General features: G+C 38.9%; 3 protein-coding genes and 3 pseudogenes across 16 annotated transcripts; 1 reads left to right on the top strand and 5 right to left on the bottom strand.

Moving 5' to 3' along the window:
• The first annotated feature begins 8,388 nt into the window (after positions 1–8,388).
• LOC113361920 lies at positions 8,389–13,706 on the top strand (annotated as a pseudogene).
• Positions 13,707–55,719: 42,013 nt separating this feature from the next.
• LOC113360366 lies at positions 55,720–86,514 on the bottom strand (annotated as a pseudogene).
• Positions 86,515–97,252: 10,738 nt separating this feature from the next.
• LOC113360365 lies at positions 97,253–119,812 on the bottom strand (annotated as a pseudogene).
• A 1,492-nt stretch (positions 119,813–121,304) lies between these two features.
• LOC113358102 (probable serine/threonine-protein kinase roco5) lies at positions 121,305–128,856 on the bottom strand. 14 transcript variants are annotated; one of them, XM_026601626.1, is made up of 20 exons: positions 128,176–128,855; positions 127,653–128,061; positions 126,937–127,540; positions 126,807–126,847; positions 126,583–126,651; positions 125,841–125,941; positions 125,594–125,672; positions 125,307–125,405; positions 125,124–125,192; positions 124,907–124,956; positions 124,720–124,801; positions 124,414–124,508; positions 124,009–124,279; positions 123,671–123,776; positions 123,260–123,482; positions 123,089–123,152; positions 122,887–122,930; positions 122,375–122,501; positions 122,041–122,290; positions 121,309–121,426 (listed from the first exon to the last, which is right to left on the bottom strand). In XM_026601626.1, the coding sequence occupies exons 1-13, from the start codon at positions 128,502–128,504 to the stop codon at positions 124,165–124,167; spliced, it is 2,142 nt and encodes a 713-aa protein (XP_026457411.1). In that variant the 5' UTR covers positions 128,505–128,855; the 3' UTR covers positions 121,309–121,426; positions 122,041–122,290; positions 122,375–122,501; positions 122,887–122,930; positions 123,089–123,152; positions 123,260–123,482; positions 123,671–123,776; positions 124,009–124,164. The 14 variants fall into 14 exon arrangements, with proteins under 14 accessions (XP_026457404.1, XP_026457411.1, XP_026457410.1 ...); XM_026601625.1 differs by having other exon boundaries at positions 122,375–122,468; XM_026601628.1 differs by having other exon boundaries at positions 122,375–122,453.
• A 1,044-nt stretch (positions 128,857–129,900) lies between these two features.
• On the bottom strand, positions 129,901–132,290 carry LOC113358104 (probable serine/threonine-protein kinase drkA). Its single transcript, XM_026601631.1, has 6 exons — positions 132,057–132,290; positions 130,713–130,791; positions 130,415–130,513; positions 130,265–130,310; positions 130,068–130,117; positions 129,901–129,953 (listed from the first exon to the last, which is right to left on the bottom strand). The coding sequence occupies exons 1-5, from the start codon at positions 132,275–132,277 to the stop codon at positions 130,086–130,088; spliced, it is 477 nt and encodes a 158-aa protein (XP_026457416.1). The 5' UTR covers positions 132,278–132,290; the 3' UTR covers positions 129,901–129,953; positions 130,068–130,085.
• A 735-nt stretch (positions 132,291–133,025) lies between these two features.
• Positions 133,026–138,366, bottom strand: LOC113358100 (serine/threonine-protein kinase max-2-like). The gene is made up of 13 exons (XM_026601613.1): positions 137,939–138,366; positions 137,057–137,447; positions 136,358–136,934; positions 136,215–136,255; positions 135,970–136,038; positions 135,159–135,259; positions 134,872–134,950; positions 134,446–134,544; positions 134,274–134,342; positions 134,036–134,085; positions 133,846–133,927; positions 133,465–133,559; positions 133,026–133,293 (listed from the first exon to the last, which is right to left on the bottom strand). The coding sequence occupies exons 1-13, from the start codon at positions 138,295–138,297 to the stop codon at positions 133,143–133,145; spliced, it is 2,163 nt and encodes a 720-aa protein (XP_026457398.1). The 5' UTR covers positions 138,298–138,366; the 3' UTR covers positions 133,026–133,142.
• Between the last annotated feature and the right edge of the window lie 5,813 nt (positions 138,367–144,179).

Genomic DNA, 144,179 nt, shown 5'->3' with positions numbered 1-144,179 from the left:
AATCATTGTTAGAGAATGAGAAAAAACGAACTTTTGGTAGAAACCGTAGAATGAATGAAATGGGTTATTCTCTCCCGACATGCGACACATATACCTAGGGGTAGGAAATTACAAGTACACCCCTAGACTATCGGATATCGGATATTAACCTAACGGAAACAACCTATTCCGATATCGATATCGTTAAGAGGAAATATCCGATAGCATAACGGATTCCGATATCCGATATCCGATATGTCGGATTAAATCCTATAGGATGTCGGATTTCCGAAATGGATATCGGATATCGGTTATCCATTGCCAGCCCTACATGTGGAAAAGTAAGTTGAACCGTGCCTTGGGCCTGATGGGAGTTACCAACTGAAATTCCACAAACCTTCGCCTTGTACCGGTGACCAGTCTCTGACTGTAGGTATATATTTCCAAGGTAGCCCAAGCTTATCTAATTCAGTAAACCCTGCATTTGCATGTGCATAATAAATATCAAACTTGTATTATACTGACGAATATAATGATTATCCGACCGGTCCGCGAGTTATAACTCCAAAGGAGTCACTATCCATCCACAAAAAACCCGCCAAAACAAAAGTAACACAAAAAACCCCAAAAATCAAAATTTTGATTCTCGTAGAATTTGACGAAACCAATTTTTGGTTTCATCATAAAATTTGATGAAACCAATTTTGAAATTTGGGGTTTTTGTATCAATTTTTTAAAATTTTGGGGGTTTTTGTATAATTTAGTTTAAGATGGAGTTTTAATGAATCCCAACATTTGAGTGGGGTTTTTGTACCACAAGTTTGGTCACCTTGGGTTTTTATGACTAGTTTTGTTATCCGACTGAGTATCTAAATGGACAATATCCGTACCATGATCGCAGTGTGGATAGTACTTGGGGCCACTACCGACCTTCTGAAGGTCACGGTTCATACCATGGCGATTCCAATTACTATTTTCATGATCACAAGTCGTAAAAACAGAAAAATGAACAATATAGGAGTTCTCCATCCTTAGAAGATTCGCTCTGACGTTTCACGGAAACCACACAAATTGATTATACCTTAATTAAATCTTCTTGTGATTCAAGTCTTTCTTTAGAAGAGTCCCTTAAGAAGTTCAATGAAACTATGCGTGAATTTCAAATAATCATGGATAAACTGTGTGGGACTCTTAATAAGTATGAGGACCAAAATGCACCTAAGACTATTGCTCATAATGAACTTAAATTCCAAAATAGTGTTTTCAATCTTACCCTTGATAATACTGATAATTATTCACCTAATTTAGATGATGGGGTTAGATCTAAGAACACTGCATGTTTAGGTAAGGTTCAACCATCTTCGTATTTTTATGATGATGAGGAGGATAATGTCGATGAAGAATTTGAAATATGTAGTCATAATGATGAGGAAATTATTACCCTAACTGAGCTACCTGAGAATAATGTTGTTTCCAGTTTAAATCCTAATAATATTGATGATTATTCACCTATTCAAAAGGAAGTGGATTTGACTAGAGTTAGCATAATTTTGGACGGTGTACTATATTCTTGTTGTTATGAAGCTGATGATGGTTTAGAGGAACAAGTTTATCCTGAGACTAGTGTTGTAGAGTCCAGCAATTGGGAAACCATAGTCTCTACTGAGGATTATAGAACTGTAGAACCACCTGATTACAATCTAGAATAAATAAAAGATCATTTTCCTAAATCTGATAATTCAGAAATTAAGGAAATTGTGACTAGTTTATCCAAGGATATTGACAACTCTAGGTTTGGGGGTGAATATCATTCTCCCTGTGGTTTACCTTTGACTTTTATAAAGGTCCCTAACTTGGGACTTGACGTATGTGCCTCTACCATCTTAAGAGACTATATTCATGCACGTTTTTCTGAACCTAGTTATGTCCAGAAAGAAAATCAGTTGATAGAAATCCATCCTCTGGTTGATGTGGTTAACTAGGCTATAATACAAAGATTGACTTTGTTTTCCTATCAAATATTTTTCTTCTAAATGTGGGAACTTATAAATTTCAAATGTGTCACATATTAATTTTTGAGACTAAACCTAATTATTTTAAGAGATTAGAATCAACAAATTTTCTTAAAGAATGACCACCATTTTCTTATAATTTATTGTGGTCAATTTTGTGAGTCAAACCTGGTTGACTTTAAGGATCCACAACTTTTTCGATTATTATTATAGGATGCGTAAATTGTGACTAACCCTTTCATGGTTTGGCTGAAGACTTTAAACTTGGCGCTCTATGGGAGGCCCTCCATATACTCATGGTACATTTCTTCATATGGTAACATCTTTCCTTATCTACTTTAAATTTTTACATTTACTCTTTGTTTGTACTTTCATTCATTCATCTTTAATTAGAACATCGAGGACTATGTTCAATTTAACTTTGGGGGTAAGGTAGAAAATTTATTTGTACCACAATCTCCAACATTTAGAGTTGTTGTATTCATTTAGCTAAGTTTACATATTGTTTCTCACCGAAAATATATAAATTAAGATTGCTAGGGAATTTAAGAGACATGAGAGAATTTGACATTCTTGAGAGAGTATAGAGGAATTGATATTCTGGAGAGACAATTCCTTTGAGAGGTCGTGATGGACCTAACTATCCATGCTGGGAAGACAATTAGGCTAGAAGGAAAGCCAGAAAAACAAAGCAACCTCGTCATGTAGTCTTAGTTACTGGATTACGTCTCGGTCTTAATAGAAACTCATCATCATCAACAAACGGAGCGACATCAAAATCTATGAAGAAAGTTGAAAATGTACAAGATTTATAAGCAACAATACAAGAAAGAGAAAACTTCATAATCAAGTTGAAGACTTAGTTACAAGAGCAAAGAAAATCAAACGATGTAAGTTGTTGAAGTTCATGATACCAAGACATTACAAGTGTGAAGATCCAAGTAAGTCCTTTTCTCATGGCCATATCAGTTTTGCAATTATTGTAGTTGCAATCTTTTTGTTCAAAAAAAATATAAAATAATAATAATATAAAAAAAATGAAATAAAAATAATATATTTGAATTTTGTAGTTAGTATTTTTTTCAATAAATCCATGGGGAAGAGAAATCTATAAAGAAGTTATAAACAAGAAGAAATTGAGGAGAAAAGTTAATACATTGTCAAGGTTATACGAAGCTCAAGAGTTTATCATCAACAGTTGAAGCCAAAGACGACATTTTTTCCATGAGAGAGTCGAAAAGAAACGCATATTGGTTTCTCCGTTAGTCCGCTTTCCATCTGGAGCAAGTCCTTTCTGGAACTGGTTCAACTCATCACACATACTCTCTATCCATCTGTTGAGCGGATAAGACCAGCTATTGAGCGGGTCTCTCTCCAGATGTTATCCACTATGGAGTGGATATCTCTCTTTTCCAGCTGTGGAGCGGAAATCTCTCTCGATATTGATCCAGTTTTTGAACGAATCTATCTCTTCCAGTTGTTGAACGGATCTCTCCCGCTGTGGAGCAGATATTTTGGTAGAGTTTTCTCTTGCATTCTAACTATTTGGCGATATGATGAGAAAATTTACGTCTTCGTAGCTCTTTAGATTCTTGTGACTAATTAGAAGTTGGAGTACAGGTTCGGGACTATAACTCGGCCACTAGGGCCACCTAGGGGTTTTAAAACTTGTTACATGCGCTAAATGTAATCGCGATGCCTGCGACGGTGAGTTAAGATTTTTAGATAAGCTTTTCTTTTTAGTTTTGCTCGGGACTAGCAAAATGCAGGTTAGGGGGTGTGATGAGCGCTTAATTCTTACATATTTACCGCTCAAATTACATTTTTTTTAGTTCTTTTTATTTTACATATATTTAATGATTTTGTTCTTTTTGCAGTTTTTAGGAAATATAGCCCGATGGACTAAAATGCGAAATTCTGCTGGAGAAAATGAAGTGATTTAATGAGCTAGGCTCAAAAGGAAACATAAAGAATTATTGGGTCAAGTATTTGAATACAGAGAGTATGGGAGAAAAATAATGCTTAGAATTAAGAGAAATTAAAGTTCCAGAAAGTTTTCATGCTTCTGTGAAGTTCAAGAACATGAAGAACATTAACATGTTGAAAACTGTCGCAGAAGAAACACAAGAGTTGTGTATCGTTTACTCTTCTAATGGCGATAGACTTTTTGCAACGACACCGCGTTAGTAGCTGAATTGTTTAGCAGCAAGCTATTTCAGTTGCTAAAGACCTTAACCGACTGCAGAATCATTGTAAGCAATTTATACATCTTATGAATACAATGAATAATCAAAATTTCTCCAATTCTCGATTCACGAGTAGCTAATTTTTTTTTCTAGGGTTTTGGAAGAAGCTATTTTCTATGAGTAATTCTTAGTAATTATTTTCTTTGACATATTTACTCCATTTTTGTGCTTTTTAAAATTTTAAAAAAATTCTACTTCTTTACATGCTTCATAATAATTGTTCTGGGTAGTTTTTAAGCTACTGATCTTTTATAAGTGAAGGAAAATTAGGCCTTAGAATAGCGACGAAAGTCATAAAAAGAGCTTGTAACGTTATATCTTCCAAAACATGAGATTGGGTTCGAAATTGGTTTGAGTAAATTAGAAGTATTGTGTCAAAGTCATTATTATTGAGTTTACAAACTTTAGAAGTAGTGGAATCCAAAACCCTAGATTCATCTCTCCTTGGTAAACAAAAATAAATTTTAATTAGTTTTTTTTAGTATTTTCTTTATTAATCTTAAACCAAATCTTTATAAAAGTCCGAGAATCGAATTCTTACTTACCATTGTAAAAATTACATCACTCGCCAAATGGTAGATGAAAGGTATCCGTCTATGGATAAAACCTCTCAACAAATGCAGAAACAACGACAGTATCAAATGTTTTATGAACATGTTGTATTATGTTCCATAGTACAAAATCATATAACGTAAGTTGAACCTCATCACACTCATCTTCTATATCCCATATCTTTCTCTTTTGACGTCTCAAACAACAAACTGCATTATTATGATCCTACAAAAACAACATCATATCTTATATACACTGATACATAGAAAATATATGTCAAAAGAAATCACTGAAAAATCTTGATGGTTAAGATTCAATACCTTTGTCGCAAAGATCTTGGCGGCCCATGAGTTTTTGTAGCCAACCAATACCGACTCTTTGTCCTTTGGAGTACCATAAGTTGGGTTCTTTGGCGGGAAACACAAATCCTTATGAGGAATGTATACATATCTAGCACAGGGCTTTTTAAGCGTCTTTTAGGTTTATCTTGAACTTCTTCCTCTCCTTCTTCCTCCTCGTATTCATCTTCATTTTCTCCATCCTTATAAGAGCTTCTCGCACATCTGGAGTTTTTCGAGTATCTTTCTTCCTCATCTTCTTCATCTTCATTTTCTCCATCATTATTTCCTTCTTCCTCTTCTTCCGCTGCTTCCTCTTCTCTACCTTGATTATTTTCTTCATTGACACGACTACCCATATCATCCACAATCTTTTCATGACTTGTTGGATAACGTTATCAACATTATCTCTATTGACATCACCGTGGATGACAACTCCTGGAAACAACCCACCTCCATACTTAGCATGTTTGGTTCCACGATGACCAACATCACAATGTACTTTGCCACGAGGCGTGGGAGTTCTCAAATCTTCGGGTAAAGGTTGCTTAGCTTTTTTACCTCCTTTGCCCCTAATCAAAAAAACAAAAAAAATATTAGCTTAACAGTTAAATGTTCGACTAAATCAGACGCAACATAGGAGTTCTCAGAGTAAGTTTCGGTTAGTATTAAAAATTCTTGAATAAACCAAACTCTAATATTTGGTTTATAGAGAGGAGCTCGGTTAGAAATTATTTTTTGCGAAATAACCGAATTCCACATATTTATTCTCAGATAAGAGTTTGGTTCACAATTTTTTTTGTGAACAAACCGAACTACACAATTGCAATAAGGGTAAAGTTCGGTTACAAAATTGTAGCAAAATTTTTGAGAACCAACCGAACTCCACATAATTGCAATAATGGTAAAGTTCGGTTACCAAAGTTTATTAAGAAGTTTGCGAACCAACTGAACTCCATATTGTTGCAAAACAAGTAAAGTTCGTTCTCAAAATTGTAACAAAATTTTTGAGAACCAACCGAACTCCACATAATTGCAATAATGGTAAAGTTCGGTTACCAAAGTTTATCAAGAAGTTTTCGAACCAACTGAACTCCATATTTTTGCAAAAAAAGTAAAGTTCGGTTACAAAAAAAAATTGGGGAACCAGCCGAACTCAAAGTTCGGTTACAAGAAAAAAATTCATTCCAACCGAACTGTTCTTTGTGTTCTTCATATCTGAAAGTTCGCTTACAAACTAGGGTTTTTTTTTCTAAACTACTCCTAACCGAACAACTCACTATAACTTCCATTTCAACCCTATTTTGATGATTTCTACTCAATTTAACAAATCAAAATCAAATTAAAAGTAATGGGTTTGTGGAAAAATACCTGCGGATTTGCATATTGCTAGAATCAGGGTTCTTCTTGCTTCTTTGATAGAACTCGATTCGGGCTTCACCTTGAGGTTCCACTTCTTTTCCAATTTTATTTGAGAGATATTGCTAGATGTGCTAGATTCATACCTACACCCTTGATTCTTGGGGTTTCGAAGCGGCATTTTTTATACCCGATTGATTAATCAACGATGAAAATTTTATGAATCGACGATTAATTGACGACGAACAATGGTTGAAATAAGGAAGAAGATGGGCAGTTTTTTCCTCTCTGGTTTCGGTTAGGTTAGAGATAGTATGGGTTTTCATATTTTTGGGTAATGAATAAGATTTATATTTGGGTGTTTATTTGGTTAGTTATAATTTAAATTAGGAGAAAGGGTAAATTAACCTAGCTTGGGCGAGGATTCCATAGTGTGTTGTGACTCCACATCCAAATAAGGGTGATTAAAAGACGTATGGGAAGTACATTAAATTAGTAGGAAATACCAATAGGTCATAGGAATAATGTACTAGGATGAGTTTGGTCCAGTTGACTCAGTCAACTATCTGTTTGGTCCTTTTTGAAAATATAAATTATAGTTTGGTCCTAGAAATTATAGTTTGGTCTTAGGGTGGCGTCATGGGTGTTGTCATTGTCATCATGTAGTGGCAGAAATGCCCTTTTGGGACCACATATATACAAAAAATCAATAGAAAATATCTCATTCTCAGATTTACTTTCTCTCTCCTCTCTGTTTTCAGATCTAGTTTCTTTCCTCTCCATTTCTTTTTCTTTTTCTGCAGCTGCAAGAAACGATGGAGATTTGGGTTTTTTCTAGGGTTTTTGATTTGCAGAGATGATGAAGTCGATTTGCAGACATCATAGAGACGATGAATCATATAAAGATTATGAAAACGACGATGATGAAGATGCTTCTTTTGATTTTTTTTGCTATTGTTTTTGATGTTTTCTATGGTGTTGAAGACGAAGATAATGATCTTTTTGTTTGGTGCTTGTGTTGAAGATCTCGATTCTTGATGTTTTTCATGTTGATGATGATTTATGTTTGTTGCTCGTGTTGAAGATCTTGATTTGATGTTTGCTGCTCGTGTTAAAGATGAAGATCTGTTGCCGTTGAAGATGATGATGGTTGCGGCTGCTGTTGAAGACGACGAAGATGATGCTGCTGCTGTTCATTTCTGGAATGAACTCTGATTCTTATGGGTTTTTATCAGTTTTTTATGGATTTTTATCAGGAGTTCCTGGTTTATATAGGTTTTTATCAGGAGTTCATTTCTGGAATGAACTCTGGTTTATATAGGTTTTTATCAGGAGTTCTGGAATGAACTCTGGTTTATATGTTTTTATCAGGAGTTCATTTCTGGAATGAACTCTGGTTTATATATGTTTTTATCAAGAGCTCATTTCTGAAATGAACTCTGGTATATGTTTTCTGAAAAATTAAGTAGAAATCAACAGGAGTTCATTTTGACGAATGAACTGCTACAAAAAATAAGTAGAAATTATTATGGAAGGGTACTTTGGTCCATTTAATATTTTTAAATTATTATGAACCAAATGAAAAATGTGATTTCTGAAATGACTAAACAGACATGGAACCACCTAAAAAAGGACCAAACGATATTTTTCCTATTAAATTATGTATATAAGCCCTAATGACTTCCCAACCTCCTAAAAGAAGATAAATTTGTGCACTGACACGGAAACCAAATGAATTCTCTTTATGTCAAGTCGAGCATTAATCTCTACTGTTTAGGACACCTCTATGATGGGAGGGCAGGTGGCCTTATAAAACAATAGTCCAAAAGAAAAAAAAAAAAAAAAAAGCTGGTCTCAAAAAATCGTTCCACTTTGTTGGTTACGTCAGAAAATCTTGGAATTGCCATTTTTCAGCAGGATTTAATAAGAAAGAGAGAGAAAAACCGCCAAAATTTAGAAGAACTTGATCTTCTTAGATTCATCAAATTCTTGTCTCTTTCTCTTTAGTCTCCGTCTTGGGGGGATTGATATATGGAAACATCAGAAGACCATTTGTTGTTGTTGTTAAAGAAGATGCAAGAACTTGAAGCTGAACATGCAAACCTTCAGCATGAATTCTCCAGTTTGATTCTCAATGATGATGTTTCTTCAAGACCCAAAATGTCTGATTTGAGAAAGAGTTAGGGTTCAGCTAGACATTCATCCTCTCAGTATTGCAATGATCAACCACACTCTTGCAACGGAATTGGTTTGACTTCTAGTGATAAACTGTATTTGAATATATTGCAGTCAATGGGTCAATCTATTCATATATTTGATTCCAGTGGGTTGCTCATTTACTGGTAAATCTTTATTTTCCTGGTTTTGGAATTCAATTTTATTGTTTCTATGTATATATGATGAACTTTAGAGTGTTTAATGAATTGAGTAGCTATGTTTTGGTGAATTTTTCCAAATTGACGCAAGTACCCATGATTTTACCACTTCTCTAGTTTTGAAAAAATAAAATTATCGGAGCTTTGAAATGCGTTAGTGACTTCGGGATTTCGCCGAGTTTCCTAATCGAGGTTGAGGGTTCTTCTATTTCATGCAATTTTCGTTTTATCTGAATGTCACTACTCCACTACAATTTCCGTGAATTGGGCTTGTGGGTAGGGTAGCAGCACGGATTTTGTTACTGATTTTCTTCCATTTTTGTGTTCATATGGTTTTAACATTGTGCACTTGGATAATGGATCTTCAGATATTGAAATGTACAGGAATCGATCGGCTGAGAAACTTTACGGATATTCTGCGTCAGAAGCTCTTGGCCAGAGTATCCTTGACCTCCTTACTGATGCTAAAGAAGCCAGAGAAGACGCAATTGATATAATGCAATGTAATGCTGCTGGGGAAACATGGACTGGGAATTTCCCAGTTAAAAATAAACAAGGGAAGCGATTTATGGTCTTTGTTACTAATACCCTTTGTATGATGATTATTGTAGTATTATTGGTATTATTTGTGTATCTTTTGATGTCCAGAGTTTTCTCCAATTACCACTTCCATATTTGGAAGCCTATTCTAGCTTTAGTCCGCCTACAAGTGGTCCGACGTCGAAACCTGGTTATGATTCTCAACAACCTATGGAGGTTGTAGTTACTGCAAGTGGAGCTTGTACACTTAGAGGGGAGGCACCCCCATCTCCCTTTGATTTATCTTATACAGCTATCCACATGGATAATTACCCAGGATTTTTTCCCGAAGATTCTAGTGGTGAAAGTAAGATTCAGATTCACAACATCATAACTTCCAATGTAGAGGCTTGGAATATACAGAAACAGATTTCACGGAAATGTAAAGGAAGTGAGCATGATGGATTGGTAGCAAGGAATGCACATGGCATCTTTCCCTGGATGAAAAATGAACAAGAAGATGATTTTGATCAGAAGAAGAGTCCTGATTCCTATGAAAAGCCAGAAATGCAGCTTTTGGGAAGAAACCGATTTGGAAATGAAGCCAGTGCTTCGTGGTCCTCTTCTAACGCGACTAATAAAAGTAGTGTAAACAACCGTATTAATACCGGTAGCAGTCCTCTTTGTAAGTTTGATAGAGAAACAGATTCTTTGCATTATGACATCTTGTGGGAAGATTTGATGATTTATGAGCAGATAGGGAGAGGTACTATGAACTTTGAGTATTGCTAATTGTCTTTGATTTGTTGTTTGAGGTATATGTTTTCCTTTAGCCCGATATATCTAACCTACAGTTTCCTATTTCCGGTCTCAGGTTCATGCGGAACTGTGTATCGAGGGGTGTGGTGTGGTTTGGTATGTTCCCTGTTTCTTATGAAACTTCACCTGCCAGGTGTCTTCAATTTTAACTATATTTGTGTTACATGGTCCGAATCATGGGCATTTCACATATTACTTTTATTGTATTTCATCTGCTTTGATATTCATTTTTTTTTCATTGTTGGCAGAAAATTGAAGAGAAAAGAACCTTGTATTATTTTCTTCCCGGTGTTAACAAGCATCTTCTCCCCTTCCTGCAGGAGGTTGCGCTGAAGGTATTCTCTAAGTTTGAGTACTCGGATGACCTGCTGCACTCTTTCAGACAAGAGGTAGTTTGCAAAAGCAAGTTGAACTCAGTTTTCAAAACAAGAAATTTTATTGAAAGTTATCTGTGACAATAAGAACTAACACAGACATCACCTAGGAGTTCTAAAAATGGCCGACTTACATGAGTTTGGTCTACATGGTGAAGTGTATGAATACTCTTTATAGTATTATTATAATTGGGGTTTTACTAGATATAACTCTGTATTCCTCATTTCCCCAAAGTTTTCATGGAGAAAGTATTTTAGCTCGATGCGCTACAGGTCTAAACAACATTTTATGCAGGTGTTACTTATGAAGGCGCTCCGACACCCGAATGTATTACTCTTTATGGGAGCAGTAACTTTATCAGAACACCTGTGCATTGTCACGGAGTTCCTTACACGGTTTATTTTTCCCTTCATCTTCTGAAATATTAATGGGTAGTAATTTGGTTCTTGGTCTATGGGTTTAGTTTGCATGCATGCCATTATTAAATGTACTGCCGATGTTTGTTGTTGATTCTTATTCTATTATAAGTATTGGCTGGTTTACCTTCTCATATTTCTCTACTAACTGGGTGGAGATCCTCGTCATGTAGTGGAAGTTTGTTTCAATTGCTTCAACGTAGCACTTGTAAATTGGATCGAAGGCGGCGTGTTCTCATGGCTTTGGATATTGTACGTTTACTCCTGCATAACCCGCAGACAAAAATACTAGTTTATCTTTAAATGGATTCTATTGAATATCTGTTCCCAACAAATCTTTTGATCATTTCTTTGAACCACTCTTACAATTTTCTTACTCTCTCTCTCTCTCTCTCTCTCTCTCTCTCTCTCTCTCTCTCTCTCTCTCTCTCTCTCTCTACTTAACTCTAGTATTATGCCTGACTTGTTTGGCCAATCCCGTTTATAGGCGCGAGGTATGAATTATCTTCATAATTGTGACCCACCAGTTGTCCATCGTGATTTGAAGTCATCAAATTTGTTAGTCGATAAGAATTGGACTATGAAGGTACTTGTTTGCTACTTTCTGAAGTTATGGTTCTCTTGTTTCTTTTATCTTTTTAAGTTGCATGTACTTTAGGATGGAATCATCCTGTAATCTCGTTTTTCTGTTTTCATTAGGTTGGCGATTTTGGTCTTTCAAGAATTAAACATGCAACATATCTCACAACAAAGACAGGGAACGGAACTGTATGCATCAACGCAGGGCTTTTAGTGTTGCTCTTTCCCTCTCATTTATGATATTCTTTGCTGGTTTGATAATCTAAATGTTGTGATGTTTGGTTGCTTTTCACCAAGTTTATCATTCTTATTTCCTTCTCCAGCCGCAGTGGATGGCTCCAGAGGTTATCCGGAATGATCCTTCAGATGAGAGGTAAGTTGATTTTTCATTCCAGGTGCTTTGTTAGTGGGTTTGAATTCTTTGTACTCCTGGTATCCAATGTCTTGTGCTTAACAAAAATCTCCCGGTTTTGGGTTATGTTGGTCACGGTAAATAGGTCTGACGTGTATAGCTTCGGAGTAATACTATGGGAGCTTGCCACACGAAAGATCCCTTGGGATACCCTTAACTCAATGCAGGTACTTTTTATATTATCATCATCGTGAATCCTGTTTGCCAAATTTTCTGACTTTACTATCGAACTGGTCATCTTGTTATTCTGTGACCACATCATTTTCAACCTGTATCTTTCGAAATTGAATTAAAAAAAAAATCTTTTCTGATACGTGAATTTAATAAGTCAAATCATGAACGGAACTGGTGGTACTATAAATAAGAGAAGCCTTACATTGCTGAGAAGCTGATAGTTATCTAATGCCATGTTTCTGACCCTGTGCAGGCCTGACAAGTTTAATACGTTTTCATTGTGAACTTTGATGACTTTTTATTTTCTTGTGAATTGTGTGTTAAGAACTGCAGAACCTTGGTATTAACAATAAAACACACATATGCAAATAATTCTACTTTCAGACAAGTCACATTCCAAAAGCTAGTTCCTTGGTTCACAGTTTTAATTGATCCCAGAACTTTTCTTTGGTTGTACACCATTACAACCAGTCAGGTAAAATTATTTGCAAATTATCTGAAGGATTCATCGAGGGCACATTATCTGCTGTAAAGCAAAGAAAACATATGTTTACATGTTTGGTGCTGAATTCTGCAGGTCATTGGAGCTGTAGGATTCATGGACCAGCGAATAGAGATTCCAAAAGACACAGATCCTCATTGGGCATCTCTAATTGAGAGCTGCTGGCACAGGTTCTTTGTTTACTACATGTTCTCTTAGTTCTGATTTATCTCCTTGTAAGATCCATAATTTAGCAGTGGTTGTTATTTTATACCAATATACTAGGATTTAAGCTTCCTCCTATTCCTATTTGCTAACACCTGGTTCTTTCTGATTGTTTATTTTTGTTGTAACTCTACAAACCAGTGAGCCGAAATGTCGACCATCATTCCAGGATCTGCTAAAGAAGTTGAAAGATATGCAGAAGCGTTATTCTATCGAAACCCAAGCAACTCAGTTAGAACCGCGTGGTAGTATTACAACAGTTGCAACATAGATTTGAATCTCTCCACACAAACACAGATGAAATGTAAAAGCTGAAAGTGGAGCTTGACATGTGTTGCCTTATGTACCCAGCAGTAGCACTGCGGTTTCACAGGATTTATTCCTGTTAATTCAATATCAAAGACAGGGCCGTTCCTGAGAAAAATTCTCCCCGAAGCGGACCAAATATTTTTTGCCCTTATACAAGGACAGACAAGATATTTTTCTGGGTAGAGCTAGAACGACACTAATATGCAAGGCGACCGAAGGCTGCGGCGAATTATTCTGAACAAATCGAGTAATTAGTTTGTAATCTAGTTCACTAATAATACTAGATATATAGACTACTAAAATTTAAAATGAAAAACATCAATAACCAAAAGTGATCATGAAAAAATTTATACTAAGGGAAGAAAAATTGAAGATAATTGAAGTGGAGGAGGCATGGTAGTAATAGCTTTTGTCTTGTCTGGATCGATCTTAATTCCTTCCGCAGTAACCAGAAATCCAAGGAACTTTCCAGAAGAGACACCAAAAGCGCACTTCAGAGGATTCATCTTTAGTTTGTATTCTCTGCATCTTTCAAAGACCTGTCTCAGGATATCCAGGTGGGATGCTCGAGTCTTCGATTTCACCACCACATCATCGACGTAGTCTTCTACTTGCTCGTGCATCATGTCGTGGAATATTGCAGTCATGGCTCGCTGATAAGTGGCTCCCGCGTTCTTCAGGCCGAAAGGCATCACTGTGTAATGAAAGTTTCCAATGGGAGTTTGAAATGCGGTCTTGTTAGCATCGTGCTCATACATTTTGATCTGGTTGTATCCACTGTAACCATCCATGAATGAGAACATATCGTGACCACTGGTTGCATCAACAAGCATATTGATATTTGGAAATGGAAAATCATCCTTCGGGCAACATTTGTTCAGGTTCCTGAAATCCACACACATCGGATCTGGCCATTTTTCTTCTTGACCGGTACAATATTCGCCAACCACGTCGGATGTTGAATAGGTTTGATGAATCCTGTTGTTAGTAGTTTCTGGATCTCCACTTTGATTTGTTCCTCAACCTCGTGTCTGAACTGCCTGGGCGGCTGCTTGACAGGTTTGGATCCGGGAGTGATGTGGAGATGATGGGTGACCAGTTTGTCGTCTAGGCCGGGCATCTCTTCGTATGTCCAGGCGAAGATATCTTGATACTCTTTCAACAGACTTATCAACCCTTCCCGTTCTTCAGATGAGAGAGTAGAACTGATTAAAATCGGCCTTGGGTTTTCGTCTGTTCCGATGTTGATAGTCTCAAGATTATCAATTGTGGAATCCGTGTCATCTTGTAGCTGTCGTGGTGCATCTCAAATTTCTTCATCGGGAGATTGCTCACTTTGGCATGATTCTTCGGGAGGGGAGACTTTTCATCGACCTCCCCTGTTAATTGCTCATCTTTTCGATGAAGATAAATGACTCTCCCTTTCGCATCAAAGTCAACAATGAAATTGGATTTCTTATGAGCAGTACCTTGATCCTGTCGACGCTTGAGCGTTGTAGTGGATGATTTGATGGATTTAGCATCTGTTGATGGTGGTTTATCAGTTTTCTCAATAGATTTCCAGCTTGGGAGTGGAGTACCGTGGATCTTGTTTGGAGGCTCGCGAATCCTCTTTGGAGACTCCAGGAACTCAGCATCATAAACCGGAGCATAAGGAGACACTGAAGCTGCAATGCGGACAATTTTGTTGTTGAGCAAAGCTTTCATACATTGATGGTATGTCGAGGGAACAACTTTATTGTCATGAATTCATGGTCTTCCGAGTATCATGTGATAATCAGGGTCCTTCTCAATCACATGAAACTTGACAGTGGATTGAATCGGCCCCACTTTCAGATCCACATAGACGTGCCCATATGTGTGACTTTGGCTTCCCTCAAAACCCGTCATTAATATGGGATGATGGACAATCTTTCTTTGTGGAACTTTGGCTTCCTTGAGAGTCTTCATAGTGATGAGATTTGTAGAAGCGCCTGTATCAATGAGAACCCTCCTGAATTCAGAATTCTTGGTAGAAGCAGTCACAAACAGAGCTCTGTTATGTCCTTCTTCCGCCATTTGGTCTTCCTCAGTGAAAGTAATGTTGTTGATCGAATGTTCAGATGCCATGGACACTTGTTCAACTACTAGAGATGATGGAACTATTCGCGCATCAGACGATATTTAGTTGAGTGCAGCGAATGTGTTCATACGTTGATTGATGAGTGCCAAATATTGTATATATTTATCCCTTTTTGTTGGCATTTAACTCATCTTTTGCGCATTAATTCTACATTTTATCCCATATTCTGTATTTTCATTGTTTTCAAGAATAAATATTTTTATTAATTAATTTTGCATTTTTAGGTAATAAATAAAGTTCGGATGAGTCGCGGAGCGAAAAAGAGCAGAAAAGTAGTGAAAAGCCGGGAGAAATCACGCAAGGAAGCCGCGAAGAATGGTGCGCACAACCTCATTTTCTACACACAAAAACGCCTCCGTTCTCAGCCATCAGATCAGTTCTCAGAAGCATCCGATGGTCGCTCCTTCATCGCGCATCAAAATCTGAAGCTCCTATCACATACCATAGTGCCTAAATTCCAAGCCTTCAGATTAGATCACATTTAGATCCTACGGTCGCTTCTTTGTCTGCGCATCAAACCTCGATATTTCCGCTTAACACTACAACACCTAACTCCATCTGGTGTCGTCAATTTTGTTGTATCTCATAATCCAACGGTCTTTACATACCTCTCCATCGTAGCCGTTCGATTCAATCTATATGGGATCATCCAACGCTCTTTACTTGTTGTTCATCAAAACTCGCTACACCCGCTCAACACCCTAGCAACCGAACCCTTATACCCCAAAACAAACAGACCCTTCTCCCATTCTATCGATTCCTCCTCCTTCTTCCCCTTCTTCCCAAAAGTTGCAGAGCTCTGCAACTCCATCACCTCCACCAGCTGCACCTCCTTCTCGAGCCACACCACCACCACAACCACCCGACAACAGCAGCATCCTATCTCCCTAAATCTAGCTGTTGTATCTAACCCACAGCTACCATCGCATCTCACTGACCTAGATGTGGGTTTGATGCAACACCTCGATTTAGGGCATCAGAAGAATGGAGAGGAGCATAGGGAACAATTGCAGAGCATGGGTCAGCGTCGAATTGGGTAATTTTTAATTGGGTGAAAACCCTAATTTGTAATTTGGGGGAAACCCTAATTTTGATGCTTTTGTATAAATAGAAGGGATGGGTATGGTGTAGAACTTGTTCTTGGGCTAGCCAAGTTTCCCCCTAATTGGGTTAAGTTTGATGTTAATTTTTGCTGCACTGTTAATCATCTGCATATGTTTCTTCTTGTTATTGTACTGTGTATGATGTTGTAATATGCATTTGTTGCCATGTTGTGTAATTGTTTTGATGTATTGTTAGTTCAGTGCTCCTGTTCATGTGTAATTATGCCTGTTAATGTGCAAATGTCTTGTTAGTGCCACCCCTAGCTTACTGTTATGCTGCTTATCATGTTCTAAATCACCCTGCTAGGGACTTGATGAAGCTTTATTGTTGTATTGTGCAGTATATTGACCACATTGCTCTAGAAAGCTAAACAAGTTTAGGTAAAACCTGAACTTAGCTCATCATCACCTCACTTTCACAATGTATGCCATGTATACTTTGTAGTTAGGATCATGAGCTGCTGATAAGCTGCAACTCAAGCTGAATTCATAATCTCTTGACTAGTTGTGCTGTAGAAAGACAATTAGTGCTTTGGAAATTATACCATAGTTGTGTTTAACTTCCTATAGGAGAATACACAGTAAACATTAGAGTGAATTCAACCCCTAGCTCCCTGTCATCCACAATTTCATCATCAACTGTTGGCTTTGTTCATGCTTTGTTTTGTTTTTGCCTTGATTGTTTCTTCCAGGCCTTGCAACTCTGTTGCTTTTCTACATTTTCTTCTACTGCATTTCTGCTCCCCCTACTGTTGCACTTCTGCTGCTGCACTACAGGGTTGCTGCTTCACTTCCCTGCAACTCTGTTGCTTTTCTTGTTGCTTCCCTTACTGCTGTCTTCTTTCTTTGCCCTGCATTGCTTCTTTCCCCTGTAGCTGCTGTGCAGCACTTGCTCCTGCTGCTGCCAATCCATTTCTGTTGCTGCTGCAGCTTCTTCTGCTGCTGCTGCCTTTCTGCAGCTGCTGCTGCCTTCTAAGGCCAACTGAGTCCAAGGTCCTAAGCCCAATTCACAGTTGAACTGTTGAGCCCAAAGCTCAAATCAGTTCACTGAAACAAAGCCCAACTTTCAAAGCTCAAGCCCAGTTTCTAAAACCAAAAGCCCAGAGCACAAATTGGGCTCATCAGAAGACCATAACCAAAGCCCAATTACTGTAAAAGGCCATTTCACTGTTCAGGTGAGATTGAGCCCAAAGCTTAAACAAAGAACCAAAGCCCATTTGCACTTTAAATATAACTGAGCCCAAGCTCAGTTCATTTTATGTTTAACAAACCAACTAAGCCCAATCCATTCAAAGGGTATTCAAACCCAGTAGTACATTAAGCCCAACACTTCCAAAGGGCTTCTAAGCCCAAAGCAAATCTAGGAACCCAATTTAGCTAAAACACTTCCGAAACACACCCGATCTCTGTGGATCGACCCGTACTTGCACGAGCTACAACTGACGACCGTGCACTTGCGGTATTACTGTAGGCCCGCGTTTCATTACGCTCAATTTTATACACATCTCCGGGCCCACCAAGTTTTTGGCGCCGCTGCCGGGGATTGGTGTTGTGTTTTATCTGTGTTTTTCTTAGCTATTTTTGCATTTCATTGCATAGCATTTGCATCTGCATCTGCTTCACTTCATTTGCTGTTGGACCTGCTGATTCTGAACCTGTTTTTCCTCTGCTGGGACGCCACCAAGGAAAAGAACCAAAACCCAACTGGGTTTTTGCAACAATATCAGAGCAGCTGGGCTGTGCTTAAAAGGTAACCCATTTAAGAGAACCCGAATTGTGGGCTTCCAATTTTTTAATTGTGGGCTTGTAATATTAAAGCCAATTTTTGGGCTTCTCTTATTTTTTGTTGGGTTTGTAATAATTTATTTGTGGGCTTGTTTGTTTAATTTGTGGGCTTGTTTAAATTCTTTCATTGGACTTGTATTTTGGACTCTGGGTTTAAACCCAGCTGAGCTTGTAACCGATTGTGGGCTTGCTTCCACTCAAGAGTGGACCTCGAAACCAAAGTTTTAAAACAAACGTCGGGCCTTAACCAACTGGGCCAAATTAAACTTTCAAAATTAAAACTTAGTGTTTCGTGGGCTGCAGCCTTCCTTCCATTCCATTAGAGGACAACAGTGGGCGTGCTCCCAATTCAAAAACCAAATTTTATTTTCTTTTTCTAAAAAAAAAAAAAAAAAAAAAAAAAAAAAAAAATTCTTTTGCTCCCAATTTTAAACCAAATTTCTTTTATATCCCACCAAAACCAAATTTTTTCCCAAAAATCCAAACCCATCAAAACCAAATTTTTGAAAACCCTTTAAAAACCAAATAGTGGGCTTTGTGTCATTTCAAAATGGACCAACCTCGTGCTCTCCATGAATACATGTATCCATCAATACAAATTCCATTATCATGTATTGTCTTACCTCAAACCAATAACCCTTTTAAAATAAATGCAAACATGATACAAATACTTCCTATATTTCGAGGGTTCGATTCTGAGAACCCCTATACTCATGTAAGAGAGTTTGAACAAATTTGTCGGACTATGCAACCTGATCATTTGTCCGAAGACTCTCTGAAATTGCGTTTGTTTACATTTTCTTTAAAAGAAAGGGCCAAAACATGGTTTTACGGTTTGAGACCACAATCAATCACCACTTGGGACCAACTCACAGATCTATTTTTCAAAAAATTCTTTCCACACCATAGGACCATCGCTATTCGTCAAAGTATCAATTGTTTTGTCCAATTGGATGAGGAAACTGTTTTTCACTATTTTGAACGTTTTAATGATTTGTTGAGTGAATGTCCGCACCATGGAATTGAGAAGTGGAGACTTGTCGTCATCCTCTATGAGGGACTAGACTTTAACTCTCGAACCATGGTTGAGTCTATGTGTAATGGTGAATTTATTGATAAATCTGTGGATGATGCATGGAATTTTTTAGCCGAGATTGCAGAAAAAACCCATCAATGGGAATCCGTTAGGGAAACAGGAACAACACCACATGATATGAATCATCCCCATGAATTAGAGTTTTATTCTTGTAATAGCTCCGACCTTAGGATTGAAAATTATCCTAGATTGCAAAATGCCTATCATGATGATGATGATGATTATGATGTTATGTTAGAAGAACATGTCTATACTGAAAATGTTATGGAACCTTTGGGTTCAAATACATTAGGCTTTCTGCCCCGACCTTAATGCATGATATTTCTTCTAGTATTCCATGTGATGTTTCCCCTGATGTGCCGATACACGAGAATAAATCTGTTGATGATGTTGATAATTCTGATTGTGATCTTGCCAATTTGATTGATGATTGTGAGCATGATGTGACATGTGTAGATGAGTTAGAAGATTTTGATTTATTGATAATGATATGCCTATTCTTCTACCTAAGTCACAATCTATGGCCTTCCACCCAACCTAGATTTGGTTTGTACCCATATTGTCAAACCGATTTTTCTGAAAATTCCTAATCTAGGATTGGAACTGTGTGCTTCCCAAGTCCTCTTGGACTATTTTGCTTCAAAATATAACACTTTTAAAGAGCCACAGTTGGAAATTGCATGTTTGCCCATCCCGAAAACAGTCCATTATGAGTTAGACCTTTTGAATCCTGAACCCTAAAATTGTTAGATTTTGTGCTTAAAAGTAAACCTGTTGAACAATTTAGGTTTAGGATATTCATTCGGTTTTTCACTCTCATTCCCATTTAAGTCCAATTTTAGTGTTTTGAAACTTCCTTTGTCTACACTTTGTCTTTTGGGTTGATCCTCAACTCTTTAGATTGTTAGTGTATGGTGAATTTTTTGTATATAATCCAGTAGATAAAATTTTAAAAACCCTTTTGTTCCTTTTGTATATATTTTGCTAATCCAATATGATCTCGGCTGAAATATGTTGGATTTTTGCCTTGAATAACGGAGTTTTAATTCTGCTTTCGCCGAAATCGGGTATTCTTCTCCTTTTACTCTACTCAGCATGTCCCTTTCCATATGATGCATTTTAATTCTTTCCATATTTTGAAACATTGAGGACAATGTTTAGTTTAGGTTTGGGGGTATAGAGTAGATACGATAATTTGCTATAATTGAAAACGAACTCTTCTTCTTTTTGAAAAAATTGAAAAATTCCAAAAAAAATTGAAAAATCAAAAAAAAAAAAATTAAAAATTGAAAAAAATCATAAAAATGGAGCTCATTTACCTTGAAATGTTGACTCTTGTGCAAATATGTATTTTTATTAGGAGTCTTAGTCTAGATATTTAGGCACCCTGATTCTAGCACAATTCACATAGTGATAAGAAATTTGCACGCGCACGATCTACCAATACATGTATGGCCTCGATCTTCAAGGTGTTTGGGAAGTTACGATTGCCAATCACTTTAGAATACTGAACGAAACTTGACTAGCTTGTTCTTTGGTTGGTTGGGATAGAAGGTGGAGGTTACATTAAGAAAGACAACCATCGAATTTAACTGGGTGCATCAAAAAGGGCTACCTCTTGCAAAGTGTCATGTAATCTTTTGTTTCTTTTGTTATGTATCAAAAGTGTTTCCTTGTTCAAAAAAAAAAAAAAAAAAAAAAAAAAAAAAAAAAAAAAAAAAAAGAAAATACAAAAAAAAAAAAATTCAAGTATTTATCAATTCCATCCTCTTGTTCCAAAAATAAAAGAGAATAGTAATGTAAATAAGAGTCATGTAAATAGTCATTTTGTTGTTTCATTGTAATAAGCAAGGAGGGTGTATGCCATTGATGTACAACGCGAGATTGTGAAATACCTCCAACTCATTCACAATTCTCGTAAAGTCCGGACAGCTAGCTAGATTTCGACCTCAGTTCTTAGCCTGAGAAACTATCTCTTGGTGATTAGTAGTCATAACTTCAGATCTTTCTTTACACATGTGTAGATACACTTTACACTCTTATCACATGTCCTTATTTGTTATCAGTGCTAGGATTGTGCCTTGATAGCTAGATTGACATCTCCATTTTGCTGTGAGCTTAAACTGTTTTGCACATGTCACATTTGATGGAATATGAGCTTATATTTTGACCTAGAACTTTGTAGGTACGTTCTAAGTAAACCTTCACGAGACTTCAACTCGTCCACTAGGGACACTTAGTGGTTTAAAAGGCTTAGTGCATACGCTAAATGCATTCGAGAGACCAGCGACAGTGGTATAGTTAGGATTTCCTTAGTTTTGTTTTACTTGAGGACAAGTAAAATTCAGGTTTGGTGGTATTTGATGAGTGCCAAATATTGTATATATTTATCCCTTTTTGTTGGCATTTAACTCATCTTTTGCGCATTAATTCTACATTTTATCCCATATTCTGTATTTTCATTGTTTTCAAGAATAAATATTTTTATTAATTAATTTTGCATTTTTAGGTAATAAATAAAGTTCGGATGAGTCGCGGAGCGAAAAAGAGCAGAAAAGTAGTGAAAAGCCGGGAGAAATCACGCAAGGAAGCCGCGAAGAATGGTGCGCACAACCTCATTTTCTACACACAAAAACGCCTCCGTTCTCAGCCATCAGATCAGTTCTCAGAAGCATCCGATGGTCGCTCCTTCATCGCGCATCAAAATCTGAAGCTCCTATCACATACCATAGTGCCTAAATTCCAAGCCTTCAGATTAGATCACATTTAGATCCTACGGTCGCTTCTTTGTCTGCGCATCAAACCTCGATATTTCCGCTTAACACTACAACACCTAACTCCATCTGGTGTCGTCAATTTTGTTGTATCTCATAATCCAACGGTCTTTACATACCTCTCCATCGTAGCCGTTCGATTCAATCTATATGGGATCATCCAACGCTCTTTACTTGTTGTTCATCAAAACTCGCTACACCCGCTCAACACCCTAGCAACCGAACCCTTATACCCCAAAACAAACAGACCCTTCTCCCATTCTATCGATTCCTCCTCCTTCTTCCCCTTCTTCCCAAAAGTTGCAGAGCTCTGCAACTCCATCACCTCCACCAGCTGCACCTCCTTCTCGAGCCACACCACCACCACAACCACCCGACAACAGCAGCATCCTATCTCCCTAAATCTAGCTGTTGTATCTAACCCACAGCTACCATCGCATCTCACTGACCTAGATGTGGGTTTGATGCAACACCTCGATTTAGGGCATCAGAAGAATGGAGAGGAGCATAGGGAACAATTGCAGAGCATGGGTCAGCGTCGAATTGGGTAATTTTTAATTGGGTGAAAACCCTAATTTGTAATTTGGGGGAAACCCTAATTTTGATGCTTTTGTATAAATAGAAGGGATGGGTATGGTGTAGAACTTGTTCTTGGGCTAGCCAAGTTTCCCCCTAATTGGGTTAAGTTTGATGTTAATTTTTGCTGCACTGTTAATCATCTGCATATGTTTCTTCTTGTTATTGTACTGTGTATGATGTTGTAATATGCATTTGTTGCCATGTTGTGTAATTGTTTTGATGTATTGTTAGTTCAGTGCTCCTGTTCATGTGTAATTATGCCTGTTAATGTGCAAATGTCTTGTTAGTGCCACCCCTAGCTTACTGTTATGCTGCTTATCATGTTCTAAATCACCCTGCTAGGGACTTGATGAAGCTTTATTGTTGTATTGTGCAGTATATTGACCACATTGCTCTAGAAAGCTAAACAAGTTTAGGTAAAACCTGAACTTAGCTCATCATCACCTCACTTTCACAATGTATGCCATGTATACTTTGTAGTTAGGATCATGAGCTGCTGATAAGCTGCAACTCAAGCTGAATTCATAATCTCTTGACTAGTTGTGCTGTAGAAAGACAATTAGTGCTTTGGAAATTATACCATAGTTGTGTTTAACTTCCTATAGGAGAATACACAGTAAACATTAGAGTGAATTCAACCCCTAGCTCCCTGTCATCCACAATTTCATCATCAACTGTTGGCTTTGTTCATGCTTTGTTTTGTTTTTGCCTTGATTGTTTCTTCCAGGCCTTGCAACTCTGTTGCTTTTCTACATTTTCTTCTACTGCATTTCTGCTCCCCCTACTGTTGCACTTCTGCTGCTGCACTACAGGGTTGCTGCTTCACTTCCCTGCAACTCTGTTGCTTTTCTTGTTGCTTCCCTTACTGCTGTCTTCTTTCTTTGCCCTGCATTGCTTCTTTCCCCTGTAGCTGCTGTGCAGCACTTGCTCCTGCTGCTGCCAATCCATTTCTGTTGCTGCTGCAGCTTCTTCTGCTGCTGCTGCCTTTCTGCAGCTGCTGCTGCCTTCTAAGGCCAACTGAGTCCAAGGTCCTAAGCCCAATTCACAGTTGAACTGTTGAGCCCAAAGCTCAAATCAGTTCACTGAAACAAAGCCCAACTTTCAAAGCTCAAGCCCAGTTTCTAAAACCAAAAGCCCAGAGCACAAATTGGGCTCATCAGAAGACCATAACCAAAGCCCAATTACTGTAAAAGGCCATTTCACTGTTCAGGTGAGATTGAGCCCAAAGCTTAAACAAAGAACCAAAGCCCATTTGCACTTTAAATATAACTGAGCCCAAGCTCAGTTCATTTTATGTTTAACAAACCAACTAAGCCCAATCCATTCAAAGGGTATTCAAACCCAGTAGTACATTAAGCCCAACACTTCCAAAGGGCTTCTAAGCCCAAAGCAAATCTAGGAACCCAATTTAGCTAAAACACTTCCGAAACACACCCGATCTCTGTGGATCGACCCGTACTTGCACGAGCTACAACTGACGACCGTGCACTTGCGGTATTACTGTAGGCCCGTTTTTATCGCATCATTTTTATACACTCTTCCGGGCCCACCATTGATCTCTAGAGAAATGCAGGATTCACATAGGCTCTCAACTAAATGTGTGACTTCCTGATCCACCGGCTTCTCATGAGTCGTGAAACTGTTGATTTGAGGAGCATCAGGTGGACGTTCCATCATTTATGCTCCCAAATGCCTTGTCTATTCCACCATGCAGGTGAACAGGTTGTCGATGGCTTCTTTCAATCGATCGACGTTCCTGGCTAAAGCTCTTTGCCTTCGTGCCAATTCCGCCAATGACGGGATCTCTCCATCGAATGCATCAATAGAGAGAAAAGGAGTAGTGAAGTAAGAATGGCGAACGTTACCATAGTCGTTCAAACGAACATGAGGAGTGTTGCCATTTAAAAGACTCTGGTGAGAATCTGGAGTTTCTGAAGTAGACCTAAGACCGACCATTTTGTGAAAATGTGAGATTGCAACCGAGAGATTAATCTCCCACTGTGGTTGCCAATCTGTAGATGGAGAAAAACGATTCGCTGATTTTTCAGGGAATTGAAGAGACGAGCGTGTTTTCGAGACTCCTTAACCGACACAGATGCACTGCAAAGGGAGTGCTTAGATTCGAGATATCAATCTGTAGGACTCCGGCCTAAACCAAGTCAATGGATGTTCTAGAGTCGATTCGGTCGCAAAGAGGGAAATGGGTTGATTTGTAGGAGGGAAGCTGAGAATTGTGTGGGTTCAATGATGATCAAGGATTGTGGATGTGTTGAAGGTTTCTGCAATATGATGAACTGATGAGTTCGAATAAGTTCTGAGAGATTGACGAATTCTTGAGAACAATTTCTCGAGAAATTCTGTGTAGACGAATGTTCGTTGTCCCTCAATCATGGATTCAGAGACTTATTTATACTGTCAGAATAGTAAACATCCTGATCCTCTGTAAGTGTGGCGGTTTCTTGAGTGAAAGAGTGGGAAAGTGGGAACCGTGGTGAAAACCAGTTCCAGGTCGTGCGCATACTTGGTTAATCGTTCACCCACTACTTTGCTAACTCCTTCAACCGTTTGCACGACTTACTCACACTTCTCGTCATGGATGTATCCACGTGCCGTAGGCCGCCAGACCAAAAACCTAAGTGATATCCCCCCATGTGACGTGATTAGTGTCTCACGAATCATGGAGTCTGCATGATAGACGTGTATTTTATTAGTCAGTTGTTGACTGTTTAGACAATGAGTCTAGGTTTTGTTGAATTGAGCATGAGTGAAGAATGCTCACAGATTCATTGATTCGACGAATTATTGAATATTGATAGTTGGATCAATATTTGAGCAACTGAGCAAGTATTGTTCAATTCGACAAGTTACTGATAAATTATTGAATATTGATAGTTTGATCAATATTCGAGCAACTGAGCAAGTATTGCTCAATTCGACGAATTACTGATAAATTATCGAAATTGATAGTTGGATCAATATTCGAGCAACTGAGCAAGTATTGCTCAATTCGACGAATTACTGATAAATTACTGAATATTGATAGTTGGATCAATATTCGAGCAACTGAGCAAGTATTGCTCAATTCGACGAATTATTTATTGGTGTCGTGACTCAATAAAATATTAATTAAAATATTGGTAGACTACCAAATATTATATATTTAATCCAGATGTTGATTGCTGGATCAACATAAATTTATTAGTGTTTGAACTTGCTCAGAATGATGAATTCGTGGAGCGTTTGTTCGAAACTTTAATTTTTGACCAATCGTTCGTCAGTTGATGAATTGCTGAAAACAGTTCATGAGTGATAGAGGGACCGACCACATGGGATGATGGACGTCCATGTGGTATCCAAGTGCTCAAGTGAGCATGCACCAAGGTCCTGAGTTGATCAGTTGGTGAAAGAATGATGATTAAATGTCAGTTTCATCATTTATTGAAATAGTGCTCGATTGAGCGTTAGGTGATAAAACCTAATTATGGAAGAGTGAGGGACCGACCAAGAGGGTATGAGACCGGCTCTTGGTGATCGTGGGACCAGCTGATGGTCGTTTGAGCAAGCTCCAAGTTGGTTAAAAAGAGTTTGGACCCAATATGAGCAATTGAGCAAATTAGGTCAAAATTATGAAAACGTGTGGGATCGGCTCTTTGCAAGCCCTAGGGCCGGCCTTGGTCGGTCAAGGAGGCATGCCCGTGTCACCATAATTTGCATGTCTCAGTCCTGAGAGTTTCAGTATTTTCTGATGTGTGTTTGAGCAACATTGTAGATTTTCAGAAGAGTTTCATCTTGACTGAAATTCTTGATTTTTGCTCGAATGAGCATGTGTGCTCATTTGATCAATATTTTATAACTATTAAAATAATGGTATTTTAATAGATTTCATGAGTAGCCTACTCGGTCGTGTGACCATGTCGACTTTTGGCCTTTTCATGGTTTGAGCAATATTTGAGAAAATATGAAGAAATCATGATTTTTTCTCAAACTGAGGAGTTTCATGAGATGAGAGAAATAATATTTATGAAAGAATAGGGATTGCAAGGTATGGGACCGGCCATGACTAGGGCATGGTCGGCCATCCAAGTTGCCCGGTCCCATGACACCATTCCTATTTTATAATATTATCTTTCATGAAACCGTGAAACTATGGAAAAACCATGAGTTTTGTTGAAACTGGGGAATTTCATGAAATTAGAGAAATAATAATAATAAAATAAGGGTTTGGAATGTGTGGGACCGGCCACGGCCAAGGCATGGTCGGCCGGATAGGAGTCCGGTCCCGCGACACTTTCTCTAATTTTATATTATTTTTCATGATTCCGTGAAAATATGGAGAAACCATGAGTCTTGGTCAAACAAGGAAAATTGCTAGAATAAAGGAGTTTTCATGAGTTCATGAAAATAACAAAAATAAGGAAAAATAATGGAAGAGGCGTGGGACCGGCCACGGCTAAGGCACGGTCGGTCGGCCGGTGGGCCCGGCCCATGGGCGCCTCTCATTATTTTAATGTTATTATTTTTCTCTCCTGTTTTGTGTAGGATTCCTCATTTGTCCATATTTTCGAATGCTCGTTCGTGCATCATTGTCGAGTACACTTGCACCATTTTATGGGGCTTAGTCAGTGATGGTCTTGATGCCCAGTTGTTGAGTATTTATTACCAATTTATGAAATTCAGTGGAGAATGATTCATGAAACTGAGTAATGATGAATAGTTATTTATTATCAATCCATAGGATCAGTGACGGATTCGACCATGGATTCAGATTAATAAATTGAGTATTACTATCCCGTGGGATCGTGGATTCGACCATAGAATCGGGGTAACAGTTGTTTATTACCATTCCATGAGATCAGCCGTGGATTCGATCATGAAATCAGAGTAATCTATTACCATTTCATGAGATCAATCGTGGATTCGATCATGAAATCGGAGTAATAATTTATCTATCACCATTTCATGAGATCAGACGTGGATTCGATCAGAAATTGGAGTGATGAGATAAAATAGATTATCTTCTAGGAATTCAGTGGTGAATGTCACGGTAGAATTAATCTATTGCAGAAGGGATATTAGCGTCATACCCATTCTGTAAGGTGCATAGTCAGGAAACAACGAGTGTTGCCGAAGTCCTGAAGGCGTTTTTTCCCTCTCAACAATTATGTACGGAGGACCGCCTGGATCTATACACGGTCTCTCTACATAGTCAGGGAACAGTGAGTGTCACCGACGTCTTGAAGGCGTTAATGCTCTCAATCTGAGGAGAACCGCCCGATCATTCTTCTATGTAGAGGTGGGTCTCTCTATGCAGTCAGGGAACAATGAGTGTCACCGACGTCCTGAAGGCGTTAAGTTATCAATCTGAGGAGAACCGCTCAATTATGTTATTCTACATAGAGGTCATGATGAAATGCGAGGCATCGAACGCTCAGCTAATGGAGGCCTTTAGAAAAACATGTTCATCATGGCTCGTAAAATATAAATCGTCACATGCCTGAAAGCCGTGTCAGAGACATGCAGTATCATGATTTTACGATTTTGACCTTTGTTGAAAATCCACCATCAACACCAGTAGAGTACCATTCAAAATTGTTCTTCGGTGCTATTAAGAACTATGAACCTTATGACAAAGAGTTTTATGCTTTATATCAATGTATCAATCATTGGCGAGTGTATCTCTTAGGTAAAGAAGTAGTGGTACATTCAGATCACAAACCATTGGAGTATCTACATGCACATACGAAGCTACAACAAGCCCGAAAAATGAAGTGGATGTCTTACTTGATGACTTTTAATATCCTCGTTAGGTACAAGAAGGGAGTAGCAAACAAGTTGGAAGATATGTTATCTCGACCTCCAGTTCGAGCATTAATGGTGGCCATGAGAATTCAGCAAATTGTTCCTCAAGAGTATGCAGAGTCATACGCATCCAGCAAAGACTTCAAGAAGGTGTTGGAAGGTGTAAAGAGTGGTTTGAAAAGTGGGTATGAACTCCGAGATGGATTGTTATACAAAGGTCAGTTACTTTGCATACCAGAAGATGGAGATCGTTTACAGTGGTTGAGAGAGGCACACACTTCCCGAGTTGCTGGACACTTCGGGATGAATAAAACTTTACTTAAACCTACGGCGTTATGTATTTTGGCCGAAGATGCAAGATGATGTGGCTAAGTTAGTTCGAGGGTGTAAGTTGTGTAGCACTTCTAAGCCTTCTCACAGAAAACGTGGATTATATCTACCATTACCAGTACCATCAAGACCTTGGGAGAGTGTCTCTATGATTTTCGTGGAGGGTTACCAAAGACCAAGTCTGGTTATGATTACTTTTTCGTTGTGGTCGACCGATTCACCAAAATGATCGCATTAATTCCACGTACAAACACAGTAACGGGAGCCGGTGCAGCAAAGCTCTTCTTTGAGCATGTGTGGAAGCATTTCGGGTTACCTAGTTCGATTATTTCTGATAGGGATAGTTGATTCCTTAGTCACTTTTGGGATTCTTTATGGAAGATGATGGACACTAGGTTAAAAAAGAGTACGGCTTTCCATCCACAAACAGACGGACAAACAGAAGTGGTCAACAGGACTATGGTTCACATGTTAAGGGGATATAATTCCAAGCACTCTAAAACTTGGGATGAGAGTTTACCATATCTACAATTTTCATTCAATAGATTTCTTCGGGAAAATCTCCTTTAGAGATGTGCTATGGTTACTTACCACCTAGTCCTTTCGATCTAGTATTTTCTAGTGACACCTCAATGGGGGGAAGGAAGGAAATGAACGGAAAAAGGCACAAAAGTTCTTGGAGAAGATATCTCAAATTCATGCAACTGTTGAAGTACAATTAAAGAAGTCACAAACCAAATACAAAGCAAAGCATGACAATCATCTTGTGCCTTGTAATTTCGGTGTTGGTGACTTGGTATGGTTAAAATTAGGTAAGGAACGACTGAAGGGGGAAGGTAAGAAGTTGAAGCCATTGAGGTATGGACCATTTCGTATTTTCGATCAGATTGGTGACAATGCCTTTCGTCTGGATCTTCCACCTTATCTAGGAATGTACTCGGTTATAAATGCCGAATACTTGAAGTTGTTTGAACCACCATTACTTGATGATGACGGCGATGACACTATGATCTTACCACGAGTAGAAGACTTATGGTTTGATAGAGAGGAACCACTCAAGGAAGACTTCATATTGGAGCAAAGAGTGACCAAAACACGCCAAGGAAAGAAAGAAGCTTTTTTAATTGGATATAAAGGTCAAGTTCCTAGCAAGGCCAAGTGGTTTAACAAAGAAAAAGGGACTCTCGAGTTCCCTAACCTTCATTTTTAACTCACAGGAGTTCAAGTTCTTAAAAGGGGGATCCATGATACAGGTATATCCGTACTCCTTTAGGGAACTTAGTTAACCTCAAGCTAAGTTGAGGGAAGAATCCTATTCTAGGAAGAAATCCTTGTTTAGGAAGAAATCCTAGTTAGGGAAGAGTTTTGTTTAGGGAAATACTCTTAGTTTAGGAAATAGATTCCTAATAGAAGTCCTTGGTCGACTGAGTACGATGAAGGCTATAAATAGAGGGATTTGGCTAATAGCTGAGGACACACAGATACTAGGCTCAGGAAAACCTAGAGAAAGCTTGGAGAAATACTTGCACAAGCCTAGCAAACAGTTTAAGGTTAATTTATTGTTAGAGAAGATTGTGAGCGTAACAAAAAGAGAATTGTAATCGTTTTCTTGTTCATAATCTAGAGAAGATATTTTCTTCGAATTACTACGTGTGTTATGTTTTCTAAGTTTCTCGTCTATTATTATTTTGAATTCCGCCTTTATAGTAATAGCTACCAAGGTACAGAGATCAAAACGTATCAAGAATTGCCGGTCATGAAAACACTGGGGGTACCAAAATACACCACCAATGTTTTCGTAGGAAATCTGTATAGAAAACTCAACACAACTCCGAGAGTAAAAACTCAATCAAAAAAAGTGTAGAGTTATATCTCTATCTCTCTTGCGGTTAGAACGTTTACAGAATTGAATCTGAGAACCTAATCACAAAGAGAGTTCTTGGACGGTACCAAAGACCAATGTCCAAGGATCAATCAAGTCTTATCCAACAAACTAGGTCAGACCTATCTACTGTGATTGATCAATGCACAACCTGTGATACTTCAATTATAAAGATAAACAATATAATGCGGAAAAATAAATAACACAGATAATATAAATTTTGTTAACGAGGAAACCACAAATACAAAAAAAAAAAACTCGGGATCTAGTCCAGGTTGAATACCAAACTGTATTAAGCCACTACACACACTACCTACTACAAATTAACTTCGTCCTGGAATGTGGATGAGCCCAAATTCAGTCTCACACCGATTCAGGTACAGTCGCGCTCCTTACGCCTCTTGAATCCCAACAGGACTCCGTGCAATTGATTCCCTTAGATGACGTCACACCAACTGAGTGTTGCTTCAACTCAGTTGAAGACTTTAAACCAAATCTTCCTCCCACAGATTAATCATATAATTGATTTCCTGATTACGATCGAAAAGGATTATCAAATCAAACGTAGGATCAAGGTGATGGAAATCGATAACAACTTGACAAAGTTTGGTTATCCTCAAAATCCAGACTTATGGAACCCGAAGTGCAACCTAGATTATTATTCACCTCACAAGTATAAAACTTGTGGAATCTAAAAGTTGAGACGAAGAGAACTTTGTGATTTTTATCTATCTTGTTCAAGTGATAAATCAACAATCGAACAAGATCAGGATTCTCAAGTTATCGAGATAAAAGATAACTGGACCTGGCTTCACGAATCCCAATGAAGTCGTTGATAGTTTTTAAACCCTAAAAGGGTTTCTGGAGAGGACTACTGTAGATACAACTAGGACACACCAAAAAGTAGTATCGGGATTCAAAGATCAATTTCCAAGAGTTCCCCTTATAGAAATCAAAGCATAGGTTGCTTTAGGTTTAAGCTAAGATAGATTTGGAACCAAGCAAATAACATTCACCGTTAGATGAAAACTTTGAATCTTATTTACATAAACAAGATATACAATCTGGTTAGATAAACCCTAACCGAACCGTGTACAAAGACTATGTTCAACATGGTTAGCCGAAACTAGCCGGTATGACCTTAAAAGCTTAACACTCATTTCATGAACACAATGACATTAATCGTGAGTCACAATCATGTGATCAAATGAGTCTAGTGTTTTAGAGAATTGATCAAATGCAAATTATCTTATAGAAACAATTTAACAGCAATTGCATCATAGTCGACATAGTTGGTAAATGCACAAAGTACAAATATGTGAGTCGTTCGTGAATCGGCCGAGTCATGGTACGCGGACCGGTTTGCAAACTTATAAGCAAAACCGAGTTCCGGAGTTGACGGAACTTTTTCAGTTCACGTACAGGTTTGCAAACTTAGGTGCAAAACTGAAATCCGGAGTTGACAGAACTTTTTCAGTTTGCGAACCGGTTTAAAACCTTAAGACTTTACCGGTTCCGGAGTTCACAGAACATTTCAGTTCGCGTACCGGTTTGGGTACTAAACTGGTTCAAGAACATAGAATCGTATTGGTTCGCATACCGGGTTGGATACTTAAACCCGGTTCCCTTACCATAGTTCTAAAATGGTTTGTATACGAATATACATACCTATCCGGATCACGAAACAAACAGATTTTCCCATGATGTGCATACGAATATGCGTATCACAAAAATCTGTAAGTCGATATATAGCTACTCCACTACGTGTACGAATACATGTAATACGGCTTCAGACGTATAACAGTTTTCTCAGTTTGCAAGACTAATAAGACTGTCTTGTATTCCGAATATAGTAGTTCTATATTTCTCTAAATCAAATAGAAACATTCCCGAATAATATCAATGACACAGATCACTGTTTCAGGCTATTTTCGAATGATAAACTTGAATTATGATTTGGTTTCGAACAATAAATTGTTCTCCACCGAAATTGATCAAGTATGAAAAAATGTTCATTAAGCTTAGGCATTATATTTTGAGAAATTCGTAAACTAAATAATTAGTTCTCGACTCGAAATTCTTGTCTATGCAAGCTAGTCTAATCAGTTATGCGACCAACGTCCCAAGGATAGGATAGTGAATATAACTTGAGAAATAGGTGGTTCAGTATTCACTTACCTTTTGTTGATGAAGTTCTACAAAAGCTTCGGTTGATCTTCGCCTTCAAACAGTAGAACGCAAATAATGATCGGTTCGTTTCTCAACTACACTATCCTAGACCGAGACTTAACTAATTGTAGAATAGAAATCAAGATATAGTTTTGACAACTAAATTAGACAACAAGCTTGAGATAGCAACACTTGTGAGTTCGACCGAGCAATGCTCTAACAGGTCACAAGGATATCATCAACATAAATGAGGACATACATAGAGGTAGTAGATGTGATCTTTTAAAAGATAGAAGTATCATACTTGGAGGAGACAAAACCTTGAGCAACTAACGACTAAATGAGTCTTTCAAACCAGGCCCTAGAAGCCTGCTTAAGACCATAAAGAGACTTCTTAAGAGCACACACATGATTAGGAAACACCTGTCAACAAAGTCAGGTGGTTGCTTCATATAAAATTCTTTATTAAAAAAATCATGGAGAAAGGAATATTCTTCACATCAAGCTTCCTAATGGTACATCCTTTAAACCGAGCAATATAAAACACAAGTCTGATAGTGGTCGGTTTGACCACAGGACTAAAAGTATCCTGATAATTAAGACCTTCAACTTGATTAAACCCCTTAGCCACCAATCTGGACTTACACCTCTCAAAGAACCATCTGCATTTCCCTTTACTCTGAAAACCCACTTACAACCTAAAACATTCATATCAGGCATGTAAGGAACTGACTCCCATGTGACATATGCATTTTCTGCCAAAGCATCAATCTCCTCACACATAGACTTTCTCCACACTGGTTTCTTGTTGGCCTCATCAAAAGTAGTGGTAGTGGGGGTCTCTAAATCCTCAGAACAAATAGCACTAGCCACCATTTGTTTGATGATACCATTTTTGCTTTTGGTTTGTATTAGATGAGAAACAGCTTCAGAAACAGGTGGGACAAGGGCATTTTAGTTATAGTACTATGTGGCTCAGCAACATGAATTGTTAATGAAGGAGGAAATGAAGGTTTAGGAGGAGGTGGTGCTGGTACGTATGAGTTAGTAATAGTGTCGAGACATTGAGTGGTGATGAATCAAGAGACATAGAAGTAATGTAAGGATAGGAAACAGATGCATGACAAAACAAAGTCTTATATGGAAATTCAGATTAATCAAAGACCACATGTTTAGAACTAATAAGTTTATTGGTAGATGGATTTAGACACTTGTATCAGCGACGTAGCCACATTGATACAAGCAGGGTCTATAGATGGATTTACCCACTTGTTTCTAAGTTTTTGTGTAAATATATGTGGATTTCTTGTAATTTAGTCATTGGTGGGGGGCAAATTAGGTGAGAAGAAAGTATAAATAGTGGGTTTGTTGATTTTCATAAAAGCATAATCTTGAGAGTTAGAGTAAAGTATCTCAAGAAATGTAGAATTACCCAAAACTGGTATAGGAAATATGTTGATCAAGTAGTTGGTAGTTTCAAAGGAATAAGACCAGTACGAAGAAGGCATATAAGCATGATTCGGCAACACAAGGCCAGTCTCAACAATGTGCATGTGCTTTCTCTCTGCTTTTCTATTTTTCTGTTGTTCATGAGGAATACTTACTCTGTGTAGAACACCAAATCTAGTCAAGAAAGTATAAATATTTATGTATTCTCCACCCCAGTCAGTCTGCAATATCTTTATTTAGTGCCAAAGTAATTTTCAACATGTGTTTTGAAAGATTGAAAATTACAAAATACTTCCGATTTATAAGAAAGAGGATACAACCATGCGAACCAACTAAAACTGTTAGTGAAACTAACAGAGTACTTAAATCCATTGACATCAGAGTGGATGAAGTCCAAAGGACGATACACATCATTATTGGCAGAAGCATTAAAAGGCAATGCATGAGATTTTGCCACATGACAGTCACTGCAAACAGATGGACTTAATGAATAGAAATAGACTCATCAACTACTGACGAAATATGCTTTAAAGTCATGTAAGCTGGATGTCGAAGACGCCTATGCTAAGCAACATATAGAGAAGTAGTGCCAACAAAATCTTGCAAGGATGGTTAGTTGAAGTTGATATCATAAATTCCATTCTTAACACTTCCCTGAAGTAATTCTTTGTGAGTTTGAAGTCCTTCACATAGAAATTGGAAGGAATAAACTCAAAGTAACAATTATCGTCTCTTGTAAATTGAAGCACAGAAAGAAGTTTTCTAGAAATATCAGGCACATGTAATATATTTTCCATGAGTAAATAAGATAAACCATAATTAAGGCGAAGAGCCAATATGATTATCGGACAAACCTACATCATTTCCGACTTTAACTTTTTCAGCACTCTGATACTCAACGTCCAAATGAGATTACTTAAGTCATTGATGATATGGTGAATAGCACCATAATCAGGAGTCTGATTTTCACCACTAATAAAAAAAGACGCATAATGATTATCATCAGTATATACTGCATAAATTTCTGGATCAAGACTCTAAAAATCGTCAGAATAATCTTCATAATTGTAGATGGGGAAAAACGATTTGCTGGTTTTTAAGGAATTGAGGAGACGACCGTACGGAGGAGACTCCTCAAACCGAGCGAAATGTTAAACCTCACACAGATGCACCGCTGCAAAGGGGGTGCTTTAGATTCGAGAGATCAATCTGTAGTACTCCGTCCTAAATCAAGACAATGACCGTTCCAGAGTAAATTCGGTCACAAGAGAGGATGGGTTGATCTGTAGGAGGGAAGATGGGAAATGTGTGGAATCAATGGTAATCAAAGATTGTGGATGTATGAATTCTGAATATGATAAGCTCTGAATGATTGAAATTTCTCAATTGAGAGTAGTTGCTCAATTGATGAGTTGATGATCTCGTGTTGTCGATGAGACGTGATATTGATGATACTGTTGATGCCGATGACTCAACCATGATTCAGAGACTTATTTATATTGCTGGAATTTTAGACACCATGACTCCATGAAGTGTGACAGTTGATGGAATCAAGGATTGGGGAAGTGGAGATCATGTATGAAACCAGTTGCTCAACGTGTGGAGATTTGGTCGATTTTCCACCCACTACCTCGTGAATTCCTTCAACTGATTGCACGACTTTCTCACATTCCATCGTGTGTTTGAACACACGTGCCGTAGACCGCCAGACCAAAACCCTAAGTGATATCCCCCCAAAGTGACACGATTGACGTCTCGTGGTATGTTAGTCAATTGATGACTTTGTGGTTTGATGGGACGATGAGTCCATGTAGTTGCTGATTTGAACATGATGTTCTGAAACTCATGAGTTGAACATGTCATGAGACAGAGGTATAGTTCTTACGATGAAGTGAGCAAGTATTTCTCATTCGATGGATCGTTGAATATTGATTGTTGAACCAATATTCCTTGGTTTGAGCAAATATTTATCATATGAGCAAGTGTTATTCATGTGATGAATTGTTGAATATTTGATCGTCTGAGCATGTGTTGCTCATCTGATGGATTATTGGCAGCGTACCAAAAATATTAATTTAGAATACTGGTCGTTGAACCGAGCATAATTAATAAAATTAATGACCATGAGGTCGTCGTAAAATTATTAAGGTTGGAATCTGGAATGATGATCCTTGGATTCAGAAACCCTAATTTGATCAATTGATGATCAATTCATGGTTCCTCAGAATTTCAACCATGGGACGAAGGAGGGAGCGACTACATGGGACCGTGGATCAACCATGTAGTGTCCATATGCTCACGTGAGCAAATACAAAGAACTCCTGAAGAGTTGATGATTTGTTGGTGAAAGAATGATTAAATGCTGGTTTAATCATTTATTCGAAAATGCTCATCTGAGCCTTAGGTGAGAAAACCTAATTAATTATGACGTAGTGAGGGACCGACCATGGGGTCATGAAACTGGCCCTGGGTAGTCACGTGACCGTCTGATGATCACTTCATGAAAATCCAAAGTGTTTGGAAGAGTCTTGGACCTAATACGTGCAATTGTGCAAATTAGGTCAAAACTGTGAAACTTGATGGGACCGGCTTCTGTAAGCCAAAGACCCAATCTTGGTCGGCCAAGATAGAGTGCTCGTGTCCCCAAGGCGTCTGCGTCTCAGTCCTGAGAATTTTGATATTTTCTAGCATGCAATTGAGCATGCATTCGAGAAAATAAGCCAAAATTAGGGTTTCGACGAAACTGAGGAAAACACCATGAGATGATGGAAAATAATTATAAAATAAGGAATAAGGAGGCGTGGGACCTCCGAGGCCAAGGAATGGTCGGCCGGTCGTGGCCACGGACCAGTGGTGCCTTTTTCTTAATTTTATAATATTTTGATGATTTTATGAAAAATTCATGAATTTTGAGAAATTTGATGAATTTAGGGAGTTTCCATGAATTGAAGGAGTTTTCATGAGTTCAGGGAAGCAAAAAATATTAAAATAATAAAAACAAGGGCGTGTGGGACCGTGAATGCGCGGCCGGCCGGCTAGGGCTCGGTCCCACGAGTTTTCATAATTTTTAATATTTTTTAGGTATTTTTTCATGATTTGAGGGAATTTTTCCTAATTTGAGAGAAATACCATGAAATCAAGGAATTTGATGAATTCAAGAAAAATAAAAATAATAATAAAACAAAGAGGTGTGTGGGATCGGCTATGGCATGGCCGTCCGTCCAGGGCCCGGTCCCACAAGTTTTCATAATTTATTTTATTTTATTATTATTTGGTGATTTATGCAAAATACCATGAAACCAAGGAGTTTTTCATAAAATTAGAGAAATAATAATAATAATAAAATAATGAAGAACCGTGAGGTGTGGGGCCGGATGGGACCAAGGCACGACCGGTTGGCCCATGTCACGCCTCACACTCCTTTCCTAAATTTTATATTATTTTTTATGGATTTATGACAATACCATGAAACCGAGGAGTTTCCTCGCGACGAAGGAGATTTGATGAAATGAGAGAATTTTCATCAAATCATGGAAAATAATGTATTAAAAATATAAAACTGGCGTAGGACTGACCACGACACGGTCGGTTGGTCGTGTGTTCGTGTTCCCAGCACCTTGTTTTGCATAGGTTCATCGTTTCGTTATATTTTGAAATACTCGTTCGTGCGGTGACTGTTAGTGCATCGTCGTTGAACACACTTTCACCATTTGGATCGGGGCTTACTTAGAGGTAGCTCAGATGCCCGGTTGTTGATTATTTATCACTAATTGTGGAATTCGGTGGAGAATAATTCACAAAACTGAGTAATAAGATGTTTATTATTAATTCATAAGATCAGCTGAGGATTCGACGACGAATTCAGAATAATAAAGTGAGCATTACCATTCCACGGGATCGTAGATTCGACCATAGAATCAGAGTAATTAAGATTTATCAGTTACCATTTATGAGACCAGTTGTGGATTCGATCATGAAATCGGAGTAATGAGATAATATAGTTATTGCTATTCTATGAGATCAAGTCATGGATTCGATCATAGAATCAGGACAATTGTTTATTTCCATTCTATGGGACCAGTCGTGGATTCGACCATGGAATAGGAGCAATTGTTATTGCCATTCCATGGGACCAGTCTTGGATTCGACCATGGAATAGGATCAATAATAGATTATTCTTGGAATTCAGTAGTGAATGTCACGGCAGAATTAATCTTAATTAGGAATAATTAACTTTGTGGCTCTATACTAGCAGAGCAAGCTGTCTAGGAGAATTAATTATCCCGATATGAGCTTGTCGGTAAGTCATATCCTTTATATAGTCAGGGTAAACTCGTTGTTTGTTCTTGAAGACGTTATCGCTCTATACTAGCAGATCAAGCTGTCTAGGAGCCGTCCATCTCGTGATACTATATAGAAATAATCACTGAAAGTGTTCCGTATTCATGAGATATGTCGTTGTCCAGTCGTGAGACTACATATCTACATGTACTCTGAGATAAAGTACTCTCCGTTGAGAATTCGATGAGAGACCCGTGTCTCAATACTCACGTCTGATTGATGGATCAGAGCTTCTTATAATTATGAGTTTACGATTTTAGCCCTTGTCGAAAATCCACCATCTACATTAAGTCCCCTGCTTACTAAGGAAAGATGTGTTCCTCAGTCAGCATTAAATGGTGATTTTCCGGCTATAAATAATAATACCAGTAAATGAACTTAGTCGTAAGTTGAGGGGTTACCGGATTTAGAGAGCATGAGAAAACCACGACTTGGTGAAGGCTTCAATGTCATGATTGGAGCGTCGTTTGATGAGCATAAATTTATGTTGAACCGCTGGTTTGGACGACGAGTCCGTGGTCGGTTAGGATTCGCGGGCCGGTCCCAATAAGGAAATCCTTGTTTTATGAATAGACGCTCGTTCGTTCGTTAGTTTAAGGAACAAGCAAAATAGACATGAGTCTAATGATATAAAATTCGTCTATGAGCTTTCACGAAAACCGAAATTTTATATTTTAAATATGTGAGATTTCACAAAGTGGAATAAACTCTCGTTTCAAAGGTGTATGCTCGTACGAGAGAAAAGTTTTTTTTTTATAGACGTGCGTATGTTAGTAATAAAATTTTGTTTATGAGCCTTCATGAAAAAATTTATCTTCGAGCTTTCGGAAATCTTTGAAAATATACTCTCGCTTCAAAGACAGATGCTCGTGCGGGGGAGTAAAAATATATAGATATATTTTTCAAATTTACGTGAGTTTCACGTTGATATATATATTTTGTAAAATCAATGTTTTGATTTTGAAAAACTGTTGAAAGCAGACAATTATACATGGTAAAATAATGTCTACATGTGAGTTTTCACAATTGTAGAATGAACGTCTGTACAATTTTTGAAGATCAGTGAGTGTTCACATAGTAAAAATTTACGTGGGTTGTTCACGGCTTTATGAAAATCAAGTCATGATTTTTGAGAAATTGCTGAAAGTAACCAATTGTATACGTGATGAAATAATGTATGTATGAGTTTTGCGATTTTATAGTGTATGCACACATGTAGAAAATCAGCGAATGTTCACATGAAAGGTTATGTGAATTATTCATAGTTTCACGCAAAGTCAGGTGTTGACTTTAAATAATGAATTTTGCTCGTCTTGGTAAGTTTGAAGAAGCGATCAAGTTTTTTGAGGTTTTTACGTTATTATCACTAAGTTCTTGAAACCGTAAATAAGTAAGAGTTGAGGATTACCATTTTTGTTGCGTGTTTGTTATTGGTATATCCATGACTCCATGCCTTGCGCCTCAGATAGTGGTAACTTCTGGTTACAGCCACTCTTCGGGATATTCCGTGGAGCGCTCCAAAAATATCAAGTCAAAGATGAAGACTTCTGCGGATGCTCATACTGAGGAAAATCAACCTTTCAGAGACACTGGAAGCTGACATATTGTATGTCTATCGATCATCCGAGAGTCTTCCCTCATTAGAAGAAGCACCGTCGACTTCAGCAAGTGAGACTATTGGCTGAAGATGAAGTTCGGCTTTGTGTTGATGGTGTAGCTCTTGATTGGATGAATGAAGAATTTCGTCATCAGAAAATTCAGAAGTTAGGTCTTCGTTGAAATTGTTGTAGAATCTTCGTCCGATGTCGATTTACGCGGTCGACCCATGTATCCTCATGCCCAGGAAATTTCCGAACTTTCACAAAGAAGCCTTTTGAGTTCCGAGCATGTTTAGGATGTGAAATCGACGAAATAGTAAACTTCCAGGAGACCTTCATAAAATTTTCAGCTGGCATGTGTTCCAATGTTTTGGCCACAACTCTTTGCTCGTTTCTCCAATTTTTTTGAATTTTGGATATGTTTGTATAAGACCTTCATGCAAAGAGAATGGTATATGACCCATCCCTTTATTCTTCACCAATTGCTCCCAGCTCGTCGGTTTGTACAGGACAGTGTAAAATCATCTCAGCCGAGCTTGCTGTAAAACACTCATGTTGTGTTCTTAGACCATTCGCTTGTGTCTTGAACGGTTGGTAAAGGATCTTAATGTCGTTGATTCGTTTGAGATCAGGACCCATTAATTGATACATGATCATGGTGCTTGCAGCGCCATCTTGCTTATGTCAGTCGTAGAAACATCGCTTCTGAAACCCTGGTCATGGGACCATAACTGAGGTTGCTCTTGAGAGGGGATGATGTAATGACCACGGTTTCATGTCCCGATGGTATCATTACTTTTATGATGAATGATTAGCATATGAGAGTCTGGTTCCATGAGTCATGGACTGTGAAACTGGTCGTCATGATCAGTGGATCGTCAGTCCCCAGTATTTTTGGTTAGATCTCTCCTCTTCGTTTTCTCTTCTTCTGGCAAGACTTGGATAGAGGACCCAGGTAGAAAAATTGATGTAAAGACCTAGATGGTCGAAGTTGGAGGTACCTTGATGAAGTACTTAGTGGAAAGACCTGGTGGACACCGATCGACTGTGGAAGTCATGAATACCGTCTAAGAATTGCTGCTTGCATATTATACGCTCTGGAAGATGTAGGAACCTCATACGACGTCGTAATTTGATGCTTGACCCAAAATTTTTAAGCTAAGAGACTGAGTTATCCTATGAGATAAGAATCACTCAATTTGTAGTTGTAGAGGTCATCCAACAAAGCGTGCACATTTGTAATTTTTAATCCCGTACAAATTTTTCATATTTCGTAGACCTGACGGTAAAGGCCATATCTTTCAGATCGTACGTCCGATTGATGCGCCCTTTTGGTAGGTTGTATAAGAGACATAGACGAACATATTTTGTTGAGGAAGTATCGTCTAATTCCTCACTCATTGGTACGTTTTTGTAAACCCATTTGCTGAAGTATGTTGTATCTCATTTGTAGATGTGATGAGAACATCTTGTAGAAGACTTTGGGGTTGTGACGGCCAATCGTGCAATCTTCAGAAAGACTTTCATGTGATCATATTTCATGTCTACACGCCTTGATATGAATCATTAGTGCTTCGAGAAGTCCGTTTCCTCGAGCAATACTTCAGATAATGGTTATTTGATGGAGCCTTGTCATGAGGATGTTGCTCCTGAGACCGTCGTCGGTGCTGAGACCATGAATTATTATGCTCTAGATATCCTTGTCGATGCTAAGATCATGGATGGTGTTCCTCTAGAGATTATTGTTGATGTTGATACCATGGTTGAAGTTGCTCTAAAGACCGAAAAGGCTAGAACTATGATTATAGATATAATTTTTGTTCCTTCATCCAGTGAGCCTTTTACGTTCACGAACTAGTTAGTGAGCTGAGAATCCGGTATACTGGGAGTTAAACCTGAGTGCTCTTGAAAGCATGACTGTATCGTGAAGCGGCTTTGTAAGTGAATCCACGTTGTTGTGGAAGATAGCAGCAGTAATCTCCGTTCTAGATCGGTGAAGGGAACAAGTTCCTCAGTCATGTAGGGTTTTGTGATGTAGAGAAGTCTCGTCGATGAAGTTTCACGGAATCACCTCAGGTTCCCCATTGTATGTTGAAGGAGTTGGTAACATTCATGTGTGAATGATGTTGCATCTTCTTCAGAAGTCTTATAATGAGATAATTAATACTTATCGAATGTAGTGTCGTGCTGGTGTTGAATCAGTGTCGAGATATTTGTGTTGAAGCCAGAGGCGCCATTATCGAAGGTGTACTCTTTGATTGGGAGTACAATTTTGAAGGCTTCTTAGATGATTGAGCGTTGAAGCGTCATACCCCTTGAGCATGTCTTAGGTTTGATCGTCTGGCCCCGACTTTCTTCTGTTGACTCAACATTCCTTTCGTTGCATCAGTGGGATTCAAAACTTGTGCAGAGGTCAGAGCTTTCTAATTTTGTGGCACACATGGGCGCTCCTGCAAGGCTATGTAGAAACTCCCAAAGTGTTCTTTGCCATGTTTGGACATCATCTCAGCAATGAACGTCTCAGTGATCGATTCATACAAATGTCAGATTCAACCACTTGGTAAAATACTAATGCGGTGAAGTTACCATTCATAACGTCTTGCAGAGTTGCTAGCAGAATTAAGTCCCCATGCTACATAGCATGTGAGGAAATAAATGACTTAGACACGGGAGGAATGAGACTTGCCTGAGTGTGGAACCTCTTGATGAATGTCTATGCATCTTTTGCAGGTTCTTGCTTCAATCTCGTCAAAGTTCGAAATTCCTCCAAGTGCTCCATCTTTTCAGTGCGGATCCACGCTCTTCTGAAGGACGTGTCATATCCTGGATCTTCCTGATTATGTGAAACTTAGTTTCTGTCTAGGTTGAACTTATGTTCACTTTGAGAATGATGTAGCCATAAGTATTTCCGAGCGCTCCTTCAAGGTCTCTGATTGAGATGGAGCATGAGTATCTTCTTGTCGAGTGATGCATGTGGATCCGATGGTTTTCAGTGGAATGTTGTTGATGGCGGTGTCAGCATCGATCAACGTTCTTCTCCATTCGTTTCTTCTGAGATTGACTTTGGTAAGAAGTCCCCAGTCGTACACCTCTTGGTCTGTGGATGGAGGCTCAAGAAGTATTTTCGGAATGGACTTCTTGACATGATGTGTTCAGTGCTGTGAACATGTCTCTCCTCCGTGCCTTCGACAGATAGAGCAATTCACGTTCGACCAGGATTGAATTGCCTCTTTGATAGGTTGTTCAGAGAGAGTGTAAAGCTTCTGATTGGGAGAGGACTCTTGTGTACTTCTTCATTCCCTCGTTGAATCTATTGTGGATCAACCTTCTCTTTGAAAATTTGATTCGAAATATTGCAGTTACTTGTTAGATGATTTGATAAATCTATGAAGGTGACAGTACCTGGGTTTCTTCATTTTTCTTCAGTTGGCTCTCTTTGATGAGAAGGGATTTGATTGCACCATCTTAAACCCAGACTTCTAGTAACTCGATCACTGCTTCATGATAAGTTTGAGTATGTCCGATCATCTCCCCGTTCGTTAATGCCGGATTGAGGTTTGTGTAAGATTGGTTATCCTTTCTTGATGCTTTTGTAGGATGAGGTGTTGGATGTATCATGTTTGAGCAGGAGCTTTCCTTTTGCTTGAGCAATAACGTTCATGGAAGGTTGTACATTGTATTGTTTGTTGATCAGGCATCGGCTGCTCTGATGTTCCTCGACCTTGTAGACTTTTCTCAGCAAAGCAGGTGTAGTAGTCGATGATCGTTTGGATGCTTCATGAAGTTCTGAGAGAGTCTGGAGTCGCAGAGAAAGGCTCTGTAGATTGGGATCATTTTGTTTTGTTCATGCTCTCCTAGTGCCTCCAGTGATCGAGAGACGTGTTCTCGAGCGCTCCATGTTCCGTTATATAGTGCGAACGTTGGGTAAGTGTAGCCCTTCGAAAGAAATTATTTTCGTAGCAACAGGGTATGAAGGTTGATAACGATGAACATATGATGATTTGTCTTTTCCTCGATCCTCCATCAAGCGTTCCAGGTCCTCATGAGCGATGAAGCCTGAAAGTTCCTTTGTTGGAGAGTCATCTACAGCTTCGCGGAATTCTTCATCTTGTACAACATGGATTGGAGAGATTTCAGGATCAGCAGTTGAATATGTTTCTTTAGATTCTCCTTTTTTGCGCTGAGGATGAGTTCGTTCAGTCGCAAACTTGTCTGTAAGAGTTTTGAGATAAGCATACAACTCTTTCTGTGTTGCACCCACGTCAGTCTGAATCTTCATGAGATCAAGATGATTTCCTCTGGTTTCTTCAGGAAACCAACCGAAGAGAGGATTGTTGATGGCGCCAGTGTCGTCACTTGCAGGGGCGATCTCTGGAGCACCAGTGCTTGGAAGAGTGATAGTAACATGTGACTTGATATTGCTGGCCGAAGGAGTGGTGTTAGCGCTATCACTAGAGCCTGCGACGTTAATAGGAGTAGTACTTGCTGGGAGTACCACTAGGACTTGAAATGTAAGAGTTCGGTGTTGAACCCGGATTGGTAACTATACCTAAGACCGACAATCCTGCCGAATTGAGATTGCAACCGAGAGAATGATCTCCCACTGTGGTCGCCAATCTGTAGATGGAAAAAAACGATTTGCTGGTTTTTAAGGAATTGAGGAGACGACCGTACGGAGGATACTCCTCGAACCGAGAGAAATGTTAAACCTCACACAGATGCACCGCTGCTAAGGGGGTGCTTTAGATTCGAGAGATCAATCTGTAGTACTCCGGCCTAAATCAAGACAATGACCGTTTCAGAGTAAATTCGGTCACAAGAGAGGACGGGTTGATCTGTAGGAGGGAAGCTGGGAAATGTGTGGAATCAATGGTAATCAAAGATTGTCGGTGTATGAATTCTGAATATGATAACCTCTGAATGATTGAATTGCTCAATTGAGAGTAGTTGCTCAATTGATGAGTTGATGATCTCGTGTTGTCGATGAGACGTGAGATTGATGATACTGTTGATGCTGATGACTCAATCATGATTCAGAGACTTATTTATATTGCTGGAATTTTAGACACCATGACTCCATGAAGTGTGACAGTTGATGGAATCAAGGAGTGGGGAAGTGGAGATCGTGTTTGAAACCAGTTGCTCAACGTGTGGAGACTTGGTCGATTTTCCACCCACTACCTCGTGAATTCTTTCAACTGATTGCACGACTTGCTCACATTCCATCGTGTGTTTGAACACACGTGCCGTAGACCGCCAGACCAAAACCCTAAGTGATATCCCCCCAAAGTGACACGATTGACGTCTCATGGTATGTTAGTCAATTGATGACTTCGTGGTTTGACGGGACGATGAGTCCATGTAGTTGCTGAGTTGAACATGGTATTCTGAAACTCATGAGTTGAACATGTCATGAGACAGAGGTATAGTTCTTACAATGAAGTGAGTAAGTATTGCTCATTCGATGGATCGTTGAATATTGATTGTTGAACTTATATTCCTTGGTTTGAGCAAATATTTATCATCTGAGCAAGTGTGGCTCATGTGATGAATTGTTGAATATTTGATCGTCTGAGCATGTGTTTCTCATCTGATGGATTATTGGCAGCGTACCAAAAATATTAATTTAGAATACTGGTCTTTGAACCGAGCATAATTAATAAAATTAATGACCATGAGGTCGTCGTAATATTATTAAGGTTGGAATCTGGAATGATGATCCTTGGATTCAGAAACCCTAATTTGATCAATTGATGATCAATTCATGGTTCCTCAGAATTTCAACCATGGGACGAAGGAGGGAGCGACTACATAATTAAGGCGAGAAGAGCCAATATGATTATCGGACAAACCTACATCATTTCCGACTTTAACTTTTTCAGCACTCTGATACTCAACGTCCAAATGAGATTACTTAAGTCATTGATGATATGGTGAATAGCACCATAATCAGGAGTCTGATTTTCACCACTAATAAAAAAAGACGCATAATGATTATCATCAGTATATACTGCATAAATTTCTGGATCAAGACTCTAAAAATCGTCAGAATAATCTTCATAATTGTAGATGGGGAAAAACGATTTGCTGGTTTTTAAGGAATTGAGGAGACGACCGTACGGAGGAGACTCCTCAAACCGAGCGAAATGTTAAACCTCACACAGATGCACCGCTGCAAAGGGGGTGCTTTAGATTCGAGAGATCAATCTGTAGTACTCCGTCCTAAATCAAGACAATGACTGTTCCAGAGTAAATTCGGTCACAAGAGAGGATGGGTTGATCTGTAGGAGGGAAGATGGGAAATGTGTGGAATCAATGGTAATCAAAGATTGTGGATGTATGAATTCTGAATATGATAAGCTCTGAATGATTGAAATTGCTCAATTGAGAGTAGTTGCTCAATTGATGAGTTGATGATCTCGTGTTGTCGATGAGACGTGATATTGATGATACTGTTGATGCCGATGACTCAATCATGATTCAGAGACTTATTTATATTGCTGGAATTTTAGACACCATGACTCCATGAAGTGTGACAGTTGATGGAATCAAGGATTGGGGAAGTGGAGATCATGTATGAAACCAGTTTCTCAACGTGTGGAGACTTGGTCGATTTTCCACCCACTACCTCGTGAATTCCTTCAACTGATTGCACGACTTTCTCACATTCCATCGTGTGTTTGAACACACGTGCCGTAGACCGCCAGACCAAAACCCTAAGTGATATCCCCCCAAAGTGACACGATTGACGTCTCGTGGTATGTTAGTCAATTGATGACTTCGTGGTTTGATGGGACGATGAGTCCATGTAGTTGCTGATTTGAACATGATGTTCTGATACTCATGAGTTGAACATGTCATGAGACAGAGGTATAGTTCTTACGATGAAGTGAGCAAGTATTTCTCATTTGATGGATCGTTGAATATTGATTGTTGAACCAATATTCCTTGGTTTGAGCAAATATTTATCATATGAGCAAGTGTTATTCATGTGATGAATTGTTGAATATTTGATCGTCTGAGCATGTGTTGCTCATCTGATGGATTATTGGCAGCGTACCAAAAATATTAATTTAGAATACTGGTCGTTAAACCGAGCATAATTAATAAAATAAATGACCATGAGGTCGTCGTAAAATTATTAAGGTTGGAATCTGGAATGATGATCCTTGGATTCAGAAACCCTAATTTGATCAATTGATGATCAATTCATGGTTCCTCAGAATTTCAACCATGGGACGAAGGAGGGAGCGACTACATGGGACCGTGGATCAATCATGTAGTGTCCATATGCTCACGTGAGCAAATACAAAGAACTCCTGAAGAGTTGATGATTTGTTGGTGAAAGAATGATTAAATGCTGGTTTAATCATTTATTCGAAAATGCTCATCTGAGCCTTAGGTGAGAAAACCTAATTAATTATGACGGAGTGAGGGACCGACCATGGGGTCATGAAACCGGCCCTAGGTAGAGTGTTTGTATTTGCAAATCCAAAGTGTTTGGAAGAGTCTTGGACCTAATACGTGCAATTGTGCAAATTAGGTCAAAACTGTGAAACTTGATGGGACCGGATTCTGTAAGCCAAAGAGCCAATCTTGGTCGTCTAAGATAGCGTGCTCGTGTCCCCAAGGCGTCCGCGTCTCAGTCTTGAGAATTTTGATATTTTCTGGCATGCAATTGAGCATCCATTCGAGAAAATATGCCAAAATTAGAGTTTCGACGAAACTGAGGAAAACACCATGAGATGATGGAAAATAATTATAAAATAAGGAATAAGGAGGCGTGGGACCGCCGAGGCCAAGGCATGGTCGGCCGGTCGTGGCCACGGTTCTGTGGTGCCTTTTTCTTAATTTTATAATATTTTGATGATTTTATGAAAAATTCATGAATTTTGAGAAATTTGATGAATTTAGGGAGTTTCCATGAATTGAAGGAGTTTTCATAAGTTCAGGGAAGCAAAAAATATTAAAATAATAAAAACAAGGGCGTGTGAGACCATGGAGGCGCGGCCGGCCGGCTAGGTCCCGGTCCCACGAGTTTTCATAATTTTTAATATTTTTTAGGTATTTTTTCATGATTTGAGGGAATTTTTCCTAATTTGAGAGAAATGCCATGAAATCAAGGAATTTGATGAATTCAAGGAAAATAAAAATAATATTAAAACAAAGAGGCGTGTGGGACCGGCTAGGGCATGGCCGGCCGGCCAGGGCCCGGTCATACAAGTTTTCATAATTTATTTTATTTTATTATTATTTGGTGATTTATGCAAAATACCATGAAACCAAGGAGTTTTTTCATGAAATTAGAGAAATAATAATAATAATAAAATAATGAGGAACCGTAAGGTGTGGGGCCGGCTTGGACCAAGGCACGGCCGGTTGGCGCATGGTCACGCCCACACTACTTTCCTTAATTTTATATTATCTTTTATGGATTTATGACAATACCATGAAACCGAGGAGTTTCCTCGCGACGAAGGAGATTTGATCAAATGAGAAAATTTTCATCAAATCATGGAAAATAATGTATTAAAAATATAAAACTGGCGTAGGACTGACCACGACACGGTCTGTTGGTCGTGTGTCCGCGTTCCCAGCACCTTGGTCAATATTTTTAATTATTTATTATTTTCTTCCCTATTTTGCATAGGTTCATCGTTTCGTTGTATTTTGAAATACTCGTTTGAGCGGTGACTGTTAGTGCATCGTCGTTGCACACACTTTCACCATTTGGATCGGGGCTTACTTAGAGGTAGCTCAGATGCCCGGTTGTGGATTATTTATCACTAATTGTGGAATTCGGTGGAGAATAATTCACAAAACTGAGTAATAAGATGTTTATTATTAATTCATAAGATCAGCTGAGGCTTCGACTACGAATTCAGAATAATAAAGTGAGCATTACCATTCCATGGGATCGTAGATTCGACCATAGAATCGGAGTAATTAAGATTTATCTATTACCATTTATGAGACCAGTTGTGGATTCGATCATGAAATCGGAGTAATGAGATAATATAGTTATTGTTATTCTATGAGATCAAGTCGTGGATTCGATCATAGAATCAGAACAATTGTTTATTGCCATTCTATGGACCTGTCGTGGATTCGACCATGGAATAGGAGCAATTATTATTGCCATTTCATGGGACCAGTCGTGGATTCAACCATGGAATATGAGCAATAATAGATTATTCTTGGAATTCAGTAGTGAATGTCACGAAGAATTAATCTTAATTAGGAATAATTAACTTTGTGGCTCTATTCTAGCAGAGCAAACTGTCTAGGAGCATTAATTATCCCGATATGAGCTTGTCGGTAAGTCATATCTTTTATATAGTCAGGGTAAACTCGTTGTTTGTTCCTGAAGACGTTATCGCTCTATACTAGCAGAGCAAGCTGTCTAGGAGCCGTCCATCTCGTGATACTATATAGAAATAATCACTGAAAGTGTTCAGTATTCATGAGATATGTCGTTGTCCAGTCGTGAGACTACATATCTACATGTACTCTGAGAGAAAGTACTCTCTGTTGAGAATTCGATGAGAGACCCGTGTCTCAATACTCACGTCTGATTGATGGATCAGAGCTTCGTGTAATTATGAGTTTACGATTTTAGCCCTTGTCGAAAATCCACCATCTACATTAAGTCCCCTTCTTACTGAGGAAAGCTGTGTTCCTCAGTCATCATTAAATGGTGATTTTCCGGCCATAAATAATAATACCAGTAATTGAACTTAGTCGTAAGTTGAGGCGTTACCGGATTTGGAGAGCATGAGCAAACCACGACTTGATGAAGGCTTCAATGTCATGATTGGAGCGTCGTTTGATGAGCATAAATTTGTGTTGAACCGCTGGTTTGGACGACGAGGTCCGTGGTCGGTTAGGATTCGCGGGCCGAACCCAAAAAGGAAATCCTTGTTTTATGAATAGACGCTTGTTCGTTAGTTAGTTTAAGGAACAAACAAAATAGACATGAGTCTAATGATATAAAATTCGTCTATGAGCTTTCAAGAAAACCGGAATTTTATATTTTAAACATGTGAGATTTCACAAAGTGGAATAAACTCTCGTTTCAAAGGTGGATGCTCATACGAGAGAAAAAATTTTTTTTTGATAGACGTGCGTCTGTTAGTAATAAAATTTTGTTTGTGAGCCTTCATGAAAAAATTTATCTTCGAGCTTTCGGAAATCTTTGAAAGTATACTCTCGCTTCAAACACAGATGCTCATGCGAGGGAGTAAAAATATATAGATATATTTTTCAAATTTACGTGAGTTTCACGTTGAATATATATATTTTGTAAAATCAATGTTTTGATTTTGAAAAACTGTTGAAAGCAGACAATTATACATGGTAAAATAATGTGTATATGTGAGTTTTCACAATTGTAGAATGAACGTCTGTACAATTTTTGAAGATCAGTGAGTATTCACATAGTAAAAATTTACGTGGGTTGTTCACGGCTTTATGAAAATCAAGTCATGATTTTTGAGAAATTGCTGAAAGTAATGAAATAATGTATGTATGAGTTTTGCGATTTTATAGTGTATGCACACATGTAGAAAATCAGCGAATGTTCACATGAAAGGTTATGTGAATTATTCATAGTTTCACGCAAAGTCATGTGTTGAATTTAAATAATGAATTTTGCTCGTCTTGGCAAGTTTGAAGAAGCGAGCAAGTTTTTCGAGGTTTTTACGTTATTATCACTAGGTTCTTGAAACCGTAAATAAGTAAGAGTTGAGGATTACCATTTTTGTTGCGTGTTTGTTATTGGTATATCCATGACTCCATGCCTTGCGCCTCAGATAGTGGTAACTTCTGGTTACATCCACTCTTCGGGATCTTCCGTGGAGCGCTCCAAAAATATCAAGTCAAAGATGAAGACTTCTGCGGATGCTCATACTGAGGAAAATCAACCTTTCAGAGACACTGGAAGCTGACATATTGTATGTCTATCGATCATCCGAGAGTCTTCCCTCATTAGAAGAAGCACCGTCGACTTCAGCAAGTGAGACTATTGGCTGAAGATGAAGTTCGGCTTTGTGTTGATGGTGTAGCTCCTGATTGGATGAATGAAGAATTTCGTCATCAGAAAATTCAGAAGTTAGGTCTTCGTTGAAATTGTTGTAGAATCTTCGTCCGATGTCGATTTACGCGGTCGACCCATGTATCCTCATGCCCAGGAAATTTCCGAACTTTCACAAAGAAGCCTTTTGAGTTCCGAGCATGTTTAGAATGTGAAATCGACGAAATAGTAAACTTCCAGGAGACATTCATAAAATTTTCAGCTGGCATGTGGTCCAATGTTTTGGCCACAACTCTTTGCTCTTTTCTCCAATTGTTTTGAATTTTGGATATGTTGTATAAGACCTTCATGTGAAGAGAATGGTATATGACCCATCCCTCGATTCTTCACCAATTGCTCCCATATCGTCGGTTTGTACATGACAGTGTAAAATCATCTCAGCCGAGCTTGCTGTAAAACACTCATGTTGTGTTCTTAGACCTTTCACTTGGGTCTTGAACGGTTGGTGAAGGATATTAATATCGTTGATTCGCTTGAGATCAGGACCCCTTGATTGATACATCATCATGGTGCTTGCAACGCCATCTTGCTTTTGTCAGTCGTAGAAACATCGCTTCTGAAACCCTGGTCATGGGACCATAGCTGAGGTTGCTCTTGAGAGGGGATGATGTAATGACCACGGTTTCATGTCCCGATGGTAGCATTAATTTATTATGAATGATTAGCACATGAGAGTCTGGTGCCATGAGTCTTGGACTGTGAAACTGGTCGTCATGATCAGTGGATCGTCAGTCCCCAGTATTTTTGGTTAGATCTCACCTGGTGTGACAAGCAAAGACACACAAAAGCTTGCAAGTATACAAGGCCAAGTTATGATATAGAAGGTAAGCAGGGGGTCAGTCCACAGGGAGTGGGAGCATACAAGAGAAACCTAAGCTAACAATGGTGACAATGCACTATGGCAGTGAGCAAAGCAAGGTAAATAGCATGAACCAAGGGTGCAAGGTAAAGCAGCAAAGAAACAGCTAAGAAAACAGCAAGGTAAAGCAGCAAAGAACCAAGGCTTGGAAGCCAAGGGCAAGGTGAGGATTGTGCACTGACTTCAGTGCACAAAAGGCTTCAAAGTGCAAGAAAAAAAAGGCAAGAAAATAAACTGAATTGAAAGCACACAGAACTGAAAATGTAAGTGACTGAGAAGGAATTGGTGGGTAAGCCAAGGCTTAGGATCCACCTTGTGTCCTAACCAAATGACATGTTTCTAGGTTGAGTTTGATCCTATGCATACATCTAGAAATAGAAGAATACTAAATTGCTCAATAGTCTGCCCCTAGCATTGGCTGTCTTTTGACAGCACAGCCAATCACAGGCACTATGTGCATTGGTATCTCCCATTTTCTCAAGCAAAACAGAGCATGGAAGTAACTATCCTAGCTTCTAGTCACTTGACAGTGCACAAGGCTTCAGCTGAGCCTTGGCCTGATGCTATTTAGCTCATGCTAAACATGGATAAAGCAATAACATTCATCATATGCGATAATTCAGATACAACTAGCAACATTTGAGATAACTAAAAACATATGCAACTTTCAACTGTCAACAGTTATGCAAAAATCAGAAATTGGAATTGCAAAATTAAAATTGTTCTAATTCTCTACTGGCTAGTCCAGAGAGATACACAGTATCTTTCACACACTCCACATAACACCAATTTATACCCCCCCTATCAGAATTAGGGTTCACAGCCCATTTTCCCCAAAATCAGAAAATCAGGTGAAATTGATTTACCTAATGTTGATGAGATACTCGCTCCATCTCGTCGACCCACTCTCCAATTACTTCTTCTCGTTCATCTCCTGCTCCAATTGCTGCTCTAACATCAACTTATATCCCCAATTTCTCACCTAGGGTTTCAGTGATGAGAGATGAGAAATTGAGGAGATTAGTTGATGAAAAAGAGGTAAAACGTGATAGTGATGATGGGTTTAGGTGTGGTGGTGATAGAGTGATTTGGGGAGAAGATAGTGGAGTGATTTGGGGGAAGGTAGTGGTGATGGAGACGGACATGGTGGTACTGTTGCAGAGAGGGGGGGGAAAGATGGTTTCGATGGATTTGGGAGAAGGGTGTGTTTGGCTAATGGGTGTAGGGTTCGGGTACTAGGGTGTTGAGCAGGTGTAGAGGATTTTGATGTTTCGCGAAGCTGGACCGATGGATGGGAAGATGGTAGGTGGATCTGACGGCGATGCGGAGGCAGGCGATGAGCGACCGTCGGATGAAGAGATACACGAAACGAACGGTACTTGATGGAGTTAGGTACTGTAGTGTAAGGCGGAGATATCAAACTTCGATGCACAGCAAGGGAGCGACCGTCGGATGCTCTGAGAACTGATCTGACGGCTGAAGACGCAAGCGGGTATGGATTTGGGTTTTAGGCTTTTGGGTATAGAATATGGGTTTGGGAAATGAGTTTGGGCTTGGAAAACCTTGAGCCCACTTCTTCTTTAAGAACAACTTTCTTCTTCTTGAGCCCATTTCCAGCTTTTTGGACGTGCGCTCCATTCTTTGCGGCTTCCTTGCGTAATTTCTCCCGGCTTTTCACCACTTTTCTGCTCTTTTTGCTCCGCAACTCATCCAATCTTTATTTATTACCTAAAAATGCAAAATTAAGTAAGAAAAATATTTATTCTTGAAAACAATGAAAATACAGAATATGGGATAAAATGTAGAATTAATGCACAAAAGATGAGTTAAATGCCAACAAAAAGGGATAAATATATACATTATTTGGCACTCATCAAATACCCCCAAACCTGAATTTTACTTGTCCTCAAGTAAAACAAAACTAAGGAAATCCTAACTATACCACTGTCGCTGGTCTCTCGAATGCATTTAGCGTATGCACTAAGCCTTTTAAACCACTAAGTGTCCCTAGTGGACGAGTTGAAGTCTCGTGAAGGTTTGCTTAGAACGTACCTACAAAGTTCTAGGTCAAAATATAAGCTCAGATTCCATCAAATGTGACATGTGCAAAACAGTTTAAGCTCACAGCAAAATGGAGATGTCAATCTAGCTATCGAAGGCACAATCCTAGCACTGATAACAAAAAAGACATGTGATAAGAGTGTAAAGTGTATCTACACATGTGTAAAGAAAGATCTGAAGTTATGACTACTAATCACCAAGAGATAGTTTCTCAGGCTAAGAACTGAGGTCGAAATCTAGCTAGCTGTCCGGACTTTACGAGAATTGTGAATGAGTTGGAGGTATTTCACAATTACTCGCGTTGTACATCAATGGCATACACCCTCCTTGCTTATTACAATAAAACACAAAATGACTATTTACATGACTCTTATTTACATTGACTATTCTCTTTTATTTTTGGAACAAGAGATGATGGAATTGATAAATACTTGATTTTTTTGTATTTTTTGATATTTTTTTTTTTTTTTTTTTTTTTTTTCTGAATATATAATCGTTTTTTTTTTTTTTTTTTTTTTTTTTTTTTTTTTTTTTTTTTTAGAAAGGAAACACTTTTGATACATACAAAAGAAACAAAAGATTACATGACACTTTGCAAGAGGTAGCCCTTTTTGATGCACCCAGTTAAATTCGATGGTTGTCTTTCTTAATGTAACCTCCACCTTCTATCCCAACCAACCAAAGAACAAGCTAGTCAAGTTTCGTTCAGTATTCTAAAGTGATTGGCAATCGTAACTTCCTATCAAACACCTTGAAGATCGAGGCCATACATGTATTGGTAGATCGTGCGCGTGCAAATTTCTTATCACTATGTGAATTGTGCTAGAATCAGGGTGCCTAAATATCTAGACTAAGACTCCTAATAACATATTTGCACAAGAGTCAACATTTCAAGGTAAATGAGCTCCATTTTTATGATTTTTTTTTAATTTTTTTTTAATTTGATTTTTCAATTTTTTTTTGGAATTTTTCAATTTTTTCAAAAAAGAAGGAGTTCGTTTTCAATTATGGCAATTATCATGGTATCTACTCTATACCCCCAAACCTAAACTAAACATTGTCCTCAATGTTTCAAAATGGAAAGAATTATAAAACAATATATGAAGAGGAACATGCTGAGTAGAGTAAAAGGAGAGAGAATACCCGATTGTACGGCAGCTCGATTAAAACTCCGTTATTCAAGGCAAAAATCCATCATATTAGGAGTCACAATGGATGAGCACAAAATATATACAAAAGGAAATTTAACTAACACATTATCTACAAGAAAATTTGGTTTTTAATGGGATTGGACTTTTTGGAAAAAATTTGGTTTTGTTGGGAAACATTTGGTTTTGATGGGAAAACGAAAATTTTGGTTTTTAGGGAAAGATTTGGAAAACTTTTTGGTTATTTAGGGAAAGAGTGGACCAGTTTAGTCCACATAGACTGGGTCCTCCAGGTTGGTTGTTTCAATGTCGGGTGGAAATGGCTCAAGGAATGGCTTTAATCTCTGCCCGTTGACTTTGAAAACGTTCTTGTTGGAGACATCCTCCAGCTCTACAGCTCCATGAGGAAAAACTGTGCGTACTAGGTACGGACCCTTCCATCTGGAACGCAGTTTTCCTGGAAAAAGATGTAATCGGGAGTCATACAGCAAGACTTTCTGACCAGGAGTGAAGGATTTGCGTAGAATACGCTTGTCATGAAACATCTTCATCTCTGCTTGTACAGCTTGGCACTGTCATAAGCCTCATTTCTCAATTCTTCCAACTCGTTGAGTTGAAGTTTCCTTTGAATTCCAGCTTCGTCCAGAGAAAGTTCAGCTCTTTGATTGCCCAGTAGGCACGATGTTCTAATTCCACAGGTAGATGGCACGGCTTTCCATACACTAGACGATAGGGGGACATGCCAATTGGTGTCTTATAAGCTGTTCTATAGGCCCACAAAGCATCATTCAATCTCAATGACCAATCTTTCCTGGACGGGTTGACCGTCTTCTCCAGAATGTGCTTAATTTCCCTATTAGACACTTCCACTTGTCCACTAGTCTGAGGGTGGTACGGAGTAGCAACCTTGTGAGTTATGCCATACTTGCGTACTAAAGACTCAAAGTACTTGTTACGAAAATGTGAACCGCCGTCACTGATGATAGCTCTAGGGGTACCAAAACGTGCAAATATGTTCTCCTTTAGAAATGAAAGTACCACCTTGTGGTCATTTGTTCTGGTTGCTATGGCTTCTACCCACTTAGAAACGTAATCAACTGCGACTAGGATGTACAACTTGCTGTCAGACATGGGAAATGGACCCATGAAGTCTATCCCCCAAACATCAAAAATCTCCACAATCAAAATGGGGTTCAATGGCATCATGTTTCTCCTCGAAATGCTTCCTAGCTTTTGACAGCGTTCACAAGCAACACAATAATCATGGCAATCCTTGAACAATGATGGCCAATAGAATCCACACTGCAAGATCTTTGCAGCGGTTTTCTTGGCACTGAAATGGCCTCCACATGCTTGGTCATGACAGAAAGATATCACATCTTTCTGTTCAGTGTTGGGGACACATCTCCTAATGATTTGGTCTGGGCAGTACTTAAACAAATATGGGTCATCCCAAAGGAAATGTTTGACTTCAGCCAGGAATTTAGAGCGGTCTTGTCTCGACCAACGTGAGGGCATCCTACCTGTAGCGAGGTAGTTAACAATATCAGCAAACCAAGGAAGGTCTGAGATAGACATCAGCTGTTCATCTGGGAATGATTCTCTAATCAGCTCACATTCATCAATAGACTCTAAAGTTAATCTAGACAAATGATCAGCAACCACATTCTCACAACCTTTCTTATCACGGATTTCGAGATCGAATTCCTGTAATAAGAGTATCCATCGAATAAGGCGAGCTTTAGCATCCTTCTTGGAAAGAAGATACTTCAAAGCCGCATGGTCTGTGTATATGATGATCTTAGACCCTATCAGATAAGATCTAAACTTGTCTAATGCGAAAACGACGGCAAGCAATTCCTTCTCGGTAGTTGAATAATTGAGTTGGGCATCATTAAGGGTTTTGCTAGCATAGTATATCACATATGGTAGTCTATCAACTCGCTGTCCTAAAACAGCACCAACAGCATAATCAGAGGCATCACACATAAGTTCGAACGGAAGCTTCCAATCGGGTGGTCGGACTATAGGAGCGGTGGTGAGAAGGGTTTTTAATTCCTCCCATGCCTTCACACAAGCAGCATCGAAATTGAAGGCAACATCTTTGGAGAGAAGACTGCACAGAGGTCTGGAGATTTTGCTGAAATCTTTGATGAATCGCCGGTAAAAACCAGCATGACCTAGAAATGATCTGATCTCCTTCACAGAGCAAGGTTGTGGTAGATGTTGAATGAGGTCAACTTTAGCTTTATCCACTTCAATTCCTTTTTCTGAGATGATGTGTCCTAGAACTATTCCTGAATTCACCATAAAATGGCATTTTTCCCAATTTAGAACAAGGTTCTTTTCTTTACATCTGGATATCACGAGGGCAAGATGCTTCAAACATTCGTCAAACGAGGAACCAAAAAAGAGAAATCATCCATAAAGATCTCGAGAAAACTATCTATCATGTCAGAAAAAATGCTCATCATGCAACGCTGAAAAGTAGCAGGTGCATTACACAACCCGAAGGGCATACGTCTATAAGCAAACGTCCCAAATGGACACGTGAATGTAGTTTTTTCCTGATCTTCCGGAGCAATGTGAATTTGGTTATAACCGGAAAAGCCATCTAGAAAACAGTAGTGACTGTGTCCAGACACACGTTCTAGCATTTGGTCAATGAAAGGGAGCGGGAAGTGATCCTTCCTTGTTACTGTGTTCAACTTCCTGTAGTCGATGCATACTCGCCATCCTGTGGTTGTACGAGTAGGGACTAATTCATTCTTGTCGTTCTGAACTACAGTAATGCCTGACTTCTTAGGCACAACTTGAATGGGACTAACCCATTTGCTATCGGGAATTGGGTATATGATACCCGCATCAAGTAGTTTCAGGATCTCTCCTTTGACTACATCTCTCATGTTAGGATTAAGTCTCCTTTGCATTTCCCTCGATGGTTTGGCATTCTCTTCAAGGTTAATGTGGTGCATGCAAATGGTGGGACTAATTCCTTTGAGATCTGAGATGGTCCATCCTAAGGCCTCTTTGTGTTCCTTAAGTACTTCTAAAAGCTTACTTTCCTGTTCCGTGTCTAAACATGATGAAATAATGACAGGTAAAGTATCAGAAGAACCTAGGAATGCGTACTTCAACGTACTAGGCAATGTTTTCAATTCAAGCTTGGGTGGCTCAACAATGGATGGAATAAGCTTGGAATCAGAGAGTAGGGTGGTTCCACTTCATATTTCCTTTCAGTGACGTCCATTTGAGGTACAGATTCGAGCAGAGATAGGACGTCACTACAGTATGCATCATCATAGGAAGGGTTAAAGTTCTCCATACATGCTTGAAAGGGGTCGACGGATAGAATGTTAGTCAACGAATCTTGCATTAATCCTTCAATCATATTAACTTCATGCACATCATCATCATCAAGATTCACAGGTTGTTGACTAATATCGAACACATTCAATTCTACCGTCATGTTACCAAAAGACAGTTTTAACACTCCATTCCGACAATTAATGATCGCGTTGGACGTAGCCAAGAAAGGACGTCCTAAGATGACAGGAATGTGACAGTCTGGGTTTTGTACAGGTTGAGTGTCTAAGACAATGAAGTCTACGGGAAAATAGAATTTGTCAACCTTGATCAAAACGTCTTCGACCACTCCACGAGGAATCTTGACAGATCGGTCTGCCAGTTGTAGAGTGATAGATGTTGGTTTCAACTCCCCAAGACCTAACTGCTCATAAACAGAATATGGCAGTAGGTTAACACTTGCACCTAGGTCTAATAACGCTTTATTGACCGTGTGTTCTCCTATAGTGCAAGAAATTGTTGGACATCCTGGATCCCTAAACTTGGGTGGAGTTTTGTTCAGAATGATGGAACTCACCTGCTCAGCTAAGAAAGCACGTTTTTGCACATTGAGCTTGCGCTTTTGAGTACACAAGTCTTTGAGGAATTTGGCATAAGCAGGGATTTGCTTGATTGCTTCAAGAAAAGGAATGTTGATGTTGACTCTCTTGAACAGATCTAACATCTCATTGTAATGGGTACTTTTCTGTTGATAGATCAATCTTTGAGGAAATGGGGCAACAGGAGATGAGTTGGCAAAGGGACATTCACAGCAGTAGAATTGTCAGATTTTCCAACTTGCTCAGATTCTTTGGTTTTCTGGGGTTGTGGAGACAGTGTGGAATTTGTATCAGATTCATTAGGTTCGCCCACGTTGTTCTCGATGACTTTACCACTTCGGAGGGTGGTAATGGCATGGATTTGATCAGGTGAGGTTTCAGTGCAGGATGTTGTGCCTGTTTGAAATATCCTCTTTGGATTTTGTTGGGGTTGGCTCGGAAGTTTACCCTTTTCTCTCTCACATATTTGATCCATCTTTTGATCTAGATTTTTCTGACTTTGCATCAAACTCTGGAACATTTCCTCTAGGGTGGATAATCTCTTGTCGGTATTGTGTTGAGGATATGATTGTTGTTGAGAGTTTGATTGTTGTTGAGGGTTTCTCGGGTGTTGATAACCTTGATTGTTCTGATATCCCTGATTGTTTTGATAGCTCTGATTGGGTTGAGATGGTCCTCCTTGAGTGGGTCCTTTTGACCATGAAAAGTTAGGGTGGTTTCTCCATCCTGGATTGTAGGTCTGTGAATAAGGGTTATGCTCTGGTTTTTGAAACATGGCATGTGCCTGTTCAAGCCTAGACTCCTGGACTGCAAGCAAATCTGGACAATTTTGGAATTGATGGTTGGGGTCGTTACAAGCAGCACAAACAGACGAAGCGACATGTTCTCGGAGAGTAGTGGTGGAAGGTTTTGAATTTTTATGTAGTTCTAACTCTTCTAATCTCCTAACTATTGATGCCATGTTTGCTCTTCCCTCAAAATCCGCTTCAATCCTAAAAGCCTTTGCTTCGGATGTAGTCTTTCTGGTTTCACGGATGGATTCCCACTGTTGCGTCTTTTCAGCTACTTCAATCAAGAAGTCCCAAGACGCGTCAGCAGTTTTATCTACGAATAGACCATTACACATCGACTCAACCGTTGTTCGGGTGGACACATCTAGACCTTCATACAAAATTTGCACAAGTCTCCATTTTTCAAAACCATGATGGGGACATTGGAGCAATAATTCATTGAATCTCTCCAGGTATCTAGCTAAGGTCTCACCTTCTAATTGCACAAAGCTATTCAGACTTTGACGAATTGTCGCAGTCTTGTGGTTCGGGAAAAACTTTTTGAAAAACTCCTTTATGAGGTCATCCCATGTCATGATGGATTGAGGCTGTAAAGCATAGAGCCAGGCCTTTGCCTTATCTTTCAGGGAGAAAGGAAAAAGCCTTAACTTCAGGGTTTCGTCGGTCATTTGAGTGAAACGCAGAGTTCCACAAATTTCCTCGAATTCTCTCACGTGGTGGTACGGGTTTTCATTCTCAACACCTCTAAAAATAGGAAGCATCTGTATTGTGCTTGATTTCAGCTCATAATGGCCATTAGCCTCGGGCAGCAAATACAAGAAGGTTGACTGGCTCTAGTTGGGTACATATAATCCTTGAGGGTACGGGGTTCTCCCATTGTTTCTGGTTGATCTGGACTGTCTCCCTCAGAACTTAGAATTTCGATAGGTTCGTCTGGGTTAATTCTAACAAGTCTGTTTGTTGGTCTCTGTAGGTCACAATCATGTCCTAGTAGGTACCTTAACTAACATGTTGGTCAGACAGAGCAATCGGAAACAATTTGGCCCACAAGGGTTATGAAGATTTGGTTTTGAATGGGTGTTTGGTAAAGGGATTTTGTTTTTGGTTTAAAATTGGGCTTTGGAAAATTTTGAACTAAACCTAGCATAAATTAGCACAACTCATAAAAGAAAATAAAAACAATAATAATAATTAAGACAACCCATAAAAGAAAAAGAAAAATAAAAGAAAAATAAAAAAAAAAAAAAAAATAATTACAGTCCCAAATATAAAAAAAAAAAAAAAGAAATAAATAAAAATTATTACAATCCCAAATAAATAATTAAATTAATTATTACAAGCCCGAATTTGAATTTAAATGAGGCCCAAGTGGGTTAACTCATGGGTTAGGCTTACTTGGTTTTTGGAGGGAAGCCCAAAAATAGGCTTTTAGTCCCCTTTTAGTTGCACAGCCCAGTTGGGCTTTAGGATCGTCCTAAGCAGCTCACGCTCAAGCCCAGCAGCAATTGAAGTGACTCAGCAACACAGGCCCAGCAGAGTCTGCAGCGAAGCCCAGCTCACAGAAGACCACGAGCCCAGCAACAGAAGAATGCAGAGCCCAGCAGCACTTGGCAAGCCCAGTTCAGTTGAAGTTGGTGAAGCCCAGTTCAGAGAAGTACAAGCCCACCAGTAGAAGGCAGAGCCCAGCAGCTTCAGTTGGCAGCCCAGTTGCTTTGGCTTGGCAGCAGGCTTTGGCAGCAGCAGCAACAGCAGCAGCAGCAGCAACAACAGCAGCAGCAGCTCAGTGGCACCTGCAAGTGAACAAGAGTGCAATGATATCAGGAGACAGCTTCAAGCACAGCAAGGTAATATGCACTTTCAGCAGATTATGCAGTGCTAGATGAAAGACAGCAAAGGAAATCAGCAGATGGCAGCACCACTCCCCGGCAGCGGCGCCAAAAACTTGGTGTGACAAGCAAAGACACACAAAAGCTTGCAAGTATACAAGGCCAAGTTATGATATAGAAGGTAGGCAGGGGGTCAGTCCACAGGGTGGGAGCATACAAGAAACCTAAGCTAACAATGGTGACAATGCACTATGGCAGTGAGCAAAGCAAGGTAAATAGCATGAACCAAGGGTGCAAGGTAAAGCAGCAAAGAACAGCTAAGAAAACAGCAAGGTAAGCAGCAAAGAACCAAGGCTTGGAAGCCAAGGCAAGGTGAGGATTGTGCACTGACTTCAGTGCACAAAAGGCTTCAAAGTGCAAGAAAACAAAGGCAAGAAAATAAACTGAATTGAAACACACAGAACTGAAAATGTAAGTGACTGAGAAGGAATTGGTGGTAAGCCAAGGCTTAGGATCCACCTTGTGTCCTAACCAAATGACATGTTTCTAGGTTGAGTTTGATCCTATGCATACATCTAGAAATAGAAGAATACTAAATTGCTCAATAGTCTGCCCCTAGCATTGGCTGTCTTTTGACAGCACAGCCAATCACAGGCACTATGTGCATTGGTATCTCCCATTTGCTCAAGCAAAACAGAGCATGGAAGTAACTATCCTAGCTTCTAGTCACTTGACAGTGCACAAGGCTTCAGCTGAGCCTTGGCCTGATGCTATTTAGCTCATGCTAAACATGGATAAAGCAATAACATTCATCATATGTGATAATTCATATACAACTAGCAACATTTGAGATAACTAAAAACATATGCAACTTTCAACTGTCAACAGTTATGCAAAAATCAGAAATTGGAATTGCAAAATTAAAATAATTCTCTACTGGCTAGTCCAGAGAGATACACAGTGTCTTTCACACACTCCACATAACACCAATTTATACCCCCCCTATCAGAATTAGGGTTCACAGCCCCTTTTCCCCAAAATCAGAAATCAGGTGAAATTGATTTACCTAATGTTGATGAGATACTCGCTCCATCTCGTCGACCCACTCTCCAATTACTTCTTCTCGTTCATCTCCTGCTCCAATTGCTGCTCTAACATCAACTTATATCCCCAATTTCTCACCTAGGGTTTCAGATGAGAGATGAGAAATTGAGGAGATTAGTTGATGAAAAAGAGGTAAAACGTGATAGTGATGATGGGTTTAGGTGTGGTGGTGATAGAGTGATTTGGGGAGAAGATAGTGGAGTGATTTGGGGGGGTAGTGGTGATGGAGACGGACATGGTGGTACTGTTGCAGAGAGGGGGGGGGGGAAGATGGTTTCGATGGATTTGGGAGAAGGGTGTGTTTGGCTAATGGGTGTAGGGTTCGGGTACTAGGGTGTTGAGCAGGTGTAGAGGATTTTGATGTTTCGTGAAGCTGGACCGATGGATGGGAAGATGGTAGGTGGATCTGACGGCGATGCGGAGGCAGGCGATGAGCGACCGTCGGATGAAGAGATACGACGAAACGAACGGTACTTGATGGAGTTAGGTACTGTAGTGTAAGGCGGAGATATCAAACTTCGATGCACAGCAAGGGAGCGACCGTCGGATGCTCCTGAGAACTGATCTGACGGCTGAAGACGCAAGCGGGTATGGATTTGGGTTTTAGGCTTTTGGGTATAGAATATGGGTTTGGGAAATGAGTTTGGGCTTGGAAAACCTTGAGCCCACTTCTTCTTTAAGAACAACTTTCTTCTTCTTGAGCCCATTTCCAGCTTTTTGGACGTGCGCTCCATTCTTTGCGGCTTCCTTGCGTAATTTCTCCCGGCTTTTCACCACTTTTCTGCTCTTTTTGCTCCGCAACTCATCCAATCTTTATTTATTACCTAAAAATGCAAAATTAAGTAAGAAAAATATTTATTCTTGAAAACAATGAAAATACAGAATATGGGATAAAATGTAGAATTAATGCACAAAAGATGAGTTAAAATGCCAACAAAAAGGGATAAAAATATACATTATTTGGCACTCATCATCACCTCTTCGCTTTCTCTTCTTCTGGCAAGACTTGGATAGAGGACCCAGGTAGAAAAATTGATGTAAAGACCTAGATGGTCGAAGTTGGAGGTAACTTGATGAAGTACTTAGTGGAAAGACCTGGTGGACACCGTTCGACTGTGGAAGTCATGAATACCGCCTAAGAATTGCTGCTTTCATATTATACGCTCTGGAAGATGTAGGAACCTCATACGACGTCGGAATTTGATGCTTGACCCCAACTTTTGAAGCTAAGAGACTGAGTCATCCCATGATACAAGAACCACTCAATTTGGAGTTGTAGAGGTCATCCAACAAAGCGTGCACATTTGTAATTTTTAACCCCGTACAAATTTTTCATATTTCGTAGACCTGACGGTAAAGGCCATATCTTTCAGCTCGTACGTTCTATTGATGCGCCCTTTCGGTAGGTTGTATAAGAGACATAGACGAACATCCTTTGTTGAGGAAGTATCGTCTCATTCCTCACTCGTTGGTACGTTTTTGTAAACCCATTTGCTGAAGTATGTTGTATCTCATTTGTAGAGGTGATGAGAACATCTTGTAGAAGACTTTGGTGTTGTGCCGGCCAATCGTGCAATCTTCAAAAAGACTTTCATGTGAGCATATTTCATGTCTACACGCCTTTATATGAATCATTAGTGCTTCGAGAAGTCAGTTTCCTCGAGCAATACTTCAGAGAATGGTTAGTTGATGGAGCCTTGTCATGAGGATGTTGCTCCTGAGACCGTCGTTGGTGCTGAGACCATGAATTATTATGCTCCAGATATCCTTGTCGATGCTAAGATCATGGATGGTGTTCCTCGAGAGATTATTGTTGATGTTGATACCATGGTTGAAGTTGCTCTAAAGACCGAAAAAATGCTAAAACTATGATTATAGATATAATTTTTGTTCCTTCATCCAGTGAGCCTTTTACGTTCACGAACTAGTTAGTGAGTTGAGAATCCGGTATACTGGGAGTTCAACCTGAGTGCTCTTGAAAGCATGATTGTATCGTGAAGCGGCTTTGTAAGTGAATCCACGTTGTTGTGGAAGATAGCAGCAGAATTCTCCGTTCTAGATCGGTGAAGGGAACAAGTTCCTCAGTCATGTAGGGTTTTGTGATGTAGAGAAGTCACGTCGATGAAGTTTCACGGAATCACCTCAGGTTCCCAGTGTATGTTGAAGGAGTTGGTAACATTCATGTGTGAATGATGTTGCATCCGTTTCAGAAGTCTTATAATGAGATAATGAAGACTTATCGAATGTAGTGTCGTGCTGGTGTTGAATCAGTGTCGAGATATTTGTGTTGAATCTAGAGGCGCCATTATCTAAGGTGTACTCTTTGATTGGGAGTACAATTTTGAAGGCTTCTTAGATGATTGAGCGTTGAAGCGTCATACCCCTTGAGCATGACTTAGGTTTGATCATCTGGGCCCCAACTTTCTTCTGTTGATTCAGCATTCCTTTCGTTGCAGCAGTGGGATTCAACACTTGTGCAGAGGTCAGAGCTTTTTAATTTTGTGGCACACATGGACGCTCCTGCAAGGCTATGTAGAAACTCCCAAAGTGTTATTTTCCATGTTTGGACATCATCTCAGCAATGAACGTCTCAGTGATCGATTCAGAGAAATGTCGGATTCAACCACTTGGTAAAATACTAATGCGGTGAAGTTACCATTCATAACGTCTTGCAGAGTTGCTAGCAGAATTAAGTCCCCATGCTACATAGCATGTGAGGAAATAAATGACGTAGACACGGGAGGAATGAGACTTGCCTGAGTGTGGAACCTGTTGATGAATGTCTATGCATCTTTTGCAGGTTCTTGCTTCAATCTCGTCAAAGTTCGAAATTCCTCCAAGTGCTCCATCTTTTCAGCGTGGATCCACGCTCTTCTGAAGGACGTGTCATATCCTGGACCTTCCTGATTATGTGAAACTTGGTTTCTGTCCAGGTTGAACTTATGTTCACTTTGAGAATGATGTATCCATAAGTATTTCCGAGCGCTTCTTCAAGGTCTCTGATTGAGATGGAGCATGAGTATCTTATTGTCGAGTGATGCATGTGGATCCGATGGTTTTCAGTGGAATTTTGTTGATGGCGGTGTCAGCATCGATCAACGTTCTTCCCAATTCGTTTCTTCAGAGATTGAATTTGGTAAGCAGTCCCCAGTCGTACACCTCTTGGTCCGTGGATGGAGGCTCAAGAAGTATTTTCGGAATGGACTTCTTGACATGATGTGTTCAGTGCTGTGAACATGTCTCTCCTTCGTGCCTTCGACAGATAGAGCAATTCACGTTCGACCAGGATTGAACTGCCTCTTTGATAGGTTGTTCAGAGAGAGTGTAAAGCTTCTGATTGGGAGAGGACTCTTGCATACTTCTTTAGTCCCTCGTTGAAGCTATTGTGGATCAACCTTCTCTTTGAAAATTTGATTCGAAATATTGAATTCACTTGTTAGATGATTTGATGAATCTATGAAGGTGACAGTACCTGGGTTTCTTCATTTTTCATCAGTTGGATCTCTATGATGAGAAGCGATTTGATTGCACCATCTTGAAACCTGACTTCCAGTAACTCGATCACTCCTTCATGATAAGTTTGAGTATGTCCGATCATCTCCTCGTTCGTTAATGCCGGATCGAGGTTTGTGTAAGATTGGTTATCCTTTCTTGATGCTTTTGTAGGATGAGGTGTTGGATGTCTCATGTTTTAGCAGGAGCTTTCCTTTTTCTTGAGCAATAACGTTCATGGAAGGTTGTACATTTTATTGTTTGTTGATCAGGCATTGGTTGCTCCGAGGTTCCTCGACCTTGTAGACTTTTCTCAGCAAAGCAGGTGTAGTAGTCGCTGATCGTTTGGCTGCTTCATGAAGTTCTGAGAGAGTTTGGAGTCGCAGAGAAAGGCTCTGTAGATTGGGATCATTTCATTTTGTTCATGCTCTCCTAGTGCCTCCAGTGATCGAGAGACGTGTTCTCGAGCGCTTCATGTTCCGTTATATAATGCGAACGTTGGGGAAGTGTATCCCTTCGGGAAAGAAGGTATTTGAGTAGCAACAGGGTATGAAGGTTGATAACGATGAGCATATGATGATTTGTCTTTTCCTCGATCCTCCATGAAGCATTCCAGGTCCTCATGATCGATGAAGCCTGCAAGTTCCTTTGCTGGAGAGTCATCTACAGCTTTGAGGAATTCTTCATCTTGTACAACATGGATTGGAGAGATTTCAGGATCAGCAGTTTAAGATGTTTCTTTAGATTCTCCTTTTCCGCGCTGAGGATGAGTTCGTTCAGACGCAAACTTGTCTGTAAGAGTTTTGAGATAAGCATACAACTCTTTCTGTGTTGCAGCCACGTTAATATGAATCTTCATGAGATCAAGATGATTTCCTCTGGTTTCTTCAGGAGACCAACCGAAGAGTGTATTGTTGATGGAGCCAGTGTCGTCACTTGCAGGGGAGATCTCTGGAGTACCAGTGATTGAAAGAGTGATAGTAACATGTGACGTGATATTGCTGGCCGAAGGAGTGGTGTTAGCGCTACCACTAGAGCCTGCGACGTTAATAGGAGTATTACTTGCTGGGAGTACCACTAGGACTTGCAATGTTAGAGTTGGGTGTTGAACCCGGATTGGTAACTATACCTAAGACTGACCATCCTTCCGAATTGAGATTGCAACCGAGAGAATGATCTCCCACTGTGGTCGCCAATCTGTAGATGGAGAAAAACGATTTGCTGGTTTTTAAGGAATTGAGGAGACGACCGTACGGAGGAGACTCCTCGAACCGAGCGAAATGTTAAACCTCACACAGATGCATCGCTGCAAAGGGGGTGCTTTAGATTCGAGAGATCAATCTGTAGTACTCCGGCCTAAATCAAGACAATGACCGTTCCAGAGTAAATTCGGTCACATGGGAGGATGGGTTGATCTGTATGAAGGAAGCTGGGAAATCTGTGGAATCAATGGTAATCAAAGATTGTGGGTGTATGAATTATGAATACGATAAGCTCTGAATGATTGAAATTGCTCAATTAAGAGTAGTTGATCAATTGATGAGTTGATGATATCGTGTTGTCGATGAGACGTGAGATTGATGATACGGTTGATGTCGATGACACAATCATGATTCAGAGACTTATTTATATTGCTGGAATTTTAGACACCATGACTCCATGAAGTTTGACAGTTGATGGAATCAAGGAGTGGGGAAGTGGAGATCGTTTTTGAAACCAGTTGCTCAACTTGTGGAGATTTGGTCGATTTTCCACCCACTACCTCGTGAATTCCTTCAACTGATTGCACGACTTGCTCACATTCCATCTTGTGTTTGAACACACGTGTCGTAGACCGCCAGACCAAAACCCTAAGTGATATCCCCCCAAAGTGACACGATTGACGTCTCGTGGTATGTTAGTCAATTGATGACTTCGTGGTTTGATGGGACGATGATTCCATGTAGTTGTTGATTTGAACATGATGTTCTGAAACTCATGAGTTGAATATGTCATGAGACAGAGGTATAGTTCTTACGATGAAGTGAGCAAGTATTTCTCATTTGATGGATCGTTGAATATTGATTGTTGAACCAATATTCCTTGGTTTGAGCAAATATTTATCATATGAGCAAGTGTTATTCATGTGATGAATTGTTGAATATTTGATCGTCTGAGCATGTGTTTCTCATCTGATGGATTATTGGCAGCGTACCAAAAATATTAATTTAGAATACTGGTCGTTGAACCGAGCATAATTAATAAAACTAATGACCATGAGGTCGTCGTAAAATTATTAAGGTTGGAATATGGAATGATGATCCTTGGATTCAGAAACCCTAATTTGATCAATTGATGATCAATTCATGGTTCGTCAGAATTTCAACCATGGGACAAAGGAGGGAGCGACTACATGGGACCGTGGATAAACCATGTAGTGTCCATATGCTAACATGAGCAAATACAAAGAACTCCTGAAGAGTTGATGATTTGTTAGTGAAAAAATGATTAAATGCTGGTTTAATCATTTATTCAAAAATGCTCGTCTGAGCCTTAGGTGAGAAAACCTAATTAATTATGACGGAGTGAGGGACCGACCATGGGGTCATGAAACCGGCCCTGGGTAATCATGTGACCTCTTGATGATCACTTCATGAAAGTCCAAATTGTTTGGAAGAGTCAATCTTGGTCGGTCAAGATAGCTTGCTCGTGTCCACAAGGCGTCCGCGTCTTAGTCCTGAGAATTTTGATATTTTCTGGCATGCAATTGAGCATCCATTCGAGGAAATATGCCAAAATTAGGGTTTCGACGAAACTGAGGAAAACACCATGAGATGATGGAAAATAATTATTAAATAACAAATAAGGAGGCGTGGAACCGCCGAGGCCAAGGCATGGTTGGACGGTAGTGGCCATGGTCCCTTGGTGCCTTTTCCTTAATTTTATAATATTTTGATGATTTTATGAAAAATTCATGAATTTTGAGAAATTTGATGAATTTAGGGAGTTTCCATGAATTGAAGGAGTTTTCATGAGTTCAGGGAAGCAAAAAATATTAAAATAATAAAAACAAGGGCAAGTGGGACCGTGGAGGCGCGGCCGGCCGGCTAGGGCCTGGTCCCACGAGTTTTCGTAATTTTTAATATTTTTTCATGATTTGAGGGAATTTTTCCTAATTTGAGAGAAATACCATGAAATCAAGGAATTTGATGAATTCAAGGAAAATAAAAATAATAATAAAACAAAGGGGCGTGTGGGACCGGATAGGACATGGCCGGCCAGGACCCGGTCCCACAAGTTTTCATAATTTATTTTATTTTATTATTATTTGGTGATTTATGCAAAATACCATGTAACCAAGGAGTTTTTCATGAAATTAGAGAAATAATAATAATAAAAAAATAATGAGGAACCGTGAGGTGTGGGGCCGGCTGGGACCAAGGCACGGCCGGTTGGCCCATGGTCACGCCCTTTCCTTAATTTTATATTATTTTTTATGGATTTATGACGATACCATGAAACCGAGGAGTTTCCTCGCGACGAAGGAGATTTGATCAAATGAGAGAATTTTCATCAAATCATGGAAAATAATGTATTAAAAATATAAAGCTGGCGTAGGACTGACCACGACACGGTCGGTTGGTCGTGTGTCCGTGTTCCGAGCACCTTGGTCAATATTTTTAATTATTTATTATTTTCTTCCCTATTTTGCATAGGTTCATCGTTTCGTTGTATTTTGAAATACTCGTTCGTGCGGTGACTGTTTGTGCATCGTCGTTGAACACACTTTCACCATTTGGATCGGGGCTTACTTAGAGGTAGCTCATATGCCCGGTTGTTGATTATTTATCACTAATTGTGGAATTCGGTGGAGAATAATTCACAAAACTGAGTAATAAGATGTTTGTTATTAATTCATAAGATCAGCTGAGGATTCGACTACGAATTCAGAATACTAAAGTGAGCATTACCATTCCATGGGATCGTAGATTCGACCATAGAATCGGAGTAATTAAGATTTATCTATTACCATTTATGAGACCAGTTGTGGATTCGATCATGGTATCGGGGTAATGAGATAATATAGTTATTGTTATTCTATGAGATCAAGTCGTGGATTCGATCATAGAATCAGAACAATTGTTTATTGCCATTCTATGGGACCTGTCGTGGATTCGACCATGGAATAGGAGCAATTATTATTGCCATTTCATGGGACCAGTCGTGGATTCGACCATGGAATAGGAGCAATAATAGATTATTCTTGGAATTCAGTAGTGAATGTCACGGCAAAATTAATCTTAATTAGGAATAGTTAACTTTGTGGCTCTATACTAGCAGAGCAAACTGTCTAGGAGCATTAATTATCCGGATATGAGCTTGTCGGTAAGTCATATCTTTTATATAGTCAGGGTAAACTCGTTGTTTGTTCCTGAAGACGTTATCGCTCTATACTAGCAGATCAAGCTGTCTAGGAGTCGTCCATCTCGTGATACTATATAGAAATAATCACTGAAAGTGTTCGGTATTCATGAGATATGTCTTTGTCCAGTCGTGAGACTACATATCTACATGTACTCTGAGAGAAAGTACTCTCTGTTGAGAATTCGATGAGAGACCCGTGTCTCAATACTCACGCCTGATTGCTGGATCAGAGCTTCGTGTCATTATGAGTTTAGGATTTTATCCCTTGTCGAAAATCCATCATCTACAATAATAACAATCACCAAAGTTGACAAGATTAGCCTGAGGACGATCGAAATGCCTCTATTGTACCAGAATTTACACTCAAGAACATTATGACCTGATCTGGTACAGATTTGATAATGAGGAAAAAAGTTAAAATGTCTACTTCCATAATCACCACGATAACCGCCTCGGTCAAATCTACCACCACGAGCTTTAAAATTATTGAAATGTCTACCACCATCACGAGCTCGAGAATGAAATCTACCAGCAGGATTACCAGAACGCCAATCAGAAGATGTACGATAATTGGAATTTGGATTGAGATTCACAGAATCAGGTGAATCAAGTTTGTCAGAAGAGTGTTAAGCAACATTAGCAGAAGCAGATGATGACTCCGAAGAAGAATCAACTACTTAATGTTCTTTACTTAAAAGCAAACTAAGAAGATCTGATGAAGTAATAGATTCTAAGCTCTTAAGCTGTTGAGTATTGATTCAAGATCAAAATGCTTGGATTCAGAAGGCAAGCCGTTTAGGATGTGAAAATAAAGATCGTCATCAAGAGCAGGCCTACTTACTTGAGCAAGTTGATGATCAATTGATTTAGCACGACTAAAATAATCTCGCATTGATTCAGATCCCTTAGGTATTGAAGATTATTCCTTAACTACATTAGACGATATTTTACTGTAGAATTATAGTTATGTTTAAAAGTTTTCCATAGATTCAGAGATGCAGTACAACCAAGAACAGAAAAATGAGTTTCATCAGATAAGCATGAGATAAGCCGCGAAAGAAGAAGTTGATCTTGGTGAATCCACTGTAAGTATGCTGGATTTTGAATCAGAGCTTGCATCGTTGGATCTCGAACAAACTCAGCAGGTTCAGGTGTAGATCCATCCACATATTTGTACATTCGTAATAGTGGAACAATCTAAGACTTCCATAACACGAAATTTATAGAAGTAAGCTTTGTTGGAGAAGAAATACTGAGTTTTGATGGAATCGAAGAAGAGAATGTTGATGAATTCGACATTGAACGTTGAAATGATAGAAAATTTTTATAAAGATCTTAAAAATTTGTAAAGAAAATAGTAAAGATTGAAAACATTTTCTGTTTTTAGGGTTTGGAAATCATAGATGGCTCTGATACCATGTGGGACGCTCTAAGTCAGTGGACAAGGATCTAATTAGTTTTCTCATTAATATTAAATGAAGAGATAATGACATATTTATACAGAGAAGAAAAAGACATAATTCAGTCAACATGACTACCCCTTAACCAAGACTGAACAATGACTAGCAGACAAAGAATGATAATTAACAGTCGCACATGTGCTTGACACAGATCACACTAGTCCAACAAATAGAAAGAGAGGCAACAAGCTATGTTAGTGTAAAACTTGTGTAATCAAATTTTTATGGGATTTAGTGATTGAAGCTTGAAAAGAAAAATATAAAAAGTAAGAATCCAACAGAACTCATCCACAATTCGGTGAATTTGAAATGCACCTAAATGCCAATAATCCTCGAGTTTTATTTACCAAAGAGTGATTCTTTACAGAGCGTGGGGTGGGACTATCCAAAAACCGCACACACACATAGAACATGTCCCAACCTAACCAAAACTAGCAGGGGGACTTTTGGATGTGGTGGGTCCCACTCGATGTGTGTGCGTTTTTGGGTAGTCCCATCCCATGGTTTGTCAAGAATTTTTGTTTAGGTGTGACATTTTAGAGAGATAAATAAATACTTTTTACATTTAACTGCCGATATGATTTCTTAACTTGTATTCCAGTATACAAGGTAAGGATTATTAGAATATTGGTCTTTTTGCATTGGTCTATGTAAATATTCTTGGATATCTAATTTTCTTGAAAACTTATTTTTGTGATTTCTAGAAAGTATCACTTCTTATTTAAAATCTTATTTTAATCCAAGTTTGAGTTTTAAAAAAATGGAAAATCTGACATCTTTTTGAATTTTTCCTGCGTAAATTAATTGGTTATCTTTTTTAACCATAACATCAGATCTTAAATGATTCCAAATGTTTGAAATTGACTATTATTGATTCAAAAGACCTATAGGCCAAATCTACATCTCGTTTTTGTTAAAATAACTTCCAAGGATCTGCTCTTAAAAAAAATAACAAACAATATGAACAGACTCTTCAGATTGGGCATATATGGCATATACTTAGCTATCAACTTATATTGTGGCTCTCTTCTCTTCCTCCTTTTCAAAAAACCTACAAAAACACCATACCATATTCTTCCTTCTTTGCTTAGATTTAGTCCTTTAGGTGCTAGATCTGAGCAAAAATTACTTATTTTTAGTTTTATCTTATCGAGGAGTTGTATCATCGTTTCGAATTATTTTCTCCGCTATTAGAGAGAATTTTTTTCTTCGCTAGTAGAGCGGTTTTATCTGCACATTTATAATGTTTCTTTCTATAGATTTGTTCGTGATTCGACTTTTTGGATACAATTGCATCGGTGATTTGACGGAGACAAGATTAAGTTCTTCTTCAACGGAATAATAAATCTAGGTTTTTCGGGCTTTTCGCTAAACATGAGTTTTTGGGAAAGTCACTCCTCTCTAATAGGAGTATCTCTTTTACAAGAAGAAAATCAATCAAAATGGTCGAACTTTGATTTTAGTTCTATTCCTTCTCCAATCTATCTGTACAAGATTTGGGTGCTACCGTTATAGATCGCTCATTCTCTTTGCGATTTATTTACGTTTTGCATCTTTCGATGTATTTGTTTCATGTTTATAATGTACTTATTTTTCTTAAAAACCATCATGAAAACCTTTCTTAATGGAATACAATACGAATGGGATTCATATCGTAGAAAAACTTATATAAAAATAGAAAAAATAAACTTATATTATGGAAATCGTATGCCTATCAGATTTAATGGGACTCATGAATGTAGAAATACGGATCCACAGACATCAATGGCGAAACTGATCGTTCCTCCTTTTATACATCAAAATATAAATGACCTTCCATATTCTTTTATCCTACTTATTGAGGTATTTCTTTTTTTATTTACTCATACTACTCCCACCGTTTTTTATTAATAGTCCTAGTTGACAAAGTCAAAATATTAAGGGAATTGTACGAAATGTCGCTACTGACCCTTGACCAACCTATTTAATGTTATGTTATTACTAAAATTAAAATTAATATATTAAAAACTATAAATTGGGTAAGATTATTATTCTAGGAAATGTTTTAAGAAAATTAAAGCAAAATATATTAGTTTTATTATGAAACAATTATGTACGAATAGGTAGAAGATTTATTAGGAATTTTATTATAGATGTCCGTAAATATTTTTATTTAAAAAGGGAATGACGATTAATATGAAAGATACTGAATAAATTTTTTTTCCTTATATATGTTGATATTATTTAATATTTTGGATTGAGTTTATATTAAAAATGATTTTATGATTATAAAAAGTAAAGGATATATTTGATAGTTTAAGGGAAAAATACGTCTATAAAAACAGAGCAGACACATAAAAAAAAGATAGACCAAAATAGAATACATGACAGTTAATAAAAGACAGAGGGAGTATTGTATTCTAATTAGATTTTGACCATAAATTTTGAACGAATTTAGGTTAAATGTTATAGGTTTTTACTTTTGTCTTTCTAAGGGTAAAGTAGAAAATTATACTTTCTGTATATCACCAAATCAACTTTCCAAGAAGAATAGATATCCAAAACTATTCACAAACACCAATAATAAAAATCAATTTGTTAATCTTCCTTAACTTGTATCCCAGGAATCAGGATACAAGTTAAGAACTTCTCCAATGGTCATTGTGTGTGTTTCCTATATGAAAACACCAGCAAGACATTTTCCTTTCTATTTTTCCTTAATACTGGGAGAAAAACCCCGTCTCCAATGATATTGTATTTTGACATCTTTTTTGATTAGTATAAAATTTTATTTTTAGTAACTTGAGATTTTATTAGATTTGATGAAAGCTAAAAGTAAATATTTAATATATAAAAGTCATCTTAATTAAGTATAAACGTATTAGGATGACATTCATCATGACAATGTCTACCCAAAGTAATCTATACATTGGTTTAAGATATCAGGGTTGATTTTTTTTTTTTGTAAGTTAAGTGTATTCAAAAGACTAACTTAGGGAGTTAGTAACCCTTACATCAAGATGAGTAGAGCCATCGAATGTTGGGTTATTAGATTCAACCCTAACATTTGATTTATCTACTTCTAAAGCAGAATTAATACAAGATGGAGGCTCCTTCCTCCAATTCAGGATGTTTCTAAAAGATTTAGCTTACTTGGCCAATACATCAGCTACATTGTTTGTTGTTCTTGGCACAAAATAAAAACCTAAAAAATTATGACATATATTAAACTCTTTTTTTACTTCATCCATTATAGTCTGGTTCTGCCAGGAAATTTGAGACGCTTTCCCATTCAGATAATCAAAAAGGTTCTTGCAATCACCTTCCACAGTAAAGTTGGACAACCCTCTTTCTACTGCTCATTTAGCTCCCTGCAACAGCTCTAAGGCTTCCGCTTCTTCAGAGGTAGAAGTTGTGAATGGTCCTGGTCTGCCTTGTTCAAAGTCTCCTGCATCATTCCTAAGAATTAAAGAGAAACCTGCAGGCGTATCCACAGAAATCCAAGCAGCATCTATATTGAGTTTCAGCTGTGTTCTCATAGGAGGAGACTATTTATGAATCTCATAGTTGTCAGTTGATAGTTGCCTACTTGAGATTCATTTTTATGTTTTTTATCATTTTTTATCATTTTTTAATTTTGATTTTTCATTTTTCATTTTTTTTTTCAAAAAGAAAGAGTTCTGTTTTCAATTATAGCATGTTATAAGGGTATATACTGATCATCACCCCTAAACCTAAATTAAACAGTGTCCTCAATGTTTAAAAAGTGCAAAAGAAAGAACTGTACAGAAAAGGGAAAATAAAATGGAATGTTCAACCTGGTTTATGTACAAGGGTGGACCAATCAGTCCACATAGACGGGATTCTCCAGATCGGTTGTCTCACTGTCAGGTGGAATTGGTTCAAGGAACGGTTTCAATCTTTTCCCGTTCACTTTGAAAATGTTCTTGTTGGAGACATCTTCAAGTTCCACAGCTCCATGAGGGAATACCGTGCGTACTAGGAACAGGCCCGTCCATCTGGACCGCAATTTTCCTGGAAAAAGATGCAACCGAGAGTCGTATAACAAAAATTTCTGACCCGGTGTGAATGACTTGCGCAGAAAACGCTTATCATGAAACAACTTCATCTTTTTCTTATACAGGCTGGCACTGTCATAAGCATCATTCCTCAATTCTTCTAACTCATTGAGTTGAAGTTTCCGTTGAGCACCTGCCTTGTCGAAAGAAAAGTTAAGTTTCTTGATAGCCCAGTAAGCTCGATGTTCTAATTCCACAGGTAGATGACATGGCTTTCCATACACCAGACGATAAGGGGACATGCCAATTGGTGTCTTATAAGCTGTTCTATAGGCCCACAAAGCATCATTCAGTCTTAATGACCAATCTTTTCTCGACGGGTTGACCGTCTTCTCCAGAATGTGCTTAATCTCCCTATTAGAAACTTATACTTGTCCACTCGTCTGAGGATGGTACGAAGTTGCAACCTTGTGAGTTATGCCATACTTGCGTACTAAAGACTCAAAGTACTTGTTACAGAAATGTGAACCGTCGTCACTGATTATAGCTCTAGGGATACCAAAACGTGAAAATATGTTCTCCTTCAGAAATGAGAGTACCACCTTGTGGTCATTTGTATTGGTTGCAATAGCTTCAACCCATTTAGAAACGTAATCAACAGCAACTAGGATGTATAATTTGCCTTCAGAAGTAGGAAATGGACCCATGAAGTCAATCCCCCACACATCAAATAGCTCAACGATCAAAATTGGATTCAACGGCATCATTTTTCTCCTCGAAATACTTCCTATATTTTGACAGCGCTCACAAGCAATACAATACTCATGGCAGTCTCTAAACAGCGATGGCCAGTAAAACCCACACTGCAAGATCTTTGCAGCAGTTTTCTTGGCACTGAAATTCCCTCCATATGCTTGGTCATGACAGAACGATATCACTTATTTCTGTTCAATTTTGGGGACACATCTCCTAATGATTTGGTCTCGGCAGTACTTAAACAAATATGGGTCGTCCCAAAGGAAATGTTTAACTTCAACCAAGAACTTGGAGCGGTCTTGTCTTGACCAATGTGAGGGAATTCTACCTATAGCAAGGTAGTTAACAATGTCGGCAAACCAAGGAAGGTTTGACACAGACATCAATTGTTCATCAGGGAATGATTCTCTAATCAGCAAAGATTCATCAATAGACTCGCTAGTTAATCGGGACAAGTGATCAGCAACCACATTCTCACAACCTTTCTTATCACGGATTTCGATGTCGAATTCCTGTAATAAGAGTATCCATCGAATAAGGCGAGCTTTAGCATCCTTCTTAGAAAGAAGGAATCTCAAAGACGCATGGTCAGTGTATATGATGATCTTAGATCCTATCAAATAAGATCTAAACTTGTCTAATGCAAATACCACGGTAAGTAACTCCTTCTCGGTAGTCGAATAATTGAGTTGAGCGTCATTAAGAGTTTTACTAGCATGGTATATCACATATGGTAGTCTATCAACGCGCTGTCCTAAAACAGCGCCAATGGCATAATCAGAGGCATCACACATGAGTTCGAATGGTAGTTTCCAGTCGGGTGGTTGGACAATAGGAGCTGAGTTAAGGAGAGTCTTGAGTTCTTCCCACGCCTTCACACAAGCAGCATCGAAGTTAAAGACAACATCTTTTGCAAGTAGATTACACAGAGGTCTTGAGATTTGGCTAAAGTTTTTGATGAATCGCCGGTAAAAACCAGCGTGACCTAGAAATGATCGAATCCCCTTCACAGAGTGGGGTTGTGGTAAATGTTGAATGAGGTCGACTTTAGCTTTATCTACTTCAATTCCTTTTTCTGAGACGATGTGTCCTAGAACTATGCCGGAGTTCACCATAAAATGACATTTTTCCCAATTTAAAATCAGACTCCTTTGTTTACATCTAGATAGCACAAGGACAAGACGGTCCAAACATTCGTCAAAAGAGGAACCAAACACAGAGAAATCATCCATAAAGATCTCGAGAAAACTATCTATCATGTCTGAAAAAATGCTCATCATGCAACCCTGAAAAGTAGCAGGTGCATTACACAGCTCGAAGGGCATACATCTAAAGGCAAATGTCTCAAATGGACACGTGAATGTAGTTTTTTCCTGATATTCCGGTGCAATGTGAATTTGGTTATAACCGGAAAAGCCATCTAGAAAACAGTAGTGACTGTGTCCAGACACACGTTCTAGCATTTGGTCTATGAAGGGAAGGGAGAAGTGATATTTTCTTGTTACTGTGTTCAACTTCCTGTAGTCGATACATACTCGCCATCCTGTGGTTGTACGTGAAGGGACTAACTCATTCTTTTCGTTCTGAACTACAGTAATGCCTGACTTCTTAGGCACAACTTGAATGGGACTCACCCATTTACTATCTGAAATCGGATATATGATACCTGCATCAAGTAGTTTCAAGATCTCACTCTTAACAACATCTCTCATGTTAGGATTAAGTCTTCTTTGCATTTCCCTAGATGGTTTGGCATTCTCTTCAAGATTAATGTGGTGCATGCAAATGGTAGGACTTATTCCTTTCAGATCTGAGATGGTCCATCCTAAGGCTTCTTTCTACTCCTTAAGTACTGCTAAAAGCTTGTTTTCCTGTTCTATGTTTAATCGTGAAGAAATGATAACATGTAAGGTATCAGAAGGACCTATAAATGCATACTTCAAAGTATCAGGTAATGGTTTCAATTCCTGTTTGGCCTTAGGAGACTCATCCGAAGATATAACAGACTTCTCAGAAAGTGGGAGTTGTTCCACTTTAGTTTGTCATTCAGTGATGTCCATATGAGGTACAGATTCGAGCAAAGATTGGACTTCACCAATGTATTTATCATCATACAACTCCAAGTTAACTTCTTCCAGACATGCTTGCAAGGTATCTATTGATAAAATGCTAGTCAGTGAATCTTGTATCAAACTCTCCATCATATTAATCTCATGTACATCTTCATCATCAGGACTCACATGATGTTGACTAACATTAAACGCATTCAATTCTACAGTCATGTTTCCAAAAGACAGTTTCAACACTCCATTACGGAAACTGATGATCGCATTGGACGTTGCCAAGAAATGACGTCCTAAAATGACAGGAATGTGACAGTCTGGGTTTTGTACAGGTTGAGTGTCTAAGCCAATGAAGTCTACAGGAAAGTAGAATTTTTCAACCTTAATCAAAACATCTTCTGCCACCCCAAGAGGAACTTTGACGGATCGGTCTGCCAATTGGAGAGTTATGGGTGTTGGTTTCAACTCTCCAAGACCTAACTGCTCATAAACAGAATATGGCAGAAGGTTCACACTTGCACCTAGATCTAATAAAGATCTACTGACCGTGTGTTTTCCTATAGTGCAAGAAATTGTTGGACAACCTGGGTCCTTAAACTTGGGTGGAGTTTTGTTCAGAATGATGGAACTCACCTGTTCATCTAAGAAAGCACGTTTGTGCACATTAAGCTTGCGTTTTTGATTACACAAGTCTTTGAGGAATTTGGCATATGCAGGGATTTGCTTAATTGCCTCAAGAAAAGTAATGTTGATGTTGACTCTTTTGAACATTTCTAACATCTCATTGTAGTGGGTGCTTTTCTGTTGATGAACTAACCTCTGAGGATATGGAGCAACATGAGCATTAGGAGGTAAAGGGACATTCACAGCAGTGGGATTGTCGGCTTCACTAATGTGCTCGGACTCTTTTTCTAAACTGGAGGTTTCCTTTGGTGGTGTAGGCAGTGCTAAGTTTGGCTCAGATTCATTTGTTTGTGGCGTGCCTATATTGTTCTCAACAATTTTACCACTTCGGAGAGTGGTGATGGAATGGACTTGATCGGGTGAGGTTTCATCGCGAGATGATGTGCCTGCTTGAAATATTCTCTTTGGATTTTGTTGGGGTTGGCTAGGAAGTTTACTCTTTTCTCTTGTGTTCAGTGTATCGAAAATTTGACCTATATGTAGTTCCAGAGCTGAGACTCGTTGATCAGTCGCTTTCTCATTTTTCAGCAGATGTTGGGTCAACTGATTGATACTCTCTTCAATGCTAGACAATTTCTTTTCAGCAGTGTATTGAGGGTACGACTGTTGCTGAGGATTTCTAGGGTATTGATAGCCTTGATTGTTTTGATAGCATTGATTGGGTTGAGATGGTCCTCCTTGAGCAGGGCCATTGGACCATGAAAAATTTGGGTGGTTTATCCATCCTGGATTGTAGGTATGAGAATAGGGGTTATACTCTTGTTTTTGAAACATAGCGTGTACTTGCTCAAGCCTAGATTCCTGGAGTGCAAGCAAATCTGGGCAGTTACTGATTTGATGGTCGGGATCATGACAAGCAGCACATACGGACATTTCGACATGTTCACGGAGAGTAGTGTTAGAAGGTTTGATATTTTTCTGCATCTCCAACTCTTCTATTCTCCTAATTAATGATGCGATTTTTGCACTTCCCTCAAAATCTGACTCAATCCTATGAACCTTAGCTACAGGTGTAGTCTTCCTGGGTTCACGAATGGATTCCCACTGTTGAGTCTTCTCAGCTACTTCAATTAAGAAGTCTCAAGACGCATCAGCAGTTTTGTTTACGAATAGCCCATTGCACATTGACTCTACAGTTGTTCGGGTGGACACATCTAGACCCTCATACAAAATTTGCACAAGTCTCCATTTTTCAAAACCATGGTGGGGACATTGGAGCAATAATTCATTGAATATCTCCAGGTATCTAGCTAAGGTTTCACCCTCCAAGTGTACAAAGTTATTCAGACTTTGACGAATTGTCGCAGTCTTGTGATTTGGGAAGAATTTTTTGAAAAACTCCTTTGTGAGGTCGTCCCATGTCATGATGGATTGTGGCTGTAAAGCATACAGCCAGGCCTTGGATTTTTCCTTCAAAGAGAAAGGAAATAGCCTTAACTTTAGGGTCTCGTCGGACATTTGAGTGAAACGTATAGTTCCACATATCTCCTCAAATTCTCTCACGTGATAGTAAGGGTTTTCATTGTCGACTCCTCTAAACACAGTAAGCATTTGTATTGTGCTTGATTTTAGCTCATAATGACCATTAGCTTCTGGAAAAACAATACAGGAGGGCTGGCTTGCCCTTGTGGGGTACATGTAATCCTTGAGAGTACGGGGTTCTCCCATTGTCTCAGGTTGGTCCGGTGTGTTTTCCTCAGAAGTTGTGGGTATGTCAATTGGGTCTACTGGATTGACTCTAATTAGTCTATTTGATTGGTCTCTAAATGTTACAATCATATCCCAAATTAATCATGAAATAACAAGCCTACATATAATGGAGAAAACAAAGCCCACAATTTGGTTTTAAAAGGGTTTTTAGAAAGTTTTGTTTTGTTGGGTTTCAAAATTTGGTTTTGAATTGAGAGCAAAATTTGATTTTAATGAAAAGGAGAGGAGCCCAAAATTTGGTTTAAATGAGGCCCAGTTGGGTTGTTTGAGAGATGGGCCTAGTTGGGTGAAGTTGGATTGGGCTCAAAAATTTGAAGCCTAACAAGAGTTTTTTTTTTTTTTTAAAGCTAGGAGCCCACAGTCTAAATTAAATTACAAGCCCACAGAAAAAAATAAAAATAAAAATTATTACAAGCCCAAATATAAACACTTAATTACAAACCCAATAAATTTTAATGAGGCCCAGTTGGGCTTAGCTAAAAGGTTAGGCTTACCTTTTTGGAGGGAAACCCAGTTGGGATTTGATGGTTCTCAGCAGCAGCTCAATAGCACAAGCCCTTCAGTAACAGGCCCAGCAGCTCACAAGACCACAGCTCAACAGGCTTGCACAGCCCAGCAGAGGACTTCTAGCCCAGCAGCTTCTCAACACCACTAGCAGCATCTCAATAAGGCAGGGCCTAGAAGCATCAGCAAGGAGAAGCTACACCAGGAGCAGAACCAGGGCAATGCAACAGCAGCAAGGGCTGCAGGTCAGTGCAACTGCAAGAAAACAAGAGTGCAAATACAAGATAGGAGATTCACAGCTAAGATGGATGCAAGCTGAGGTTGCAAGATGTAACAGCAAGTACAGGAAGCAAGAACAAGACATCAAGAACAGCATGTAAGATGCAAGAATGAAGCTAAGATGGATGAGAATGCAAGAAAAAAAAACAAAAAAAGAACACAACACCGCTACCGAGTCCCTGGCAGCGGCGCCAAGAACTTGATAGATATAGAAAGAGATCCTAAACTATGCTCAATTGATACTTGCAAGTGCACAAGGCCAAGAGCAGCTAGTGTGCAAGTAAGGGGAAGTCCACAGGGACTTGGAGGATGCAAAATATGTTATTTCTTTGTTCTCTACTAAAGTATGACTCTAAACAGTGACAGAAGAGTATTTTGGGTTGAAACAACAATAAAGATGGTTGAACTGAGGGTATAAAGACTTGATAAAAGGGAACTAGGGTTTTTAAATTCACCACTTAACCTATACTAGAATGTTTAGCTATTGAAACTATTCTAGCTCCTTAGATGAACAATTTAACATCAACTAATATATTAAGTCATAGCATTAATTGTCTTCTTAAAGAACACCTAATCAAAGATAAATAACATTCAATTGAATACAAGTGAAGTACAACATAGAATGATTCTAACTACCTAGGATGCTTGACATTCAAGGTGAAAGTAATATGTTGAACACTAGGTTAAATCTTTCCTGGACAGTAAAGCATAGCAGGAACAAAAGAAATAAACATAAACAGCCTAGAATTAAGGTTAAGGGTTTCATCTAAACCCTAGCTATGAAGCTTAGAACATGAACACATCTCCTAGCATGTTACTAGCAGTTGTGAACAACATGGAGAATTCTCCAAAAACAGGACAAGAAAATAAGATGAAATTTTTATTGAGAACTCAAGTATTTGGTACTTGACTCGTCCAAGCCTTCCCAATACAAACACCCAAAGCATCTATTTATAGTTTACATGAGTTTCCCCCCAAAATTCCCAAAACAGTGAATTTAGGGTTTCATAAAAATTGAAATTAATTCATACCTAATCTCTGAAAACACTTGAGAGCTTCGACCCATGCATCTATTTCTTCTCCTGATGCTACCCATGCCTCCAATTTGTCTAGCTCATCAACCAATTTCACCAACTTCACTCCTAGGGTTCAGTGGCGTGAAAATATGCAAAATTAGTCGTTGAGAAAGATATAGAACGTGATATGGGTGATGGGTTTTGGTTGTTGGAAGCCATGATGGCTTTTGGTGGGAGTTATGGTGGTGGCAGCGACGGAGTTGGTGGCGGACATGGGTGTAGCAGTGGAGAGGGGAAAAGGTGGAAGAAGAACTCGATTAGGTTTGGCTAGGGGTTGTTTGTTTGGGGGTATAGGTATTAGGTGCTTAGGTGTTAGACGGGATATCAAGTTTTGATGATTAGTGAGGGGAATCCGTAGGATGAAAAGGTGATGGAGTGATCCAACGGCGCGATAGAAATGGGTGTGGATCGACCGTTGGATGTGAGATACATCAAAAATGACGGTCCAAGATGGAGTTAGGTGCTATGATGTTAGACAGGAACATCAAAGCTCGATGAACTCTGATGAAGCGACCGTTGGATGATGGAGTGGATCCAATCTGATGGCTGAAGGGAAAAACGGGTTTGGGTTTGGATTTCAGGATTTAGGAAATGGGTTTGGGCTTAGACAATCTTGAGCCCACTTCTTCTTTAAGAACAATTTCTTCCTTTTTAAGCCCACTTCTATCCTTGAGTCTTCCATACCACATTCTGCACTTCTTTTCCGCTAGAGTTTCTGCCGGCTTTTTCCCGTGTCTTTGCTCTTTTGGCTCCGCAACTCATCTAGCCTTTATTTGGTACCTAAAAATGCAAAATTAAGCAATATTAAGTATTTATCCTTGAGGAGAGTAAAATACATAATTCATTGTAAAAGGCTAACTAATGGTATGCAAAATGGGATAAGTGCCAATGAAATGATAAGAAATAATGCAATATTTGGCACCTATCACATACAGGTTTTCTAATTGAGAGAGCTTATCCTTAATTTTATCTTCTTTTTTGTACACAAAACTGGAATTATTCAGGTTATCAATTTGAGACAAGATTCTTTTGATTTCTTTAGAAGGTAGACCAAAAATGTTTTTCTTCCAAAAATCTAAATTGGTTTGCAAATATTGAAGGTTCAAAATTAAAGAATTAGTAGGGTTCTCCCTAATAACATGGTCCCGAGACTCTTTAATAGTTTGGACACAAGAGCTTTCTTTTTTCCAAGTGTCATAGAATTTAAAAGTGTAAGAAATTTTGGTAAAAGTTGTATCTAAGTTTAAGGCTATAGGGCAGTGGTCAGATCCACAAGATGGGTGAGTTCAGCATTTGGGAAATTAGTATCACATTCTATGTTAGCTACAGCTCTGTCAAGTCTCTCTTGAATATTTAGCCACATCCTCTCTGTGATTATTCCAAGTAAAGTCATAAGCTTTAAATCCTAAATCTAAAAGGCCAGCTTTAGACAAATATTTTGATAATATTCACTATCAGTTTTCTTAAAGGGTAATCCCCCGATTTCGTCTTCCTGACTGAAAATCATGTTAAGGTCCCCTAGCAGAACCCATGGCAAAGAGTGTTTATCTACTTGTTCAGAGATGTCAGTAAGGAAATCCCATGATAGATTTCTATTAGAAGGATAAGGGCTACCATAAAAGCAAGTTAACAACCATTTCTTATATTCAGCATTAGTTTGCATAAGGATATTAATCATTTTTAAGTTCCATTGAACTATTTCAAAGGAGAATCCATCTACCCATCTTAATGCTAAACCACCAGCTAATCCTATAGGATCTACAATATGTGTATTGGGATAATCTTTTAAAAGATTCTTCATTAATTGTTTCTTAGATTTAGTTTCAGAAAGAAATAGGATTTCAGGCTTATCACCATTAATCAATTGATTTAGATGGTTTTGGGTAAAAGGGTTTCCCACACCCCTGCACGTTCCATGCTATAATTTTCATGTTGATTATTAGATCATCAAAACTACAAATTAAGATAAAAGATTGAATCTTAGATGTGAGACTAGGTAAGTAGTAAAATTATCATGGCAGATTGAATTGAGCAGCAAATATATCTATTTAAAAAAGAGATAAATGCAGAAGTATAGGTTTACCTGAATTTCGACCATTTGCTCAGATGGGGAATCTAGAATGAAAGGAACTGGTAAATAAGCATTTCTTGCATGATTTTGCTCTTTGAGATTAGAACCATATTGATCAATATTAAGAAAGTTGTCTGAATCCGTAACCAAGATTCGGAGCCCTTCAGACGATGAAGAAGATGGAAAATCCGGGACCGACAATTTGAATGCAGATTTAGGCTGAGTTTTGGGGGATGCAGCTGATGTATACAATGGATGCAGACTAGAGCTATCATGAGATGCAAAAATGGACGACGCAATTGATTCAGAAGAGATTGGAGAAGTTAGATTTTCCTGTGCATCTTCAAAAGGGGGAGATGAGAAAGACAATCTTTGATTAACTAAGAGAGGTTCTGGTTCTAGCCTAGGACTATTAGGATTGGCAGGGACCTGTTCTAGCGCATTATCTTGTTCCAGGATGTTTTCAATCTGTACCATTGAGTTGATAACTCGTGAGTCTCTGAGTTATCCGATCCAGCTGACTCAGAATTAGAACCATGCAGAGGGATAAAGTTTTCAGGCAGGTTAAATGGGAACGTTCTCTTTCCTAAGATGGAGCTTGAGGCTAACGACATATCTTCATCATAAGTTACCGGACCCAACACCTCGTAGTTACGATCAGTAACTGCTGGAATAATACTAGTTTGCTCAACAGTGGGATGCTCTTATATAAATAACTCATACAATGTTTCTCTATTTCCTGGGATAGCCAAAAATTGTTCTACAGACTCCATGTTGTCATGAGCATCAGTGTTGTCTTGAGGGTTCCATATCTGGATAGGTGTATTATCCATCCAAAAGATGTCGTCTGCCGGACCCGTAGAATGCATAGAGATGTCATAGATATCCTCCAAAGTCCTATGCTGAAGAATGGCACATTGAATGATATTATGTCCAAAACGGTGGCAATGTGAACAGAATTTGGATGGGATATTGTGATACGTGAAAGTTAGCTCTCTTTCAGGGTATTGTTCCACCTTAACTAGAAGCTTCATAACTAGTGGTTTTTCAATGTTAACCCAAACCACGACTCTTGGTTCGCAATCAAAGCTTCCCTTTTCTACTCGACTAACTTCCCCTACCCTACTAGCAATTAAACCAATGCGTTCTCCTACTCTGTGTTCATGTCTTGTGTTCGAGATACTAGCCCAAAGTGGGATTACCTTAACAACGTCAGTTGATATTTGCATACATGGGAAAGCAGATATAGCGGATAAAACATTACCATAAGGGTACCATAGACCATTTAAATCTATCCATTTTAGATCATCAGTCGTACGAAAAGTAATGATGAACAAATTTGGATCAATTTCACGGATTTGAAAACCTATATTAAGACCCTAAAAGTGACGCAGTACTCCTCTTATATCTTCAGTTTTATAAACTTCGGTCGAGAAAATTCTAGCCAGAATGTTGTTGTCTTTAATACCAAATTCTCTCATTAAAGCTGGGGGAGTTGGTAGAATACCAATATTCATGTAATTTGCATATCTCTGAGCTACAGAAAGACCATTGAGGTGCTTATATAAGTTATAACTACTCAAACTGAATAAGAAATAGGGATCCAAGAATCAAAAGAAGATAGTATAGCAAAACCGCCGGAGAGGAGGAAGAAGAGATATATGGGGCATTGAAGAACAAGAGGATCAACGTAACTATGAATTAATATACTATCTACTTTATTCCAGTAGCTAAGATTTCTCGAAATACTCACCTTAAAAAAATGGAAGATCTAATTTAGATTAAACCTCGGCCAATCAAAATACGACAACAAAAGGATAGAATAAATCAAGCAGAGAGGATACATGGTTCATTAAATTCCTAGGATTAGACAAAATAGAGACACTCTAATCAGAGACAATGAAATACACGATAGAGATCAATAGCAGCAGGAATTAAATGCTAATAAAGTTTGACTAAATTCATACGCTTACTAAGTTTGAGGAAAATAAAAGCTATAAGGTAGGATAAAGGTACCCTAGAAGAGTTTGTAGGTCGTGATGTTCCAAGGCGAAGAGACTGTAGTTGCAGGAAATCCTACAACACACCCCTTGTAATAATTTGTAGATCTAAACTTAAAAATGATGATAAGAATGCTAAAATTGTAAAGAGACACAAGGTTTACGTGGTTCGATCAATTTGATCTACATCCACGGGGTTAGGTTTTACTATGATTATTTGTAATTACATCTTGATTACATGGAGACTCCATTAATGAGTATTTGGAGCTCTAGGTTCTTGAAGGAGGAAGAAGAAGGAGATAATAATAATACAACCAATTCTACTTTCTCTCTCTACAGAATGTATCCTCTCCTAAAGTGTGTCTCTCTTTCTGATTATCTATCTCCTCTCTCTCTCTTGCCTTTCTCTTTATATAGGTGTCTACATAGTGGATGACAGCTAATGTACAGCTAACATTTCCCCTAATTTCGGATCTGGCTTGCGGTATTTTCGCAAGCTTACAAATGTAACATTCGCAACATTCCTAATTTTCGCAAGATCATCACACTTTTCTCATGTTTAAATTGATGTCATCTGTTATGTCGTTTCTGAAATCATCCTGCGATGTCTTCGCAATGTGTTGTTAATAATTTCGCAAGCATATTATTTTGTGCGAGATTCTAGTCCTATACATTAACTATACATTGCAATAGATAAGCATTCTCATCATACAAGCATCATACTCGCATCATAAAAGCATTGCATAAGCATTTCATGGCATAAACATCGCATACACATTTCATAACATAATCATTACATAAGCATTATATTCGCGTAAGTACAAAACTGTACGGAATAATATTGCAGAATTTCGCAATAATATCGTAGAATTTAGCAGAATTATTCAGGATTATTCAGAATTCACAGGATTATTCAAGAATTTCGCAAGATTATTCAGAACTTCACATAATGATTCAGAATTTCGCAGAATGATTCAAAATTTCGTAGAATGTGTCAGAATTTCGCAGAATATGATTCTTCCGAATGATGTGATTATCTCGCTCAATTATTTCGCACAATTATAAGCAACTTGAAGAGATTATACTATTGCATGAGCACAAAACATGAGACAGATGCAAAGATAAGAATAAGGAAACAATTCGCACATTCAATATTTTCTCAAGGATTCTACCCTAATAGATAAAGAACAGAGGCAACTATGGATTACCAAGAAAACATTTTATGTTCTTTATCTCCTCGTCAATAATCATTCCCAAAGTGGACGTTCGCTAATGAACAATAAGAATCCTCACCAAAAATGGAGTAATAATTTCGCACGAATAGAGGCAATACTTATTATTCAAGGACAAATACTTCTTATTTACTTCGCAGAGTTCTTCTTATATTTCGAGGATTAATTACTTTTTATACTTCATCAAGGATACTTCATACTTCGCATACTTCAAGGGTTGATACTTCTTACTTACTTCGCAACGTTCCAGAACTTCACAAAAGAATAGAGGCAAGTACGTACTTTTCAAGTCCGATATTCTTTCGCTCGTTCCTCCAACAACTACAACAAGGTGGATTTTTTCTTAAAGATCGCTTTTAAAGCAATATTCAAGAAAAAAGAAGCAAGATGTAGGATCAGAATCTCTCACAGAAGAATATGCTTGCGAAATTATTAACAACACATCGCGAAGACATCGCCAGATGATTTCAGAAACGACATAACAGATGACATCAATTTAAACATGAGAAAAGTGTGATGATCTTGCGAAAATTAGGAATGTTGTGAATGTTACATTTGTAAGCTTGCGAAAATACCGCAATCCAGATCCGAAATTAGGGGAAATGTTAGTTGTATATTAGCTGTCATCCACATTGTAAACACCTATATAAAGAGAAAGGCAAGAGAGAGAAAGGAGATAGATAATCAAAAAAAGAGACACAGTTTAAGAGAGGATACATTCTGTGGATAGAGAAAGTAGATTGGTTGTATTATTATTATCTCCTTCTTCTTCCTCCTTCAAGAACCTAGAGCTTCAAATACTCATTAATGTAGTCTCCATGTAATCAAGATGTAATTACAAATAATCATAGTAAAACCTAACCCCGTGGATGTAGATCAAATTGATCGAACCACGTAAACCTTGTGTCTCTTTACAATTTTAGCATTCTTATCATCATTTTTAAGTTTAGATCTACAAATTATTACAAGGGGTGTGTTTTAGGATTTCCTGCAACTACAAAGACTAAACAGATAGGAGTCTAAATCAATTGGATTTCCATGTATTGTCTAGGTTAGCCTGTATCTTATTAATGCAGAAAAACCATGTATTGTCTAGGTTAGCCTGCATCTTATTAATGCATAAAGGCCACTAATCAAAAAATTTCTGAGAGGTTGAAGATTACAAGAAGATAAGGCGTCTGTGATTATCTAAAAAAAACGAAGAGCTTTAAAGGATGTAAATGCAATGAGAAACCCAAGTGGTGACCTATGCTATAAAAGCCACAATCTGGTACCGATAAGGACCAAAACAGAGAAGATAGAGAGAGGAGCAAAGGAAAATAGAAGAAATGCTTGTAATCACTTTAGAATTCCTTTAGGGGCGCCAATTTTGTCGACTAAGGTAATACGATGTCAGGAAGGGAAAATACATCGAATGCAGTATTATCGATGTGCAGTCTGTCAAAAAGAAGCTTTCTTGTATTCTACACAAGCACAGAGGTTGGCACTATGCAATTTAACCATAGAAGAGAAAAAAAGGTTGGGAAAGCAAGATATCAATGACTAGATTGGCCATCGGAGTTCCGGTAACTGCCAATTAGTTCCTATCTGAATATCCTCCGAGAATGGATTATGCATATGTACACGAGAAGTCGGCAATCTATCAGCAAATCCAAGGAGAAGACTTAATAATGGTGGACGAATCAGAAGACGAAGACTGAGAGAGTCCAGAAAGTAGGAAGCGCCACGGGGAAGAAGCCAGTAACGGTTATTGTTTTATATTTCCATGTTTTATGTTTTTAGAAATTAAGTTGAAGGTCGTTTATGTTTTCTTTTAAATTCCCAGATATCTTGTTCTATTTAGATTAATGCTTTTGTGTTATTTCAAAGTTTTTAAAAGTTAATTAAAGAGTTGCCCATGTTCTACTGTCTTTCATCCCTTGCCAACTACAGGAAAATTCCTTAAACAAGATCTAGAAATCGAATTCAAACTTCGAACTAGAAAGCCGGCAGAAAATAAACAAAGAACTTGGAAAAAATATGAGAAATCCACTAAGTGGAAGAAGAAATGACCAAAATATAAAGATGATGTTGCAATGCCAGTTCCTTCTCAAGACACCATTCATTATTTAGAACAATTACTCTATTTATGATAACCTATAATTAGTTTACGTACTTTCTTTAATTAGTTTTGCTTGCTACACAAGCTAGTTTAGTTGTAAATACTCAGAACTCGAGTTTGTTTAGGACATTCAATCAATATAAAAATTCTTCTTTAAATCTGTTTATTATTCTGAGGTTGCTTACCCCAAATCAAAAGGGTTATTTTCTTGTTTTCGTCTAAGTTTTGTGTTGCTCAGCTCTTAGTTAGGTTAGAACCCTAACATCTGGAACCAGAGCAGGTTCGATTATTCTCAACGCTACCGTTGTTCATCATAACAATCACTGAAGGGGTGAACAAGATCACCACCACTATGAACAATTTAAACAAGACAGTTAATAAGTTTATGGAGGTTATTGCAGATACTCATGAAGAAGAAATAGACTCTACATCAGCGGCTCTGAATGCCTTGTTTACTAAGCTACAGGATTCCAATAAAACCAATATGGCTCTATTATTGGAAGATCATAAAAAACACATGACTACACTGATACAAGCAAACAAGCAAGACACAACAACACTTGCTGACACTATTGCCAGGAATATGACTTCCATTCTCTTGGCACGTTTTCCTCTCAACTCCATTCCACCTGGTTTTATGGATTCTACTAGCAACGGTAACCATGGCAACAATGGTGTGCATGGTCACACTGGTGGCTTTAACATCTCCGACAATACTTCCCCTCTTCGAGCAGCACCCATTAACTTGGAGTTTCCTACCTTTGATGGTACTGATCCAGCATGATGGATTTTTCAAGATAATCAATACTTCAGTCTCCATAATATTGGTGAAGCTTACAAAATATCCATTGCTACTGCTCACTTTAAAGGAGAAGCTAACGCTTGGTATAGATGGGTTCAAGGAAAGGTAATAGCTCCTACTTGGTTGCACTTTTGTTCACTTATTTGTGATCGTTTTGCAGATAAATTTTTTTCCAATCCACGTATGGCCTTGTCTACGATGTCTCAAACTAGTTCAGTACGTGAACACATTGCAGAATTTGAACAAATTTTGAATTTTGTTACTGATTTACCTGAAGAACATATTATTGATCTCTTTATACGGTCATTAAAAACTGAAATACGATCTGTTTTTGAATTACTTGAGCCTCCAACTTTATCTTTAGCTTTCAAAAAAGCCATTAAGAAGGAAGAGGTATTGCAATCAAATTCTTCTCCCTTAAAGACTTTTGTTCGTCCAAATCCGTTCAGACAAGTACTTAGTTCAGCTGGTACGCAAAATAGAAGAAATGTGATTCCTCCTGGAGCTAAAAGATTAACGGTAGAAGAACAACGTGCAATAAGAGATCAAGGTCTTTGTTTCAACTGTGATCAGTTCTACAAACCAGGTCATATATGTGAAAAGCCTAAATTACTTATTTTGGAAGGTGCTCCAGAAGACTCTGAAGAAGTTGTTGAACTCATTAATGAAATATCTGCAACTGATGTTTCATGTCCAAAAGAACCCGAAACTACTATCTCATTAAATTCTCTTGTGGGTTCTCATTTTCCCAACACAATGAGAATTCAAGGACATATTAAAGGCCAAGTTATTACACTTCTCATCGATTCTGGATCCACCCATAATTTCTTACATCCAACAATTGCTAAGAGATATGGTTTTGTTGATCAATCTGGTGGTACTTCTATCCGTGTAATGGTGGGTAATGGTGGATTTCTTGAGACTCAAGGATCTTGTGCAAATATTCCAGTTAAAATACAAGATTATAGTTTCTCTACGGAATTCTTTCTCTTACCAGCCAGTAGTTGTGATGCAGTTTTTGGGGTTCATTGGTTAAGAACTCTAGGAAATATTAGTTGGGATTTTCCGAAACTACATATGCGATTCAAATATGATGATTCTGATTATCTTCTTATTGGTAATAACTCCACTTCAGTTATGTTGCTCGACAGTATCTCAATGCAGAAACTTATTCAACGTGAACATCAGGGTATTATTCTACAATTGGTTTCTACTTCTTATTCTCTCACAACTACTTCAGGTACATGTTGAAATTTCAGAACTTCTATCTAGTTTTTCTGATATTTTTTGCACCCCTACTTCTTTACCACTTTCAAGATCACATGATCATCATATTCCTCTACTGCCAAACACTACTCCTATTAATGTTAGGCCATATCAATATCCTCACTTTCAAAAAGAGAAAATTGAGAAAATAGTGAAAGAACTTCAGACAACAAAGTTCATTAGACAAAGCTCTAGACCTTATTCTTCCCCAATATTGTTGGTACGTAAAAAAGATGGTACTTAGCATATTTGTGTTGATTGTCGAGCATTAAACAAGGTTACTGTGAAAGATAGATTTCCCATTCCTGTGGTTGATGAATTGATCGATGAGCTACATGGTAAAAAAGTTTTTTCAAAGGTAGATATGCGTTTTGGGTATCATCATATAAGAGTTTTTGATCAGACATTGAAAAACAGCTTTCAGGACTCATGATGGCCATTACGAATTTCTACTAATGTCGTTTGGTTTATCTAATGCCCCTCCAACATTCCAGAGCTTAATGAATGATATATTTTGGCCTTATCTTCGCAAGTTTGTTCTTGTCCTTTTTGATGATGCATTGATATATAGCAATTCCATGTCATAACATATCCAACATTTACAACTTTTTTTCAACTACTCAGGACAAACAAGTTATTTCTCAAAGAGTCTAAGTGTGAATTTGCTAAGACATCAATCAGTTATCTGGGTCACATTGTTTAAGCTGATGGGATTGCAGTAAAACCTGATAACATTTCAGCCATTACACATTGGCCCATTCCTTCTACAATTAAAGATCTCAGAGGATTCTTTGGTTTAGCAGGATATTATCGCAAATTTGTGCGTGACTATGGGAAAATTAGTGCTGCACTGACTAAACTCTTGAAGAAATATTCTTTTACTTGGAATGATGAAGCTACATAAGCTTTCAACAAGTTAAAATTGGCTTTAACTACTACTCCTGTCTTAGCATTGCCAGATTTTTCTAAAGAATTTTATTTGGAATGTGATGCTTCTGGGAATGGTTTAGGAGTACTAATGCAATCTGGTAAACCTATTGCATTTTATAGCAAACCATTATCAGGAAAAAACTTGAACTTGTTAATATATGATAAGGAGATGTTAGTTATTGTATCTTCAGTGAAAAAGTGGACACCTTATTTACTTGGTCGTCACTTTAAAATTTACACAGATCATAGAAGTTTAAAATACTTCTTGGAGAAAATATTATCTTCTATTGAGCAACAAAGATGGTTATCTAAACTCATTGGCTATGACTATGAGATTATTTATCGGAGTGGATCTTCAAACAAAGCTGCAGATGCACTTTCAAGATTAGTTGATATTCAATTACTATCAATCGCTGCTTCTGTGTTTGAGGGAATTAATGAAATCATTACTGAATGTCATAATGATGCTGAATTGGGTGCTCTTATCAACAAACTTCAGCAGTCTACAGATGGGGAGTCGAAATATTCTTATAATGATAGTATTCTTCGTTATAAGGGGCGTATTGTAGTAGCTCCTTCCTCTGCTTGGTGTACCAAATTACTTCGTGAGTTTCATTCTCCTCCTCTTGGTGGTCATTCAGGATTTCTACGTACATTCAAACGCCTGCAGCTCAATTTTCACTGAAAAGGTATGAGTCAAACCATCAAAGAATTTATTAATCACTGTGATATTTGCCAACGAAATGAGTCATAAGCCTTAGCTCCTCCTGGACTTTTACAACCTCTACCCATACCGGAAGATGCTTGGTTAGATATTTCTATGAACTTTATTGATGGATTTCCCAATCCAATAGAAAAAACTTTATCTTGGTTGTTGTAGATCGTTTAACTAAGTATGCTCATTTTATACCATTGTCACATCCTTATTCTTCCAGCACCATTGATGATGTTATTGTAAAAGAAGTGGTACGACTACATGGTATGCCCAAGACAATTCCAAGTGATAGAGATCCAATATTCATGAGCAATTTTTGGGAAGCTTACTTTGCATTACAAAACACTCAGTTGTGTAGAAGTTCAGCATATCACCCACAAACTGATGGGCAAACATAAGTGACAAATAGAACATTGGAGTGTTATTTACGATGTTTTGCTGGAACCAAACCAAAAGATTGTTCCAAATGGCTTCCATGGGCAGAATGGTGGTACAATACAAGTCATCACTCAGCAATCAAGATGAGTCCATTTGAAGCATTGTATAGTCGTTCTCCTCCAACAATCTCAGCTTATTTATCAGGATCTACTACTGTCAATGATGTAGAACTCAATTTAAAAGCTAGAGATCATACTCTGAAACTTCTGAAATTTCACCTAGCTGATGCTCAAACTCGGATGAAAACTTATGCAGATTCTCATCGTACAGAGAGAACCTTTGAAGTTAATGATTTTATCTATCTTCGTCTGTAACCCTATAGACAAACAACTGCAACAAATCAGTCTTTCTCTAAGCTTTCACCAAAATTCTATGGTCCATTTCGAGTTTTGGAAAAGATTGGACATGTTGCTTATAAACTAGAGTTACCAGCTGCTAGTCGCATTCATCCAGTGTTTCACGTTTCTCAACTTAAACTTAAGCTGGGATCTGCTACAACTATTGAACCAATTTTGCCCACTGTTATTGACTACGATAAATGGGAACCAGATCTTATTTTGGAGCGAAAGATGTACAAAAAAGGAACTTATGCTGGAACCAAATGGTTAGTTCAGTGGAAAAATCACTCCGAGGAAGATGCCACTTGGGAGGATGTTGATGAACTTGTTGCTCGTTTCCCTGAATTTCAGGCTTGAGGGCAAGCCATTTTTCAAGCGGGGTGGGATGTTGCAATGCCAGTTCCTTCTCAGGACACCATTCCTTATTTAGAACAATTACTTTATGATAACCTATAATTAGTTTACGTACTTTCTTTAATTAGTTTTGCTTGCTACACAAGCTAGTTTAGTTATAAATACTCAGAACTCGAGTTTCTTTAGTACATTCAATCAATATACAAATTCTTCTTTAAATCTGTTTATTATTCTGAGGTTGCTTATCCCAAATCAAAAGGGTTATTTTATTGTTTTCATCTAAGTTTTGTGTTGCTCAGCTCTTAGTTAGGTTAGAACCCTAACAGATGCTAAAATAATCGGAAGTATGTAGAAGATGAATTGATGAATTAGAGGACAAAAAAGAACAAGCCTATGTATGCAACACATTAAACCGGCGCAATAGATGCAGAAGATGAATTGAATGACTATATAGAACTCAGAACCCGGATTCCCTAGTTTAACAATAAGATCGACCAGAACCATGGCGATATTTGATGTTATTTACCCCTTTCCTAGATCCCCATCTGGCTTGGGATCGAAATCCAGATGGGGAGATTACTCAACACTCATAAGAACAGAGAAAGTATAGACGAAGAAGAAAGAACTAGATGAAGAAAAAGAATCGTTAAGAGGAAAGAGGGCATAGCGAAAAAGTTGTTCGATACTTTAAGATATCAGGGTTGGAGAAAGATTTTAGAGAAAATCGCATCCTACGTGGACTTAGACATTTATCCTCACATACATCCCATTGGAAAAGCTCTAAGAAGACACTTTATGAATTTTGGGTATTGCTTGCAAAGTCTTGTATACTATAACAAAACTAACGCATGTAAAATGCACTACTTAATTACACAAATTACACTAGTATGTATACATATTCGGTGCATAAAAAGCACTACTTCTAAAATTTCCGTAAGTTTAATTCATGCAACCTTTTCAGAAGAAAAAAAATATTCGGTGCATAAAGTGATTGGTTTTTATAACGATGACAACATCTGCCAAATGCAATCTTCTTATTTTTTGCATTGGTGTGTTAGTTTAAGAGCAACATGAAGAGTTATGGCAGAGAAGGTGAGTTTGAATAAATCCCATCATGAAGATTTGGTGAGATGTACTATTATTGGTTTCTTTCCCTTGCTATCTGCCGGGCTGGTCAACTCTATGTTGTAGATGATCGATTGTTTTCTCTAAAATATTGAGCTCAGTGGTTATTTTCTTCGGGCCTTCAAACGACAATGCTTTTGTATAACTTTCAACTTTTCAATCAGCTCTTTGAACCAGTGGTGGAGCCAAGAGTTTTATCTAGGGGGACAAATATATATAGGGACTAAACGTCAATTTTTACCCTACATGCAAATTGGCGGCCCCCAATTTTTTTTGGTTTTTTTTTTTTTCAGAGGACATGTATAAAAATCTATCATTTCTAAGCTACTCCTATAATTTTACCAAATTTAGGAGGACAACTGTATAAATATCTAAATTTTCTAAACTATTTAATGAAATATTGAAAGAACTGGGGGGACAACTTTGTAAATATCCTTGCTTTCTAAGCTTATTAGCTTGACTTCTCAAATTCTAGGGAGGACAACTGTACTCCCTAGTCCTCACACAACTCCGCCACTGAACTTTGAACGTTGGTCGGCATTTCGGCTCACTATTTTTCAAGAAACTGTTATAAGATATCAGATAAATATAAATTGATTGAAAACAGATAGGCTGCAAGGTAAGTACCTGTTCCAGCAGCTTTCAATTAGGGACACCCAATGTGGATCTGTAACTTCTGGAATATCAAGGCGCTGGTCCATGTATCCTACAGTTCCAATCACCTGCAAAATCACTGAAACTTTTATATGTTCTGTGTTTATATGTAGACTTGGGCACTTAGTTTTATGTTAGAGTAGAAAAGTGGAACAAGATTGCAGGTATAACCTTAGGAGGCTCCCCTTAGGCGGCTCCCCTTTTACATGCGTTTAAGTCTCTTCTCCCCTCTCTTCTTTTCCCCTTCCTTTCTTTCTCAACCTGAGGCGGCTCTCCTCTGAGCTCGAATTTGGTCCTTATGGACCAGATTCGAGCTCGGATTTCATTTTAATCTTCGATCTGCCTTGCTCTTTGGTGTTATTGGGGTTCTAATCTTGGATTTTAAAGTTCCAGCTTTAGATCTAGGTTCATTTGGGTTTCTATTTTTGGGTTTTTTTCCATCCAAATCTCTGTGGTGTTGTGATTTTCTTCTTCTTTATTTGCCATCTTTTTCTATTTCATTATCAGTTAAATCATTGTGTAAAACTTTCCTAACTCTTCTTGAGCGGTTTCAATGGGGGTTGATTGCAGTGAGGTTTGAAGATGGTGGTGCATGTGATGGTGGAAATGTCTCAAAGCTGCAGTGTTTTTGGTCCTGGCAGTCTGATTTTCTCCCCCTAATTGTTACATTTCTTGTCAATCCGCCTATTGTTCTTCATCTTTTTCGATCAACATCAGAAGAAATCACTAATTTCATATCTGAGAGATACATGTTTACAATATGGAAGAAGTGGCGGCGATTTCTATATGGTGGCTTGGTCATGAAAGATCTGAGGTAGATTTTGTGCTAGGTTTTCAGCGGCGGTAGAAGAATTTGTTACAGTTTAGGGTTTCAGAAATTGTGTTACAAGGGTTTCTATTTGTGGTTTTTCTTGGACTCTTGGGTCTGAGATTTCTTAATATTTTTAGGGCCTTCATCCCTTTGGGGGTACGGGATTTTCTAATGTGGGTGTTCTACTTAACTGTAACTGTGGGGTTTCTTACATAGCTAATGTAAGAAGGATTTTCCATTTGGGGTTTGTATGTACCTACTATTCCATTAATAAAATTTCTATTTACCGATCAAAAAAAAAAAATTTGCAGGTACAACAAATGAAGTACACATTTTCTTTGTTAATTTTGTAATAATCAAAGCGAAAATATTTTGTGAATCTTTACATTAATTTCGTGACATAGGAACAAATACCTGGAATGAGTTGAGGGTATCCCAAGGAATCTTTTGCGTGGCAAGTTCCCATAATATTACTCCAAAGCTATAAACATCAGATCTGGAATTCATGTCGTATATAGGATTTTCAGCTTGAGAAATTGGATAATCGAAGTCAGAAGAATTAGATCTTGCATTTAACGAACATCAATTTATGACCTACTTTTCATCCGAGGGCTCATCACGCATAACCTCAGGAGCCATCCACTGCGGCTGCAGGTAAAGAATGAGATTAATATTTCTGCTCACATAAGGGACCCAATAACTACTAAAGATCATAGATGAAGAAAGTGGCACTCTTAAAGCTCAGATATGAAAAAAGTAAAATATTTGGAGTAAGTACTAAGTAATAAAGATCAGAGATGAAAGAAAGTAGCACTCTTAAGGAAATTAGCATATACCGTTCCATTTCCTGACTTTGTTGTAAGAAATGTTGCACGTTTTATACGTGTGTGAACACGTAAATCACGAAGGCATCTATATGTTCACAAACAATGTTCGCATTCTATACACATGCTCGCACTGATGAGACGATTGTATTGATTCCTTGGCTCAAAACCTTCGGGTTTATCATTGCCTCGTCTAATATCATCACCAGAGGCGTTCACATAGAGGAAGATAAAGATAACGAAGTGTAAAAGTAATACTCGTGGAGTATGAAATGGATGTAAAGTGCTGAAATGTAAATAAGACTGGGATTTACGTGGTTCAGCACTAAGGCCTACATCCACGGGGTTGTCGTTTTCACTATGCATTTGATGATTACAGAGGTAATCGAATGACTTTGGAGTTTACATAGGTCTGCGAATTTTAAAAAGTAAACTTACACTAACAATTCTTCTCTCTCGACTTCCCTCTGAACCTCTCTCTCTTTTTCCATCCCCTCTCTCTTGGTGGAGAGGGGGTATTTATAGGGTTAGAGTGTGGGACCCGTTTCTGAGAGCCGTTGGAACCTTATCTTCTTGTGCTTTGTGTCCATCACGCAGGGGTCTTCGTTCATTGCTTGATCACGCAGAGTCATCCTCGTTCGTTCCACGGGTTGATCGACACGTACACTGCTCAGAGTGTTTAATGCGGGTAGTTGAGACGCATGCTCGTGTCAGACAAGTGTCTTCTGCCCCTGTCACGTCCATGTCAGTCAACCTTCTCTTCACCGTTGATCTTGGCTTCTTTTGGGGATGAGATAAAGCAACTCTTCGGGAGTTATTTGGTGCTCCGCAGTACACCGTGCTTTTGGTACATCCTTTAACTTCTGCCCTTGGATTTGTTTGGGCGAAGATCCGACGTCGACGGGATGGGCGTGTGTCATCATGTTTTGATGACTTGGTACGCATGCTCTCCACGTGTCTTCTCACATACACGTGTTTGATGATGAAATATGTACACACAATTTGCCCCTTTTCTTCGGGCTTGAGTGTTTAGTGGGAGCATTGAAGAAAACAGACGTTACATATTCCTCCTCTCTCCTAATAATTTCTCCTAGATACTTGGGTACGTTTCTCACTCGTGCATTAACTGCTCATTTAATGGGCACGTTTCTCATTCCTCCATTAACTTCCTTCTCTTTCTTTCGAGTATATAAAGGAGAGGAGAAAAAATTAATTTCATTCTCCTTGAAAATTAATTTCATTCTCCCTGTCAGACTTCATCCTTTGTTCTTCAACCATCAAATTCTCTCTGCCCAAGCATTAATCACGCTCGTTTCTTCTTTGTTTCTGGTTTGTTCTCTCATTTGTCTTCTTTTGGGATTTTGTTTGTGGTGGTAAGGTTTCTTTTCTTCGTTTCTGTTGTTTTAAATTTTGTGTTAATTGTGTTGATTGTAAATTTCCTGCTGCTATTGTACCTTGTTTGTGATGAAGAACATCTTTCGATGCATGTATGCTAGTTTTCCCCTGTTCTTCTTCTCAAGTCGAGGAGGCCAGTGTTTCAATTGTATTGATTTTTTTTTTTTAGGGTTTCTGGGCTATGCTGAGATGAACTGTTAATTTTGTGGTTTTTTTGATCTTTGGTGATGCCCTCGTGTTTGCTTCTAACTTGTTTTTTGTACCTCCTCGCAGCCATGTCTGACCGTCCGCGGCTCCTTATCAAACTCCGCCTTCCAGTCTGCCGAGATCCCCTCCGCGTAGAGAGTCTGATACATCTCCACATGGGGGAGATCTCTCTAAATTGTCGCAGATGGATACCCGCGGTAATAGAGTTTCATCTTCTTCTGGGACGAAGGATTCACCTCCTAGGAAGGGGGATCCATCGAAGGGCCCTTCCGGGTCTCGATACGCTGCCAGTCGTGCTCCTTCTCGTCCTCGTGATGACTCCAGGTGTACGCAGACACCTCCTCGCGGTGACACCTTCAATATTCCCCCTTTTTCGTTCTATAGTGCCCGTGCAGAACCCTCTGCTGCCGCCTCCAGTACTTTCTTTCAAAGGGAAGAACTCCAAAGGTGCTGTGCCGAGAGCTGAATCATCTAAAAATCCTCCTTTCAAAAGAAAAGCTTCCGAAGCTTTTGTTGGTTCGTCCGATCCCGCGGAAGAAGAGGAGGTTATCCCGGTGATACGCAGCGTTTCAGTTAGCAAGAAGAAAGTCACGTTTAAGCACATTGAACTTGAAGTTTTCAAGGAAAAGCATGAGCTCCAAGCCTTCGAGGTTCGTTTTTATGCCCCTGAGGATGATATTACTTACGAGCTCATCTTGAAGTATCAGTTTGATGAGTTTCATCTGTTGACTACGGTTGGAGCCTTCGAGGCGGGTCTTATGCTGCCATTGTATAAGTCTGGTGATTCCTTTTATTATGATGTGCTGGCTGGTCACGAAGGCTCTTCCACCAATACTCATAGTCGTTCCGTGTCGTAATTATCGGGGAACTATCTCCGTGCACTGAGGGAGTGTTATCTGCGGAGTAAGGGGGAGACGACGATGACATGTTACGTTCCAAATCCCGCTGAGAGGGAGTGGTATACTCCTGAAAACTTCAACAACTCCTTTGGGGATTATGTCAATAGTAAGAACCGTAAACCGTGGAGTGTTAGTCTTCGTAACCTCGCAACTCCTCGGGGTGAAATTCGTCTCTTAAGTGAGGTGAGCGATGCCAAACTGAAATACGTTTCAGGCACCGAGGGGTCGGCTCAGCGGAAACTTTTTCCTGCTCGTGAAAGGATCAAGCGTGACCATGATTATGAGTGTCATGCCACTGTTATTGAAATTGTTGGTCCTTGGGAGTATGGTTGGATTCCCGGTCCGCGCGGTTGGCGTCCTTCTGAGAGTAGCAGGCCTCGTGAATCTCCTCCTGCTCGTTATGGAGATTTCTGTCCTTGGTGTTTAAATTTCGAGGGCATGAACTTTCCTTATGCTCTCGACGTTGTTGATGGAGACGAGGAAGAGGTTTCTGGTGCTATACTTCCACCGAAGAGTGCCGCTACTACCAAGGTATGTTATTGCAGATTCTGGCCGCGCCCCTCCTTTTTTGAAAATCAAACTTTGTGTATGAGGAAATAACTCTTTTTGTGGAACGTGTATTGGTTTGCAGGTGTCGAAAAAGAAAAAGATTGGGCCCAAGCAGTCTTCTACCATTGTGACTAGTGAGGCTGAGGTTCATGAAGAAGTTACCAGTCCAGTGAACGAAGAGTTTGCCGAGGATGAGGAAATGTCTGATGGGGAAGAACGCACTGATACTTCCCCTCCTGATGTCGAGGAAGAGGTTGGTGCGGGTTGTGATGGAGTTGATGGAGGAAATAATACCGCGGTGGCCGAGGGAAGTGTTACCGCGGAAATTTCTGCTCCTGCTGGTGATAACCCTGGTGGTCCGGAATTTACAGGAGGGGGTGAGGCTGCGGAAACTCTCCCCACCATTTCTCAAGAGTTCTCCTTTGACAGGATATATTCCTCAAGGGAACTCTTTGATGATGCTCTCGGTTTTCCCGAAGACTTTTCTTTGCTTTCCCCCAATGATGATTGGGATGTGCTCGGGGTTTTTGGTAAGGAAAATGCTGTTGTTCAGAATGAGGGCGCAGATGATCACATTGCGCGTGGTGATGCCGAGGCTTGTGCTGATGGGGAAATGACATCAAAGGGGAAGTCTGTGGTTGACTCACCTTCCGAGGATTTCCCTCACTCGCCGATGTTTGAGGGTGAGGATGTCATAATGGATTGGCTCAAGAAAAAGAGTCTGTTGTTTGTTCCCCATCCTGCCCCGGTGGTTGCTGGCGAGAAAGATTTTGATGCTTATACTCGTCGGATGATGGAACTATCTTCCGAGGCGCGTGTTGCCGAGATGTGGGGGAAAAGCTTGAGTGTTCCAGAGGCTACCCTCGTAGCGGACCCTCCATCTTCTGTTGCTGAAATGATGGCCATAGCCGATGGGTACCAATATGGTTTTCCCCAGCAGCGTGTCTTGGAGGTAAGTCCTCGTACATATCTCTTCGTGACACTCGAATCCTTCGGTGTAATAATGCTTGCCGTTTGATGTGTAGATGATGAGGAGTGAGCATTGTAACCATGTGCTATATCAATTCTTTAAAGCGAAATCTTTGAAGCTGGAGGCTAAGCTTCGTCACAGGGAAAAGGCATTATCTGTGGCTGAGGTGGAGATGGAAGAACTGAAGAATATACTTAAAGAGAAAGAAAGGCTGGGTGAAGCGGAGGCTGGTCTTCGTTCATAGCTTGCCACCGTTCGCGCTGAGTTAGAGCAAACTCGCGGCAAAGTTTCAGCTTTCACAGGTTTAGTTCTTCTCCATCTTTTATCCCTCGTAATTCCTTTCTACTACTTTGTTGTTCTGTCTGAGTCTCCCCACCCTATCTTCAGTGGGTGGAGTCCCCGAGCTGATATGGCTTTGGAATGAAAGGGCACGACAAAAATCTCGTATCAAAGAGTTGGTCGAAAAAATTAAGAGCGAAGCCAAAAAGTGGGACGCTCAGGCTGAGGGATTGTGCGTAAGGCATGTTCAGATGGTTGATATACAGAATCTGTATAACCATGACTGTATTTTGTTCAATGGTACGCTGCTGTGGACACGTGAGAATCTGCGGGAGGCCCGTGAGCGTACTTCGTTATTAGAGGCTAGAATACATCTTCTGGAAGAGGAATTACGAAAGGCTCGCTCCCTTCCGTTTCCGGGAATTAGGGAGAGTATGATGTGTCTTACCAGAGAAAGGGACGATGCCAGAGCCGAGGTTGGGGCTCTCAGCAAAGCCCTTGCTGCGTCTCGCGCTGAAATAGCCCGCCAGGCTGAGTCTGAGAGAAATCTCGAAGTATGCATGTACAGACTTAACAGAGGGGTAACAGAGATAAACAACAAAGTCAACCATCTTCGTCACATGGATTCGATGAAGCAGGTAGAATTAGATGCAAGTCAATTTGCTCTCACCAACCTTCAACTAGATTATAAGAAACTATCCGAGGAATATGACTATCTTGACTAAGCGCGAGACGTGGTTGTTAATGAGTATGAAGAGGCTTCGGCTTGTGTCGAAGGTATAACCTCATTTCATCGAGTGTGATTATGTCTTTTCTGTGCTAAATCCCTTGTGTTGTCTTTTTCAGAGCTCGAGGGACAACTCCGCTCTGCAAATGAAAATTTTGAAAAGGCTCAATCTTCCTTAGTGCAGCAGGAAGGACAGACTAATTATTTTAAGAGTCTGGTGGCATCACGCGAGGAGGTCGTTGGTGCTGCTTCTAAAGAAGTGAATCGTCCGTCCTCGTTGTTATCTCAAGCCCACCAGCGAACGACAGTTATTATGCATAAGGCTCGGTGTCAATTGGCGGAGGAGACAAACAAGATGCTGGAGAAGATTGAGCTTGGCCTTAAGACCGATCATGGCCTCGTCAAGAGCTATCCGCGTCGTCCTGTACCTGCCTCCTTGCCTGGCTCCTCGGGACCCTCTTCTGGTGGGAGCGTCCCTTCAACTCTTCGGAACAACCCTGCTGATGGGGCGGCATCTTCCAAGTAGAAACCACGGCATTATCCTTCATTTAGATTTTTCTAGTATTTTGTAAAGAGAATGTTTTTGATGTGTTTTTTTCTTTGAATTGGCCTTGCCGCTCTTTGTAACCAACCCTTATGAAATGGATCATTCTTTTGGTATACCTGCAGTATCAGTTTGTTTTTTATTTTAAGCATTGTGAGGAAAGACATTAAAAACAAAAGAAGAATGTTTTAAGTGTTTGGGTGCGATACCGAAGGGAGGTACCTTCGTGATCGTCTTGAGACCTGTCACCCCGCTGGCGAACCCTGGGCCAGAGGATTCCCAGACGGTGGGGGCTGAGGCAACGTTCTAGGATATGGGGTTAAAATATTTACATACACCCATTCCGTCGACCCGTTGCCTTAAGATTGGTTGGGTATCTATTTCTGATGGGTGCCTTCCCCCTGGTCTTACACTCATAGACACTGATGGGGGAGCCCTGAGAGATTATAGATTAACTACTTTCCCCAATATTGTTAATAAGTTTTGTTTACTTGAAGGTTTCAGAAAGATTGTTTGATTGATAGGTTGAGGCCTGCTACTCCTCGTCCAGAGATAGAAACATGTAAAGCGGTTACGCTGCCTTCTTCTTCTGGTATTCTTCACGCAGATGCAAAGCTGCGTTGCTCCTATGGGTAGTACGGTTTGAGCCACTTAGCATTCCAAGGATGCCGGAGGACCTCGCCTTTAAGATTGCGAAGATAGTAGGAACCGTTTCCCGCAATGTCGTGTATTATAAAAGGTCCTTCCCATGTAGGTGCTAACTTTACCCATTTCTTCTCTCGTTGATATTGTGGGATTGTTCTTAGCACATACTGCCCCTCTACAAAATTTCGAAGCTTTACCTTTTTGTTGTACTCCCTCGCTAGTCTTCGTTGATAATTTTCCATCTTCTGCAATGCTGCTTCCCTCCTTCCTTCCAGGTCGTCCAATCTCTCTAACATCATGTCTGTTGTGAGATTTTTCTACCATGCTTCGGTCTTTGTGGTTGGCATGAGGATCTCTGTTGGGGTGACTGCTTCAGCTCCATAAGTGAGGAGAAACGGGGATTCCCCAGTGGCAGATCTTCGTGTTGTCCTGTATGCCCGTAACACATTGTGCAGTTGTTCACACCATCGCCCCTTATGTTCGTTTAATTGCTTTTTGAGGATAAGGGCGAGGGTCTTGTTAGTGGCTTCCGCTTGTCCGTTTCTTTGAGGGTATATGGGGGTGGATTTGTTCTTCCTTATTTTAAAAGTATCGAAGAGCATGTCTATATTTTTCCCCTGTAATTGCTTACCATTATCGGACACGATTTCCGCTGGTATGCCGAACCTGCAAATGATGTTTTGGAATATGAAAGTAAACACATCCACGTCTCTGATCCTGGCTAAGGCTTTAGCTTCCACCCATTTACTGAAGTAGTCCGTGGCTACTATCAAAAATCGTTCCTTCGATGAAAGGCCCGACGATATCTATGCCCCATTTTGCAAATGGCCACGGTCTATATACAGAATTTAACGTTGTTGCTGGCGCGTGTATCTTTTTGGCGAAACGCTGACATTCTTCACATCGTCGGGACATTCTTGCGGCATCATGTATCATTGTGGGCCAGTAATATCCTTGCATTTTTGCTTTGTCGGCTAGTGATCTCATACCGCTATGATTCCCTGCGTCACCATAATGGATGTCGTTTAGAATTCGATGCCCCTCTTTTCTGGACAAGCAACGTAGTAACGGTCCGATGAAGGATTTCTTGTACAGGACCCCATCCCGAAGATCATATCTTCCTACTTTGGAGAGTATTTTCCTGGCTTATTTATGATCCTTCATCGGACCGTTACTACGTTGCAGGACCCCATCCCGAAGATCATATCTTCCTACTTTGGAGAGTATTTTCCTGGCTTATTTATGATCCGCGGGTAAGGTTCCATCTTCGAGAAACGCATGGATTACCATTCTCCAATCATCTTCGTTGCTGAAATCTTCGTCTTGATTTGCTCTTGACAGGATATCTTCTTCGTCAAAATCGTTATGGATGTCTTCTCCTACCTGATCTTCGATATTTTCTTCCACTGTATCTTGATTGGTAGCAAAGGAGAATTGTGATGCAATTGAAGGCTCGTATACCCTTGTTATTTTAATAGCTTCGATGCTTTTGTCCTTCAGCATGGATGATATATATGATAGGGAATCCGCGTGCCTGAGATCCCTTCTGTGATAGACGCATTTATGTGTCTAATATAGCTCATTTGTATATATTGTTAGTGCTTGATATCGTACTTATTTGGTTATTTTATTTATTTGTAGGTGTTTTTGGAAGAATAAGGCTTTGTGGCGAAATTGGCTAAAAATGCGGCATTTGGACCTCCGTTGATAACGTGCCGGAAGCGCCCCAGAATTGTACCGGAAGTACCCCAGGAATACCCGGAGGAACCCCGAAAAAAGTGCGGAAAATGTCCCAGAGAAATCACTATACGGACCCTCGTTTGGATAAGGGGTAACCTAATTACTAAGGGGTAACCCAATAGGGAGATAAAACGTATATTAGAGAAAACAGTTAATCCTAATCGGAAAGACTGGTCGTCTAGGCTTACTGATGCCTTATGTGATTACCGTACTGCGTTTAAGACCCCCATTGGAATGTCGCCTTATTGGCTTGTTTATGGCAAGGCATGTCACTTACCTGTTGAGTTAAAACACAGAGCTTATTGGGCTGTTAAGCAGCTAAATTTTCACTTGACAAGGCAGGAGCCCATAGGAAACTCCAGCTCAATGAGTTGGACGAGATTCGTATAGATGCTTACGATAGTGCGAAGGAGTATAAGAACAAAATGAAACTTGTATATGATAGAAACATATTACGGAAGTCATTTTCTCCAGGTCAAAAAGTTCTTCTGTATGACACTCATTTGCATTTGTTCCCCGGGAAACTGCGCTCTCGGTGGACCGGTCCTTTTGTGGTCTGTACTGTTTTTCCTCATGGAGCTGTTGAGATCGAGACACTGGATGGTAGTAGTTCTTCAAAGGTTAACGGTCAGCGATTGAAGCCCTTTTTAGAGCCTTTTCCTACAGGTGATGTTGAGAAGGTCCCTCTGGAGGACCCTGTTTACCCTTGATTGACCATCGAGGCGATTTGTATGTTGTATAATTTTTGTATTCAGTTTTTGGTTTCACTTCACTCAGGTACTATCTTTCCGAACTCTCTCTTTACTATTTCCTCATGTTACTTATATTTTTGGTACTGTTCTTCCATGAGAAACATTGAGGACAATGTTAGATTTAAGTTTGGGGGTGGGGAAGAAACTTTTTGTTAGCTTTTAGTTGCAATAAATAAACTCCAGAGCCTAGAAATTTATGCGTATTCAGGATGGCACTAACCAATCTAAGTGGATGGAAGAATTTTGGTTGTAGGAGTTGAGGAACCAATATGATTAGATGGAAACATCTAGAAGAGTCTATTCATAAAAGCACAGAGCTCAGGTGTTAGAAATAACATGATAGTTTCACCATATCTCGTTGAGTCCTTTTCACTTCTATTTTTATTTTATTTTGTTTTTAAACCATGTTTCTCTAAGTGATAGGTGGGGCCCACGATTCAAGTTGTTACCAATGCTAGGGTGAATTAGAGTGATTGAGATACCATGAAAAAAAAATTGAAAAAGAAAAAGAAATGAAAAAAAAAAAAAAAAAAGATGAAAAAAAAAAAATTGAGACCAGACCATTTGACCAAAAGGAATAAATTCAATAAAGTCGACCACTGGTACCCTTGTATATGCCAGTTGTGTTGACCTAGAGTTAGGTTATCGACCACTGGTACCCTTGTATATGCCAGTGTGTTGATATTAGTCAGACTAGTATCTCAATCCATTAGGATAGGTTCATTTTGGCGGAGGCCTTCAGACAGATATGGGAAACGACGTTCACTTAGTAAACATCAAAACCATATATGTTTTTCTATATCCATCTTCTTGATCTATCCATGTGATTAGTTTTGACTCCGAATATGATGTCCATAGTGCAACTATCTGAGTAGAGCTCTGTCACTTTATATGAATTTTAGTATGCTTGAGTGCAAACTCGTGTACAGCAATTGGAATTTCGCATCAGGGTACTTCTTCCTGTAGTCAATAAGTATGCCAACCAAGGAGATTCTTTAGTGCCTTTCAAGGTTCTGCGTAGATAGCTAAGCTCTGGAGTATTAAGGTTTTGTGGGTACACCTCTGGTAAACCCCCCGGAGACAACACTCCGCCACTAGGGCCACCTAGTGGTTTAACGGCTTACTGCACGTGCTAAGTGTAGTCATTTTATTTTAGATTAGATTTGCTCGAGGACTAGCAAATAATAAGTTTGGGGGTATTTGATAGACGCATTTATGTGTCTAATATAGCTCATTTGTATATATTGTTAGTGCTCGATATCGTACTTATTTGGTTATTTTATTTATTTGTAGGTGTTTTTGGAAGAATAAGGCTTTGTGGCGAAATTGGCTAGAAATGCGGCATTTGGACCTCCGTTGATAACGTGCCGGAAGCGCCCCAGAATTGTACCGGAAGTACCCCGGGAATACCCGGAGGAACCCCGAAAAAAGTGCGGAAAATGTCCCAGAGAAATCACTATACGGACCCTCGATTTTGGATAAGGGGTAACCTAATTACTAAGGGGTGACCCATTTCCAGGCAGCTGCTAAAGGGACACCAGAACTGGATAGGGGGAGATCACATTTCTTCACGTTTTCAAATTAATGTTTTGGCGGGAAACTTCATGCATGTTTACTGGCAGAGTTGGATTCGATTAATGGACGGTTTCTAAAGAGATTCAACCCCCAAAATCAGTTGGGCTGGATGTGAATGGACTAAACAGAGCTGGTACATGTGTTTTGATCGATCACATTGGGCTGGAATAGCCGGGAGAAGAAATCAGAGTCCAAATAGGACACATATGGTTCTGTTTACGTTTCAAAGGTTTTTTGAGGAGATTCTGGGAGAGTTTTACGCTAAAGAAAACTCTACTTGGTCCTGTTCAAGTCTTGGGAGAGTTTTGGGGCAATAGAATAGCTCATAAACGCGTACAGGGAGATCAGAGAGAGATATTCTCTCAACAGCGCAGAGAAGAAAAAGAAAAGAAAAAGTCGGATTCAGTAGAGATTTTTGGGGATTAAAAGACTATATAAGAGTTGGTTCAAGTCATAGAAAAGTTTAGAAAAGTTGAGGAAAAAGTTTGGAGTCCAGGAGAGCCGAAACAAACAAGTTACAGAGAATTGGTGTTGCTGCTGCTGCTGCCATTGAAGAACCTGAAGAACACGAAGAACAGACTCGCAGAGTCCGTCGTTCTTCAGCAGTCTTAATTTCAACACCCAACTGTCGTTGTTTTACAACAGCAGAGGCTTGTATCGTTTATTTTCAGCCTTTTCAACTTTGTAACAGTGACGCTGTAACATTTATACAGCGTTGCAAACTTCTTTTTACACCATTTTCATCAATAAAAACACATTATTAAGCCATGGATACATCTTATGATTATGTTTTTGGGATGAGGAGCTAAACCCATTAGCCAAGGCGACGGAGGAAGCCATTGTTCCACATTAATTGGTATAATTCTAATTTTACTATTTATTTGCAATATTATTATTTGATTATTTGCATGGGATTGAATTGAAATATTAGTTCTTATTGAATAGTTGTGAATTAATTTGATGAAGCATGCTGGGTTTTAAATACTTTTGATGTTTTATACTCTTTGATTGCAATTATTACTTCAAGAATATATTGGAGGCAAATATTAGAATTATGTTTAAAGATAAAATTGCATGAATATTATTTAGAGTTTACTATTTATTTGGTCAATGGTGGAATCCTAGTCTTGGTATTTTTATCCAAAACTTTGAATTATTTTATTTAGTTGCCTGTTTAATTTAAATCTATAAAAATTGTTTTCTTCACAAGTCTGAAAAGAACCCAGTTTTTACCACAACTACAACATCATTTGAAAATCCATCATTCTGCATAAGTGCCGGAACTTGATGTTCGGAATTTGTGATGCCAATGTTTGGACCAAGGCCATGTAAGCTGAGAGGGTGTCGTCGTACACATTGTACTCGAGCCCTATTTGCCGTATGACAAGCTGCGAATCACTTGTCAGTCTTACATCGGTTACCCCCATCTCTATTATTAAGCGGAGGGCATGTACGACTGCCTCGTATTCGACAATGTTGTTGGTGTGCTCTTTGAATTCTAACCTGAGTGCATGTACGATCCTTTTTCCAGTTGGGGTGGTGATGACAATGCCTATTCTTGCCCCTTCCTTATTTTTGGAACCATCGACGAAAACTTCCCATTGTCTTTGACTCGCGGGTTCGCGGACATCAATTGGATCCTTGCTTTCTTCATCGGCTTCTGGAATTCCCTTAATCTCTTCGTCGTTGTCCAGGGGGAGGTCTGCTAAGAAATCCTCCAAAACTTGGGATTTTTTGGAATGTTGAATTTCATGAATGATGTTGAATTGGTCCAGGTGGGTGTTCCACTTGGCTATTCTGCCTGCTTTTCCCGCGCTTTTGAGGACTGCTTCCAGTGGTGCTTTGCATGGGACGCGGATGAAGTGAGTTAGGAAATAGGTTCTCAGCTTTTGAGTAGCCCACACCAATGCTAGGATAAGTTGTTCGATCTTCGTGTAGTTCCTTTCCGCAGAATTGAGGGTCTCACTGACATAATAGATAGGTTGTTCTATCTTCGTATTGGTTTTGACCAATACTGCGCTAACTGCGTCTTCTGTCGCTGCTATGTACAATGCCAAAACCTCATCAGGATCAGGCTTCTGCAGGATTGGAATTGAAGCCAGGTGTTCTTTGATTTTTTGGAAGGCTTCTTCGCATTCTGCGGTCCATTCAAACTTACTCCCTTTTTTGAGAATATTGAAAAAATGTTTGCATTTGTCCGAGGATCGGGCAATAAATCTGCCCAAGGCTGCTGTGGACCCATTGAGCTTCTGCACTTCTTTTAAATTCTTCGGGGATGGCATTTCTACTATGGCCTGAATCTTCTTTGGGTCTACCTCAATGCCCCTTTTTGTTACCAGATATCCGAGGAATTTCCCTGAGGTGACACCGAAAGTGCATTTTTCTGGATTTACTTTCATGTGATGTTTCCTCATTGCTTCGAAGATATCTCTCAGATCCTGGTGGTGATCTTTGCGCAGCTTACTTTTGACGAGCATATCATCAACGTAGACTTCTAAGGTACTACCAACCCATGGCCTGAAGATAGCATCGACCATTCTTTGGTACGTTGCCCCTGCGTTTCGAAGTCCAAAGGGAATTCTAGTGTAGCAATAAAGGCCATGTGGGGTGTAGAATGTTGTGTGTAGTTGATCTTCTTCTGCCAGAGCTACTTGGTTGTAGCCAGAATATCCATCCATGAATGACAGCTCTTCGTATCCTTCTACTGCTTCAACCAGCTGATATATGCTTGTCAGGGGATAGCTGTCCTTTGGACATGCCTTGTTGAGGTTAGTAAAATCGATGCATATCCTAACCCCTCCATTTTTCTTAGGAACAACGACCATGTTGGAGATCCATGTAGGGTACTTGACTTCCTTGATGAACCCTGCTTCTAGTAGTTTCCGAAGTTCTTTTTCGACTGCCTTATGATACTCTGGTGCAACTTTTCTTATTTTCTACCTGAAAGGTGGCGTGCCTGGTTTGATGCGCAGCTCGTGTTGGATTATTTTCGGGTCAATCCCCGGCATATCTCCTAGCTTCCAGGCGAATACATCCGCGCATTCTTTAAGTAATTTGGTTAAGGAATATTCTCTTCTTTCGTCCATTATGGTCCCTACTTTGATAATCTTCGGGTTTTCTTCCGTTCATATGTTGATTTCTTTTACGGGCTCTACTGGTGTGAAAACCGGCTTCGGATCCCCGAGGACTGGGACGTTCTTTGATTGCTATTTGGTATATTTATGTCCTTCGTTGGCTGCTGAAGTACCTGTTTCTGTATTTAGGACATTATCATTTTTTGTCAAACCCCTCCCTGTGGTTTCCTTGAGGAACGGTCTATGGCCTTTTCTTTCGCGGCTTCTTTATTTTTAATTCTTCGGGTTTTTCGCTGCTCTTCTTGTTCGTTGTTGATACGATCCTGAGTGGTTTGGCACTCTTTTGCAGAGACCCGATCTCCCTTGATTTCCATCACTCCCTCAGGTGTAGGGAATCTGAGATATTGGTAGTAAGTTGCCGCCACTCCTTTGAGTTTATGTAACCACTTTCGTCCAATAATGGCGTTATAGGGGGATGGGGCGTCAACCACGCTGAATCGTGTTTCTACTTTCATGGGTCCGGCGTTAACCTGCAACACGATGTCTCCCAATGGCTTCGTGGGTGCTCCATTGAATCCGTAGATGGTGTAATAAGAGGTCATTAGCTGTTCATCATGGAGCTTCATTCGTTTGAATGCGTCGTAGAATAGAACGTTTACTGAGCTTCCCCCGTCTATGAGGATCTTTTTGAGGTTACATCCAGCCACTGGTAGTGTTAGGACCAAGGGATCGTTATGATCTTCCATATCTTCTTCGATATCTTCAGCATCGAAGATAATAGGTGTCCATCCACTCTTCGTGCTCGTCCACCTCTACACCATCAATCTTATATAATTCGCAGTGGTCCTCGAACTGCTTCCGTAGCCTTTTCCTATCTGCGTTGTAAGGAGGGCCCGCGGCTTCGGAACACGAGATGGTGTTGATTGTGCGGTTTCCCTCTGGAAGTTGGACTGGCTTGGTCCGTTTGGATCTATCCTCGGCGCCTCCTTTCGTATGTAATGTTGGAGTTCGCCAGCATCAATCAGTTTTTGGATCATTATTTTGAGGTTTTTGCATTTCTCGGTCTGGTGTCCATTGAAGCAGTGATATTCACAGTAATCTTTAGACTTCTCGGTTCTTGGGGATGTTTTCCCTTAGACCACGGCCACTCCAAATTTTCCCTTCCTTTGATCTCTCGCAAGATCCGAGCATAGCTAGCATTGAGCTTCGTGTAAACTTGATCTTCGAATTTTCGATCGTCTTTTCGTCGTTCATCTCTTCGTTCCTTCCTATCTTCGTGAGGCCGTTCCACTGAGATATTTCTTTTGGCCCCATTGGTTTGTTCTGCGGAATTGGTACGGTGAGACCTCTGCGGGTATGCCCTCGGGTTCTCACGCTGGATTTCTTCAAGACGAGCGTACTTTTCAATAATTATTCGAAGATCTCCTTCTGTCTTAGGCACGCTTCCATGAATCTCAACAAACAGTAGACTCATTCGGTCTAATCCCCACTTGTAGCAGTTGATACTTACTACTGGGTCCACACTCCCTATGGCTTGGCAGATCTTGTGCCATTTGTTAGTGTATTCCCTCGTGTTTTCCTTGTAGCCAATTGCCAGCGAAAAGAGCTTATCCATTCCGGTGTTAACAGCCTTGTTATACATGTAAGTTCTTAAGAACTTTTCTGCGAGTTGATCGTAGGAGTGGATGGAGTCAGGCGGCAAATTATCAAACCAAGACAAAGCCGATCCTTTCAGGCTTGATGGGAAGTATCTACAGAGTACGGCGTCGTTCTGACTCCATCTGGCTAAGACACGGTTATAATACCGAATATGTGCAGCGGGATCACTGGATCCGTCATAGCATTCGAAGGTCGGGACAGGGCATTTCAGCGGAATATGGGTGTTGGCCAGGCGATGAGTTAGGGGCGTGGAGTTAGCTTCTCTCATGACCTCTTCTAACCTTCCCCCGCCTTGTCTAGTTTTTAACTTCCTGATCTCAGCCATCATTTCATCACGCAGCTCTTCCATCGCGCGGTGGTGCCCTACGCTCTCCTGCCCGTGATAGTATGACTCTTCGTCATTATAATCCAGGTCGGATGCGCTATTTCCCCTAGCCGCGTCTGCTACGATGACTCTTCGGTCTCGATTAGGTTCTGGTGCCTTTGAATTTGCTTCATCAAGTTGTTGGCTGGTCTTCGTGCTTAGGGCAATCCGGTCTTTTAAATCTTGATTTTCTCTGGCCAGCAAAGCTACGGCATCTGCGTAGACCTGCTGGCTCTTCTTCAATTCTTCAAGCTCAGCCATCAGTCGATGTGATTGGTTTGACCCCTGATTAAGAGTCCCAACTCGTGCTACTACAGCCATGGTGCCGCCTTCTTCTATGGTTTGCACTAAAGGTGGTAGAGGATCAGCTTCGATTGTTGGCATTTCCAAATCAGGCTGAGTGCCCATCTGCGGTGTTAGAACCGCCGGCACAGTTTGATTCTGATCGTTTGTTGATGGCATTCCGAAGGTTGGCGGATGCGCGGGCTGATGTGTTCTGGACTCAGACACCCTTTCTTTTGGTTGATGGAATTGACCCGTAGCAAAAGTTTTGATGGTTTCTGCAGCCTTCGGGGCTGCCGCAGCCGTACTGTACTTTTGTCTCCGCTACTCTGAGAGCCGCGGCTGCAACGGAGTTAGCGTTCATAGGCGAAGTGATTTCCGCAGTATCCTGCCTCTGACTAGTCATTTTGGCTTTGTCTCCTTTCTGCTTGCTGTGGGTGATGACCGGGGTCGTCCTTGGTGCTTCCTTTGACGAGGCTTTGGATTTTCCTGCCTCCTGCGTCTTTTCCATCTTGGGTCCTTTTGTTGCTTTCTTTCTGCACAAGGGAATTTCAAACAGCGAGAAACAGAAATGTCCGTGCGGATCTGGTTAGTTTGCAAAATACCATATTCCAAGATGGGGAGAAACTGCCCGAGGGCCACAGAGAAAACTTTAGGGAGGCTCACTTGATTAAAACATATGAGTTAAAATACATGGGTTAAGGTCTATTAAAAGTGCGGACTCATTGAAAATATATGAAAACGCATGAAGATCCCTTGGAAGATGCACGTAGATCCATTGAAAATGTACGAAAACCCACCGAAGAAACAGGTCCGTACAAGATCTAAAAAATGTAAATCCGTGGATCTAAGCAATAAATCTTTTAACCAGTTTAAACTGCATCGATAGATACTGCTAGAGCTAATGAAGATAATGGGTGTGTTTTTGAAGATAATAAAGTTAACAAAAGATAAATACTGCTAAAGCTAATGAAGCAGGGCAATCATATGCTAGTTTAAGTTGAAATCACAGGATAAGATAAATCTTTTACCGGGACGAAGTCCCTGTTTCTAGCGCCAGATTGTGAACACGTAAATCACGAAGGCATCTATATGTTCACAAACAATGTTCGCATTCTATACACATGCTCGCACTGATGAGACGATTGTATTGATTCCTTGGCTCAAAACCTTCGGGTTTATCATTGCCTCGTCTAATATCATCACCAGAGGCGTTCACATAGAGGAAGATAAAGAAAACGAAGTGTAAAAGTAATACTCGTGGAGTATGAAATGGATGTAAAGTGCTGAAATGTAAATAAGACTGGGATTTACGTGGTTCAGCACTAAGGCCTACATCCACGGGGTTGTCGTTTTCACTATGCATTTGATGATTACAGAGGTATTCGAATGACTTTGGAGTTTACATAGGTCTGCGAATTTTAAAAGGTAAACTTACACTAACAATTCTTCTCTCTCGACTTCCCTCTGAACATCTCTCTCTTTTTCCATCCCCTCTCTCTTGGTGGAGAGGGGGTATTTATAGGGTTAGAGCCGTTGGAACCTTATCTTCTTGTGCTTTGTGTCCATCACGCAGGGGTCTTCGTTCATTGCTTGATCACGCAGAGTCATCCTCGTTCGTTCCACGGGTTGATCGACACGTACACTGCTCAGAGTGTTTAATGCGGGTAGTTGAGACGCATGCTCGTGTCAGACAAGTGTCTTCTGCCCCTGTCACATCCATGTCAGTCAACCTTCTCTTCACCGTTGATCTTGGCTTCTTTTGGGGATGAGATAAAGCAACTCTTTGGGAGTTATTTGGTGCTCCGCAGTACACCGTGCTTTTGGTACATCCTTTAACTTCTGCCCTTGGATTTGTTTGGGCGAAGATCCGACGTCGACGGGATGGGTTTCTTGGCTGTGGGCGTGTGTCATCATGTTTTGATGACTTGGTCCGCATGCTCTCCACGTGTCTTCTCACATACACGTGTTTGATGATGAAATATGTACACACAACGTGATAGGCCAAAATGACCAACCTGATAAAAATTAAAAGAAGATAAATATATGGTGCTTCCGTTTATGATTTAACTAACTAAAATATGTGCATAGTAAGAAAGGAACTAACTAATACTGATATTATGAACACATATGTGACATACCTTCACAGTCCAATTCTTATCAACCAACAGATTCGATGACTTCAAATCACGGTGGACAATCGGTGGGTTGCACAGATGAAGATAATTCATACCTCGTGCCTACAGAAAGGATAAACATAAATTGATGCATATAATCAGTGTATGTAGAAGATCAAGTTTGCAAGCGTACTGAACAATTCATAGTTGACTTGAATAGTAACTATAGGGGCGATTAACGACACTACATGAAGAGGTATCAGAAAAGCAGTGGGCGGAGCTAGAAATCTGTTTATGGGGGAGCAAAATATTTTTAGGGGTAGCAAGTATGCTTAAATGGGCTTGCAACTCCAATTTCTCTAAAATTTTAGGCTTGAAAGTGAGCTGGGCTGGGTGTGCAATTGCACACCCTTGCTTCCAGCTGCCTTCGCCACACTTATCCCAGTCTCTTACATGGTTTGTACTGACAAATGCGAGAGAGATTTTCTACAGTTGTTGGAACGGACATAATCTAATTTCCTAATGTTATGCACTCCTCTACAAACGCCCAATTCAAGAGTACTTACAATATCCAAAGCCATGAGAACACGTCGTCTCGTCCAATGCAGTATTTTTAAGCAACTGAAACAAACTCCCACTGTACTACAAAGGTTCTAAACTCCGTTAATATAATAAATTGTTCAGATAAAATAAACAAATATTAACGCCAAAAATAAAATAAAAAGAAATCAATACAAACATCTTCGTGTTTTCATTGCAGAAGGATTGACATTATCCTATGCTTTACTTGATAAATTTATATACAGTATAATAATTTTGCTGATAAGAGAGAAAAATTGTAGTGGTGGGTTTACATAGAAAGTAGGGTAACAAGAAGAACAAGAAGAAAAAAGATCAGGAATCAGATTACTCATCGAATTTTAAAGGTTGCAGGAGAAAAGGTGGGGAATCAACCGAGGGAGGAACTCTGTAACAATGCACAGATGCTGATGGGAAGTTACTGCTCCCATAAAGAGTAGTACATTTGAATGTCGTAGCCTCTTCATAAGTAGTACCTTCATGATAAATACACTTTAGACCAATGGCCAATGGGTTTATCTATGTAATGCAATGATTAGTTTTCTTTGCACAAATCTTAGAAATGCACTGGTGACTGATGTCTAGTCATTTTTTAATTCTTAAGAGCAAGTGCTTTGATGCGTTTAGGTGTATTGTACAGAACAAAACTTAGCCACCTTGAAAAATTACCTCGTCTGAAGGAATGTAGGAGATCATCCGAGTGGTCAAACTTGGAAAACACCTTTACGGCAACATCCTGCAAGATAGTGAAAGATGCTTGTTAAAATCGCAAACATAAAAGATTGAATTATATGTTCCTTGTCTTTACCTCTTTTATTTTCTGCTAACCAAACAACATTATCGGTAAACTAATGCCAGGTAACCAAATTACTAACTAAACAACATTATCGGTGAACCAATGACATGTAACCCAAATTATTAGCATCATTTGCCGCAATTAGAATACCCCCAAATGTATAATTAGACAATTGATATTTTTTTTGACAAGGAAGTTTGACGCTAATGCTAGTAACTATTTAGTCAAACGATGAGACTTTTAAGGTGTTGCCCATGCCAAATGGCATGCTACACCCAGAATATATGTGCATACTAAGATGTAGAATGCATATGCATTTAGAAATGTGATGCACCAATTTAGGCATGATAACACCTTTGCCAGATAAATTTTCACAAGCAACAGAAATAATACCGAGCCACACCAAAAACCATGATACACAATTCCACATGAACCTGAGAGCAATGATAAGAATTATAGATCAGAATGAACTTCGGAATTTTCAAATAAGACACCAATATGTATTCCTTAAACATAATCAAAGGAAGCTTTGAAATTAATAAAATGTTTACCTGTCCCTATTTACTCGCCAAGCTTCAAGTCTTCCCACAGGATATCATAATGCACTGGGTCTACTCCTATATCAAATTTATGAGGAGGACAACTGCTGGTACTAGTACTACCAGTACATCGTCCACTACTTGTGCTGCTAGCGTTACTAGTAAAGAACCTCGAACCAGAGGCTTCATCTCCAGATCGGTTACTCTCCATAACCTTAAATTCTGGCTTAGATGATCCCGAAAAAATCTTTGATGATCAAATTCATCCTCTTGTTTACAATTCATCCAGTCAAAGAGGCCATGACTAGTCCTTTCCACATCAAGTTCACTTCCTTTCCATGACCATACCGCCCTCTTCTTCTTAATCCAAGACTCTGCTCTAGCACTAGATTAGACTAGTATGCGCTTAATCCCTGTAAAATGAGGTGTATTTGAAAACAAGACACTAAGAACTGAAACGTAAGTTATTATAAGGTTGAGAATCAAAGAGTAAATTTGCCGATCACATCGTGAAAACAAATAACTCCGGATAGAACAATGAAATCAAAGAGTGGTGGGTTAGAAACCAACACCGCTACTATAAGCGAATCCAAACTTAGTAGAAATAAATCCACCGGTTAGGTACAGATCAAATCTTAACACGATGGTCCATCGAACCGTTTTTGCAAACAGGCCAAAGGTATGTTCAAAACTGAATACAAAGCTCTTTTATCATTAGGGAACAAATCTCATGAGTCTGTATATTTTAGCACCTCAAGAACCATTCAATACACAAGAATAAAGCTCTGCAACTAAGAAAACTTCAGCTAAAAGCTATTTTTGGATAAAATGTATAAAAAAGGTGAAAACCCCTTTTCATGGACAGTAAATTGAAAGCTTGTATAAAATTGAATACCAATTCCAGAAAGAAAAGCGATTATCAAATCGTTTGCAAGAACAGTGGATAAAAGATTTGTAAAGTTGAACACCGATTTTAGAAAAGAAAACTTAAACAGAAATAGATGTTGCTGACTCCGTATGATCTCTAAAATCTAAAGGAATACCATCGTATTATTGAAAAGCTTGGGTTACACCATCGGTATTCCTCTTGTGAATTTCAATCTTGCCTACACCCTCGTTACCAGACTCCCTTAGAAAATTCTCTTGGAACTTTTCCGGAAGGAGTATGTCGCCTCCAAGCGAGCTAGCTTCACTCGATGTTGCTGACTCCGTATGATTAGAAAAAACATTTTCTGAAAAACCTTGGTCAAAATGAGGGCCATCTCTGAGACGGACTTCATGTTCCACGGTGTTCTCATTAGTCTTTAGTTTCGACCTGACTTTGTTGGTAATTTTAGATGCCTGTCCATGGTTCTATTTATCAAGAGAAGCTGAAGCAAAAGTGATTATAAAGACGATAAATTTCTACATGGAGGAACCGTATAACATTTGATGCTTCATTGCTTATCTAGTGTAACATGTAATAGATCCAAACTTACTATGTTCCATATCTTCGTGGAAACCACAACTTGGGGAGGTTTCTGCGAGTTGATATGATTTTTAGTGGAAGTGACATTTTTTGGCTGACAAGATCTGGGACAGGTTTCCAAAGATGGAAATGGTGTCTTTCGAAGAAAAGACTGTGAATCAACAACTACCCCAACAACTCCTAGAAAATCACTTTTATCATCATAAATTGGGCTGTTAGTTACAAATATTGCAAATCGTCTCCCTAGCTTATTCATGACAGGGATTGTCCCGGACCACATCTCCCCCAGGGTAATCATGTTTATGACATGACGAGCTTCATCTTTGTCACGGTCACAAGTAAGGAGCTGAAGGGCATTCTGACCAAGTACTTCTGCTACAGAATAGCCATACAGGATCTCAGCCGATCGGTTCCTGCATAATTGAACATCAATAAATGAGTCATTAAGCAACCTCTACACCGAATCAATATAAAACACCCGTCACTGCCTATATGGAAAATTAATGAAACTTCCATTCAATCTGGTGATATTAGTGCATTTACACATGAGACATGATGATTGAACTTCGACTACAAAAGAAGGATGTACCAAGGAAAAAATAAACAAGAACTAACAAGATCAAATTAAAAAACCCTAGTAGCCAAAATCATAAGCATATCCCGAAATGAGTAACAGGGAATATATTAATGCATGGCTGATAAACCAAGTTATAGCTGATAAACCAAGTATATACGAGCTACCCATAAAACTAAACACATAAGACACTAATGCATTACTAGTAATTAGAAAAATCAAATTGAACATCAGAAGCCTAAGAATTACCAGTAAAGAATCTGACCAGCAGAATCAAACACGTAAACAGATTGACCCACTGATTGCAGTATATTCAAATATTGTTGTTCAGCGAGATCCTTAGCCATTTGTGGGTTTCCAACTCCACTTCTAGGAATCGAAGGATCACAAAATCTTCTGGATGAACCCGAGTCCTTATTGCTCCAAGTTCCATCTCGAACTCCACTGCCACCGCCTTTTGCTCTCGAATCAGACAGTCTCGACGACTGGGATGATATTGATGGAGGTTCCTGGTTAATGCAACCCAAATCAGGCCTTGCTTCATCAAGGGTAAATTTACGCAGTTCTTGTTTAAGCCTGGCTTGCCCAGCTTCAAGTTCTTGAATCCTCTTTCGTAGCTGTTCTGATAGTGAGGTTTCCATCAAATGTTAGAGAGTTAGTGTTCAAAGAACAGATGTTTCTTTGAAACAATCCACTTTTCAAAAAGATATAATGAAATAACAGAAATTTAGAAATTTACAGAAACTCATTAATTAGATTAACTCTGAAGTCCTCTTCTCTAAATTCTTATAAGACTCAGCCAGTTCTATGTTCTCTTCTTAATCTTTCAAACTCAAGTCTGCTGTGCATTCATGTGAATTTTCAGAGTTCTAAGAGCTTCACAATAAAGGTCTTTCAAGATTCAAGTTCCTATGCCCAAACTCATCAATAAATAAATAGTAACAAATATGTTCCCCAAAAAAAAGAAGACACCAATATCAACCATGTAAACAGCCTACCTCATGGTTGGTGTGAGGTGGCACAGTTGAGCAGGGTTGTACAATATTAGAACCACAAAAGCAGGTGAGAAAATTAATAGAGTATACCGACAATATTTAGCTTTAACACCTCTTCCAAAGCTTTGAATTTCTTATTCTTAAAACTCGGTGTTTTCAATTATATAGTTCAGGAAAATTATAGGTGGTCAAAGAATGCTTTAAAATCCAAGCAACCAAAAGGAAACAGATTAACACATACAACTTCACCACCATGCACCAGCAAATGATATGAATGATGAATCCATCCACCTTAACTTCAGCTGCTACTCTTTTATCTTCTTCTTTTAGTGGATGTGTTGACATTTGAATTTGCGCTGATGATATTGTGTTATTATCTACAACCCTCAGCTAAGCAGGTATCTGCATTGGGCCTTTAGATGGCATAGAGTTTCCATAGAACTTTCAACTTTCCTTGTAAATCGTATGATGTTGATCGGCATAGCAACTCACTATTTTTGTGAAAATGATAGAGAAAAAGTTACTATAGTAGGCTTATGTATTGATTTAAACCAAACTTACTGCAAGAAAAGTACCTGTGCCAACAGCTTTCAGTTAGAGATGCCTACTGCGGCTCCGTATCTTCTGGAATCTCAAGTTATTGGTCCATGAATCCTACAGCTCGAATCACTTGCATAACCCATCATTAAAACGATAAACATCCTGTTAATTTATTAGACAACATGGCACTTATTTCCGGCAGATATATGATGCGGAAAAAGTTGTGACGTTGGTAAATTTTGATGCGAGTTTTTTTTTTACTGATAATTCAGATAACTATATCTTTAACCTCCTCATTGTTTTAATAGATTACTGATGGAAACAAATTCATGTGTAAGCTTCAAAATTACTCAGTAAAGATTGAGAATTGAAGAGGTATCCCAAGGGATCTTTTGCGTGGCAGGCTCCCACAGTATAACTCCAAAATTATATACATCAGACCAGTTACTCCATGTTGTTTAAAGGAACTTTGACCTTGCAAAACTGAATAACCTACGACAAGAATTTGAACCTGCCATTAATGGACAATTGAAAATTTAGATCGTACTTCTTATCTGATGGCTCGCCAACGATAAACTCCATCCACTGTGGCTGCAGGGGAAAAATAAGAACAAAAGGGTAAGTTTCTATCCAGACATGTAAGTAATTCAATAAAAAACCACGACGCATATTTAGACTAGAAACTAGAAAGCAACATGGTTCAAAAATTAGAGAGGAATAAAGTAGGACTTGAGAAAGTTTCTAGATACCGTTACATTTGCTGTCTTTGTTGTGATATAAGTTGCATGTTTGCGATAAACCAAAATCACCAACCTCAAAAGAAAAAGAAAAAAAAAAGAAAAAGGATGTTTCTAGTTACTACTACAAAATTAGCACAATGAGGAAGAGAAGTAACTACAAAAAATTATAAATTTATATACCTTCACAGCCCAATTCCTCTGGACCGATCCGATGACTTCAATCATAGGGGACAATTGGTGGGGTGCACATATGAGATCATTATACCTCGGGACTAAAGAAGGGTCAAACAAAATATGATGCAACTGCGCTTTACTCAGTCTTGACATTTTCATTTCTGTTAACTCAGAACTTCGTCCTCTTCTTCAAATTTGCCTAATCATGTTTTGATTTTTCCTCCCCACACTAGCATTTAAAAAAAATGACAAAATCAGCCATCTCTATACTTGAGTCTTAGCAAACTAGCTGCTCTGTGTAATTAATAGAATCTTAAACTAGTTGCTCAATATTTAAACCAATAAGCAACCCTACTACCTAGCACATGAAGCCAACAGATATTACCACAAGATTCAGACCTGATACCTCTTTCTTACCTTCTTTAAGTGGGTGCTCAATTCAGCCACTGCTTTCAAATAATAGTGGGTTGAAGTTGCTCTTCTCAAACTCAGTTTTCTTCACCAGACAATAGGCATATTTTACCTAAGAAATTTCAGAATTAACCAAACACAAAGACACAGAATCACAGATTGACCAAGATACTTCCGTATTCTATAGTCACATTCTGCAATTTAAATACATACAAGACTCGAGGCCTATAACCTACACTATATGATGATTATAATACTGAAAACATAAAAGCAAAACTGCTTAAACAAAGATAAAGTGAAAGTAAATCCAACCACCTGAACCATGGATCCAAAAAAAAAAGTACCTTTGAATCTCAGTTCCGGAGTTGAAAGCATTATGGAATTATATGAACCCACTTCTTGCTGCTATCCTTTCTTGTTTCCTTTATCTCCTTTTCTGGGCATACGTGCTAGAATGTATGTGGTGATTCAAATCCATCATGACATTACCTTTTCTTTTATCAATCCCCCTGACCTAGCGTAATGTTTGCTTTGGGCTTTTGAATTGAGTACTGTCTTAGTAGAGCTTTCAGCTTCTCCAGCAGTTCCTCGAATGTTGGCCGGCATTTCAGATCACTAGGATACATAGAAAACTTTATGTCAAAAACCGATAGAATACAGAATAATATCAAATTGCAACTTTAATGGACTACTGCGAGAAATTCAAATCAAGTCAATATAAATGAGTTGCAATATTGGAATATAACTACCTGTGCCAACAGCTCTCAATTAGAGAAGCCCAAAGTGGATTTAAGTCCTCTGGAATCTCAAGCCGTCGGTCCATGAAACCCACAGCTCCAATCACCTGAAAAAAATTTCATACTTGTTGACATGTAGAACAAGTATGAAAGTGCTTAACAGTTCCATTTGCTATTTTATCATATCTAACTTTGATTTACTCAAATGCTTGTTCTCTAGGTGACTGCATCTTCAGTCGTTAACAAGCAGATCTACTATTAAATCATTAACTGAATACAGTTTTAAGACTAGAAAAATTGGACGGAGTAAAGAAAAACCTGCATCGGGTTCAGTGTATCCCAAGGGATCTTTTGAGTGGCAAGCTCCCATAGCACTACTCCAAAGCTATAAACATCAGACCTGCAATGCTCAAGCATTAAAACTATGATACTTATTAAGTTCAAGAACGGGGAAACCTAATCAGGTTGAGAAAGGAACTGTAGTAGTAAACAAACTTGAACCTACTTCTCGTCTGACGGCTCACTACGAATAACCTCTGGAGCCATCCACTGTGGCTGCAAGGGTAAAAGAGGACATGAATAGAAGGATGGATTGACATTTAGGAAAGTGATTGTGATTGAGTAAACAAACCCAAATTAGAATCTTAGACAATAAAACCAACTCAGTGCTAAGATCCAATAGAGCCACCGGATAGCATCTCAGGAAAAGTTACACAGCATACCGTTCCTTTCCCTGTCTTTGTTGTGAGATATGTTGCATGTTTGAGTCGTGAGAGACCAAAATCACCAACCTAACGCAAACAAAAGGCAATTGAATACATGGCGTTTACCCTTACTATAAGACGAGTAATTTATTGAGAAAGATAGGACATAGAAGTATAAATTGGTAAGAAGAAAACAGCTACCTTCACATTCCAGTTCTTATCAACCAGCAAATTTGATGACTTCAAATCACGATGGATAACTGGTGGGTTGCAGCGATGAAGGTAATTCATACCTTGTGCCTACATAAGGGTTGGACAACAAATGATGCTCAATAAATGTAAAAGTTCCAGCTAGACTAGAGGTAGAAGACATATATTGCAGTGTCAGGTTCTACTATTGCACTTCCATGGTAACATAGATTATTAAAATCTGATACCCAATAACGTAAGAATTATCCATTATAATAGAAATAGCCAACAGCACATACAATATCCACAGCCATGAGAGCACGGCGCCTCCAATTTAATCTAGCAGTGTTACATCGAAGCAACTGAAACAAACTTCCACTGCATAGATTCATAAACCGTAAACCAAGTTAGTACTTAGTAGCATAAATACAACGATCACCTGAACTGAGTTAACTGAAACAATTTACAAAGAATGGGACAAAAACTCATGAATCAAATTACTCTATAAAAATTCCAAGCTCTCAGAAGAACAAGTGGAGAACGAACCATGGGAGGTACTCCATGACAATGCAAAGATGCTGAGGCGAAGTCACTGCTCCCATGAAAAGTAGCACATTCGGATGTCGTAGTCTCTTCATAAGTAACACCTTGGTGAAATAAATCAAATACAGTTTAGATTTAGACCCATGACTTTGTAGTGCAACATTGAAGATACCATCAAAAGTATATTTATGACTACGAGTATTACTCAAATTTCTGTAATGAGCAATCGGTTAACATAATGCCATGATCTTTGGAGACCACATACATGCAATCTGATAGTATGGGTCGATCTTATCACCTTGTCAATTATCCCCGTAGCAAAAAATATCTCATATATCGCCCCATTAGCAATTAGTAAAACTTTACCCGTAGTAAAAAAGATCAATCACGCCATTATTTTTCTGCTGATGACGGATATGGGGTGAGAGTTTCACTGGGAATCAACTATTAGTCCTTTATATTCCCCTTACACTATATGATTAGAATGCACAAAATGTGCAACTACTCCAACCAACACTTTGTTGGCAGTAAGAAATCTGAACAAGATATTATATTAATACAAAATATTATTAAGTATTTCTCTGTAGCATATTACTATCTTGATCCATTTGGAATGTCTTCTTCTTGCTCTCATGCACTTGAATGGAAATCTATATCTGAACAGGTTTTAATCCTTTAACGGCATGGCATATAAACAGTACCTTTATTTTTTTTAGATATCAACTATAGTTCGTCCAAAAACTACCTCTTGCCTGAAAGAATGCAGTAAGTCATCTGAGTACTCAAACTTGAAAAATTCTTTTATTGCAACATCCTGCAAGATGAAAAACAACCGGAAGTATTTGCACCATCATCACCTTTATGCACGTGAGCACGATTTAGAAAGCTCATAAAATAGCCATTTGAGCCACAAATATAGGAACAATAATGTGCAATTGCAAAAGAAGTTTAAGGGAATAATAAACATACCGAGCCACACCATAAACCACGATACACAGTTCCACATGAACCTGAGACCAGCATTAAGAGTTTAAAGATAAGAAAACTCTTCCTTAATAACATTGACAAAAATACCAGCAGTAGTGAAAATATTCATTACCATGCCCTATTTGTGCACCGATTGCCAAGTCTTCCCACATGATTTCAAAATGCAAAGAATCTGTTTCCGTGTCAAACTTATAAAGAGGACTACTGCTAGTACTGATGCTGCTACTTACAGTACTGGTGCTGTTGGCATGAGAAAATGAGGACATTGAAGTAGACGCTTCATTCCCAAATGGGTCATTTTCTGCAACCTGGGTTTCTGTTTTTTCGTAGTTACCAGAACAATTTTTTTGATCGAAGTCAGGTTCGCGTTCATGATCCAACCATTGCCATGACATGCTCTTCTTGCTAATCCAAGCCTCTGCCCTAGAACTTATGTCCTTGAGGATCCCAATTTTGCCTTCACCTTCACCTTCACCCCCAGAAGTACTGAAATTTTCTCTAGGCGTATCTTCAAAAGAAACACCCAAGGGAGATGGTGGAATGTCTCCTCTAGACGAGCCAGCTTCACTAAAAGTTGGATCCTTCCTATGGTCGGAGAGAACAGTTTCTGAGAGGCTTTGATTAAAATACTGGCCATCTCTTCTCCGGCTTTCATTAACCAAGGCATTATCACCAGTCTTCATTTTTGACCTGATTTTGTTGGTCATTCGAGATGCCTGTTTTATTATTCGATCAATTAGGAGACGCCAAAATAAACGAGGCCATAGAACATGCACATAAATATTCATTTTCATGTATGTAAAAGAATCAAATTAAGATTAAACTTACCAAATTTGATATTTTAGAAGCAATCCCAGCTTGCAGAGGCAAATGAGAATCAACATCCGATTTATTTGCCAACCCACTTGTAGGCTGGCTAGAGCTGGGACTGGGATAGAACTCTGAAGACTGACATTGAGCTTCTCGGTGAAAGGGTTTCGAATCAACAGAGCAAGAAACAACCCCAACTAAATTTCCAAAATCGTCATAGAATGGGCTATTGGTTACAATTACTACGAATCGTTTCCCTAGCTTATTCTTCACAGGGAATGTCCCAGTGTATTTTTGGCCGGCGTTATTATTTGATATAATCTCAATTGCATCATCATAGTATTGGACATCAGTTAGGAGCTTAACATTACTATGACCAAGCGCTTCAGAAGCAGAATGACAATATAGTTTTTCCGCCCCTTTATTCCTGTACAATGAGATATCCCCCAATGTGTTATGGATAAGGACTAACTGACATTCTAACTTCTAGTGGTATAATCAAAGATTCAATTAGGAAAAAAAATGAGGAAGTAAAACCTACCAGTACACAATGCGGTCCCTGAGATCTACAATATGAACTGATTGACCCAATGACTCCAAGATATCAAAATACTGCTTCTGACTAAAATTCAACAAACCGTTTGCTGGTAGTAGAGTTCGAGAATCACGACTGCTACCGGCATAATTTCTGTTTGGGTGAGCCAATTGCCATTGGTGAGGTGAATTTGAGTGAGATCTTGGTACTCTGGAATGAGCCAAATTGGAGAATTGTCGTTGAAGATGTGCATTTTCAGATTCAAGCTGTTGTATCCGTTTTAGAAGCAACAAACGTTTTTCTTCTTCTTTTGGAGATCGTGGAACTCCATCCATCGATCCAAAGACTAGAGAAGGAGAGGGAGAGAAAAAGAATAAAAAAAAAAAAAGTTATGTTAGGGTTTCGTGTTGATCTCAGAAGAAGATGAAGACCTAGATCTCCGTCTTCTTTTTCTTCTTCAGATTTTGTATGGTTTCTTGTTTTGGATGTTTTTGCCGTTTTTTTGCTTATCAACTTCTTTACCAGTAATCTTCTGTCGCTCCCGCCATTCCCAACACTCATCCGTCTGTCTGTCTGTCTCGTTTACAGTGGTTTGTGGAACCCATGCCACGTGGTTAATTAGCTACAGTGTCATTTTGTGTTCGGGTGATGGAAGACTCTCTCATATACGATGTCAAGGCTCAAGAGAAAGACACGAGACCAAAGAAAGAAAGAAAAATGTTCCACATTGTGATTTCATTTTATCTCAGGAAGAACGAATCCTACATTGATCATGGATAGAGAATAAGAGTACATTTTGAAGTCATATACAAGACTCAAGGACCATAGCCCTACGTTAAAACCGACACAGATGTTAACATAATTCGTCCAATCATTTTGCAATACAATCAATATGAATGCAAATCCATTAACTCTGAAATTGTCAACGATGAAGTATAAGAATGAATTATTCATCTACATCTTGCTACTTTCTCTATTCTTTTTCTTTTCCCTTTTTTGTTCCTTGCTCCTGGATGTGTTAGAATGTGTGTTGAGATTCAATCCAAAATGTCAATATTTGGTGTTTAATTAGTCGCCCTAGGCTAACGTGGTACTTGCTCGTGCTTTTGAACTTGATAATGCTTTTGTAGTACTTTTAACTTGTCCAGCAGTTCCTCGAATGTTGGACGGCATTTGGATCACTAGTTCGTCAAATAGAAAAGTACAAAAAGAGAAGAAAGATATCCAAGTCAAAATGGATAGGTGAATGAAATCTTGCCAACTTGGCTAGTAAACTAAACCCATGTACTAAGGACTACCAAAGCACCAAGTGAAATCAAGATTGATTAACAAAAAAACATGTAACAAGACGATTACCTGTGCCAGCACCTCTCAATTAGAGAAGCCCAATAAGGATCTGTGTCTTCTGGAATCTCAATCCGTCGGTCCATGAAACCCACAGCTCCAATCACCTACATATCCCCGATGAAACAGTAGATTTTCTGTAATTAGCGTCACACATAAATGAGATGTGGAAAAAGTTTCGATGTTGTTATGAAGTATGAACGTGTAGAATTTCTTCATTCGCTACTATAACATATTGGAAGACTTTTGATCTAGGTAACTATAAAGTCGATCATCAACAGGCAGATCTTACTACTGAATTAGAAATGAATTTCACTTTTCCAAGAACAAGCTTCTTAGTGGCCCTATAAAAAAAGGACAACCAAGAATATACCTGTATCGTGTTTAGCGTCTCCCAATGGATCCTCTGTGTGGCAAGTTCCCACACCACTACTCCAAAGCTATAAACATGTACTCATGCATTATAAAAGAGACCGTTGTTGAGCTCGAAAAAGGGGATCAGTTAGAAATATCGCATTAACGAAGATTAACTGGAAAAAAGAAAGTGAACCTACTTCTCATCTGAGGGCTCATTACGGATAACCTCCGGAGCCTTCCACTGTGGCTGCAGGGAGGGGAGGTAGAGATAATCAGTAAGGTTGTGATAGACTTCTGAGACCCCAAATAAAAATAATTAACTTACCAACCAACTTAGTTTTAGAAAACCAAAGGAGGAAACAAACAGCACTCAAGGAAAAGTTCCAATATATACCATCCCTTTCCCCGTTTTTGTAGCGGGAGAGACCAAAATCACCAACCTAATCAAAATATGAGGAAAGTGATTATGTGACGTTTCTCTCTACTGTAAGTCTGTGTAACATCTCTACAGAAAGACAAGAAAGTGAAGTCTAAAAATAAATACCTTCACGTTCCAGTTCTTATCAACCAACAAGTTTGATGACTTCAAATCGCGGTGGATTATTGGCGGATTGCAACGATGAAGATAATTCAAACCTCGTGCCTATTGAACGTTCAGAAAAAACTGACGCATGATTCACGGATAAAGAAGACCTATTTTTACCAGTTAGATTGGAAGACAAAGACATGTGTTGAAGTGCATTGAAAAGAACATAAAAATACAGAAGTAGCTGTTAACAGCATGAAACGAAAAGGTATCAGATTTCAGAATATAGCAAACAACAAAATTCCACTCTACATACAATGTCCACAGCCATGAGAGCACGACGCCTCGAATCTAATCTAGCAGTCTTACGTCGAAGCAACTGAAACAAATTTCCACTGCATACAATACAGATCGTAAATCAAGTAAGTTGAATATATTGGCTTTTTATGGTTTGCTGCAACAATGAAAATTAGTCTAAGCTAATCCTTTATGAGATTAAGTTAAGCTGGACTAGTAGTAATCCGTATCAAGGAGTGTTTATGTTTAATCATGCACTAAAGATTATCTTAAGGTTAATGATAACTAGTGAGCTTCCCCATGTAGCAATGAGGTGCGTCTCTCTAACTCATGATGGAAAAATTAGAGAGACATGTGGCCAGCATGACAGACTCTCTTCTAGCTTTGCAGTAAAAACAGAACCCGTTTTATCCATCCTTCAAGCATGAAGGATGAGGCAATAGAAATAGAAGTCCAAGTCATTAACTTATTAGTAAAGAGATCATTTATTTCTTCTTCTAAACCATTCCATGCCAAATGTGTTGAAGCTACAAAACATGTTTGGTGTTGTTGTTAAGTTGTTTATGAACTGAATATGCTTGGTATATATGGAGTTTATGTGATCTGTAAAACATGTTAATACTCAGGTCAAATATGTTTTCAGCATACGGTTAAGCTAGAATCATGTTTAGGTCTTAGTAACGGTGATTAAGAGCCAAAATTCTAACAGAATATGCATGACAGAAACAACAGAAAAAATCAACAAAAGAGGAAAGGTAATGCAATGTCGGATAAAGTAAAACCAATTGCATGAATCAAATAACTCTGCCATATTTTTCATGTTTTCAGAAGAACAAGTGGAGAAAGAACCATGGTAGGTACTCTGTGACAATGCACACATGAAGAGGTGAAGTTACTGCTCCCATAAAAAGTAGTACATTTGGATGCCGAAGCCTTTTTACAAGTAATACCTTCGTAAAAATAGAAAAAACTATTTTTAGACCGACGCCCACGTCTTTATGGTGCAAAGCAAAGATACTTTCTTATACTGTCTTCAACGACTAATGAAGATTTAACCAGATATATACAGTTTGCAAGATAATTCTCAAATTGTTGAGCATATATGCAAAACTGAATCCAAATTAATCATATATGCAAAACCTGCTCTATGCACCTCAGTATTCCCAAAATTCTGTAAAAAATTCTCAAATTGCTGAGCATTATTTAGTTGCAATTATATTGTAATTTTAAGTTTCAAATCAACAGTTTTAATCTAAGTTCAATCCAGAAACCCTAGAAATCTAAAAACTGGCAAAAACAAACCAAAACTCAGATTCCCACCGCTTGAACAGCCATAAATGAAAATGTAGTCAAATGAACTTACCAGTAAGTAATACGGCCATATGCATCAAATGCATGGACTGATTGACCAACTGACTCCAGGATATTCAAACACTGCAAATGAGTAAATTCTGAACCTATTAATGATCCAGGTCCAGCTCCAAATCTTCTTCTAGGATTCGGAGTATCATCTATTATTCTTCTTGGATCGGCTGAATGGTGAGGTGAAATTGAGTGAGATTTTGGATTGACGCAACCTAACATTTCCAGATTCAAGTTGTTGTATTCTCTTCAATAAAAGCAGATGTTCATCTTCTTCTTCTTCCGGCTGTGATGATGAGGTTTCCATGTATTATCCTAGAGGCAAACAAAAAAAAAGAAAAAAAAAAAGACGATGAACGATGATGGATTAGCGGTGTATTTGCCAAGTTCTTTTTTGCTTTTCGTGTCGTCTCTCCCGCCAATCTCATACAGGATCCAGTCTCTGGCTGCTTATTAAGTAGTGCCCAATGAGGAAGGCCAAGGACCAAGGTCACTTTACATCAATCATTTTGTTCCTAGCGAAACCCCATTAGGAGGGTCAAGGTCGGTCTTAACTCTTTGATTTGTCGTTTTGTGTCCTTCCTGCCGTTGGTTGTTGTAGGCGGTTAAATTTGTCTTGCGCACTTTGTGCCGAATCTGAAGTTCTGAACCTTGAAACTTGTTTTACCAATTACTTTGCGAAGTTTTTTGTTTTTCATTTTTCCTTCTTTCAAAACTTAGTTCTTTTCACCGGATTACTCAGCAAGGCATACCTGACAACACCGAAAGACAACAACACAGAAACACTTTATGGCATTTTATCTTATTGAAGAACAATGGAACTATAGGAGTCCATGTTGTATGAATACAAGATTGAGCCTTACAAGTTACAACAAGGCTATGACTACATTAAACTGGTGAAGATGTTAACAAAATTAAAACAACATTTTAACGACTATGCTATATTACAGCAAATATATAATCAGAAACCGCCTAAGCAAAAACGTAAGAAGATGGTAAACTCCAAAAAAAACTAGTATGATACTTTCTTAACCTTTACATCCAGAGGGTAAAATCATCAATCAACTATAGAGTATACACGACCGAGTCAGTCAACCACCTCTTGGTGCGCTTTCTCTCTCTGTTTTATATTATGACCTAACCTGGTATCTCCTTTGGGCTTTTGGCAGGAATAGTGCCTCTGCAGAATTTTCAACTTATCCAACAGTTCCTCGAATGTTGGTCGACATTTTGGATCACTAGTTTGTCAAATTGAAAAATACAAATAAGAAAAAAATGACAAGAAAGATATAAAGGTCAAAACGAAATGGATAAACAACAAAATCAATTTTAAATTTTAAATTGGTCTAATTGAGACTACCAAAAGAAATTTAAATTGATCAAAAAAGAATTCGCCACTAAACAATTACCTGTGCCAGCATATCCTGATTATAGAAGCCCATTGAGAATCTATGTCTTCTGGAATCTCAAGTCGTCGGTCCATGAAACCCACAGCTCCGATAACCTGGAGAGCCACAAAACTGGGGATGCTTTGTAAACTATCACTTGTAGATGACATGTGAAACTTTGATGCTCTTGTAAAGAATGTAAGTGTATAATTTCTTCACTTGCTAACTGGTATTATCTTAGTGTTTTTTAAATACGTTTGCAGGAGGTGGAGGTGTTTTTTAAATACGTTTTGTGAACAAGTAAATCCTACTACTGAATCAGTTATGACAAAAATTTCAAGAACAAGCTCCACAGTAAGTCACTAACACTATATAAGATTGGATAAAGTAAGGAAAAAAAACCTGCATTTCGTTAAGTGTATCCCATGGGATCTTTTGTGTGGCAAGCTCCCACAGTACTACTCCAAAGCTATAAACATCAGACCTATCCATGCATCAAAACTGAGAGTTGTGAGCTCGAAAAAAGAGATGCATAACTTACAAAAATCCATATCGGGTTAAAAAACTAGCTGAAAAGGGAAATTTAACAGACTTTTCATCTGAGGGCTCATTACAGATAACCTCCGGCGCCATCCACTGTGGCTGCAAGGGAAATAAGAGGAAACAATTAAAAAGATCACCTTCTACGACCAAACAAGTAAACCAATAAAAAATACGCATAACTTGTCCAAATATTAGACTAGAAAAGGTATAACTTTAAGAAACCAAATTAGTTTCTAGAAACAGCAGGATACAAATTCTAGCATTTGGGTGAAAGTTACAACACATACCGTTCCTTTCCCTGTTTTTGTTGTGAGGTATGTTGCATGTTTGAGTCGTGAAAGACCAAAATCACCAACCTAAGGAAAACAAAAGAAATGGAACACATAATGTTTCTCTTTTACGGTTAATTATATGGAGAAAGACAAGAGAGAAAAGTATCCTATGATGGAAAAGTTATACCTTCACATTCCAATTCTTATCAACCAACAAATTTGATGACTTTAAATCACGATGGACAATGGGTGGTCTGCAGCGATGAAGATAATTCATACCTCGTGCCTATAGAAGGGTCAAACATAACTTTGCCTTAATCGATGGATGTAGAAGACCTACTTTTCCAGGCTAGATAGAGGAAAAAGACGTATAAATGGAAGAGTCAAACTTTACAATTAGACTGCAATGAATCAGAGAACACAGTAACTCTACATGGCACTAAATTGGGAGGGTTTGGAATAGTAATTAGCAGAATTCCAGGTTTCATAGCCGGTGAGTAGTGCAAACTAGCATTGTGAATATTTTGTTGGAAGGGACGCATGTATAACAATCTGAAACCCAATAAAGTAAAATTTTCCGTTATGAATTCCATAGTCAAAAGCACCTACGTACAATGTCCACAGCCATGAGAGCACGGCGCCTCCAGTCTAATCTTGTAGTGCTACGTCGAAGCAACTGATACAAACTTCCACTGCACCCACCAAGAGGTCGTAAATCAAGTAAGTCGGATAAACATGATGCAAATCATTCAAAATTTATTCAAGAGAAGATATCAACAAAAGAAATAAGAGAATGCCAGTTGGGACAAAAAAGAAAAGAAAAGAAAAGAAAACAGCACTTGAATTAGATTACTTCCAAACAAGCTTTCAAGTTTTTAGTAGAACAAGTGGAGAATGAACCATGGGAGGTATTCCGTAACAATGCACAGATGCTGAGGTGTGGTTACTGCTCCCATAAAAAGTAGTACATTTGGATGTCGAAGCCTCTTCATCAGTAATACCTTTGTGAAAAAGAACAATTAGACCAATGCCTAAGTCTTTGCAGTGCAATAACAAGGGAATTTTCTCGATGAATAATATCTCGTAGTGGCTAATGCGGATTTCCCAACTTTATGTAAATGGGCACTGGATTCATATAATAACAAGAGTGATAGGCGCCTACATAATGATAGCCTGATAGTATGGGATGATCTCAGCACCGTGCAGAGTATCTTCATACATGTCGTTCATTAATAATCAATGAGAACTTATAATAAAAGTAGATCACACCAGCCAATTTTTATGGGTTTTCACTTTTTCAGTCGGAATGATATATGTGGTGAGAAGATCAGCCAACTAAAAACCAGCCATTAGCCCATTACATTATCTCCAAATGATCACCACAAAAGTCTTGTCACAACATTGCATGAAATCATTGCCTCCCCTTATAATGAAGCGATAAACTTATGAAAAGAGATAAAAATGATCAGCATGTTGAACAGCACAAAATTCGTTGTAAGGAACTTGAACAGGAAATAGATCAGAATTTTGTTAATTATTCATCTACAAAGCATAACTTTGGAAATCCTTTCGGAAGGTTTTCTTCTAGCTCCCTTAAACTTGAATGGGCTTTACACATCGAGATCAGTTATTATTATCCTCTAGTGGAAAAGCATAAAAGGAATATCATTCTGATTGTAGATAGCCAAGATAGCTACAGTAAAAGAATTACCTCTTGTTTAAAAGAATGTAGCAAGTCATTCGAGTACTCAAACAGGGAAAATTCTTTGATTGCGACTTCCTGCATGATGAATGACAATAAAAACCATTTGCATCATTCATCACAACTGGCATGTACAAGTTTCAGTAATCTGCATTAGCACGATCTACAATGCAATGCTCATATCGTAGTTCTCAATGCCACAAATATAAGCATAATAATGTGTCACTGAAAACATAAAGGAAATGCAAACATACCGAGCCACACCACAGACCATGATACACTGTTCCACATGAACCTGAGACCAGCATAAAGAGTTCTTAAATAGCAGAAAGCTCTTCAGAGTTGAAAATGAAATTTATTCTAGAAGAGTAATTAGCTATAGACAAAATATTAGTACCATGCCCTATCTGTGCACCGATTGCCAAGTCTTCCCACATGATATCATAATGCAAAGACTCAGTTGCCATGTCAAACTCATAAAGAGGATTGTTGCTGGTACTTAAACTACTTGTATTGTTAGCTTTAGAAAAAGAGGACCCGGAAGTAGAGGCTTCGACAGTCCTGATTTCTATTTTTCCAGAGTTATTGGAGCTATTTTGTTGATGTATGTCAGGTTCCTGTGCAAGATTCAACCATTCCCATGTCTGATTTTTCTTGCTTATCCAAGCCTCTGCCCTAGATCTTATGTTCTTGTGGATCCCAAACTTGCCTTCCCCAATTCCAAGTTCTCTGGAAAGTTTGCCAGGGGATATTTCCAAATGGGTAGCTTTAAAATGAACACCAATAGGAGATGCAAGCAATCCTCCTCCTGGTGTGCTACCTTCACTGAAATTCGGAACCTTCATATGGTCAGAGAGAACAGTTTCTGAGGGCCGTTGATCAAAATACTTGCTATTTCCATTCAGGCATTTAGGTTTGAAGATATTCTCACCAATCTTCATTTTCGACCTGATATTGTCGGTCACTCGGGATGCCTGTTACATGGTGATATTAATCAAGAGACTACAGGTAAAGAGATCACAGGAGCAATAAGCTTTTTCAGGGAACAAGGGGGTACTCAAGTTTCAAATATCAGCGAAGGTAAGATTGAGATTACCAGATTCAACATTTTTGAAGCAATCCCAGCTTGCAGAGGCAAACGAAAATCAGTTATTGGACCACTTCTAGACTGACAAGAGCCGGAACAGGACCCTGAAGGCTGATGCCGATATTCTAACCGAAAGGGCTCTGAATCAATGGAGGTGCAAATAACCCCCACGAAATTTCCATTATCATCATAGAACGGACTATTAGTTACAATGACTTCAAATCGTTCCCCTGTTCTATTTTTCACTGGAAATATCCCCGTCCAGTTCTGTCCCGTGGAATTCTTTCGTATTATTTCGAATGCTTCATCATGGTTTTGTACATCAGTAAGAAGCTCGAGCAGATTCTGCCCAAGAATCTCCGAAATAGAAAACCCATAGAGTTTTTCAGCTGCTTTATTCCTGTAAAATTGGACAATCCCCCAATTTGTAAACAAGCACAATCTGAGAACCGTATTGATTTAAAAATGAGATAAACCTGATAGCTACTCATGCATAAGCTCTATTCGACAAACTCTAGGAAATAATCACAAATTGGAATAAACAAAGAACTTCACACATCCAAATGATAATCTAATAAGATTATTTGGATATTTTGTGCAAGGAAAACTACTTGATGCCAATTAAACCTCTATTGTACATGAAGGATAAGAGTCAAATGAACATGGCCGAGGTGCAAAGACATAGTATTTCAGACGGAGAGTATTACTCGGTTCGACCTGGTCAAACCGAGTTAACCAGGTCACCACCTCCTACCAATGTAAAACAGATCCCACAATTTCTAGAACAAGTTCCACGTAAGAATAAATTTATAAATCGCATGAAATTATCAACCCAAGTTCAAGTAAACATGTAAAAGCATTTCCAACAAACAGAAGTTCATAACTGCTTACCAGTAAGTTATACGGCCTTTGAGATCAAAAGCATGAACTGATTGACCTAGTGAATCCAAGATATCAAAATGCTGCTTCTCAATAAAATGCACACCCTTTTGTAATCCAGCTCCGATCTCTTTTCTAGGGTTTGGAGCAGGAGGATAACGGCTACTCTTACTAGTACAGCTGCTATTACTTCCCCATTTTGAGTGAGATCTTCGAGTAGTGTAACCTAAATTAGGTATTTGATATTCCTTATGAAGAATCAAACTGGAGAGTTCTCGTTGAAGGCGTACTTGTTCAACTTCAAGTTGTTGGATTTTCTTTAACAAAATAAATTCTTCTTCTGTTGGTGGGTATGATGGTGAAGTTTCCATCAACCGCAAGTCTAGGGCTTCATTCGCTTAGGGTTTCGTCTCGATCTCAGAAGAAGAAGAAGAAATACTTCTCCTCCTCCTTCTTCTTCAAATTTGTCTTTGATTTAGGGTTTTGGCTGTTTTCGGCAGCAATGTCTATCTCACTCCCGCCAAAATCTTGTGTTAATCCAACATGGGTCCGGATTCTGGTCCATCTTTACACATTTTTATACTGGTCCGATCCGAATGATTCCGCTCCATCTCAGAGAAGGCCTAAAATCTCACTACAAGCACGGTCGAGCAGGGACCGAAGGTAACAGCAACCAAGAGCTAAGAATGTTGGCTATTATTGGGGCGTCACATTCCAGTAGAGGGGCTTCATATGGATTCTTAGTGACTAAAAAGTTGGTTATGGGGTGTTTTGATGCAATATCAAATATCTAGGTTACCCTTCAATGTGACTTTTTTTTACGGTTGACTAGACAACCTTGCAAATCAAATCCATCTGATGGAATATATATCTACAACCTAACCTAGCCGTAAAGCTTCATTTACGGTTGACTAGACAACCTAACCTAGCCGTAAAATTTCATTTTACGGTTGACTAGACAACCTAACCTAGCCGTCAAACTTTATTTACGGTTAGAAATTCCTAACCGTAATAAATCTTAAAACCTGTTACGGTTGGAAGCTGCTTATTCCAAGTCGTAGATAGTAAGAAAATATATATCTACAGCTAGAAAATTGGTATACCCTAGCCGTAATCCAAAAAATAATAATGTTTCGGACAATTATAAATCATAATCAGTAATTTAATCGAAAAATTAAGGGTTAGTTATCCATTATGAAAATATTTCATATAAGGGGTTTTTAGATTTACTTATGAGTGACCCTTTTTGTCCTATTAGGTGATGCCCCTCAATTGGAATGTGACGACCCAATAATAGTCTTCCTAAGAATATAGATCTTAAAGTGCATCAAGACTTTAGCTCTTAAAAAAAGCGCAACCAGTATAAGCATTGGCTGCAGTTGGTCTATATACTCGTATCTGTCCAAATAGTATTGGGTGAAACCTCAGTACTCGACATGATCAATGGTTGACCTTGACCAGGTCAAGTATTGGGCTTCCGGCCTCAAATTTTTTACTTACGCAGAAAGCTGCTCGGGCTTTTCTCACTTCTCACATTTTTTACTTTTTCTTCAACAAAATACACAAACTTTCTTTTAGTCTTTTTGATCTCTACTGGTGTTCTAGGTCGAGTTCTCTTATGACATATTGAAAGAATTTATACTTCGTTCAACTGTGGTTCTATGGGAAACAACTCGTTTCTTATTGGAAATAGCAGAATTGACAATATTAATTTTATCTTTATAACACGATGATTATTGCGAAACATTATTTTTGAACCGAAAGGTTTAGAATTTCGAATATCAGTCATGCTCTTAAGAATAAGATTCAAAATATTCTGAAGATCATAGTTTTTTTTTTCGATCTAAATTTGCACCCATTACGAAAATGTCCTTCTGAGTTACAAAAGTAGCAAAATTTATGAGTTCTTATGGGATCGGAATGAGTTGTTTTGGATTTTTGTGAAAGGGAAAGCCAAAACATTTGGAGGAAAGATGACTTTTCGTCAAATGTGTTTGACCTTGAGCCAGTTGCAGTGTAAATATGAAGTACTACTAAAACTCATCCCTAACCTCGATTTTTCCTCAGTCTTTTGCTACTGTCATCTTGTGATGGATCAATGATAGTTGAATGTTATGTTTTATTGATTGAGTTTGCTTAGATGTGTTTGTTAATTAGTCCAAACTTAATAAGAGGGGATATATATACGTAGTTGTATGCTTGGGTCCTGGGATAAGGTCATGATGATCACCTAAGTCATCTGAATATTAGTAGTGTTGTTAATGGCAATTACAAATGTTAGTCCTTAGTATATTAATGCCTAGCTACCTTGTAACACGTTACTTTGATCAATTACAAATTATAATGCTTGTATTTTTTACTCTCTCCGTTCTCTTTTAATAGGCCAGTTTCTATAAATAAAAATTTCAAAAAAATAGGTCAGTTTCCTAATTGGGAAAGTCAAATGTTATTTTAATTTTTGGGACCACTTTTCTCTTAACTTCTTTTGATGACAAGTGTCATGTGGACCACTTCACTTTAATTCTTTTGCTAACAAGTGTCATGGGGACCATTTCATGTCACTTCTTTTATTGACAAGTATCATGAAGACCACTTTCAATGATTAATTCTCTTAATTTCATTAAATTTCCCTAAAAACAAAACTGGTCTATTAAAAAAGAACAGAGGGAGTATAAAATAACGATCGAACTAGATAGTGCACGAGTGTTTGTGCTGTCAGAAAAATGTCCATCATTACTTGCTTTGATGTTTGGTCCTAAACTACAAGCTATTTCACAAATAGCGTGGGCTCAATCACATTCCATTGAATTTACACTCAGGTTGTATTGATCAACAATTAGGTAAAAGACTAAGAGGAAGAATTAAGGTTAGGGATGAGTTTTAGTAGTTTCATACAGGGAATCATATTTACACTCTAACTCAGTCAAAGTCAAACACACTTGACGGAAAGTCAGCTTTCCCCCAAATATTTCGGCTTTCCCTTTAACAAAAATCTAGTTTTGGTACTAGAATCATGAAGAGATTCTTTGAGATCAAGGTGAATACAGTTTCTTCCTTGTCATAGAAATCAAATTATTAATCCTCTAAATGCGTAGGAAGATGATTGGTCGTATGACTTTTATGATAGTCATTACTAAAACTGATGGTCTCTTCCTCAAGTTCCTTGATTGTTTGAAAAGTAACACATATTGATTACAAGGAATATAAGTAGCATTTTGTAATCCAAATGCATTTTTCTTCAATCTTAATTTGAAGTCACTTATTAGTGGGCGCCATTTAAGGCTAAGCAGGTGCCACGTCATCATGGCCACGTCATCATGAGAACCAATTAGTGGGTGCCATTTCAGATTGACACGTCAGCAAGGGTGATGACGTGGACAGTCGCCGCGCCAGCAAAAGTACACCACATCAACAAACTGATGATGTGTCATAGTGCCACGTCAGCAAGTTAAGCGCCACATCAGCAAAATGGGTGCCACATCAGCCAATCTGTTGATGTGTCATGGAGCCACGTCAGCATTAAATACATTCAGCATCTGACGTGGCTAATTAACGGCAACAGCATATTCCGTCAGATAGGAATATTCCGTCACGGAGTTAACGACAGCAGTAGCAGGCGCCATTACCGGCGGCCAGTTGGGTATGATTCAGTGTGTTACGACGCGGCTTAATTGAATAGTCCCGATTCAGCGCTTTGTGGCGTAGCTTAATCTCGTAGTCCCGATTCAACGCATTGCAGAGTAACTTAGCTGCGTAGCCCTCGGATATTTGCACCCCGCTCGTGTAAGCTGGCGGATATTTACCACCACCTGTTTGGACTGAGTCGGCTCACCGAGTTCTGGCCGAGTTGAGCCATTGGCTCACTGATATTTCAGCCCACACTTGTTTGCCTCGCAGATATTTATGCCCCACTGTGGGCTTATGCACTTCTCACTTTGGGCTTGGCATGTGTACACCTAATTATTTGGGCTAACCCTTTGCACTCCATAGCCATAGGAGAAGTTTCTGGAAACTTCTAGGAGGCATGCAAGGGCCAGTTATGCAATTCATGACAGGAGGCATGCAAGGGTCAGTCAATGCAATTTAAACCAGGAGGCATGCAGGGGCCAATTAATGCCATTCATGCTTAGCTCGGAATTAGGTTGAGGACCAAATTCGGACCATATAAATACATGGGTTCATAACCCACAAAGGGAAGCAATCTTCCCCATACAATTATCTGTGAAAAATCTCTAGCTAACTTAAACATCGGAGGGTTTTTTCCAGGTACCCCCCCAACACACACACACAATTAAATTGGAGAACAAAACAGCGGATTGATCTTCAACAAAATCATGTTTGGGGTAAAAGTAATTTTACCATACAACACAGGATGTTTATATTATATAAGATGGATATATGTATGTTCTTAAGGAGGAAAACATATGAGAAAGAGAGAAATCAGAGTATTCACGGTTTCAAATGAAAATTGTTATGAGAATTGTGTTTTGCAGGAACGATTAGTGATATATTTATATCTGAACTCTCTAATCTCAAGTCAACAAAAATAGGGGTTGCTTGTTGTGCGGAGCACTCTTCCCGTGTTTTCAGGAATAGCTAAGTATAAGTTAGGCCGACCTTATCCCTGTGATTCCGTTCGACTTACTTTACTCTCTTTTACGGTGAGAAACAAGTCAGATTTCTTACACGTGTTGTAGACCGCCAAACCAATACCCTAATTGGTATCCCTCATTTGTGTGATTGGGTCACCCTTTGATGATACATCGGTAGGGGAGCGATATTCTCTTTATCCGACGTTTGATTGAGATAGAGAAATATTCTTTTATTTACGGGTATGACTAGGATGAGTCACGTGATGGGCAAGAAATTCCATAGAAATCGTGTGTAAAACATGAGAGGAGTTGCGGCTAAGTGTTAGACCATTGCTCGGTCGAACTCACAAGTGTTGCTATCTCAAGCTTGTTGTCAAAACTATACCTTGATTTCTAGTCTACAATTAATTAAGTCTCGGACTAGGATAAAAATATAGTTGAGAGACATTCGATGATCACGACATTCATCATTGCGTTCTACCGTTTAAAGGCCAAGATCAACCGAAGCTTTTGGAAAACTTCATCAACAAAAGGTAAGTGAAGACTGAACCACCTATTTCTCAAGTTATATTCATCTTTCTATATGTAAGACGATGTCGCATAACTAATTAAACTATCAAGCATATTCAAGAATTTCAGTCAAGTTTATCTTGATAATTAGTCCTCGAAATATAATAACTAAGCTTAAATAACATTTGTTCATACTTGATGAATTTTGGTTAAGGACAATTTATTGTTCGCAATCAAAATCATGATTCAAACTTTATCGTTCGAAAATAGCCTGAAACAGTAATATATGTCATTGATGTTATTTGGGAATGTTTCGAATCGATTTAGAGATAAATATAGAACTACTATAAATTCGGATATAAGACAGTGTTATCAGTTTTACAAACTGGGAAAACTGTTATGGGTGTGAAGCTGTATTACATGTACTCGTACACGTAGTGGATTAGCTATATGTCGACTTGCAGATTTGTGCTATGCATATCCTTATGCACATCATGTAAAAATATCTTTGACTCGTGAACCGGATCAGTACGCATAACCGAATTAATTGCGCGAAGTCCTACAGGGATTCAAGATGCGTAAGGAGCGCGACTGTACCTTAATCGGTGGGATACCTTTTAAGGCTCAACTGCATTCCAGTCCGAAGTTAATTGGTAGTGGGCTAGTGTCTGTAGCGGCTTAGTACAATTTGGTGTTCAATATGGACTAGGTCACGGACTTTTTCTGCATTTTCAATTTCATTGTTAACAAAACTTCTGATATATGTGTTTTTTTTTCCGCATTATACTATTTATCATTATAATTTAAATACCACATGTTGTGCATTTATCAACCATAGTAGATACATCCGACCTTGTTTGTTGGATACGACTTGATTGATTCCTGGAGATTGGTGTTTGGACCGTCAAAGTAATCTCTTTGTAATTAGGTTCATGGATTCGATTCTGTAAACGTTCTAAATACAATAGAGAGAGAGATAACTCTAGATATTATTCCTTGATTGAGTTGAGCTCTCGGAGTTGTGTTGAGTTTGTCCATACAGATTGCCTAAGAAAAAGTTGGTGGTGTATTTTGGTATCCCGGCGTTTTCAATTGGTATCAGAGCAGGCACACACGTTAAGACCTAACAAGCATGTGCTTGAAGCAGTCTG

The sequence above is a fragment of the Papaver somniferum genome, chromosome 3 (genome assembly GCF_003573695.1).
Source record: "Papaver somniferum cultivar HN1 chromosome 3, ASM357369v1, whole genome shotgun sequence".
Lineage (NCBI taxonomy): Eukaryota > Viridiplantae > Streptophyta > Magnoliopsida > Ranunculales > Papaveraceae > Papaver > Papaver somniferum.
The sequence above is the reverse complement of the archived record's forward strand: the minus strand, read 5'-3'. Positions and strand labels throughout refer to the sequence as shown.

Bases quoted from the DNA above. Each gene is read 5' to 3' on its own strand.
- LOC113358102 (XM_026601619.1), bottom strand. From the start codon at position 128,504: ATGGATGGAGTTCCACGATCTCCAAAAGAAGAAGAAAAACGTTTGTTG. The intron at 128,062-128,175 runs GTAGGTTTTACT...CTCATTGTACAG, and splicing joins AGGGACCGCATTGTGTACTG to GAATAAAGGGGCGGAAAAAC. The intron at 124,280-124,413 runs GTAGTTATATTC...TATGTATCCTAG, and splicing joins ATTGAGAGCTGTTGGCACAG to TGATCTGAAATGCCGGCCAA.
- LOC113358104 (XM_026601631.1), bottom strand. From the start codon at position 132,277: ATGTTAGGTTGCGTCAATCCAAAATCTCACTCAATTTCACCTCACCAT. The intron at 130,792-132,056 runs GTAAGTTCATTT...TATTGTATGCAG, and splicing joins TATGGCCGTATTACTTACTG to TGGAAATTTGTTTCAGTTGC. The intron at 130,514-130,712 runs GTATGTAGAGTG...AACGTTCAATAG, and splicing joins CTCTCATGGCTGTGGACATT to GCACGAGGTTTGAATTATCT.
- LOC113358100 (XM_026601613.1), bottom strand. From the start codon at position 138,297: ATGGAAACTTCACCATCATACCCACCAACAGAAGAAGAATTTATTTTG. The intron at 137,448-137,938 runs GTAAGCAGTTAT...CCAATTTTACAG, and splicing joins AAAGGCCGTATAACTTACTG to GAATAAAGCAGCTGAAAAAC. The intron at 136,039-136,214 runs GTATGTTTGCAT...TTCATCATGCAG, and splicing joins ATGGTCTGTGGTGTGGCTCG to GAAGTCGCAATCAAAGAATT.